The sequence below is a fragment of the Motacilla alba genome, chromosome 17, assembly GCF_015832195.1.
Source record: "Motacilla alba alba isolate MOTALB_02 chromosome 17, Motacilla_alba_V1.0_pri, whole genome shotgun sequence".
Classification (NCBI taxonomy): Eukaryota; Metazoa; Chordata; class Aves; order Passeriformes; family Motacillidae; genus Motacilla; species Motacilla alba.
In genome coordinates this window covers 5829107-5935164 of record NC_052032.1, presented here as the reverse complement: position 1 = coordinate 5935164, position 106058 = coordinate 5829107, and the positions used below count along the sequence as shown (strand labels likewise).

General features: G+C 50.5%; 5 protein-coding genes across 17 annotated transcripts; 2 read left to right on the top strand and 3 right to left on the bottom strand.

The window, feature by feature from the left end:
* Positions 1-3761: 3761 nt before the first annotated feature.
* On the bottom strand, positions 3762-29573 carry PTPA (protein phosphatase 2 phosphatase activator). The gene is made up of 10 exons (XM_038156030.1): positions 29429-29573; positions 27304-27404; positions 26078-26164; positions 21061-21186; positions 20200-20317; positions 18644-18743; positions 17665-17789; positions 17090-17190; positions 12476-12583; positions 3762-7488 (listed from the first exon to the last, which is right to left on the bottom strand). Exons 1-10 carry the CDS (start codon positions 29451-29453, stop codon positions 7414-7416), a joined length of 966 nt encoding a protein of 321 aa, XP_038011958.1. The 5' UTR covers positions 29454-29573; the 3' UTR covers positions 3762-7413.
* A 26-nt stretch (positions 29574-29599) lies between these two features.
* CRAT (carnitine O-acetyltransferase) lies at positions 29600-45837 on the top strand. The gene is given in 16 exon segments (XM_038156029.1): positions 29600-29906; positions 29909-29954; positions 32089-32191; positions 33300-33563; positions 34032-34150; positions 36235-36288; positions 37165-37330; positions 37890-38064; positions 38507-38685; positions 39691-39791; positions 39980-40099; positions 40585-40707; positions 40839-40974; positions 41376-41438; positions 41950-42087; positions 42638-45837. Coding segments are annotated over 16 exon segments (2295 nt in total). The 5' UTR covers positions 29600-29614; the 3' UTR covers positions 42854-45837.
* Positions 44636-62569, bottom strand: DOLPP1 (dolichyldiphosphatase 1). Its single transcript, XM_038156031.1, has 8 exons — positions 62448-62569; positions 54221-54321; positions 52544-52628; positions 52185-52284; positions 51269-51367; positions 49875-50003; positions 49266-49355; positions 44636-48783 (listed from the first exon to the last, which is right to left on the bottom strand). The coding sequence occupies exons 1-8, from the start codon at positions 62521-62523 to the stop codon at positions 48747-48749; spliced, it is 717 nt and encodes a 238-aa protein (XP_038011959.1). The 5' UTR covers positions 62524-62569; the 3' UTR covers positions 44636-48746.
* Positions 62570-65323: 2754 nt separating this feature from the next.
* Positions 65324-81590, bottom strand: MIGA2 (mitoguardin 2). Of its 2 annotated transcripts, none has more exons than XM_038155951.1 (16): positions 81443-81590; positions 80041-80283; positions 79212-79422; positions 78276-78388; positions 76174-76285; positions 75555-75694; positions 73974-74091; positions 73707-73807; positions 73103-73218; positions 72607-72679; positions 72321-72407; positions 72033-72131; positions 71526-71660; positions 70757-70810; positions 69679-69795; positions 65324-69548 (listed from the first exon to the last, which is right to left on the bottom strand). In XM_038155951.1, the coding sequence occupies exons 2-16, from the start codon at positions 80134-80136 to the stop codon at positions 69345-69347; spliced, it is 1776 nt and encodes a 591-aa protein (XP_038011879.1). In that variant the 5' UTR covers positions 80137-80283; positions 81443-81590; the 3' UTR covers positions 65324-69344. The 2 variants fall into 2 exon arrangements, with proteins under 2 accessions (XP_038011879.1, XP_038011880.1); XM_038155952.1 differs by having other exon boundaries at positions 69345-69548; positions 79212-79407.
* Positions 81591-81778: 188 nt separating this feature from the next.
* SH3GLB2 (SH3 domain containing GRB2 like, endophilin B2) lies at positions 81779-105832 on the top strand. Of its 12 annotated transcripts, none has more exons than XR_005259245.1 (13): positions 81779-82007; positions 89836-89977; positions 90285-90413; positions 91095-91228; positions 91704-91796; positions 93651-93662; positions 95525-95587; positions 99499-99586; positions 102074-102163; positions 102356-102456; positions 102946-102960; positions 103538-103796; positions 104434-105832. XR_005259245.1 is itself a non-coding variant. In XM_038155954.1 (13 exons), the coding sequence occupies exons 1-13, from the start codon at positions 81945-81947 to the stop codon at positions 104539-104541; spliced, it is 1233 nt and encodes a 410-aa protein (XP_038011882.1). In that variant the 5' UTR covers positions 81782-81944; the 3' UTR covers positions 104542-105832. The 12 variants fall into 12 exon arrangements, 9 of the variants coding, with proteins under 9 accessions (XP_038011882.1, XP_038011886.1, XP_038011884.1 ...); XM_038155954.1 differs by having other exon boundaries at positions 81782-82007; positions 99563-99586; XR_005259246.1 differs by lacking the exon at positions 93651-93662 and having other exon boundaries at positions 81780-82007.
* The last annotated feature ends 226 nt before the right edge of the window (positions 105833-106058 follow it).

The window sequence follows — 106058 nt, the reverse complement described above, 5'->3', positions numbered from 1 at the left end:
TTTTGCATTGAAATGTGTGAAGCTGCATTTTTTTTTCCCTCCCTTTTTCCCCAGGTTTTGCAACATGAAAGTGGATGTTGATGTGAATGGAATTTTGAAATTGGAGACTGGGAAGTTCTGTGCTGGGAGGTGACTGTTTGCTCACAAAATCTCCCTTTTTCAAGCTCCCCGATGAAATTCTGCACGATTATTTTTGTCTCCTCCTCACCCAGCCAGCCCGGTGCCCCGCGCTGCTCCTGCTTTTGTTTCTCTTCTCCCTGGTGAGGATGAACAAAACACCAACCATTGCCCATGCCCACTCCTCCTCCTCCTCCTCCTCCTTCTCCTCCTCTCACGGCTGCCAGCGCAGCCCGGTGCTGCCCGCCTGGCAGGGAGTGCTCAGGATTGGGAGATATTCCCCTGAACTCCCCCCAGCAGAGAGCTCAGGGAAGGGCATGCCAGCAGCTCTCCCTTCTCTTTGCTTTGGTGCTGGAGAGCAAACACCAGCCCAAAATGGGTGTGAAGGGACAGGCTTCGCCCTCACCAGCCCCATGCAAGGGAGAGCTCTGCAGACAGCTCCAGCAGGACTGGGTTGGGATGGGGGATGAGCCTGCACAGGGGTAGAGCAGCACCCAGGGTGTCTGGGGAACGCTCGGGAGCAGGGGAGAACCCCCGTATCCAGGCTCTGTGGCTGCTCTCTTCCATCACCCATCTCCCCGCAGCACCGTGAGCATCCTGGCTGTTCCAAATGCACCAGCAGGCAAGGACACGGCTGAAGAGCCCAGGAGCCAGGACATGGAAACGCCAGGCTCTGTGGTGCTGTGCCCTCAGCTCGGTCACACAACAGATGAGAGGGAGGACTGAGCCTCCAGTTTCTTCCCCTGGAGTTACCACTGGATTAACTCAGCCTCAGGTTGTTTCAGGAGCACTCACATCCAGAGCGCCTTCAACTCAGCCCACCGGTGCCTGCGGGGTCAGGCAGTGCCTCTGGCTTATTCCTGGGCTCGGGAGCTGTTGACTCGGGAAAATCCTCAGGTTTTGGAGCACATCTATTAAAACAAGCAGCGCTGTGGCCATCCAGGCTCTTCCCCTTGTGCCCACGGACCATGGAGACCTCGTGCTTCAACCCAGCAGGAGGAGAAGGGGAGCCAAGTGCCAGCCAGGGCAGATCAGCAATTCCCACACGGAGCTCAGGACAGGGTGGGATCTCCTTTTCTCTGTCCCATGCTCCTCACCACAACAGGCAGCAACCAGAGCACCCAGACACGTGTCTGGAATAGGCAGGACAAGGGGTGCAACCAAAGACTGACTGATGGAAGCCCTGCAAGAGGGAGGAAATCTGGTCCCACTGACCCCAGTTTCGGATTTTCCTTGGTTTTGGTACCTCAGGTTGCAGTAAATAGGACAGCACCACCAGGCTGGGGGGAGAGGACACACAACGAGCTGCTGGAAGCCAAGTCACGGTCAGCTCCCTGGATTTCATCTTACTGATGTATTTATGTCACCCCAAGCCCAGATTCACTGGGTTTGTACAGCAGGATGGTGTTTTATCCTTGGTCTCCAGGTGGGAAAGGGAGGCAGTGTCCTCAGGTAAGGGTGCAACGGGCTCAAGGCAGAGCAGGCAACTGAACACAGACCCTGAATCCATCCCAACCAGTGACAGCTCTCTCACGTATATGAAATTTATGTTTGACTCTCTCCCCAGGGATTCATCTCCCATCTTTCCCCTTTAATTATAAAAATTAGTAGGTTTGAGGTGTATTTTGAGGGGTTTTCTTTTCCTGTGTTGACAAAGTGTAATACTTGATGACTCTAACCCCAAATTCTCTGTGACACAGATACCCTACCAATTATAAAATACTTCCAAGCTCGCTCCATAAACCCCTTTGCTGTTGCTATTAGTATGCATTAACATTTTATTGGTGTTACAGGATGAAACATCCAGTCTTGCAGCTCCAGTGGGCTTGGGGATTTCCAGCATCCTGCAATATGTATCCGTGCAGAGGAAATTAAAATGTGGATGGATCAGCAAGATACAGTCAAATCCTCTACAGTAATTTGGAGAAGACTAAACTCTGGTGCTAGTGGAGCATATTCCAAGCTATCTAATAGAGAGTTGATGATCTCTGTAACAGCCTTTTTGTAAGTTTTATTCTTGCCTACAAGGGAATTTTTTCAAAGGGAGTATGTAATACCTAAACTAATATTTTTAAAGGTACATGCTCTAAACATGGAAAAGTAAGGCCCTTTGCAGAGCAGTCACTTCCAGCGATCAGCAAGTACTTGATAAAAGAATCTACTTTCATATCTTACAATCTAGCTGGAATTTCTACCCACACCAGTCATTCCTCTATATTTTGTATCATCATAGGACACATAAACCTTTAGGAATATTGTCATGCTTTGCTCTTTTAGCCACAGTACAACACAGATATCCTTTAGCAGAATCAGCACTTGAAGCCTGAAGTGCTGTGTCCACCCAACAGCTGTTGGAGCGTGGTGCTGGTGTCCAGCATCACATACTTCACCATCTCAAAGAAAAGCCCAATTTTCATACATAAAACTGGGAGGAATTCACATCCAAATGGAAAATCTGGGTACTTGACTTGTGCAGTGCAGTCCCCTTCAGTTTATCTCTCCCAGGTGCTTTAAAACACAGGAGATGCAATAAAGAACTGATCCTCTGCCTTCTCTCCTTCCTCCATTTATAGGGTCAGAAAAACCTTAATCTGCTTTCTAAAAGGAAGGAAAATGTACCAGGAGGACTCAACCCCACACCTCGGTGCCCGTTGGGTCAGGGCCCTGCAGTGCCACTCCTACAGGACCCCCCTGCTGGGGATGTTTTGTTTCCATGGGTGTGACTGTACCAGCATTAAGGAGCCCAAATTCTAATGAGGGATTTTGATGTTATTTATTATCCGTGTTACAGTTGCAACTGGGAACATGGGGAGGGACTCGTTCCAATTTTAGCGACAACTGCATTAATGCCCTGCACAGAGCCGGCCCATACAGACATTCCCAAGCCCAGGCTTTTTATAGCAAGCAGAAGCAACCACTCCACCCTCTGAAAGGCCTTTTCTAACCTCCAAAACCTGCTTACAGCCTTGTGCTCCTCAGAACAAGCCTATCTCCAAGCTGATGATGCCCGTCACAGTTCAGCCCTCGCTGAATCTGATCAGCCCTTTTTCAATTTGGCTCGTCCTAGTTTGAAGTTTGGCACGATTTTACAAGACCCTGTATGTCCCCAGGATGTTCAAGGAGTTTTCTCCAATGTCAATGGCAAGAGTGCTCATTCACCGAAGGGGAAGCAAAGTTAAACGATGAAGAGATCTCCTCTTGGATATTAGAGCATGAAATGACCTCCAAAAGCCCTGTTAAATTCTGCCTCTGAGCCAGGGGAGTCCTTGTTGAAGCAGCAAGAAGATTCTTGTGAGCTTCTCAACTGCACAAGGTTTCCACCAGCACGCTGGCAGTGGGAGAGTTCAGGTAACTTTAGCAGTTATCATTAACAACCAGTTTCACCTCCTCCAACCCATTTCTGCCTCCTTCCCTCTCTTAGGAAGCCAGTGCAGTTGCAGGGACACTGTGCAGAGTCCAGGGCTCTTGTGTGATTCAGTACCAGGTCCTTGGGGTACAAAGTGCATCTTCATCTTGGCAAGTGCCTGCTCAGATTTTGCAGGTCCTGCTGTGGGGGCTGCTTTGTTTATCCACTCCAGGATCCCAGCACTGCACAGTGGAACTGAGCCACGCACCAGGGACAAGTTAATACAGCAACAATGACATCAAGTACTTCTACTTTTTATTCTGTTACTTCTATCTCCACATGAGGCTGCTTCTCTCAACTCCTACTTCATCACTGGCTGCCATAAGCAATCACTTATAAAGGAGGGCTGTGAAGGAACAGACAGGGCAAGGCTGGCGGCGATTCACGAAACGCAACCCGTGCAGAGGCAGCAGCTGTTAAACAGCAGCACGGACTGGCCTACGTATGGCAACCCCAAAGATCCACCTCTGAAAACTGAATTTTAAAAAAAATGGCTTGGTCACTGGGCTGAGGGGGAAGATGGCCAGAAACCCACGCTACGTCTGCTTCCCCTTCGCTGCGTGTCATGTTCACCGAGGGACGCGCTCAAGACGAATTCAAGCGCCTTCAAAGACAACATTTGTGATCCAAGATGACATTTCTGCTCACCATCCACCCCTCCACGCTGCTGCTGCTTTTAGCAACACGCGCTCACACAGTTGGTCTGTGTTGATGGAGAAGATGTAACTCAGAGACAAGAAAAGGAGCATTTGCTAAGCACAGCCAGGCTACCTTCCACCGCTTGTGAGAAGGTCTAGGTTTAATTTAATCCAGGTCTATTATAAGTCCAACAAAGCTGCTGAACTACACTGATGCTGGAAGTCCTGAGTCAGCTCCTACCGCAGGACAGGAAAAACATCTGAAGGAAAAGGTTCCAGTTCTCACCCTGCCTTAGAAACAAGGCTCAAACATCCTTTGGTTATAAGAGTCTCTGATCTTCAAGAGATTTGCTGGCCTAGGATCAGGCTTTGCACATCACCTACCTGCCAAATGCCAGATGGGATAGGGGGTGGACACAGAAAAAAGTTAATAAATAAACCACACAATACAACAGAAAGATACCTTGGAAGGACACAAAGACAGACCAGGCGTACTTGATCATGCAGTTAAATAAAGAATCAATTTTAGTGCAAGCACGAGGGTCAACCACCGACATGGCAAGTGCATCCACAGGGCCTCTTCCCTGCGCTGAAAGCTCCGGCTGCTGGCTTTGCTGGCTCTGCTCCCAAAGCAGGAGCAAATCCAGTCTGAGAGAGACCAACACAGTCACCAGTGCAAAACACAGAAACTTTAATTAAACCTACAACACGGGGGGAGGTGGGAAGCGCAGCTTTGGACACGGAGCAGCCCTGGGCGCTGCCACGTGCGTGGGCAGAGGAGCTGAGCCCGTGGGGGATGTCACTGGGAGCAGGAGGGAGGCAAAGCAAGTGGCAGCCACGTGACAGGGGCACATCCCAAGCGGGCTGAGAAGACTCAAACGAGAATTAGCTGCTTGACATCCCAAAATCCCCAGCAGGACAGATGTGCAGACTCGGGCAAACAACAAACACAAAGCTGTGCGTGAGCCTCCTCCCACCGCCTCCGCAGGTCCCAAGCCCAGGGACACTGTCCCAGGGAGCAGTGCTGCAGCTGCAGGGGAAGGAAGCACCCCCCCCCCCACCCTTTTTGGTGCTGTATTCCACATTCCTGGAGTCCCTCCCATGTATCCGTGTCGAAATTTCCACCCATCCTTTTGCACGGAAGCCTCATTTCCACAAGACAACCTGGAGAGATGTTTTCCTCAGGCAGATAAAGAAAACCAGGGGCTTTTGCTCAGCCATTGCTGGCCAGATGCTGCACAGTTATTTAAAGTATGGGGACACCTGCCAAAAGACACAGCAACATGAGGGGACACAGGTGGAGACACCATGAGTCTCTGCTCCAGGCACAGGCTGCTCCACTGAAGATGGACTCATCAAGTCCCAGCAAGCACACAGATCTCCAGCAACATTCCAGGAGTGGATCCATTTCAAAGGCAAAGACAAAACACATCCCATTTAGGAGTAAAACAAGACTTAACCCCAGTCTTCCATTTTCATTTAAAATAGAAGTTTATAGTTGTTTCAGGCAGGTCAAAAGTTCCTTGTCCCCCACCCCCTGCCCAGGGCCAAGCCAGGAGCAGACAGGACAGCAACAGTGCCAGAAAGCTCTGTTTCAGCCCTGTCTACATTTCACCACCTCTTAACTTAGACTCTTTTCTTACTCTCCTTCCCCTGAGTGCCTGCAAGAACCCTTACAAGAGGGAGTGAGTAGGTCTGTTAAAAATAATGAAAAAATAATAATAAAAAAGAAAAAATCACAACCATGTTTCCTCCTCCCACCCCAGCAGTAAAGCAGTGCAGCAGCAAAAGCTGAGCAGCCTGGCTGGGGGCAGCCCCTTCATGGTCTGCAGGAATGCCAGAGGAAGGATTCCTGCTGCTCCTGATCCCCAGCAAACACCAGTCCAGACCTCTGTCCCTGCCACACCCAGCCTGGGAACCCCAAGAAGAAACACCCCTACTGCAGCTGCAAAGCTGGGCACCAGCTTGGTCATGACCTGTGGACAGACAGCTCATCTCAAAAACAGCACCAGCCCTTCCTGCCCTCCAGTGATGCTGCTGGTGTGATCCAGACCAGCAGTCTTCAACACACTGCTGCTGGTGGCACTGCAAGTGTGCTTCCCCTGCCTGAGGTCCAGCACAGCAACACCAGCAGGGAAGGACAAAGGGAAAGAGCTTTCTCCAGGAATAACTTACTGTCCTGGCTACTTCTGCTTTTCGTTTCCAGCACGAGTATATGACTGCATGAGAAGCTGCATGCTGCCCCCTCATGCTGCCTGTGCTCCAGGGATGTCCCCCTCAAAGAGCTGGGAATCCTGCTGCTTCGTGGGGAAATCCCTTTGCTATGGGAGTGTTGCTACAATTTATGACCAAGCAGGAGCAACCACAGCCACCTTGTGCCACTGAGGCCAGCCCAGCCCCAGAGCAGCAAAGCACGGGGATTGCAGAGGGCAGGCTGGACGCAGCTATGGATGTGTGTGAATGTGTCAGGGTTTGTGCCAGTTAAGAGGGGGCCTGAGCAGAGTCTTTGCATAGCTGTTCCCACAGAGCTGGGTCCCTCCAAGGACCTTGTCTCCAGCTCCAGAGCCAGCTCAGACGCCTGCAGCCCACAAGGTTCCCAGCTTCACCCAAGAGAAGAGGTGCTAGTGAGAAACGAAGACCCAGGAAACCTTGCAGAAGAGGGGCAGGGAGGGTGCTCTCCTTACCCAGAAAAAGGGAGAGATGGTACCCTGGGCTTCCACAACCCACAGACACTCCCTACAACTCCCTTTTCCCAGTGCAGACCTCCAGTGCAGGCAGAGCTGGCTGACAGAGACACGCACAGGCTCACACCTCACCCCGCGCACTGGTTTCCCAAAGCAAACAGCAACAGGAAACTCCAATGAAATTCAAAAGGGAAATTGCAGTTACCGCTGCCCAACACACACACACACACACGTGCCTTCCTCCCCTCCACACCCCCTTCTCTTGGGAAGCGAAGCAGAGGCCTTTTCTGCAGGGCCCTGCTCAAACCCATCCCCGTTCCCAGCAGGGATGCGGCACAGCGGAGCAGTGTGGCCCCAGCTCGGCCAATGGTGAGATGTCCCCAGGGTGAGGACGTGCAGGAGGAGCTGCTCCAGGTCCCATCTCCCTGCCAGGCCGGCGAGCGCTTCGGATCTGTGGTTGCCGATGAGGATGTGCAGGAATGGATGGGCTGGGTGGTGAGGAGGGGTGAGGGGAGGAGGAAGAGCGCCGTGCTGTGCCTCCGCTGCCTCGGCTCCTCCTGCGGTCTCCTTAAGATGTCACAGGCTGGATGGGGAGCAGGCTGCCGAACTTAAAGTGCTGGATCACAGGGAACTTCTCCAGGCACTGCAGGAGGAGAGATAAAGAGAGGTGAATTCAGGAGACATTTCCACCTTACACACGCGGCCTGAGCCACATCCTGCCCGCAGGGTCAGGGTTCGGGGCCACTCAGCTCAGACAAGGGCAGAAGATCAGACCCATGTTTTTCCCCACACATTCCAGTCAGGCTTCTCAGGCCAGTAGCACTTCATAATCCCATCCCCTTCCCTTCAGCCAGAGTCTTTTTCTTACTGAAATTCAGTATGGGGAGGCCTGAAGCATGAGCAGCAGCAGCATGTCTATGTCAGCAGCTTTCTCCCTCACCACTCTCCTTGCTGAGCTGATGTCTTTGAAGAGTTTCACCCTACAAACACTGAGAACTGCAGAATCCCCTGGGGCGGAGAGACTCTCCCCTCCAGGCCAGTGCCAACACTCTGGGTTTGAGGCACCATTCTGCAGCTGCAAGGCACTGCCCAAACTGCATTCCAGACTCTCAGGTCTTTGATGGACAAGCACCAGTGATTTTGCAGCCATAGTTTAGGATACGATCCTATTTCTAACAACCCCTCACCCCTGAAATTCCCACCTCCCATTGAAGAGTAATGGATCACAGGCCAGTCACACAGATCCACTACAAAGCACATTAGCTCAGAGCTGCTTCCTGCAGCTACACCAGAGCCCTGAGTAGGGTGAGCGGGGCTGCAAGGGCACAGCCCCTTCCACTCACCAGCCGACGGCAGGAAGGTCATGGACTGTGGTCAATAACGTCAGAGTTTGCCAGCACTTGCCTGGCAGAGCCACTCAGAGCTCTTGTTTTTGAGTCACTGCAGACTCAGACTGCCCAAACCTCATGGAGGGCACAGAGCAGGCTCCACTCCATCACGCAGAGCTCAGCAGTGTGCTCACCAGCCATGATGTGCTCACCAGCCATGATGTGGTTACAACTCTCCATAGGAAGGAGTCTTGTGCTCTCCATGGGGTCAAACTGGACTTGCTGCAGCAGGGGAGACTCTGGGGCTGGAGAGGAAGCTGTGTGCTGCAGACAGCTCTCACCCCAAGGCAGGACTCGGGCACAGGCACTCTGCCCTCGTGCTGTCATCATGGGCAAGCAGGAAGATTAGTGCCCAGAAGCCAGGCCTACAGTAATCCCTTTAGAGCCAGAGGTCAGGCAACTGGTTCCAAGCACCAGCACACTGGGGCCAAACAAGTTTGGAGGTGGTGAAAGTACAGCATGGCTGCGTCCCCTCCTGGGGAACAAGAGCCAGGCAGAAAACCACAAATCTCCATGGCAGGCACCTAGGAGAAGTAAGTCCTGCGAGCATCAGGGCATGTCACCCTCAAGGCTTCCTAATGCTCAGAGCTGCTGCTGTCTCTCCACACAACCACTTAGACAAATTCTCAGAGGAAGCAGGGCTGGGTAACACGGGCATGAGGGGAGAGCAGAGAGAAATGAACATTGGAGATGCTGACAGCTCGAAATGTCAGCCCAATTAGCTCTAAGGAGTCCCGTGGAAGACTTTGGGCTCCAGATGAAGAGACTTTACCACCAGTGGGAAGAAGGGGTATCCATTCCAAGTAACACATCACCAGCTCAAGAGGAGACAAGCAGAGAAATTTCTCCTCCTCTATTCAGAAGGACTATCACAAGTTTAGTGAATTATCAGCTGTACTGAGCAACAGGGCCTTCCTTGCATCAGCTGTGGATGAAGCTGTACCCAACTCAACTGTACCCTGCTCAGTTTCAGGCTTATTTCTTCTCGCCACCATCTTGATCCCACTGAAGGTCTGCTTGGGACTCAATTGGGGAGTAGATTCATGCACCAAGTCCAACCTTTAAAGATGGAACTGGGACTAGATTAGTTACAATGGAAAGTATTTCCTGACTGACTGCAGAGAAGGAAAGGTCAGGAAACTCAAAAGCAGGCTCAGGGGAAAAACATCAAGGCTGCTGCTTTAACCACACTCTATTCTGTCGACTTCTTCACTTGCCTTTGATGGAGAGAATAAGAAAAGCCCATGGACTTTCAAGCAAACAGATCTTCACCCATTATATTATAAATAGACACATTTGGGATTTCATAAACACACAAAGTTGAAGACACGTTGTCTTCAGTCTACTGCTCATCTGCCCCAGAGTGCTTGGATCCAGACCACAGCTCCTGGATACACAGACACACCTGAGCTTTCTGTCGGCTGTTTAAAGCCATCCCATCGAGGAGACAGAGAAGAGACAAAGCCTTTAGAGTGCTTTTTAGATGAACTAGGTCTGGGGGCTGCCCCACTCCCACCAAGTGGGATTTTTCCTGGTCTGTTTCCAGCAAGTGACCCCCTCCTCTGCTGCTGCCCCCACTCAGTCCCAGTCCTGGTCAGCGCCGTCCAACACCCAGCGCTTCTCAGCCACCCCAGGCGTGTTACAGAGCTGGAGCCTCCAGCTGAGTGTCTGATTTCACCTGATCTTATTGCAATGGGTGACCAGAGGGGCAGGGAGAAGGGAGGGGAAAACAAATAAAACCTGAAATCTTGCTCTCACTTTGCCAGTTAGACAAAGCAACACCACAACCCCAAACCTTCCCTCTCTGCGCCATCACACACCCCAGGCTCTGCCACATGAGCTGCCTGCCTTAAGCTGGACAAAAACCCATGTCATACTTGAGGGGTGTTGCTGCCGTCTCTTCTGCTAATGCTGGCAGTGGCTAATTGCAGAGAGACTGCACTGGTGAAGGCTCCAGAGAGAGCAGAAATACACTGGAGCCAGCAGAGAAGAGACAAGGTCTCCAGCAGTGACTTTGTGCCTGGCCTGAGACACCCAGACGGATTCAGCTTGCAAAGCATGAAGGTTAAGTGACTCCTAACCTTGTGTCATACCCAGAAAGTCAAAGAGATCCTCCAGTTGCAAATGTTGGTGTAACCTGCAGGGCCAGGCACACCATAACTGAAAGCTCTGTCCAGCCGTGCTGCCATGTCCACATCCACACCCTTGTCATCTCCCAGGCCAGGCAGGAACTGGCTGAGCCAGCATCAGGGCAGATAACTCCCCAGAACAGATTATATCTAAATATATTATATACCTATTGTAAAGAACCCCTGAGCAGGAGTGCCCCCTCTCCTCTGCCTATCCAGGTGAGCACAATTTCCATGCCATGACAAGAGAGGACAACATTGCCCAAGGATCATTAGGATTAGTTGTTTAAGACCTACAAACATTATCTGAGGAAAAAAAACTAAATTTAAAGCTCTTTGGTTGACTCAATGTTTTTTATACTTTAGCCTAAATTAGTACCATTATCCTTCCTAGCAGTTTTTGCATTCTCCCCTTGACACAGCTACATCTCAGACATTTCTAGAAACCTACCAGTACTGGATCCAGCATTTTCACACAGAAAGTCACCTGCTACTCAACACAGACTAAGGCCTTCAGAAAAGACCATGTCTTGGGTGCACACAGAAGAGCCAAAGAATCTCCCAGTCTCTAGAGAATCCCAGTGCTCTCTCCAGCCAGGGGACAGGCAGATCTGCCAGCACATGCTGGCCCCCAGACATCAGTGAATGTGTGCACTGCACTGTGGGCTCACCACTGCCAAGCTCCTCCAGCCACGTGCAGGTGGGAGCAACCATGGCACAGGGCATGTGGGGTACCAGGCAGGAGCACGTGAACATCCCAGGGAATGTGGGATGCCAGGGGAGTGCCCAGCTTGTGAAGGAACTGATCCAAAGGAAAGGAAGGACCACGGCAAGGCTGTTGAGGCAGCAGCAGACCACACTGAAGCTGTAAGGTCTTAGGACACTCATGTTTCACTTTTAAGGCACTCACAGTACTGTGGTCTCGCCTTCAGCTCTCACAGCTTAGCCTCCAGCTCAGGGTTTTCCAGCAGGCAGTGTCTCCAGCCCCTGTGACGGAGCTGCAGCCCAGGGACAGCCCCCTCTCCAAGGAGCAGCCCGGGGCACCCCTCCCAGGAGCAGCCAGGCGAGGGGGTCGGCCCCCAGCCCCACTTCTCCTCTTTGGAGGCTGGGAGGAAAACTGAGCTGGGGGCGGAAGGAGCCAGCGGGCCTGGGAGTGACACCTCACAGATTAGAGAGGTATGTGGCCTGGAACCTAAACACAGGATGTGCAGTGCAGAGGAAGGGCTGGGGGAGGGAGCGGCCGTTCGGCACAGTTAACCCCTTTGTGCGCTGGGCCTGAGCAGAGCTCTGTGTCCCAGCAACGGGAGCTTGTCCCAGCTCCCAACAGAAGCATGGCTGACACCAGCAGCACTGCGGAGTGCGTGATTAATTCTTTCAGGAACCACCAGTCCCCACCCCCCACCCGGTGCCAGCAGGGAGCTGCACCATCCCTGCTCCTCCAGCGCTTTAGTGCAGCCAGTGAGTCCTGCAGAGCCAACACCATTCCCTCCGGAGGTTCCTGTCCTGCTTCCTCAAGCCCAGGGTTAGCTCGAGCAGGAAGGAAGATAAGGGAGAGCCAAAACTGCCCAGTTCTCCAGGTCAGGGTTCACCAGGAAAGCCTGGGGCGATGCCAGCAGAGCTGGTGGGTGGAAGGTGGCCAAACCAGAGAGGTGGCTGTGGTCTCACCAGGCTGGCACATGGCGTGGATGGGGCTTGTAGAAAGTGTAAATCAGCAGGAAGCATTCAGCCTGCTCTGGGGCTCTTGAAACATGGGATGGTAATTTAAAATAAGTCTCATCTTGGTGGTAAAATGGTGGACCAGAAGAACAAGCAGGTCAAGACATTGGCCCTAATTTGGAGATCTGCACTTGCACTATGGTAAGACAAGACATGGCAAAAGTCATGTTTGCAAGGAATGGCCCCTTTAGGATTGGTTTTGGGGCAAACACGAGGCAGGAGCTTCCTTCAAGCCAGCAGCACCTGAATGGCCAAGGGCTCCCAAGCCACAGTCAGCAAGGAGTAACAAATGGCTGTGATGGGGTCCCCACACCTGGAGCAGCACAACAGCTGACCCAGGGTGCTGTGGGAGAGCAGGCGAGTGGCCGAGCAGCCTCCCCCTGCCCACAGCACTCACCTCTGCCTTGTACATGCGGATGAGGCCCTGGTTGACCTTGGACCAGGAGGGCACGGCGCTGATGTTCCAGAGCTGGTTGGAGTGCTCGGCAAAGGGGCCTGTCTTCATCTGAAAGAGACCCAAGCACAGGGCTGAGGGAGCTGGGCCAGCCAGGAAGCTCGTGCACCAGCAGTGACTCATGCTCACACTCTCTCCAAGCAAACATTCCCACCAAGCCCAGTGACCCACGCACCAGCCACCTCACTGCGTCTTCCCTCCCTCCCTCCGTGCTCCCTCCCGCTGTGGCCACATCACATGAAGCCGTGGCAATCCAGCTCCCCTCCTTCCCTGATAAAATTAAGCCTTTTCCTGCCACGCTTTCCTAATCAGACCTCCTTCTGCACACCTCCCTTTTAATGACTGTATTAAAAAAGCCCCACATAAGTCCCGCTCTTCCCCCCAGTAGAGCTTGGCTCAACGCTGTTCCTATTCTACCCAGAAACCTCCCAGTGCAGCACTGCTGGGCTTTCCAAGAAAATGACTCATTCCCCATTCAGATCAACAACAAGCAGCAGCGACAGCCATCGCTGCCTTCCCTGAATACAGAGGGCAGTGCAGGTTGGCAGCAGCTCCGTGTCCACAGCCCACTCCACACCTGCCTCTAGCTGAGGACGGCTCTAGGGGAAGCAGGAGCAGAGGGGACATGCTCTCCAAACTGGCTCCAGAGCTGTGAGCTGCTGGCTTGCAGCAAATGCTTTACATTTTTTTTCTTTTTTTTTTTTATGCTCCACTGTTTCTCCTCCCAGGGCGAGGGGTTTGGAGGAGGGAGGGCAGGAGGGAAGCTGCAATCAGGGGCAGTTGCGTGTAGATTCCCTGGGTGGTTGTCTCTCCTTCTCCTCCATGAACAAAAACAGACCCTCAGGGAGAAAAAGAAATACAACACAGCCACTCTGACTGAGCGAAGTTCCCATGACATCAGAAACCACAAGGCCGAAGCTCACACTAAAGAGGAGCGTGGGGAGAGAGGAATCTCTTGGACTCTCATTCCCGACCTGGGGCTCGAACAACTAACCCCTTCCCTCCGTGCACGCACAGGCCTGGAGAGAGGGTGGGAAAAGCGCCTCCAAAACAACCTCTCTGCTCACTAAAAAAGCAAGCAGGGCCAATCAATGTGCTTTGGGAAAACGCTGCCGCCTTTCTGCAATGCCTGTGTGACACCAGCCTGCAGCAGAGAAAGAACGAAAGAGAGGGAGAGGGTGGGAGGACCCAAAAGCCTCACTGTTTGGAGGGTGATGTGCTCGAAACCCGCCGGCCTTGGGGCTGGGGCAGCAGGAGAAGCGGGTCTGCAGCTCTGCCTGGTGCCGGGAGAGCGCGGGTGCGCCTCCGCTTCCCCTCGGAGGTTCCTGTGAGCTGGGGGATGACAGCTGAGCCGCTCCCTGTCCCTCTGCCACACGCTTCCCTCGCGGGCATGAGATGAAACGTGCAAGCACACAAAGCACGGCGCTCCCCGGCAGCGCCGGCGCGTTACCCAGCGCCAGGATTGGCACCGCTGGGCACCCAAAGCAGCGGCTGCCAGGGAGCTCTGCGCCAGGCGGCTCCAGCAGAGCCTCCCCTCCCCACACGGGAGGTTTGGCTGCCTGAGTTTTGACGCCAAACCTGCCTTCCCCCGGCGTCACCGCCCTTCACAGGGGCACAGCTGGCATCAGCCACCGCCGCCGCGCTCTGCTCCCCTTCCCAAGCCAGAGAGCGCGAAGGAGCTGGGCACAGCCGGCCAGTCCCAGGCTCGTGCCTGCCATGGCCACCACTGTGGCCTTCCTCACCCAGCGAGGGATGGCTTGGCTATGGTTTCAAGCTGGGGCGGGAAAAATAAGAGGGATGAGAAGGGGAACAAAAAAAAAATCATCTCCTTCCAGCCACAAAGGGCGAAGAGGGAGAGCTGGGGGGAGAGCGAGAGGCGGCGAGCGCGCTGCAGTCCCGCAGTGACCCCAGGGGAACGGAGTGAGTCAGAGCAGCCATATTGAGCAGGAAATTACTCACAGACGTGGCGTTCCTGCCTCTCGGTTCCCAAGAGAATCGGCCTTTTGTAAATGGTTCCTCTGTCAGTGCAGGGGGGAGGGGGACGGCTGAGGCCGTGCTTTCCTGTCAGCTCCTTCCCTTCCAGCAGAAACCCGAGCCCTCCCTTCCCAAATTTAGAAGCCAGATTGAAGCTGAAATTCCTGCTGCCTGCCCTGAGCTCTCAGAGGAGCATCTGGGCAAGTGCACTGATCCCCCACAACAGCTGGGGTGTACCCAGCTCCCCTCCTCTGCACACCCACAGGCAGCCCTACATCCCTGTCCTCTACAGCCCCTGTGTGGCGGGCACCACAGGAATGCTCCCAAACCCTCCTCATCCTCACACTTTCAGGTACCACACACACCCCTTTGGCAGACAAAGGCAGCAGCAGGGGAACAACTCGAGTCCCAGCCAGCTCTGCAAACCTCACCCTGTTCCAGAACCATGTGTTCAGGTCCAAACCCACCCTGCAGATTTCCCAGCATCAGGTCAGCTCATGCAAAATTCAGTGCTGTGCCTGGGTGCTCCTTTAAGGAGGATGCCGTGGTGGGTTCAGCCTGGACATCATCTTGCTGCTGCTTTAAAAGCCTGAGGTTTAAATACACACCTGGCAAACACCACAACAGCATATATTCATATTCCTGAAACATCACCTGGGGACTGAGAACAGTATCTGCTCAAGAGAATATTCTCTCAGTTGACAGAAAACAACCTTCCTCAGTTGTAGTCTGAAACAAAACCTGCTCTCATGTTGGCAAGACCCACTATGGGAACTGCTGTGGTGTTTGTTACATGTTTAACACCTTTAAAGGAGAGCTGTTTCCTGATGACAAGCTCAGAAGAAAATAATATCGTTCATTTATTAAAGTCTTTAATCCCTTCTATCTTTTTTCCCTGCTATTTTGTTTTGTTGTTGATTTTGGAGAGAAAGCATTTGGAGGGCACTGAGGCTGCCTCGCCCCCCCTAGTGAGGCTGCCTCGCCTCCCCCCTAGGCATTCACGGCCTTCCCGGGCGCTTGGGAGGGAAAAAACCCCAAGATTTAAAAGGAAAACCTTCATTAAAATGAAGCAGTAACCCGCACGGAGATGCAGTGAATATTCCATGGATTTGGTAATGCAGGTTGCTGCCGTCCCTTTCAGCTCGCGGCAGGAGGGCAAAGAGGGCTCCTTGCCACCAGGTGGCACTGGGGACCTCGGAAGAAACACTGAATTCCATGATTCACAACAAATGTGCGGAAAAGGAGCTCAAATCTCTTCTTTGAAAAGCCTACTAAAAAGCTGACTTTCTGCAGGCAGAAGCAGAGTGACCTGAAGCAGCAGGATTGTGCTGGCCATCTTAAACTTCACCTGTCAACTGGGCGCTGCAGAATCTTCTACACACGTTTCAAGAGATGTAGGTTTTTTAACAGGTCAGTGCACTGCCTGGATATCACAGAGGCCTAAACTAAAATAAATCTTTGACCATCTTGGCTCCTGATTTCCTGTCCTCATCTTGATCTCTTCCACCAGCACCTCTTTATTACCCATGGTATGATTTATCTTGGCATTAAGGGTTAAACCCTGTGAGGTGCTGAGTACCAACACACCCTACCAGATTTAGCAGGACTTGACACAGCATCTCCTGGGGTTTGGGCCAAAGGCTCCTATAAAGATTTCCTACATGAAAGGCTAAGTTCATACTCTGTAACCTCCCTTCCCATCTAATCACTAAATTAGAGAGGCGAGGAAGGGGAAAGTGAACAGAACAAAGGGGAAGAACTGCACTCTGTCCTTCAAAATTAATCCCATCAACTTCCTCCTGCCAGAGGCAAGAAATCCCTCACCACAACAGAGCGGGTAGCTCTTGCTCTCCCTGTCCAGACTGTGCAGTGAGGGAACTGGGAGAAACACGGCCAAATCCTCCACTGATGCTGCAGGCAGCAAGCCATGAGCTCCCTCACTGAGAAACAGCCCAGGGCTGCCAACGAGTGAGGATCACCCACCCCTGTCCAAAGGGCCCTGCAGTGCCTGAGCAGAAACAGTCCTGAGAGCGCTGCCAGCTGGGGGAATCTCAGCACCACCTCTGCTCTAGGTCAGCTGCAAATCAGGTGCATTTAATGGGCAACTCTTCTGGTAGAATCTGGAGGAGACAGAGCAGCACAGAGGTTTGGGAGCCTGCCCTAAGCAAGAAGAGGCCCAGGGCTGCCAGGCAGCACCCAAGGGCTGCAGGGAAGGGAGGGTGTCTTGGCAAGCCCAGTCATTTTGCAGCTCCCCCTTCATCTTCCTAGTGTATCTACAGGAACCAGTCTTTTCCATGTAAGCTCCCACTGACTGATCCAAGTGATGATCCAAAGTTATTTGTTTGCACTTGTTACAGCTCCCTTCAACTACAATCCACAGCCCATCCAGCTTAATTACACTTTCTTCTCAACATCCCTGTCTCAGCTCATTCAAGGAGAACACCTCTGCCATGCAACAATGGTTCATCTGCACAGCTGCACGAGAGCAAACAAACAGGCAAAGGAGGAAGAAAAAAACACTGCCAGAGCCAAGTATCTAATGTCAAGAGAACGTCCCTGTGGGACAAACCTTCCATTCCTCACCTCTGTAATGAAGAGGATGCACTCCAGGAACATGAAATCCTTATGGTTTTCATTTACCACCTTCTCATCAACAAAGTGCCGAGGCTCCAGACTTGGATGGTCTAAAAAGAGTAAGAGACAACAAGAACTAACCTGTATGGTAATCCCCCTGAGACCACGTTCAACCAGGTGGCGTGCTGCCCCTCACCAGAAGCACAACCCTCCCACCAGAGCTCTTTAAAAGGCAGTACAGAGTTGCTCCCTTCTATCTCATCTCCCACTCCAGTGCCTCTGCAGGGACTAAACTCCACAGAGCAGAAACTGCATTTTTTAGCACCAAAACCAAGATTCTCCTTTTAAAAAGCTTCATTGCAATAAAGAGAGAAGTACTGCACAAGGAAGCTTTCCATCTTCCAACCGGCTTTACTTGAAAAGCTGAGGTAAAAAAAAAATCCAAGTCTCAAACTCTCCTGCTGTACTATACACAAATCTGACATATTTGAATTTAAAAGTCAGCCCCAAGTCCCACCATCTTTACAACCCAGATAAATGGGGCAGAGGGTAACCCGGGACACAAGAAGATTTTTTATTAGTACCTATCAGCTGGGAACTGCCCCATATGAAAGGCAGGAATTGGAAGTCATCCAAGCCCCACACGCCCTGGCTGCCAGCAGGTTCCATCCTGTAGGTTTTCTGCAGTTTTCGCATCACTTCCAGGTACCTGAGACCAAAGAGAACAGGAAGGGTTAAGGCAAGGCCTTCTCCTGTCTTTGACTTTTTTGAGGACAAGAAAAACCAGTTGGGGAAAGGACACAATTTATCACTTGTAAGCAGCACACAGCAGAGTTCATAGAGTATATATTCAGCTCTTTTGCCATAGAAAGCAGCCTGATGGTACCTAACACCAAATGCACAGAGAAATCCAGTGGAAGGGGTTTGTTTTATCTGCAAAGTCTTATGATCGTGCAGATTCTTCCTCATCCCCACTGTTATATGAAAACATTGACATTTTGCATTTCTTCAGCAACTTCCAAAAGAGCACAGAGTTTTCTACCTTACAGCAATCACTACTTCCACTTTTCAGGTGGAAAATTAAAGCTGGAAGTACTATAGAAGGAAATTGTTTCCATGCCACCAAACAGTGATACAGCTGGGATTAGATCTCTGGACTCCAAACACCCATTCCACCAGTTTCATCACTATCAACTCTACCTCCTGGGCTGGAAACACATCTAGAGGAGCAGTGGAGGCCTGCCAGTTGCACAGATTTTTTATTTTTGATGCCTGAAGTGATGTTAGATTCTCTGATCAGATATTCCTGTCTATCACAAAGCCTGGCCTCACCCACACAGTTCAGCAACTTGTGCTCCACTAAAGTAACTTTCCAGAAGGACACTCTGCCTCTGAAGACAAGGGGCCATCACCTCTTTTTCAGATAGTTATAATGGGTCAGTGTACAGTCCATTAAAATGTACATCTGCTCCTAATTTTGTCTAAAATTGTCTTCAGCTTTCCCATTCTACCCTTCCCCCCAAGCAGCCCAATACCTCAGCCCTTCTCCTCCCATTACCTCACCTGTTAAACACTTTGAAGACAATGGCCATCTGGTCATCCACTCTGAGCACACCGATTTTGCAGAGGCAGCAGAGAAAGGCTGCAAATGCAGCTTCGTGCCCTGGAGTTAAAAGACATGAAGAGACATGACACAGGTGCCTCTGGCCCCCAGGACAATCTTTCTGTGGGCACCACAACAGCCCTTCAGCAATCACAGCAGCCACAGTCCCCTCTCAACCCTGTTGTCACTGCTAATGCCACAAACTGACAGTATTTCATCCCCCTGCAGCACCCACCCAAATTATACCTTCTAGACATTCATAACGTGATCATTAGCTTAGAGAAAAGAAGCTCTTAAGGGAAAACAGCTCCAACTGGGCATGCTGGGAGCAAGGCAGGGACTTTCCCAGGAGCTTGGCACAGCAAGAGAAGTGGAGCACTGCAGAGTCATCTGCTTGGGGGATGCAAGAAACCTCACATCTGCAAGCAAACAGATTTCCTCCTGCTATAAAAACATCTCCATGTTGGAAGGATGCAGATCCCACAACACTGCCAGGAACAGTCTGTCCCAGAAGGTACTGGGATCTCAGGCTAAGCCTCTGCAGCTTGGCCCTCCAGCTAACAGCAAGGAAAAGAAACAACCAGCAAACCCAGAAATGTATTTTAGTGGGAAGGACCCCATAAAAAGGAAGAGTACAAGATCAGCAGTTCCACACTATGGACAGGTGCAGCTCCCAGTGTAGGAACAAAATGCACCCATGGTCTGGACACTGTGAGCTGGGACAAGGGCCCCTGGCTTGGGACACAGGGGATGGGAGGAGAGGTTGAATTTCCTTCTCTGAGCTGACAAAATCCCATCCAGCCTTTCCAAGGACAACATCTCCCCCTGGTGCCAGTGAGCCGCAGCCAGCACTGCACAGCCTCCAATCCTTCAGCCTTTACCCATCGCCTCCTCTTCCTCTCCCTGCCCAAGTCTAAAGCCATGTTTCCTTGCACTCATCCTGCTCTCCTGCCTTTTGGTGAGGACACAGCTACCCTCCAGAGAGAAGCAGAGCATGCAGACAATTCTGTATTTAGTTCTCACTGAAGCCTGTGTGGTTACTTCACCTGCAATTCACTATCTCCTCAGGTGCTTCTAACTTCAGATTTCAAAGTCCCTCCGTAAGCAGTGATTCCCTTCTAGGGTCCACCATTACGATGTCCCTCTAGGGACACCTCCTACTGAACATGATTCTTACTCTAGTTCCAATTCAAGCCAGTATATTTTATCCCTTTAAACTGTCTGCTGCAGGACTGCTGCATGCAGTGAAGCACACCCTACAGCTCATCCCAGAACAGCTTGGTTCTCATTTCCTTGGATGAGATGTGAAAGGCTGTCAGAGCTCTAGCACAGCTCCCAGCCCCAGCCCTCAGTCACAGCCCCCCCAGGGCAGAGGGGTGAGGGGGCCCTAAAAAGGTGTTCATCTCAAGCTGGCCATAAAAATAGTGGTAATGATATATTTAAATAAATACAGCACCCAGCTCTAAAGGTCCCTTCCTAACAAACCCAGCCTTGGCCAGTGTGCAAGCCCAGGTACCTGTGCCATAGTCAATGCGGGTAGAGTTCCCCACGGATTCCTTCAGGTACACAGCCACTTCTGGGGCAGCATCAGCCAAGTGCTTGGGAATCACTGCTGACACCAACTTTTCTGCCTCCTGAAAGACACAAAAGACTCCCCTGGGTGAGCACAGATCTGTCACAGTCCCCAGGGACACGGCACCCTGTGCTCAGATGCTGTCACAGTGTGAGGGCTGCAATGGTGCCCTGCAATGCCTGGAGGCAGCATGAGACAGGAGCAAATTCTCCTGTTGGAGAAGTCATGTCCAGAGATGGAACAAGTCAGGGAGAGCTTGTCCTGAGACCTATTTAGGCCACACACATCCTGTAGGACAGAAAAGCCTCATCACCCAAGTACACTGAACCAGTTACCCAACTGAGCCATCCAGGACAAAAGCATCACTAGAGCAGCAGAGCAGCTGCAAGGCCACTGCTGCTGGGACTGGGGCTGTGCCACCTCCAGAGCTTGGTGCAGGGCAAGTGCTCTGAGCTGAAGGAATTCAAGCAGTTTTCCCTGATCTTTCTCTCATTTTGTGGCACAGTGGGCAGCTACAAAGCAAAGGAATTCCTTGGGCTTGGACAGCCCTTGTGACTCACCCAGAACTTGGAGACCCAGCCAAGAGCATTTACATGGCCCATATGCTCTCCAAGAGGAAAAGATAGCACCGAGTCTATGGTAAGTGATGTGTATCAAGGGGTGGATCCTTCAAGGCTTTATCTGAGCAATTCCTCTGTGAGCTGCTTGGCTGCCACACAGTGACAGAGCCATTCTCCCACCCCTGCTGGGCACTGCCCTTCTGTGGGAGCTGCAGGTAACACCACACAGCACAGACACGCTCACCTGGTCCAGTTTGGCGTACCAGGTCCTGAAGGCTTTGTTCCCAAAGCGAGAAGGTTGATCCACTGGCGGGGTTTCATCGATCCATCTGTCGAGGGTGTTCAGCAGAGCCACCAGCTTTTCAATGGGCTACAGAGAGCAAGAGGGTGAGGGGTCACAGGGACATAGAGCAGTCCCTCAGCCTCTGACATCTCTCCCCTTGATGGGAGTCATTAAAGCCCACACCGAGCTTCCCAAGAGAGGCAAGTGGAAACGGGCTGTGCCAATCCTCCTCAAAATGCAGAGGGGACAGAAAAACCATTCTTCCCTGCAGGAGAGCAGTCCAGCACAAAGCCCAGCCTGAGGCTGACGCCTCAGTCACCCACACAGTCTTCCATGAGCTGTAACAGCACTGTGCTCCAAAATCTCTTGGAGAAGAGCTGCAGAACAGTCTTCACAGGCCTGAGAGGCAGGGAAGGGACCTTCAACACAATAACTCAGGCTCAACATGTTAAGGGTCCTGCATTCCCCACAGGATAAAGAATAGCACACATATACAGTGCTATGCATCCTCACCACTGGCTGATGGTGTGATTTAAAGGCCCTTCTCAAGGCTCTAATAATTGTCCTGAAGTGTCTCTTAGGAGCCAGGATTAGCAGTTGATGCTGTTAAACCACGACACATTTGTACAGCAAGTCAACCTTCTCAGCACGATTCCTGTTGCCTCAAACTCCTACCAGGCAGATCACCAGGCAGCTCCAGCCCAGGGACACCCACTGCAAGTGGCAAAATACAACCAACCCAGGGGAAGAGGCAGCCTGGTTAGCCCACCAGAGCTCCCATCAGAACAGGAATGAGAAGCTCTCCGAGAAATGTCTCAATTCAAACACAAAGCTGATGGGAAGACAGCAACAACAGCAAGACCACAGCCATGTTTCTCACACCCAGTGCTGGAAGTGAGGGATCCATGTGGAAGGAAAAGAGGTGCAGCAGATGGCAGAGCACAATGTCTCCAGCTGTGCTGTCAGACCAGAGCTGGCCAATGCACACCATCTCCCTGCCTGGCCCAAAAGGCTTGAGAACAGCTACACCCCCCCATACCAAGAGGCAACACCACAGGCAGCACTTTTAGCAGCTCCAGACAGTTTCAGGAGGCTCTGCTGACAACTGGTCAAGCCTGCGAGAAGCTCTGGGATTCTCCCTGCCTGACTCCAAGCAGCTGGAGAGCCATCAGCCACCACAGCAGCTGGCCAGGCCCTGGGCAATGTAGGCTCCTCTGTCTCAAGAGGGGATTCCTCCTTCAAGGGGACAAAGAGGACAGCAGAAGCGGCGGCTGGTTTGACTTTGCTGGAGGCATCGACCGTGTGAAGCTGGCTGGTCTCCTGGGTTGTGGTTCAATTCTTCACGCTGCTGTCGGGAGGACAAGGAAACAGCAGAGCCCAGCAAGTTTCCAGCCCTTGAAGTGCCACTCGGAGGGGGTAGGCAGAGCCAAGCATGGCAGAGCTGTGCTGCCGCTGAACCAGCTGCAGGTCACTCTTGGGGGGAAGGGTCTCATGGCAGACACAGCCTTCCACAGACAGGGACTCCTGAGGTGCCACCCCAAGGACATGATGGGATCCTCCCACCCCAGGACCTCGACATTTGGCCACTGAGCCAGACCAGAGACTGGGACAAGACCTGAGCACACTGAGAACACAAAAAAAGGGACAAAACAGCCTAAAGCCCTGGGTGACCCTGGAGGCACTAACAGACCAGTGCCCCACATACATGAGGACCAAAGCCCCCTCTGCTTCAGCTCCCTGCCCCCGAAACACTGTAGGAATCAAACACACTCCCACTGCACTGGGCCACTTTGGACTCAGCCCTACTCCTTCCTGGCTATTGCATTCCCCTCCAATTAAGCAACAGCATCCCCAGCACTGGGTTGCATTAAATAATTAAATCGTGCTGGTGATTTATCCGCCGGCACCAGCAGCTCATTATGAGCAGCCACCGTATTTCAAACCCTCTCCACGAGCACTTGGTGCTGCCTGGATAAATGGCTGGCATGGACCAGCTCCTTCCCTGGGGAGCAGAGAGCCCAACCTCCCCTTCCCCACTCGCTGGCTTTAAAGGGATTAAAAGCCCAGCCCCACTGAACACGGGAGAGCAGGACCCAGCTGCTGGCTCAGCCACATCAATAAATAATTAAAGAGCTGTGGCTCATTTTGGGCTCAAGGCCCTTTGAAAAGGGGGTAACTAAAAGAAGCAGCTTCCCATTGTCCAGCAGAGGAAGCATGTACATCCAGGGCTGACCCCTGTGGGGGAGAAAGGAGCTTATGGGAACACAGCCATCAGCACCACTGCAGCCTGTTTTGCCTGGCTGGGTTTTTAAGCTCTATTTTTGCTTTACCTTTTCAGTGATCAAAGCAAGGGCAGCCTCCCCCCTGCTCTCCCCCCTGCTCTCCTTGCTCTTCTCGTTGTGCTGATTTTGCATCTCCTTGACCCTGAGTCTGCCACCGGTCCCAAAGGCAAACCACAGGGCTTCCTACGGAGCACAGACCTGTCAGCAGCTCTCAAGAGCAGGAGCCAGGCAGACAGAGGTGCTGAGGAGGCATCACAGCAGCCAAAGCTGCCCACGGCAACCAACTCTCCCCCTCTGGCCTCCTCAGGCCGTGTCAGAATGGGGAGCTGCTAAAATCAGAGCATTTGCTGCTTCCCCCACTTCCTTCCTGGAAGCAGAGCAAGCCACAAGACCGACCAGTTTCCCCCAGTGCACTGGGCTGTTTGACAGGAAGGTCTGCTCCTTGCGTGGCAAAAATTAACCTCGTCCTCCTCACTGCACTGCACCTCTGATCCAAGTCACTGCTCCAGGCTGCAGCCCCAGCAAGCTGCTGATGGATCCCCACGTGGAAAGCACTCCCTCCAGGAGGGGAAGGCAGGTCACAGCCTATCACTCACACAACCTTGTGCCAGACACAGTGTCTGTGCCAGAGCCTGCTATCAGTGCCTGTCAGATGCCTGCAGCAAACCCTGGACAGCTCCACACAATGTGTCAGTAGGAGCAGAGCAAGCTCAGCAAGTCTCCAAGGGGGCTCAGCCCCCACAAGATCCAGCAGAAAGGTTGGTATTGACACACACTCCTTGGAAACCACTAAGCTGCCTCTTTCAAAGCAGAGCAGACCATACTTCCATTTTTTATTCCGTGGCAAAGCAATACCGGTAAGTCACAGAGTGGATATGCATTCAGCAGAAAGGATTTCAGGAGGTCATTTGCCAAAGGAAGGTGTCCCTGGCATTTGATCAGGGAGGAAGATGGGATGGCACAAAAGCACATCGGTAGCAGGTACAGCAAAAGAGAAGAAAGCTGAGCAGAGATGCAAGAAGAGGCCACGAGGGGCTGAGCCTTTAAAAGCACAGATAAGCAGTTTGATCTACAAAGGAGCCTATGTGAACAAGCAACCTCATCAACAAGACAACCCTGGGGATGCTCCACCTGTGCCTCAAGTCACAGGCTTCTGCTCTCCTCAGTGTGCCGGGAATGAGATTTGTTCCCTGCTACTTCCCAAGCAGCTGGGATTGTGTCTCTTGTTTGTTACTTGGACTGGGACTGTGGATGGAAAACATTCACTCCAAGAGGGCTCTTCTGCAGACACAGCCCTGGTACAGCTTTTCCTGACAGCTCAAAGGGCTTGCGAAGAGGGTTGGGTTTCCCCCCCCCTCTTTGTTTTGTTCATTTTTAATGCTTTGTTTCCCTAGAAGTGCTCTGTGAATGGTTGGGAACAAGCTAGATCATGACAAAGACAAAACTCTAAGGTGAAATGCAAACAGCAGAAAGCAAGAGCAGCATTTGACAGCAGTTTCTACTTAATTGAAGGAACAAAAGAGAGGCACAAAGCCTGTTAGGGAGAGACTCATTATCCCTGATCCCTCCATGAACTACAGGGGAGTTTCTCATTCACACTGGCTCCTAGAAGGGAAGGCTGGACTCAACACAGTACTTCAAACATGAAGACTGGATTAAACACCATCATCAGCTGCCTTCTCACACCAGAATGAAGCTATAAACACAGGGCTCAGCCTGCTGCCCATTTTGCCTAGATCGTCATACATCACTCTCAGCTTGCTCGCACAGCCACGATCAGTAAAAATGTACCCAAGAATCCCCTCACTGCAGCACAGAGCAAGGGAGGGGCATTCAGTGTGCAACAAGGAAGCAAAGCTGGTGGCCAGTGTGTGCTCTGTGGACTGGCAGCACCCAGAGAGCCCTCAGGGCAGCAGTGACACCACTGAGGGTGCCTGCCTTTTATCTCTGGCTCCACTATGCCCTGAGAAGGTGAACAGCCGTTAAAATTGGCTATGGCAGCAGGCAGGGACAAGTGACAGCCACTTTCATGCAAAGGGAAAACCAGGTGCTTTCTGCTTAACACCTTGGAAGGGGAGATCCTGCCCCACAGGTTAAACTTCCTACCCCAGCTGAAATCTCCCAGCCCAACCCAGCATCCCTGCGAGCTCTGCAGGCCCCGGGACTTTTAGCAGGACCCTGGGCAAGGCAGGTGCAGCTGGTGACACACCTTGAGGTCACAACTGTCCAACCAGAGCTTGCACAACTTAGCTACAGCCTGGGCTGAGGAGATTGGTGCAATTAACAACTTAACACAGTCTGAGCAACGAGAAGGGACAGGGAGAGAAGTGGTTTGCCCACGGATTTTCCTACAGAAAAACCAGTTGGGGGACAGGAATGGCACAGACATCCCAGCCTTCTGCCTGCACCCAGGAGGGAATATCACATCTTCAAAGCATCACCTCTGCTTCTGCCCTCTTGCTCAATTTCCCACCCACTAAGCACATCCAGCGTCTCTGCATCCTGAGGGGAGGATGGCACCCTGATATTTGCATCCCCAACCAAAGCCCAACCACATTCCATCTCCCTTGGCTCCCAGATCAGCTACTTATTCATTCTTCACCCAGGAAATACTCGCTGTAGAGCCAAAAAAAAAAAAAAAAAAGATGAAAAAAGGCAGGAAAGAAGTAACAAGGGGATCCAAACTCTTCTCCTACCTCTGAAACTTTGTATTCACAGGTCAGCTTCTTGCCCCTGACACCTTCGTTCAGAGTGAGAATGAAGCCCATGTAGTCTGCATATGCCTGTGAAAACACCAAGAGGGCAGAGCTTTAGGGAGAGCCCAAAACATAGCACAGGAGCATCCTGCACCCCAAGGGAACCTCTCCCAACACACAACACTGCTTCCTTGGAGGCACCAGGGGGTGCAGGGCTTGCTGTGAAATTACTGCTCTTTTGGCAGCCCCAGAAGCTGAAGGCAGGTGGCGATTGCATCGCTGCGAAAAGTACAGAAAGGAGAATCCTAAAAATGCTCACACTGACCCCAAAATCATTCCCTCAGCTCCCATCAGGTCAAATTCAAACTCCTCAGTTCTGCAGAGTCTCAGCTGTGCCCAGGCATCGTGCTCTGCACTGCTCCTCCCAGACCTGTGCTGTTAGCTTCCCTTTCTCCCTTGGACTCTGCCCCTGTGCTCACAAAAGGGAAGTGGGAGACAGCCCAGGCTCCTCACTCCTCTCTAGATTTGCTGCTTTGGAAGCATCATCTCTAGTGCAGCTCCACAGCAGCACACTGCCACTTCTCCCTCCCTGCCTCAAAATCCTGACCAGGAGCAAGTCCTTAAAGCCAGGAGATTGAAATTGGAAACTGCACCCAGAGGTTTGCTTGACACCTGGCTATAACCTCAGTTTCTCTCAAGACATCTCTCATCAGTCATCGAGCAAGAATTTGCCCCTAAGAGGTGGGACAAGTCTGGGCCAACACCCCAATCCCTCAAAGGCAGGAGAACCTGCTTGTTCCACCAGCTCCACACAGGCTGTAAACAAAAATTATCCAGGAAATTGAAGGGCTCAGCTCTAGAGTCCTTTCCAGAACAGCACAGTGGGAAGGAACCAACCAGGCTGGTGCTACCAGGGCCAGGTAGCAGAACCATGTTTAAGGTGAGCTCAAACAGGGCTGGGTAAATCCAGTTTGGTTATAAAGCACAGGCCAGGTAGGATCAAACAGTGACCAGCTTCTCGTCCAGCTTGTTAGGAGGGAGCAATCATTACTGCCAAGTAATTTTCCTACAAACAAGCACCAACTCTTCTTCTTTAAAACACAAATTCAATTATTTCCCATTCTCTGCCCAAGCCTCCTCTACTTCCTGGCTGCTCCCAGATCAGACCTGGCTGCCACCAAAAGATCAGCAGCATTTCCCAGTATTCCCTGTCCCCAGAGCCATACCTGAGATCGCTTCCACTTGGCCATGTCAGAAACCACATTTATCTCCTTTTTGGGGACCATGAAGCATTGCTGGACAGGAGGAGCCACCTCCTCAGAGGTGCCTGGGAGATGCAAAAAAAAGAGATAAAACAGAGGCACTGGGGAAGGAGAAATCCTCTATTTTCCTTACTTAGAAATGAGCTTTATTTCTCAGGAGATACAAAGCACACAAATCCATCCAGCTGGGCTGTAATCTCACCAAGTCCTCCTCACCAACACCCTCCTAAGCACACTGCAAGCCTTCAGACAGAAGCATTATGTCTGTTTTCATTGCTAAAGATGCATTTTCCATTCAGAGAGAGAGAGACTAGTGCAGGAGATAAAAGCAACATCCAGGCAGTTTAATTATTTCTGTCTAGTGCAGCCAAGCCTCAGGTCATGGTGAAGCACTGAGCTCTCCTACACACTAACTCTGCCTTGTTTTTAAGTGTTAAGCCTGACCTTCATTCCTCTAGAAGGGATAATTCCTGCAAGGACAAGCTGGAGCAGTGCAATAAATGCAGCCCAGAGGCACAGCTCTGGTCCAGGCAGCACCAGGACTGGGGGGATGATGGGACACAGCTTCTTCCAGGTGGAAGCTGTGAAGATCATTTCATTTCAAAGCCCTCTGAGAGTCTAGGATGCAATATTTAATGCAAATGTGAGTTGCTAATGAATTAGATCTTCTCCTCAGCATCTGAACCCAGGGCCCAACCTGCAGAACCAGAAAAGTTTCAAGAGATTTAAAGTAATTTGTATTATGCTCCTGTAAGTGCAACTTTAATAGGAAGAGGCAGTGCAGAGAGCACTGTCCAAGAGCCTGGATACTAATATCAATTTATGAATTCTGTCAGAGTCACTCAGTTCACCTTTTTAAACCCAGACAATCTGCAGGCACTTATGCAGCACCAGCTGCCCTGACATATTCCAGCAACTGCTGTCCTCAACCCAGCCAGTTCAGGCACTGTCTCCCTAACAAACACCACCAAACTCCAACTCCTTAAAATATCATCAGCTGCATTTACATAGAAACCCCATCCAGAAGCATCTGCAGCCTTTTCCACAATTCTCCCTAGCAGGCAGATCAGATTAAAAGGGATCCAAAGTCCCAGGAACCACACAGAGTCCGCTGTAGATTTGTCATACAACCTTTGACAGTCATTGGACTTCTCTGCCTTTCACATTCCCCATGCACAGAACAAATTCAGCCTCATCTCCTGCCCTGAATGCTGCAATGTTGGGTTCATCCCTGCAGGAGTTACAGCAAAACTTCCAGGTGGAGGATGAGAGGAACAACATGTGATGAATTTAAATTAAAGACACGTGCGTCTCTCTTCTGAAAATTCAGCACACAACTCACAGCGACTGGCACCACAGCAATGGAGTTCTGCTTTTAAGAGTTTATAACATGAAAACAATGAAAGCTGCCCAAGCAGTGAAGTGAAAAGGCAAATACTGATGTGTCCATCAGTACAGGTGACACATAAATCCCAGGCCAGTGTCCTGATCTGGGTGTTTGCCATTAACAGAACTCCCTTCCTCTCTTCGGGTTTGTTTCTCAGCCATCACTGCTTCTGACCCACACTTTGTGCAATTCCTCTTGGTGAGGAGACCAGGAATACTCAAGGAGGGAAACAGCGAGGGCTGCAGGGGTTACAGTATTCTGGGATGAGTACACAGGAGTCCAAGCCTCCTGGTACGATGGAGCGCGGCGGGTCAGCTTTATGACGAGAAGCAACTCGGACAGAGGAGGCACTTTCAGGCTTGTGTCAGAGCGTGAGGAGCGGAGCCAAAGAGAACCAGTCACAAAACCGGGCTGGGGGGCACAGGGATCCCCGATCCAGAGCCTCAGCCCTGATCACCAACCTCGCCCTGGGGTGGTGCCAAGACTCGAGGGCCCAGGTCCTTCACACCCTCAGCAAATCGCCCCTTTCCTCCCCCTCCCTGGGCCGGGCGCTGCCGCCACCGCCCCCCGCAACCCGGGCCCGGCACCCTCGGCCCAGCACGCCCGGAGCGTGGGGCCCTGTACCGGCGCTCCCCGGCCCCGAGCGCAGCCCACAGCCCGGTGGTTCCCGGTGGTTCCCGGAGCCCCCCGGCCGCCGCTCACCTGTCCGCCCCTCGCTCTCTGCCATCTTCCCGCAGCCCGGCCCGGCCGCCCCTCACCTCCCACCTCCGCGCACGCCGAAGCCGCCGGCGGCCATCTTTGAGCAGGGCACGCCGCCCGGCCCTGTCGTTCCCGGGGCTGTCACACGGCGGAGCGGCCCCTGCCGGCCACCGTCGTGCTCGGGCCGCCATGTTTGAGCAGGGCGCGGCCCTCCCTGCACACATCGGGGAGGGACGGGTGCGCGCGGACGGCAGCGGAGGGACAAGAGACAGGACCCTCCTCACCATCTCCCAGACAAAGCAGCGGAGAGAGGGGCCGCGGCACGGCTCCGCCACCGGCCGCGGCGCTCCTTCCGCTCAGAGCATCGCTCTGCCTTTCCCAAAGATGGCGACGCGGGATTCGCCCCACTCCAAGATGGCAGCGGGGCGGCCCCGCCCCGGGGCGGCGGAGCGGCGGCGGCCGGGGTGTCCTTGCGGCGGGCCGCGGCCCGGGGTGCGGGGCCATGCTCGCCTTGGCGGCCAGGGCTGCGGTAAGAGCGACACCGGGAGGGGCGGCTCCGCCAGGACCGGCCGGAGACGGGGCGCGAGGTGGCGGTCGAGGGTCGCTACATCGGGCAGGGGACAGAGTGGGCGGGCGGCGAGCCCGGCTCCGTGCGGGGCCTTTAGCCCGGGCAGCGCGGGCGGTGGCTGCCGGCGGTGCCGCTGTCGGGTCCGGCCCCGCGCCCCAGCCCGGGTCCCCTGTCAGGGCCGTGCGCTCGGATGGGCTCGGTGTCACCTCCCCGGGAGCGGGCAGGGACCCTGCCGCAGTCAGCCCCCCAGGCCCGCTGGTTTCTTCCCGTGCCTGGCGGCAGCGTGCACGGTGAAGCTGTCCCGGACGGAGATGACAGTCCCAGAATTGTCAGGGATCTCTGGAGATCACCCTGTCCAACCCTTCTGCTAACGCAGGGTGACCTGGGGCAGGTGACACAGGAACGTGTCCAGGTGGATTTGGAACGTCTCCAGAGAGGGACACTCTACACCATCCCAGGGCAGGCACTGGGGCACAGTGCTCTGCCATCCTCAATGTAAAAAAGTTATTCCTCGTGTTGAGGGCAGACTTCTTGTGTTTTAGTTTATGGCCATGCGCTTCCTCTCCTGTCACTGTGCACCACTGAAGAGAGTCTGGCACCACCCTCTTGACGCCCACCTTGGTGATATTTATATGGATTGTTGAGATTCCCTGTCAGCCTCCTCTTCTTCAGATTAAACAGGATGAACTCACACAGTCTCTCACTTTCCTCATATGAGAGATTCTCAAGTCCCTTAATTATCTTTATGTCCTCCTCTGGAGCCTCACCACCAATGCCTTGTCTTGAACTGAGATGTCCAGTTGGGGCTGACAGGGACAGTGGCTGCTGGACAGGGAGGGGCCAGGGAAGCCCAGGCAGATGGCATCGGTGGCTCCCAACGTGCCCATCCTGCTGCACACAGGGCAGAGCTGTCAGAGCCCTGCCAGGCTTGGGAGCTGCTCTTTGCAGTGCCTTTTGGGTCCTGACAGGAGGAGACAGAGCAGCAGAACAGCAGCTACAGTGCAGATCCACTCACAATTACTGAGGGACCAGGCAGGACCAGTAGTCTCTGGGGTTAAGGGGCACTCCAGATTATGATTTAAAAATAAAATACAAACCTCTGACATCCTGGTACTCCATTCTGTGGCTGTGCTAAGAATCAGCTAGGAAATTCCTTCTGCCCCCCAGCAGATGGACTTCCTTTCCCACCAACTTTGCAGGCTCTGGAAAAGGTTCTTTGCTGTGTTGGAAGGTGGCTCAGCAGCGATGCCAGCCCACAGGCTGGCCCAGTCTGCACACCCTGCTCCACTGGTGTTCATTTTCCTGCTGCTTGTGGGGAGGGTTGGGCTGTTCCCTCCTTTTGCTGCCAGCTGCCCCTCAGCTCTGGCCACTGTTCCTTCTCCTACCAGATTCTTGAGTTTAACCCCAAACCAAACAAGCAGGGGACAGAAAACAGGGATGATAACAAATGCACTCCACATTTTAGCATACAGTGGCTTCCATGGGCTTGTTTTGGGATCTTCATTGTTACCCCATGGAAAATCTGCAGCTGTTTGTTTGGGATCATCATACTCTATTCAAGCTATGCAGACTGTGCTTTCTGCCCCCAGTTCATTAGAGAGACACAAAGGAGGGGCTGATATTCCTTGTGACTGCATAGCAGTCTCCCTGCTATGGAGATACTTTTTGGTTGGTTTTGTTTTGGTTTTTTTTAAGAGTTGACAACCCAGATTTCCCCAAAGTCTCAGCTTGCAGTAATGACCACACATGCATGGGGAGTGAGTCCAGTTAAGGTACTGCCCATGGTGCCACCTCCAGGACATAAACTGGGGGCTCTCCTGCCTTATGTCCAGGTATCTCTCCCAACAGCCACAGCAGTTTCATGGTCCATGCAAAGGCTGAAGGAACAACATCCTCACTTCTGCCCAGAGCTTGGTCAGGGAGAGGCTCTAGCCAGGTGTTGATCTGCTGTCCAGAGGGGCACCTTCAGGGCAGTTGTCGCAATCGGGTGATCTGATGATTGCTGTCCCCTGCCGGGGCTGTGCCAGCCCTGGAGCCCTCTGATCGCAGCAGTCATGTGGCAGTTGGCTAATGAGGTGACGCCCTGCACGGGCAGCACATTGTCAGGTGGAAGAGGAGACCCAGACAGGCCGAGGGAGAGCTTTACGGTCTTTTCTGTCCTACCGGCCATGGATAGGAAGCAGAAGCAAGCAGAGAAGGTACAGTATGCCCAAGCTGCTGTGATCAACACCTTTCTTTTCCTCCCAGTCCCACTCTTCTTTTATGCTTCAGTAATTTCTCATCCTGTTTTTTCTCATTCTTTCTCCAAACCTCAGTCTCACAGCTCTTCTCAGGTCCCACGAAGACCCAGCTGCCCAAACCAGGGCAGTTTCTAGGGGGCTTAGTCACCTTGTAGATTAGCTCTTTCTTCTCTGTGCTTAACTGCTGGGAGGAGGTGTGGGGACAGCTGCTTTGGAAGTCAAAGGGAATGTTCTCAGTGGCTTTGCATTCTCAGTACACTGACAATGCAAAGTCCAGAGTCCTGCAGGAGTGTCTGATTCAGTAGATCCATGGGAGAGGGAGGTGCAGAGGGAACTGGAAACCTTGAGAGTGCTACTGAAACATCTTCAGGCTGAAGAATGTGCAACCCTGTTCATCCAAAAGGATGTTGTTATTCTTTTTGGGGAAAACTGGTGAGTTGATTTCCTGGTGAGCACTTGGGTTTGCTCTGTTATATTTTTCCAGCCAGGGAAGTGGTTGGTGCCTTTGCTCCCTCATGACCCAGTTGGATCGCAGGAGCCTTTTGGCATCACCCACAGTTTCCTGAATTGACAGAGAAGAGGCATTATAATCCTACCCCAATCTTAGCTAAATTCTGCCTCCTCAAAGCCAGAAGGGTAGTTTGGTTTGGCACAAGTGTTCTGCTTTTTTAGCCTTATGCTTTTGTAAGAAATAATGAAAGTTTCTGATAGTACAAAAAATGATTATTTTTTTCACAACTTTCTTCCCACTTACCATGGGATGGAAGGGTTTGACTTTGTTCATCACATGGAGACTCTCAGCTGGAAGGTGTCCACAGAGTGGGGAGATGTGTCATTATCCCAGCAGCATTTTCTCTGAGGAGCTGAGAATAGGTATCTTGGAGATGGAGTTTCTCTTTCACAGCTTTCCAGGATATCCTGCACCCTCTCCAGCGCACAGCCGTGCTCTGCTCCCAGGCTGGGACACCCATGTGCCCACAGAGAGGCTGGGATGGAGACTCCTAGATCCAGGTTCTTTGCTACCTCGGGGGAAGTTCTGTCTCGACATTTGCTCTGTGCTTTGCAGGCCAGGCCCCGTGGCCTGCTGAAGCAGACAGCTCTGAACAAGATCGTGGGCAGGTTCCAGCTCCACCAGGAAGCACTGCCCCAGCTGCCCGTGCCCCCACTGCAGCAGACTCTGGATCGGTACCTGCTGGCCCTGCAGCCCATCGTCAGCCCCGAGGAGCTGAGCCACACGCAGCAGCTGGTGGCTGAGTTCCGCAAGCCGGGAGGCGTCGGGGAGAGGCTGCAGAAAGGCCTGGAGAGAAGAGCCAGGAAAACAGAGAACTGGGTAGGTCAGGGCTCTGGGCCCAGCTCTGCTTAGGGAGGGTGGAGGGCTGATGTGCATCTCTTCCCTGTCCTGGCTGCATCCACTGGTACCTGCATTTTAATGGCATCACCTTCCTGTCCCGTGTGCTGCTGATCTCCCCGAGCTGTGCAAACTCCTCACCAGGACTTGGGTGAGCAGAGAGGTTATGGCAGAACAGGGAGTCACTGGCCCTGCCTCTGGCTGCTGAAGGCTTGAACCTGTCAGCATCACACAACTGCCTCAAGTTGAAGAAAATGCTCTGCTCAAGCCCTGCACCAAAAGCCACCCATGCCTTGCTCAAATCCTCCTTTCCCCTTCCACCCGCATAGTACAAACCCCTTTGTTTGCAAAGTGTGGGACAGAACTGGGGGCAGGATGCTGAGGCCCATCAGCCAGAATTGGGTTGGACGGCAGCAGCAGCTCCCTGCACGTTTTCTTTTTCCATTCCAGCTCTCAGACTGGTGGCTGAAGACAGCTTACCTGGAATATCGCTTGCCAGTTGTGGTCCACTCCAGCCCAGGTGTGGTTTTACCTAAGCAGGATTTTCTGGATCGACAAGGTCAGCTCAGGTAAAATCCTTTTCTACCTTCCCTTAGGTTATAGGTGGGATGAGCTTTCTGTGCTCAGCAGGGATGAGGGTATTAAGGCAGATTGGGAATGAGTAATGTGGTCCCCGGGTCTGAGCTGTCTTTGCTGTAAGGGCAAGGCTGCCAGGCTGTAAGGAAACTCCTGGTTTCACCAGACTAAAAATTTCATCAGGGGAGAAAACCAAAGAGTCTAGTGGTTCAGGTATTAAACAGGGACTAAGAAACTACATTTAGGTCTTTGCTCAAGCACAGATCTTCACTGCAAAATGGTTCCATCAGTGGCTGAAGACATTGTGAGGATGTATTGGAGGCACTGTGATTGTGTGTCCAGTTAAAGGAGGCACAAAAAGTAGCCCAGGCATGTAAAGGAGATCACCCAAAAATGCCTCTGGAGTTTGCTAGTTTATAGGGATGGGGGGAGCCTGAAAGAGACTGTCCTCTATTGTGATTCATGGTTTGGGAAACCACAGTGACCAGCCTTCCCACTCCAAGCTTTTCCTTGCACTCAGACCCTGCCATGCCCTCTCTTCCTCGTGGGCTCCCTTTAATTTTTAACCACCACTAGCAGTGTGTTGAATCCATCTGCAAAACTTCAGCACTGACCTTTACACAGGTACCTTTGCCACAGTTACCAGTCAGCAGTGCCCTGGCAGATCAAAACTACCAGCCAGGGGATCAATGAGGCTGGGAACAAATCCTCCCTCCCACCCCTCGATACACCTGAGCAGAGGATTAGCCTCACAACAGTGCAAGAGTACACAAATGTCTTGAAAGCTCCCTGTCATATTATTTACTCTGAAGTTTTCCAAATAATCTGCAAGTGCCCACGCAGTGGAATTCAGCAGCTGCATAAGAAGGTGGGCTCCTGTGTAAAATACAATTTAAATCTGTATTTGGGTAGTTTGTGGCTGCACAAAGAAGTCTCAGAGTGCAGCCTGAAACAAAAGCTTCCAAAAGCAAAAGGCAAATTTGGAAAATGGTGATTTTTTTACTCCGTAACCTGGCAAAACTGCTGGCTGAAAACAAGTCAACCAACCTCTCCCATCTCCTCGAGCCCAAACTCTGCTTCCAGGCTGTTAATTCTCTGGAAAGGAACACAGACACTCTTACTGGGGTTTCCCTCATGTTTTGCAGTAATGCTGAGGAATTTTAATTGAAAATTACTTTGCAGAATGTTCATTTCACCGAACCCCTAGGTTCTTGGAGTTGTGTCCTTTGATCTTTCCTAGGGATGGGCAGGCTGAGCCAATCTAAAGGATACTGCCTGCAAATGCCAAATGTTAGCACCATGTCACTCGGCCAACAACGCAACCTCCTGTCCCAGTGACCTCCTGCCTCCTTCCTTCAGGGACAGGTGGGAGCCCCCATGTCAGAGAAGGCCAATCTAGCTAAGAGAAGGTCACTTCTAGCTAAGCAGCTTGATGTGGCATGTCACAACCCTGCTGGGAGCTGGCATTGGCACTGCTTACATTGATCCTGGTAAACACAGCACCCCAGTGTCCACATGCAGCACATCTGCTTTGTTTCCAAGCCCTCAATGCCAGAGAAAGGTTCTCCAGAATTATGTTAGCAGCAGGATTTTCACTGGGGTAGGATCTCAGTCACCAGTGGTGTCCTAGAAGCAGGGAGAAACAGCTGCATCTTGGCTTCACACTCCAGGGTGGCCCCTAGCCAGGGAAGGGCAGAAATCCCTGGTGCTGTTTTAATGCTGAGAATCAGAACTCAAATGTGATAAAATCGTAACACATCAGTAGCAAACACTGCTGTTAGAGGGTCATTAATGCATGACTGAGTTCTTCTTTCTTGAAAGCTGTCCAGAGTTCCTTGGCTGTGTACTAATACACATAAAAAAAGAAACTGCCACACAGCAGGACTATCCAGCAATCTCAAATCACAGCCCAGAGTGGCTGTGTCAGTGAACCAGAGATGGGCACCACAGGGGCTTGGCAGAGAGGCTGAGCTTTCTGAGGAGTAGAGAACAGCTCTGCTAATCCTCCTCAGCTCGTCCCTCAGCCCCAGACACATCTGTGCTTGATCTCAGCTTGTTACATTTGGTATTTTTCCAGGTTTGCTGCCAAGCTGATCGAGGGTATCCTGGATTTCAAGGCCATGATTGACAAGTGAGTTACTGACCCTCCTGAGAGCTCACACCTTCTTTAACGTCACAGAGAGGCTGAGCCTTGTCCACAAATCTCCCACTTAGAAAGGCAAGAGATGACAGCACAGATTTGGAAAGAGATACTGTAATCCCCAATCCCCTCCAGTGGAAAAAAGCAAACTTACTCTTCGGTCTTCATGTTCTTTGTTTACCTTAATGCTTTCATTGGCATGGGAACATGCTTGGAGGGAGCAAGCACAACTAACAGTCTCACAGAGCTTTGCACTTCTGTTTGCTCACAGGGCCAGCTACAGCTCAGGCAGCAGGAATTTGAGTCTCTAACATTGGGTTCCTGGTGTTTCTCACCTCCCAGCTAGATGGGATGAGCTCTAGAGAAATTTGTTCCTCCCTTACTCTTTTTGTTTTGGTCACCAGCAATTCTCTGCTGGACACGCCTTATTTAAGGTCCAAAAATATGTTTACCAACACCAACAGTCAGACAAAGTTCAGGGTGGTTGGAATATGACTGCAGAAGTGAGTGACTGAGCCCCTGCCCAGTTCATGAATCATATCAGCACATCAGCCACTCCTCACTCAAAATTACTGCCATGGAGTAGGTCTGGAGACCTGATTCTCTGGTGTCACAGAAAGGACAGTGTTTTTTCCCTTCCCAAATGAAAGGCCAGCAGACAGATATTTTTTGTAGCCTGTACTAAGAAAGCTGCTAGGAATGGGGAAGGACAGCCCCTTTTTTATGCCACCAATACCTTTAGGTTTTGCCGGAGGGAGGGAGGGAGTGCAGCTGCAGGGCAGAGCCTGTGACCTGTGTGGGGAGCACAGGCCTGCTCACACTGATCTGTTCTCTCTCTCCTTCCTCCTTATCTTGCTGTGTCTCCAGTGAGACCCTTCCAGTGGAGTACATGGGTGGGAAGCCCCTCTGTATGAACCAGTACTACCAGATCCTCTCATCCTGCCGCATTCCCGGGCCCAAGCGGGACTCCATTGTCAACTATGCCAAAGGCAAAAAGCAGTCCAGGCACATCACAGTTGTTCACAACTTCCAGGTAAGGCAACTGCTGGGCTTTCAAGGTTTGTTGAGGTGCAGGTGTCCCTACTGCTAGCTGTTATCCAGAGGAAAGGGAGTAACCAAGTCTCTGCCCACAAGGTTTTTCTCACCAAGGATTTGTTCCTGCTCCCTTTATCCGTTTTGGCCAGCAGCAGAATTGCCACGTGTAAGCAACAGACAAAAGGCAGAAAAATCCTGTCTTCCTCTGTTTCTTGTCCCTGTAATTCCTGTCTCTCAAAGCCCAGAGACCATGTCTGCAACTGGAAACTAAAAGTGAAAATTGGATAACAAACCCTCCCACTGCAGCTTAGTCTCAGAAACAGGAATTCCTCCTTGGTCCTGGTTACCATGGCTTCATAAAACCAGGACTGTATTGATGCCCTGCAAAGGAAGCTGGACTTGGGTCTCTCAATTCTGAGCATCCTTCAAAAGTCTTGCCAGCTGAGTTCTTCAGCCAGGCCTTACCTTCTCAAAGTAGCTGTTGCTGGTTTCTGGGGCTGGACAGTTATCTTCTCTCACTGTCTGTCTCTGTCCTTGTGCACTCTTTTCACCTTCAGTTCTTTGAGCTGGATGTTTACAACAGTGATGGATCTCCCCTTACTGCTGACCAGCTCTTCATTCAGCTGGAGAAGATTTGGAATACCTCCCTCCAAACAAACAAAGAACCTATTGGAATTCTCACCACCAACCACCGAAACAGCTGGGCAAAAGCCTACAACAACCTCCTGAAAGGTCTGTAGAGCCCCTAACACACATGTGCTAACAAACTGTGCAGATCCTTGAATAACAAACCTCCTCACTGTGCTCTGCTCAGTTTTTTCTTTTGGAAGCTTGTTTTGGACAGATAACATGAGCTTTCCACCTTAAAGAAGCAATAGTTGCAATCTATTGTAATTTTTGGGTTGGGAGGTACAGATTCAAAGTATGAAGTTTAGTGAAATCCCAGAGTTTGCTGCCTTGCAAATGGGTAGGATGTAAGAAAAGGGAAAAAAGGAGGGTGAATGCAGCACGTTCACACCTGTAACAACCCAGCTGGTTGCAACTTTAATAGCTGTGTACACCCCCACTGAGGTACAGCGGGAACCCAACACTGCGTCCTTCAAACCCACTCTGTCACATTTCTCTCCTTCCAATGACACAGCTCCCTCTTACTCACAGTTCATTTCCCTCCCAGATAAGACCAACAAGGAATCGGTGCGTACGATTGAGAAGAGCATCTGCACCGTGTGCCTGGATGCCCCCATGCCCCGCGTGTCCGAGGACATCTACAAGAGCCGCGTGGCTGCGCAGATGCTGCACGGTGGCGGCAGCCGCTTGAACAGCGGCAACCGCTGGTTCGACAAAACCCTGCAGGTAAGAACTGATGCTCTAAAAGTACTACAGAGGTGGCTCTGGAGGTGTTTCCTGAGACTACAAAAGTCCAGAGAATCCCAGGAACCTTTTGCAGCAAAGTTCCTCGTGTCAAGAAAGTGGAAAAGCAAGGGAGATGAAGGAGTGGTGGCTGACGGTGTGAGATCCTGTGGTTCCCCCTGCAGTCACCAGTATTTGTTACTGCCTCAGGGATTTGTTTCTTTTCTGCCTCTGCCCACATTTATTCAGTGCAGCAGGTCTTTGTGTTCCTTATAAATCAATTTTCTGCCTGCGGTCAACAATGCCTCATCTGCTCGGAGGCAGCCCAAATGATGGGAGGTCTGTTCCTTGGATCTCCTCCAGGCTTGTCACTTTTCCTGGTTCTGCCAGAAGCTGCCCAATGGCATTTTGTTTAGTTTTTTGAAACATGCACTGCCATCCCACAGCATCCCTCTGATCTCTTCTCCATTCAGTCTTGTCAAGATCCTTCAACAGCAGCTGCTGTTGGAGCTTTTTCCTTCATTAGTTGGTATATCCTGGCTTGCGGATTGTAGCAATGGTGCTTTAGAGGACTCTTCTTATACCTGCTGAACTCTTCAGTGTTTTCAGCTGTTTTGTTCCTGTTTGGAACTGTTCAACAAGGGGATAAAGTTTAGATGTTCCAGCTGATTGAAAAGTAAGGGTAAGCCAGCATGTGGCAATGTTATTCCTGTACTGTGGGTGCATCTCAGTAAACAGAACACTGAACCTCTCTGTGCTCTGGCCAGAGCACTGAGCACACCAATATGTCAGGCACACCCTCATCCAGGGAATCTTGCAGAACTGTAACAGTGCTCTCAGATCTCCTGCCCCTGCTGAAAGGACTCCACTGCTGTGCTGCTAAAGGAGACCTCTCAGTGTGCAAGGACAGGCTCTGACACAGACAGGGAGACACTGAGGTCTCTCTGGGTATCTTCTGCCTCACACACTGCCTGTCTTCAACACTGTCCTCTCATGCTTCTCTCCCAGTTCATTGTTGCTGAAGATGGCTCCTGTGGTCTCGTATATGAGCATGCTCCCTCTGAAGGCCCACCCATCGTTGCTCTTCTGGACCACATTGTGGAGTTCACGTGAGTCCTGCCCCTGCTTTTCCTCAGCATTGGAGATCCCTTATTGGCACTGGGAGGGGTCCATGAGGCTGTGACCAGTGTCACAAGGTGTTAGGGAAGGTCTCCTGTGCATTTCTATCCAGGCTGTGGCATTTCTAGCTGAGCCTCATGCCAAAGGTCTGGTCAAACAGAACCATTTCTCTGTGCAGGAAGAAACCCGAGACGGGCAAATCGCCGACAGTTCATCTGCCAGTGCCCAAAAAGCTGCGGTTTAACATCACCCCAGAAATCAAGAATGACATAGAGAAGGCAAAGCAAAACCTCAACATGTGAGTATGGAGAAGTGGGTGGGTGACTGAGGGAGTAATTCTAGTCCCCCTTTGAAGCCTGTCAGTGGTTTAAATGAGGCTTTCCCCACTACAGCCAGGGAGTTTTCCCAGTAACTTCTGGACTCAACAGCATTGAGCTGAGGTGAAAAGCACTGCCAGGAATAAGGTCAGAGGTGGAAAAGGGTTATTACTGATTCATCCCATTTGCTAAGAAAGAGCAAGGCTTTACTGGATCCAGCCAAGAATACTGGAGTATAAACACACACATGACCATCTAACCGGGTGAAGATTTTCAGCAGTGGCCAAAAATTCTTACCTCTATGGTGCTGCCCAAAGAGACCTGTGTGTGCTGGAGCTCTCTGTCCCTGCATAGGTCAGATCCAGATCGCCTGTTCCCTCTGAGCCTTGTGAAAGCAAATCCATTCCACTGTGGTACACAAATGATCAACAAACAAAGGAACAGGTTCCTCTTTCTTTCCTTGTAGAATGGTTGAAGATCTGGATATCAAAGTCATGGTCTTTCATCAATTTGGGAAAGGTTTCCCCAAGTCAGAGAAGATAAGCCCTGATGCTTTTATCCAGCTGGCCTTGCAGCTGGCATACTACAGGTAAGACCACCCATAGGTCATTCCTCAACCTCCTCACCGACAGACTCAAACACGTGAGCTTGATAAAGCTGGCACAGACAAGGCTCTCCCAGGGCAGACTCACTGGTGTGGCTTTCTCCTCGCTGTCGCAGGATGTACGGCCGCGCCTGTGCCACGTACGAGAGCGCGTCACTGAGGATGTTCCGCCTGGGCCGCACCGACACCATCCGCTCCGCCTCGGTGGACTCCCTCAAGTTTGTGCAATCCATGGACAGCCCTGACAAATCGGTGAGGATCTCAAAGAAGTGGAGTAAGGGGAATCCAGAAAAGAGAAAAGCTGTTTATTTGGCTAACCCTGTGCCATCTGGTTACAGCTAAGAAGGGCTGCACCCCATATTGAGCTAAACCATAGCTTGCAGTATCTTTACACATCAGGGGTTTGATTTGACTTTTCTATCATATGTACTGAAAGCCTGGGAAGCATCATGTGGATGTTTCTGAGCCCACCAAAAAGTCCTTTGTAAGGCTGTTCAGCTACTCAAACTAAGTTCTGCTACTGATGGATGAACTCTATTCAGAATGAAGTAACCCTGCCAAACAAAATTATGTAAAAATAAAATCTAGTAAATGTAAATGAGTTTCATGCAGACACACAAAGCAGAAATGTTAAAACATCTGTGTGTTTTCAGGACCAGGAGAAAGCAGACCTGCTGAGGAGAGCCACGCAGGCCCACCGGGAATACACAGACATGGTGAGTGTCCTCTCCTGCAGACAGGCTTGGGGCTTTACCCAGCAAATGAGAGCTCTGGGGAAAGACAAAACCTGAACATCTTTTGCTCCTGACACAGCAGAGTGGCCATCAGTGTTGCAAAGGTCTGACTCTGATGTGACAGTGCTCTAAAGCCACAGACTTAATCCTCTCTAGCTGGTGTCTTAAGTGTCCCTTGTGACTGGCCTAAAGGAGAGAATCAAGTATTACAATAGCTTCATTTCTTACCATCATTGTTGCTGATAAACACCGAAGTTGCACAAGGAGCCCTTAAACCAGTAGGAGTCCATGGGCAGGAACTGTAAGGTTGTTTCCACTGGTGTGTTTAATTTCACAGTCCTTACAAACAAGATTCTTGGTCTTAACAGCAACATCTAGTTTCCTTGTAACTTTAGAGACTTCTTAGAAGTGTTCTCTTCTTTAACCCAAAGAAATAGTTTTGCTCTCTTGCTGCAGGCCTGGCTTTCATCTGTCCATGCTTGTTTTCCCCCAGGCCATACGGGGCAATGCAATAGACCGGCACCTCCTGGGGCTGAAGCTCCAGGCAATCGAGGACCTGGTGAGCATGCCTGAGCTCTTCATGGACACAGCCTATGCTGTTGCAATGCACTTCAATCTCTCAACCAGCCAGGTACAACTCATTTGAGCCAAAAGCACTCTCTGTTCCTTCTCATGCCTTCCTTCTCCATGTTTCTCTTCAGTTCCTTTTTGTTAGAAACTCATCTACATTGGGTCAGAAATTTCTAAGCTGGCTGTCAATCCCACAAAGCTACAGATCTGATCTTGCACCTGCCACAGCCTCTCACAGACGTGTAAAACACTAACATAACCAAAGCCAAGATCACCAAGAGTGTTTGGTGTCTGAATCCAAGTGATACCAATGAAGGCAGCAGCCATAAGAGCTTTGTGTTAAGTGCTGTGCTCTGATTCTTACTGAATGATTCTACTTGTGACTTACTACAAGCTTACCCTGGGGAGAAGCACTCCTGTGCAAATGCAGAGGAAAACACATTGCTGTTAAATGGTAGGATCCAGCACACGTGGTGGGAGGTAAGGGTGACCAAAGGCCCTTCTAGAGCAGTTTAATGAGATGAGTTTCCTCTGTTGACAGAGCTGCTTCCATTTGATGGTTTCATTTTTCTCTGACTGGTCAGAAGGTTTTAATCACATTGTCTCCACAGGTCCCAGCCAAGACAGATTGCGTGATGTGTTTTGGTCCCGTGGTTCCAGATGGCTACGGAGTGTGTTACAACCCTATGGAGGAACACATCAACTTTGCAATTTCAGCCTTCAATAGCTGTGCTGACACAAACGCAGCCCGCATGGCACATTACCTTGAGAAAGCACTGCTAGACATGAGGATCTTGCTCCAGGCTGCTCCCAAATCCAAACTGTAAGAGGGAAACCCCCCAGTTAAATGGGCTATCCCTGATGCACTGAAGCTCCCAGTTCCTCAGAAAACGATTCAGAGAACAGCTTGCCCTGGAACCTAAGGAGATATCTGCCATTTGTTTTCAGCAAGATGTTACAGAATAGTCACCCACAGCTGTCAGACTCTGTAGTGAGAGGAAACACTGCCTCAAACCAAAGTAGAACTGAGAGGGCCTCTCCCATCAATGCAAAGTGCACCTTCCTGTCCTCAAAGAGGACGCAAATATGATTTTTATGAAAACTACTGTAAGGGAAGACAGAAAGCACAGTCCTTGCCAGTATCTAAATCCATTTGGTGAGGAAGGTAGTTCTTGTCCATGAAAAGCAGGGAATATTTATTGTATGATAGAACTACTGTAAAACCAAGTCTTTTTCCTGGTTTCATCTTCTGAAGAGCATCTTCCAGTCTTGAGTGAAGATTTTTCTACTGCTCCAGCAAAGCCTCATCATTCAGCTTCAGCAAGGGGAGAAGGAAGTTAAGCCAGAGCAGATCCAGTCTCGTTAGAGTACACTGAACTACTTATCCCAGGCACTCCAACCAGTACAGGCTCTACAGGAATGTTCCCTTCCCCTTGTTCAAGACACTGGGATCGCCTTCGTCTAACACTGACCCTCTTAACAACAGGACATGATTTGATGCAAACTAAGGTGATTTTTACTGTTTCAGGTTATTTTTGTTGTTGTTCTTGCTCTGGGCTTTTTGTTAAGCTTCCTGCCATGGTCCTATCATTGATCATGCAGCTCAGCCTTAAGCTTTTTCCCCATAAAGCTTCTAGGAAACTCTCCTCATGTAAGTTTTGCCAGCTTTGGCTTTATGTACCTTCACAGCTGCAGAGATGAGAAGGAATTTCTTAGGCATTTAGCAGGACACTTGCTCCATTACACTTTTTTGGAGCTGAGGAAAAGAAAAAGATGCTGACTCTTTATTAACAAGCCACATGCCTGATGTCCTTCAGGACACACACATTAACCCAGTGTGGTTTTACACCTTGCTTTCAGAAACAGCCTTTTTGTGCACAATGTTATGCCTGAGCTGTGGACAAAGAAGGATGTTTCTGACTGGGAACTCCAGAACATACTTCCATTCCTGGCCCAAGAGCTGAAATCTGTTAAAGGGCAAAGGAAAAACAGCTGCAGAAACCCTTCTTTCACTCTGCTGTGACAAGGCAGAAAATCTTGAAAAACAGGAAGAAAGCTGTAGGTTTTTTTTCTGCACTGTGGCAGCCACTGTTCCTGCACAGCACCTTTTCTGCCACTCTGGGGAGTTATTTCTTACTGAAATACTACTCCAATTTGTGCCAGCTTTATTCTGTGAGAGAATGATCTCATCTGATCCTGTTTTTATGTTCAGTTGACAAACTTGAGACAGTAAAAGATTATATATAAACATTAACATACAATGGTAGCATAGGAACTACTTCCAACCAATCTGTCAGAACCCAGGCTCCTGACTACACTTTTATTTAGTAAAACCATATGGTAATAAAGAATTCTAGTGCTCTTTCTGCAGTAGGACTTCTGTATTTAAATTGCACACCCTTCAAGATGTGTCTGCTGGGATGTCACCATAAACAAGAAGCATTAGGAGTGCGATGGCCTGTTTTGCTAACAGGGAAATAATTGCAAGGGACATGATCAAAGTGCCTTGATGAACATATATGAACAAATTTGCACTAAAGCTTTTTAAAGTAAAAGAAGAAAAAAAATTCTGATTTGCTTCTCAAAATATACATGCCAATGCTTTGGCATTTTTTTTTTCCTGAAAGGATGTTATTTCAAAGCTTCTATCTTATGCCTAATAACATACCTTAAAAGAGGAAAATTTAATTGAAACTCACCTGCACAGCCAGTGATTGTACTGAACTTGAGTGAACTGCCACTTTCACATCATCTACATGGATTTAGTTGATCTTTTAGAAGAATCCTGAATGGAGTGAGACAGCCTAAAAACATGAATAGGAGCACTACAGACCTGCAAGCAGAAATCCCTGCTCTGGTCACTCCTCTGTATCAATCAGACTGAAAACTGCAAGAGGATACTCAGTATTATCAAACTCTAAGTGATTGTGTAAATACTACAGACAAGAACAAACCTTACTGGAATAACATCTGGATTTATGGAGCCTTTTACATGGGAAAAATATTCCTTTTGCCAAAGTAATCCTCCCCCCATACTGAATCAGCCTCTGTTACCAGGGGATGAATTATTTTTCCATGTCTGCAATGCCTTCAAGCACAAGCAGCGCCACTGAAGTATTTGAGACTGGCCCTTTTCCACTTCTGTCTCAAAGGGGAAGGCTCTCAAAGCAAAGTGCCTGGTAAAGACTGAGCATAAGCATGTGCTGCTGAAGACTGTACCTCAGAAGATTGGATTGATCTACTCTGGATCTAAATCTGGACATCCCACTAGCTTCAGCAGATTACAGCTGCAGGGAGCAGACTGAAAGAGATCCAAGATTCATAAACCACCTTATTAAAACACAGAGCTGAAATTCAGATGAATGAGGTTGATTTTTAAAGTGCTTGCAAGGACACTAAAATCATTACAAGGTTTTTCCTTTAAAAAGTCTTTTCTTACTGTACAAGTTCTAAAATGTGATGTCCTTCTGGTTTGTATCTTCAAGATTTTTTCACTGTTGACTTACTGAATAATGTTCTCCCTGTTTCTGATTGTTTTATCAAGAGATGTCACTTGTCTTAAAGGCACATTAAGTAGAAGAAACTAAAACTCCAGAAAAATGACCAGTTCGGAACAAATTATTTCAGAAATTCATAGACTGAAAATATTCAGATAACTCTTGGGGTGAGTGCAATTTTTGACACAGCCTGATAGTGTTGCATGTTTTGTTGGTTAGCTGTGTTAAATACTGTTGGGTAGTGGGATCCATGTCATGCAAAGTTTGGAAACATTTGTTGAATAAACTGGGACACAATAAACAGATAAATGCTACAAAAAGGCTTAAAACTCCTTAAACAGTGCAGAAGTTACATAACTGCACTTAATGGGACAATGTTTGTGTGGGGATAGCAAGAACAGTGAACCACAGCATTCTGTCACCTTCCTTTTATTGTCATCTCTCCATCCACCCCCTTTGAATACAGGGGAGGAAGAGAAAGCATCTGCTTGCAAAGCCATATATTCCAAAGAAAACATTCAATTTCAGAAAACTAGTGGCAGGAGACTTCATACAAGTGTATGATAATAAGGCAGAGCTCAAATCTTTGTCCTGCACAGCACCATTTAGTTAGGAAAATCCATGGAATCACTAAGGAGTTTCTACTGTGTATCAAGTATTGCAAAGATTTCTGAAAAGGTACAGCAAAAGTAGGCAGAAGATGCAGATTACAAACAACTCAGAGAGAACAGAGGAGAGTTTATTACAGTGTCTTACAAGAGCTCTTCCTCTCCCTCACTCCTAAGAATTACTGTAGGAAGCTTGGGTTTGAAGGCAACATGAAGTGGAACAGCTTTTTACACTGCACTGCTCTCCATGAGGAGGTGAACCCTCTTCCCTATGCTCAACAGGTGTTCCCATATATTTATTTTTTCCAGCAGTCTGTTGTAACAGCTCGAGAGGCTGGGGAAGTGCTAAGCCACTCCTGAAACAATCCACTCCTTCAGCAACCTTGGAAGAGATCTCTGTTCTGGCTTCGTCAGTGCACTTACGAGAGATATAAAGAGAAAATGAATGGTTTTGCAAGACATAAGTACCAATTTTCAAACTGAAACATATGGTTCCACCGTGTCATGGGACCTATGTGATGTCCTGTCTCATCCCAACAGAGCTGGTCTAAGGCAGATCACATGTCCTTGTGAAAGCTGCAAGATGCCTCTTGCTTATGATGCACCTTCAAAGCAGATCCAGTGCTCGGGTCCTTCAGATGTTACAGGATTGCTTCTGTTATGCAAGTGCTAAACAGTTCTTACAAAATGTATATATATATACTTGCTGTACCAACTGAAAACAGTTAATTTACTACCCGTAGCTAGTTAAACACAGAAATTTAAACAGCCTTCATTCCTGATCTCCTGAATCAGGATCACTTTCTACAGGTTTACCCTCTGGGCAGCTCCCACTCCACACAAACACACAAACTCCTATAGCAACAGGCACAGATGAAAACTTAAAAAAAATATATAACCAGGATGAACATAAAAAAAAAAAATCTCACTTCAAGCAGCTTTATAATGCAGGAGTCTGATTAAAGTGGAGATAGTAAAACAAGCAGCAAGACTAAGATGTGACAGTCATTTTACCTCTGCTCATGACTGCATCGAAGGCACACCGATGACCTTTGAGCCAGTTCAGAAGCTGTCCTTTATCTGTGAAAGTTCAAGTCAATTGTGCTTTGAATAAATACTTCTCTGTAGTTACACTTGAACTGCTGCATTATATACTAGAAATACAGAAAGTGTCCATGCACAGCCCTGAAGCACTTTGAGTATAGCCCTTGCCAGGTCACTCATGGGTCACAGAGGTCGTAGGCATCACCAGCACACAGAGATGGCAGGCACACTCCCACAGAGACACAGCACCCAGAGCGCCACCGGCCACGGAGAATCGCAATGGAAGAAGGATGGAAAGCAAAACTTGCTTGTAGGAGTTCAGCATTCAAGGTTACAGCTGCAGAACCCCAACCAAGCTACTGTGCTGGAGCCTCTGCTAGGACAAGTTCCCTACTTGGAGTTCATGGATGGAGTCTAACAGGTCTCTTCAAGGAATAATTCAGAGAGCAGCTGAGCTAGTTATTAGTCATTTGCCTTGATCACTTGTGGTTGTCACTATGTTCATTCTTAAAAATCCCTCCCTTAAGCTTTAACAGAAAAAAAAAAATCCAGTGCTTAAGACAGAGACCAGCAACTGAATTTTGTAAGGCTTTGGGCTGGCTATCACTGGAGCACAGCACTGCTTAGAACCAATGGGCTTCCCAGTGCCCTCGGCACACTCAGTACAACAAAAGCTGTACAGATCACAGCAACCCTGAGATAATAAAAGTATAAAGGAAGAGATGGAATAAATGTGAGATACGTATGATAATCTTGCCACCTAGAAGAGATTCTGAAAAGGACACTCTTGCTAATTACACAACAGGAGCAGCAGTGGAAAAAAAAATAAGAGTCAGTATATTTGTGTTTTTCTTTTGTTTTACACACACACTCCCTTTAACTGGCATCTGTGCAGGATTCCCTGCAGAACTGTCACTAGTGTTAAAAATCAGATCTTTATAGTCTGTCTTTTTTGTCTGTACAAAGTACAGTTGGAATCGATTTTGATCCCCCACTGACTGCAGAAAGGAAAGTCTTCCTCTCCGTTCTGTCTTGGTCACCCCTCCTAGATCCCCTCCCTCCTAAGAACCATGTAAGAATTAGAAGCCCTAATTAAACATGACCAACTTGAGATTATAGTTTTGTCATCTTCTTCCAAAAAAAATTAAAAAAGAAAAAAGCAAAACACACAATCAACGCCTCACCCACCCCATAAACAATAGTTCCATTTAAAAAAATAAATAAATAGTGTGTATATTTCATGCTGAAAAAAAAAGTCACAGAAAGGATTCATTTTTGGTTTTCCCTCCCCCGAACACGACACCAGGCATTTTCTCCCCCCTCCCCTGACGTAGACACGATGGTACATCCAACCATGTGCATCTGTGTTCAAAATGAGTTTCTACTCCTGCACGGTCCCACATGCATCAGGGAGCATCCAGCTTAGCTGCTAAAGCAGAGCAAAGGCTTTCAGGTTTTGGGTATGGTCCCTGCCTGTTCCTTTGGTCCGTCTGTTAAAAGGCTCCTTGCTGCTCCCAGGTCTCTGCTCTCGTGTGTCTCCGTTGAACGCGCCCTGGTCCCCACGGTCCCGCTCACTGCAGCTTCGTACCCAGCTTGCGCTGTCTGTTCCTGCAAGGCAGCACAGGCACGGGTGACACAGGGCCCCAGCCCCATCCCAGGGGGCTGCAGCAAGCCAGAGGGAAAGACAAGGGGATTAAAGTATGCCTCTGCTTAGCTCCACACAAAACCAAAGTGCCCTTGCCATCCCCACAAGCTGATTGTTCCTTCCCACTCTCCACACTCCCAGAACACCCACCCCAGCTTCAGCATACACAAGCTCACGTGTGCATGCAAGATTATAAACAACTGCCTGCAAAAACCCTAAGCCAGGGAGCTCAAATGCTACTTAAATGAGATTAAATTCCTGAATCACACCCTCTCCACACTCACCTTTCAGATGCAGTCGTTAACCCACAACTTGGTATTTCCTTACTTCGAGCTATTCTACCCACAGCAGCTGAAAATTATCAGCTACATATCAGAAAATTAATTGATAACTGCATCTGAAAGGTCAGAGCAGCAACAGCTCCTCCACTCCCAACAGAACTTACCTTGCTTCTGCCCTTGTGACTGTGTATTCAAACCACAGGATGTTAGGAATGAGGCTGGTATCTCGGATTAAAAAGAACTCTGAAATTGGCCTGAAGAAGGACAATGGGGTGGAAAAGGGGAAATAATTAGACTTTCTTCACTGGAATTTTGATTTAAAGAAAAAAACAAAACAAAAACAAAACCTGCTCTATTTAACAGTACTATTCTATCACTTCAGGCTGTCAAAAGGATTCTTTGTTACATTTAAAAAAAACATTTTTCTTTCCTTATGCAATATTTCCAGACTATATTACACATAAATAGCTCTGCAATTTGACTGGGTCATTAGACATTCATTAAGAAAGGTCTGCTGTTCAGCTTGCAGAGCTCCTCCAGCAGGCTGCCACACCTCACAGCTTTAGCAGGGCTTTACAAAAGGTAGCAATTGATTGAATTCCCTCTTCCCCACCCTTACCAAGGACATACGATCCTTTGTATATATGCATGCACAAGAAAACACGGAGGAACAAAGCAGGTTACACAACAGCCAGTATGCAAAACTGGGACAGAGCCCAGGAATTCTCCTTTCTAACATCCATAACAAACCTCCACAGAATAAAGAGACTTACCACGCAGCTATCCTCGGGAAGAGGGGAGTTAGGATCTCCTGTGTGAAGGCAAACCAGGCTATGGCCATGATGCTTCCTGCCACACCTCCATATAGGACTTGGCTCCAGGTGTGGTAAAGCAAATAAACCCTGCAGTGGAAGAGGAGAGTCACCAGACAGGCTTTAAAACAAAAGGAGCCGAGACTCAGGAGCTGAGGTGTCACTGGACCCACAGACATGGGTGCAAGTTATCATCCAGATGTTAAAAGTGGGTGTCTTTTTTCAGTAAAAAGCTGGCAAAAATAGTGGGGGGAAAAAAAATGGGGAAAATTCTTCCCTGCTACAGCAGTTTCAGCTTGGAGCACTTCTAGTCTGAGCTTAACTCAATAACCCTCCACATTCTTCCTCATCCATCTTGGATCAGCTGAAGAACTAATACTGTTAGTTCCCACAAGAGACTTTTCCAAAGGCACTAACAGGACAAGTCTCCTCCAGGCCACCAAAGCTGGGGGTTAAAAGCTTTTAAGAACATGGACAGCAATTTTTTTGTGATTTTGGTGCTCTCCAACGTGACAGGCACAGAGGCTGCATGACCAATGTGCTCACCCTGACTGCAGCCACTCAGAGCTGCACTGTTGGCCTGTTACATGTGTGCACAAGCTACATTAAAAATTCTTTCCGCCCACATATTATGATCATCTTATCTGACCTTCTGTCTAACATAGGTCACTTGATTTCCTCTAATTTTCTTTTAATTAGACCATATACCTCTGACAAATTCGTCCTGTCAGGCTTTTATAATAATTAGTAATAAGTAATCAGCTGTAGCATACAGTCACCCGTGCCAACAGGTAATTACTTTCCTGTGGAAAATGTGACCCTATTTCTAGCTTGAATTTGTCTGTTTTTCCAATCACTGGAGCTCGCTTTACATTTAATCTACTAAAGAGAGAAAAAAAAAATCACGATCACAGTTCCATTTTCTTTATCCATCTTAACTAAATCTTGCAAGCCAACAGCTAGAAAGGTTTTGATTAACTAATGCTCAAGCAAAACAGTGGGAGACTGATCAGCTGCAGCCATCCACACGCTGCAGATGCTGGTGTGCCCAGGCATGGGACAATGCCTCCACACCTAGTGCTGGAAAGAGAGCGAGGCAGTGAGGCTGGATGGGGCATGGCACTAGAGCCTGTGGGGAATTGGCACAAGCTCAGCTGATTTGGGGTTTTGTAAATGCTTCTGTGAAGCACCACACACGTAGCTAGCACCTTTGTTTATTGGGTCTCATGGCAACACTTCTACAAAGCTCTGACTCGTATTTGGTGTGGGAAAGGCAGGATAAGGAATGCCAGGGCTGCTGGCTGGGACAGGCCACGGGGCTGTATGAGAGCAGAGGAAAAACAGTTGCTCCATACCTACTATATGAGACTAGCAAAGCCACTGTGACGAGGCAGATGGACAGCACATGTCGCCATAGTAAATCCAGAAACCTCGCATTGTTTGTTTGGTGCATTCTGGAAGAGATGGAGAGCCATTAGCACAGGGCAGGGACTTGAGCACTCCTGACCTCCCTGCCTCTGAAAGCCTAGGAAAGCTTTACTCCACTGGGGCCACGGGCAGCTCGATCCCATCCCAGCAGCAATCTGTCCCACTGGCAGCAGGTAAAGAGCAGCCAAGAAGCCACAGGTGTTTCTCTCCAACTGTGAACAGGGATTGCTGTGATGGAAGGCAGGATGCTCACACTGCTGTGAGAGGCACGTGCTGAGCACATGCAACAGGGATCCAAGACAGAGTCCCTCCATCACCCACAGAGCCAGGAGGAACTGTGAGTTTTGTCTCCCTCCACCCAGAGCCACGAGACAGAGCCATGCCCCAGCAAGAATTTCATTAAAGAAAATTTAATTTCATTAAATTCATGAAATTTCATTTCATTACAGGTAAACTTCATTTACCTGTACCAAGTACAGGTAGACCCAGCACTTTGTAAGGGAAGTCAACTAAAAGGTCATGCAAGTGGACAGCTGGTATTATCCAAAAGATTGTAGATAACCCCACTGAAATTGAGACAAAATGAGAAAGCAGCTCTTCACTTCTCCTCCCTTTCCCCCACCTCCTCCCTCACACTGGGGCACCATCATAGCTTAGAAAAAGAAACTCCAGCCCTACATTCAGATTGAGACAGATGTGCTCCAATCCCACCCAAGCCACAATAAATTGTGCAGGTCCTCAGATTTAATTCCATTTTCCCACTCAAGTGGCACCCAGCAAGGGAGCCACCTATTTCAGATGTTTCAACATATTAACAGCCAAAACCTGACCTGGAATTTTTACCTTAAATAAAGGAACAGAAAAGAATAGACAGAGAAAAACCACATGAATTGGGAGTGGCTGGACGGCATCCCATATTTTGTGGTCACTGTTGAATGGGCTTCTGGGAAGAGAAGAAAAAAAGAATATGGTCAAGGTATGGTCAGCAGCTGGAACACTCCAGATGTGAGGCCAGCCCATGCTGCTGGAGCATGCACAAAGTTCACAGGACATGTCCCTGCTCGGGAGGCCCTGTCAGCCTTTTTACACCCAAACATCCACAGCCAACGAGAGGCAAAGGGGGAAAACCCTTCTAACTCCCCCCAGTCAGCATTCCACCCAGAAGTCCCCTGACAGCACCACACTCATGGTCCTTACCCTACCTTCGCACGGCCGAGGCTCCCGGATTACATTTTTTATTAACCAGTTCACTGCCTCGTTGAACACCAGCCCTCCCAAGAAAGAGATCTGTGAAGGCAAGACAGCTGTGTCATCCCCTCTACCAGATCCTTCTACTTACCAGGCTCACTCTGTTGACAAAAACCCAAACATTATGCTTCTAGTTTTCTTTTTTGACTACTAGAGTTAAAGCCAATGGCTTCCAAATTCTATACCTGAGAAGAAAAGCATTTATTTTCATCTCACTTTCTATTTGGCAGCACATTGTGTACATGCAGCTTTTCAGCAGCTGACACACAGAAAGACAAAAATGGCACAGTAGGGCACTTTTGCCAGCACCTTGCACCAGTGAGTGCAGAAATGACCCTTTTAATAGGGTAGGTTTTAGGAACTGGCTTTTCCCGATGACCAACAGGGGGAGTGCAGACACTGTTATTTGGGTACATAGTTTAAAACAAAGTTGACTTTTTAGGCTTTCTGGCTTTTCCCTCTATGAATATTTTCATCTTGAAGCTGCTGTCTTCAGTCTAAGATGAACTCACATTCTGAGCTAAGCCAGACCTGGTAGCATTTATTTTTGCTCTTCAACATCACAGTTCCTACACCTCCCCTAAATTAGTCCTGCTGCTGTGATCAAATTCCCAGCTGGTGATGACACTGCCTCCTTAGCACTCAGTCCCATTCCACATGATGAAGCAGTTTTTCACTCCACATCCTGAGTCACAGATCGGCTGCTGCAAGTCAGCCAGTGTCTCTCTCCAGCCCAGGGGTGACCTCCCACATGAAGAACTGAGAATCAACCTTAACACTTGTCTTGTTACCAACACTGAGCAAATCCCTGCATTGAGAAGCCTATAAATCTGTGCAATAGTCACTCTGGCTTCTTTTCTCTTTTGGGCCAACACAAAACCTTTGAGTTGTCCAAACTGTACAGCTGCCTTCCCGAGTTAAAAGTTCCCTATTCCCAGGTCCCTTGGGCCACTGGTTCCCATGACACTGTGATCCTACATTCAAAATGTGCGGTCAAATCCTTTCAGTGGCCCCTGTTTTATCTGTTTACTGAGGACAAATGCTACAAGAGGTTTATATGTCCTAGAGGGAGTTTATCCATGACACTGATTCCCAACTACCTGGCAGAGCAGATAAAAAGCATTTTAAGAATTTGGATTTAAACAAGTCTCTTCTGCCCCTGGTATTGAACTCACATTTGAAAAACAGCCTTTAAAGACAGATCCACTCCCTTGGAAAGCTTTAGGTTTTATTTTTATCCCCATTTCTGCCTCAGTAGTTCAAAGAAAGTGGATCCCCCTGAGTTACACACACCATTTCCTGCATATGCTGCCCAGTGCTATGATCCTACTGGATCTTGGGAGTGTTCCCACTATGCAACAGCATTCTGTGCTTCCTCAGACATCTCCCTCGATGGTTCTGGACAGCTAATGTCCAAAACACACCGGAGTAACAGACAAGGCAGAAAAGGCTGAGCAGCCTTTTAACCTGGTACGGGTGCTAAGTGTCTCCTGCTGCTCCCTGACAGGAAGATGGCTTTCCTCAGCTTGCTCCTTTTAGAGAGAAAAAGAAGTGTGAATACAGGAGCCCCAGGTGACAAAGGAAAATATTTTTGTCATAAAGAGAGGCTGGGAAGGGAGAGAAGGACTCACCGTGTGAAGCTCTCTCTTGAATATGATGAGTGTTACAAAGCCAACAATAATGAATATTGGACCAAGACTCAAATAAGCTAAAAGCTGGCCAGAGAAATCACCTGGGGAAACAAAGAGAAATGAATCAGTGTGAACTTCACAGGTACTTGCCTGCCACCACAACATGGGTCAGTCAGAGCCCTGCATCACAGAGCAGAGGGGCAAACTCAGCAGTGCAGCAAGTCGCTGTGTTTCAGAATGTCAGAGGAGCTGAGGCAGGGAGCTGCAGTGCTTCCATGCAGGTTCAAAATCAAGGGTGAAAGGAGCCTGGAATCATTCAGCAGAGATTTCCACCCAGTTTACAACAATAACCATGGGTGTGGGCCCAGAGCCACTTTAATCCAACATGAGCACAAGCTGCTGCAAAAGAGGCAGCATCTTTCCCTTCTCCTCATTCCTATTTCTTCTCTGAGCCAGCAAACAGTCCCCAAACAAATCCTTCCCCACTCCCTCACGAAAATGGGTTCGTTTTCAGCTGGATCAGTTTCCTAATCTGTCTCACCATGTGTCTGCACATCAGCATTAGCAAAATGGGAAGGAAATAAACAGCTAAACATAGCAGGAGATGTCAGGGAAATAAAGGAGACTTTGCCTTTTTAACCAGTAGCCCACTTGTACCACACCAAGGGGGATTTGGGCCTCCAACCCAAATAATTAACAGTCTAGTTATCCCCCAGGGAGAATCAGGGACCAGTAATGGGACCTCACAGAGGTCATAAGGTCCCTCAAAACCTTTATTCTGAACTACGACAGACACAGAAGTGGGCAGCAACAGTAAGGAACAGCTGTGCATTTTGAGCCAAGGTTCTCTTGCCCCTCTTGCCCGAAAAGGGACACATACAGAAGTATTTGGAGAAAAGATGTCAACACAAATTCTGAGGACACAAATTATCAGAGCAATTTTGCTCCAAATCAGCAATTTGTATGAGAAGAGCGAGAACTGTCTGCCAGAGAATCTTTAAATACAGAAGTCACCACAACCTCACTGTATGAACCCAGCAGGCAGCAGAAGAGATGGGTACTTTGAGTATTGGTTCTCACAGACCAGATCCTCTCCACCCCATCACTGAACACAAAAGGCTCAGTCCCCACACAAATTTGTCCTTCTTCCCTCCTCTCAAAAGGAAACAGGATGCCTCTGCAAGTCTGAGCATTGGGCTCATTCCTAGATCAATTCCACTGCAAGACACCCAGGCTCCACAGCCCACACACCCACATTTCAAAGCAACACTTGGTAAAAAGGACTTTAACCTCAGCCTCGGAGTGCTGGAACTGATAAAAAAACAAGTTATTGCCCCTTCACAACGAAGTTCATGTTGCTGATGTTATTGCCACATAGTTGTGGTTACATCAGGTGTAGAGCATGGAAGCCTCTGGAATTCCAAACTCTGGGTTAAATTTGGGCACCAGCAACATCAGCAAGGACTACTAGCAGGAGTTAGGTGAAAGGAGGAAGATTTGGAGGACAAAACCCCCAGGCATGCTGGGTTTTCACTGAAGTGAGGTTCTGCTTTGGTTTTAACCTGAAAAGCATTGGAAGACGCTGCATTTGAAACTTTTCTGCCTCCATAGGGCAGGTTTGTCTTGCATCAGGTGCATTCCAAATGCTCCCAAAGCAACGGATTATGGGAACACAAAGGGGATGTAAGTGACGGCAGCAGTTACTTGGCAATAGACAATCAAGCCCCTTATGGTTTTACACAAATCACAAACTCTCAACAAAATGAGTTCTGTCATCAATGATGAGGGAATTCATGAGAGAAGCCACCTTGACAAGAGACAATTAAACTACCCTGAAAGCCTTAAGAATACTTTCCAAAAGTCTCAATTCCAGCATTGCCAAATAAAGAGAACTCATCATCAAGAGATCACCATGTTTCAGATCACTCACTCTGTTAATCCACGGTACATAAAGGCTTAGCACTTCCACATTAAAAGCCATAATTTTGTCAAGTAGAAATAAAACCAGATTATTTATCTTCTCAGAGAGCTCTATTTCTTGTGCAGATGGTGGAAAGGTACTTAAACAAGTACTCTTTTAATTTAAATAGGATCAGCAGTGGCGAACTCAAAATCCCCTGTTGTTACATGATAACACTCCCAATAAATCAAATCACCCAGACTTCTCAGGCACAAAAACCACACCTGAGAGGGGAACCAGACACCATCACTCCCAGATGTGCCTACAGGCACCAAGTCCTTCACTCAATCTTAACACAAAAGCTCCTCAAATATTTCAGCAGTCCATTTAGAGCAGATATCACTAATAGCACTTCGTGTTCCTGCGGCTAATGGCAATTAAACACAGACACATTCTGAAGCCACTTCTTCTACAGAGGAGGCAAATAAACAGCTGGGCACTGAAGGCAGCACTGGAGCTACCCCAGGAACGCACTAACGCCATCACAAACAGCCCCACTGGATCAGCAGCTCAAGGCAGAGCTTCAGTGACTAACCCAGCTCGGAAAGGACTGGAAATCCCCAGTGGAGGAGGCAAAGTGAGCTCTGAGAGAAAGGCCAGCGCTGCTCAGCGCTCCAGGGGCCTTGGAGCGTGATTACTTCTGTCACTCCTGGCTCCTCTCACGCTCCAGTGCGCTCTGAGACTTATTCCCAGGGAAAGGAGACGTGCAGGAGAGCCACAGTGTAAAGTCCAGTCAGATCTAGCAAGCAGCACCCCTGTCTTTTCATAAAAAAAATAATTTTTCTTTAATTTGCTAAACTTGGGAATTTTAAAGCAGTTCCTCCAACCAGAAGGAACAGAGACAAAATCTCCACAAAAATGCGAAAGGAGAATCTACTTAATATATTATCTTGGGTTTCATTTAGTTTTAAATTCTGCTTTTTTAAAGTCCAGCTTTCCCTGGACATTATTTGGAGCTCAAAAAGCAAAAATAAAGGATGTAACTACCCCATTTTCGGGCAGCCAAGAGATAAGTACGTGCAGCACTATACATAGCTCAGACACACGCTATTTTTTTCAGCCTTCATTCAGCATCTACTTCTGCTCCAATTCAACATTTTACCCAGCATCCTGTCGGTGGAAATAGCTGAGCTTCACCACATCTACTTAACCTGTATAGGATGTAAAAATGTGAATCGACAGCCCCCAACCACATCCTACCACAAGCCTGAGCTTTGCCACCACCACTTCCTATTGAAGGATCTATTTGTGGCACTGCCACTGGTTGGGTGTTCCTGGCTAAGTGCATATGTGCAAGTTGCACAGACAACACGCAGGGCATGTGTGCCACTAAATCACTAAATATTCATGATATGAAAGAGCCACTCCCTCTGCTTGTGCATATCCCCATAACACGAGCTGGGGGGAAGCAATAATATCTACAGGGTATTTTAAATGATGGCATACAGGCAGGAATCAGACATCACTTCTGCAGGGAGATTAAACATAAACCCTACATTAAAGCAGCCAAACAAGAGCGGGATCTGCTTCTTCCAGGAGATACTGCTTAGCTCCGGAATGAGCCCTGACTTGTGAGCTCCCAGCCCGCACAGAAGCACGGGAGGGTTATCAGAACAAACATTCCTGTAGGAGCTGCCTGTGCTGATACTGAACAGCAGCAAGAACTGCTGAGCCAAAGCACAGGCACAGCACCTCTGAACCTCTTTACCCACGACACACCAGCCTCTCCAACTCTGCCTGGCTGCAGGAAACATCCTGGAGAAACTGGGAAAATGGGAATATTCTGTCATTCTGCAGAGAAAAGGTTTGGCACACCAGGTTTCTCTCCTTAAATAATTTGTCCAGTGTGAGAAGGTCCAGAAAGTCCCAGAGCTCTAAGAATCCCAGCTGCACTGAAGAGAGGAAGTCTTCTTTCTTTTCTCCAAATAATAATAAAAAACCCAAACAAACCAGGAACTCAATGTTTCTCCAGTGAAACTCACCCTACAGGCAGGAAGTCCCTGAAGATGAGTTTTAAGTCTGCAGCACAAAGTCATCCCATGCAAAGCAATGCATACGGGAAAAAACAACCCTAATTATACCCATGACATGACAGGATTTAGTTCAGTTGTTATCAAACAAAAACCCTCAGACTCAGTGTGTGCCAATACCTTCAGAGTAGCATCCAGTGCACTGCAGCAGTCAAAAAGGCAAGAAGAACATTTTTAAGAGCACAACAGGAGTCACTGTTACAGCACTACAAAAATTTATTATGCAATTGTGGTGTCACCAGCTAAAAAGGGAGAGTACACACAGAAAAGGCAAATAGAATGGGGACAAAGATAAGTATGCAACAGCAGCCATTCAGAAAACATCAAATAAATCAGATTTTCAGCTGAAAAAGGAAAACAGATGATACAACAGCTCTACAAAGTCATGAATTATATGGAGAAATTGACAGCAAACAATTGCTGCCTCTCACTGCACATGAGAGAGTGTTTGATGAAATTACTGAGCAGTGGACTTTACAGAAAAGAAACAACAACCACATTAAGCTACAAAGCTCAGTGCCAAAGATACCGTGAGATCCAAAGCCGAAATGGATTCAAAGAACAATTAGAGATACAGCTTTTATACATCCATCAAAGGACTCAACAGTCCTGATGCAATCACCAGCTCATTACTGGAAGGACATAGGGAAGAAGGATTATTCCTGCCTACCTGCCAGCAACCTGACACTATGCCAGATCATTCCTTGGCCTCACCAAAGCAGAGCTGGTAATACAAAATGCTCCAGGATCAAAAAATTCTGAAAGCAGCATCAGGATGATATTTTTACAGGCTGTCCTCTGCAGCAGCGTGCTTTAGCACACGCAGGCAGCACTGCCATGCCTGATTTTTTTCTCCCTATGTTTAATCCTAACATTCCCTATGGGTAGTATTTCAGTCAGGTCTCCAAGACTGCATTCCTCAGACCAGTCTGCAGTTGATTACCACAGCATTCATTTGCTGTTTCTCATTTGTTTTCCTCAAAGTGGACATCACAGAAAGCCCTGGAGAGCTGGGCAGCCTCACAAGCAACTAAGGATGGGTTTGATGTATCACTATTGATAAGGAAACATTAGATCAGAACAGGGAGCACCTTTCTGGAGACACCTCTCCCCTTCACAATTAGAAGCAGAAGCCCAAACCCAGGCTTCGCCTGCCAGGCAGAAATCAGCAGTGACAGCTTTTTACCAGGTCCCAGAGAGCAGGACCATCATCCATAGCAGGTGAAAGCTGGGGTTCTGCACTGGAAATCTTTAAAGATGTGAGATTTTCAGAGGCAGTTGCCACAGCAGCTCAGCAGCCTCTGGGATCAGCCAAAAGCCGAAGCTGTTTGCCACAGAGCAGCGCATGACATGCCAAGACAGCTTAATAATTGATGTTGGTAAAAGCAGGATCTATTTCTCGTTCCGACCCTCTCAGCAGCACAAGGCTACATTAACTCCACTGTGCTGAGCAGGCTGCCAACATCACTCCTTTAGAAATATACATTATCTAGGCACTTTATGGACCTGGAGCTCAGATGTGCCCAGGCTGAACGTAAACAGCTTTCTAAATAAAGTTAAGAGCACTTTCCCCAAATCCAGGTAAAAGCATCAGACCTATGGTTTACTGCAAGTCATTGCTTTAGACCAAAATGTTGCCTGTCTTGCCTTAGTAAAGCCTTTGACACTGCTTTTTACAGCATTCTCCTGGAGAACATCCCCAGCTAGGATAGGTGCTCTGTTTTCCAGGTAAAAAACCTGTCCAGGGCCAGACTGGTGGGGAATGGAGCTAAATCCAGCTGGGGCTGGGCTCAGCTCTGAGGCAGGTTCTGTTTCATGTGTTTATTAATGAACTGGCCAAGGGGATCGAGGGCACTCTCAGGTCACTGATGACACCAAGTCTCCCTGTGCTGGACACTGCTGAGGCCCCAGCTCACATCCTGGGGGCAGCTTTGTGCTCCTCACAACAAGAAAGACACTGAGGGGCTGAAGCACATCCAGAGGAGGGAACGGAGCTGGGAAAGGATCTGGAGCACCAGGAGCAGCTGAGGGAGATGGGGAGGCTCAGCCTGGGGGGACCTTCGGGCTCTGCACAACTCCTTGACAGCAGGGGGGCAGGCATCAGGCTCTGCTCCCAGGGAACAGGGACAGGAGAAGAGGAAACAGCCACAAGTTGCACCAGGGAAGGTCTAACTCGGACATCAGGAAAAGCTTCTTCACAGAAAGTGCTGTCCAGCCCTGGCAGAGCTGCCCAGGGCAGTGGTGGACTCCCCGTGCCTGGAGGGATTTAAGAGCTGTGTAAATGTGGCACTTGAGGATGGGGTTTAGTGGTGGCCTTGGCACTGCTGGAGGAACAGCTGGACTCTGTGATCTCAGGGGCTTCTCCAACTTAAATGATTCTATGAAAATAAATTAACAAACTTTTATACCACCAGCTGCTTTATTGTTTTAGTCCTTTGTCTCCACTTTATAGGCTTTCATGAACATGTTTTATCTAAGATACACACAGTGCCTGTCCACTCCAAACACAACCCTAAGCTGGGTGGTGATCTACCCCTCCACACAATCATCTCCTTCCTTTGCCTGTCAAAGAGCTCTCAACGCAGAGACAAAATATTCAGGTTATGTCACATTGTTCAAGATCTGACAGATAACCCTCGTGCAGCGATTTCCAGCACCTTCATTTCCCAAACCAATCCAACAAATGGAGCACAGGAGGCTCTGTGTATGCTGCCAGGTTCAGATAAGGAGATAAGATACAAAGATGAATATATCAGTACTACTGGCAAGATTATTTCCCATCTCTCCCAAACTGACACATTAATATATTTGAGAAGGGGGATGGCAGAGGAGCTGACAGTGTGGAGGAAAATGCAAGACAGAAAAGGAAATGCCAGTATTTCACATAAAGCATCACAGAAAACTATGAAGCAGCCATAAGGGGGAGGGCCAAGAAATAATGTATCTCCAGTGCCAGATATTTTTTCAGTGTTGTCACATTTCAAGTCTGCTAGCTAAATGGGCACTTTCAACCCAGAAGATCCCTAAGCACTTTAAAAGCTTTAGGAATTGCACTGCTGAGAAGAGCTTTCATCAGGAACTAAAATCCATCTACTGAAACAGGACATAGAGCAACACTCCATGGCAAGCTGGGGGCTCACTAGAACTGGAAATACTGAGAACAGTGTTTAGACAAGATCTGGATTTTGAGCAAACGGTTCATGCTATAACTCTGACACTTCATTTTTCTATTATCTCTGATTATAACAAGCACCCAAACCCAGCACAGGGCAAAGCACCCACAGAAGCTCCAAAGCACCACAGGTACTGATGGGACACAGTTTAGGCATATGCCAGCTAAACACAGACCCATCTGCTCTGGCACGTCAGGAATTCATTCCAGCTGGTGTGCAGGACCTTTGCGGATCATACCTGCCCCAGCCCATCCTGCACTCAGGCACCTATTGCTCCTCAACGCTGCCAGGACACAAACCCACCTTGCCAAGAGCTGAGCCACAAAACATCCTGCGCCTGGAGTCCTCAGGGCATTTCCCTCAGCGCTCACTGTGACCAAGGTGCTCCCAGGAAATCCACCAGATCCAGCTGGGACAGGGACATCCTGCCACCCCCACTCCCAGCACAGCCCCCAAACTCCCCCGGCAGCCGGGCCCACCCAGGGGACACGGCCACCCTGGCACATCCCCGCTCCCTGGGGGGGCACGAGGGCCCCCAGAGTCCGCCGGCACGGTGACACAGCGAGCCAGACGCCCAGCCACCCCCAGGGAGGTGACACCGACACCAGCACGCTGCTGGGGCGGCAGCGGGAGCTGCAGACCGTGGGTGGGACCCTCGCCTCGAAGCCGGGGGTACTACACATGGCCAGAGGGCGGCAGGGGTGGCGAGGCGGCGGTGTGGAGCGGGCAGGGCAGGGCCGGGCGGCTCCGGGATCCCCGGCACGGAGCCGCCCCCCGAGCCCATTCCCGGTCCCCTTCCCCGCGCCCCCCCCCCCGCAGCCCCTCAGCCCGTAGCCCCCACCGCGCATGCGCAACGCCGCTCCCGCCGTGGCTCCCAATCTGGCAGAGCGCCTCGCCGCCCCCAACGCGCACGCGCGCCCTGCCGCCTCAACGCTGCTGCTCAATGGCTCACTATTTGGCAGCCGCCAGCGCGGCCCTCGGCGGCGCCGCGGGGCGGCGGAAAGGGGCCCGCCACGCCCGGAGGTGCAGTGGGGAGGCCCGGCGGCGGCGAAACGGAGCGTTACCTGCGGGATACTCGACGTGAGTGAGGGAGACCGGCCGCCACGGCGCGGGCAGCGAGCACTCCCCGACTGCGGCCATCTTACCCGGATACCGGGCCGGGCCGCTACGGCCAATCGGGACGCTCTTGAGGGGCGGTGCGGCCAATGGGCGGGGGCGCGGGGAGCGGCGGACCAATGGCGGCGCGCGGCAGGTGAGGCGCCGGGCAGCCCAGCACCGCCCAATTAAACATCCAGCCCGTGGAGCGCCTCAGCCAATCGGCTAGCGGCACCGCGGCCAGGCAGTGGGCGGGCACAGGGAGCGGCACAGCCAGTCAGAGGAAAGGCGGGCTGCACGGCGCTTCGTCATTGGCCAGAGGTGCCGTGCGGATGGGCCAATCAGCAGCTCGGCCTGGCTCCAGTTCTCAGCCAATCAGCGGCGGCGCTGGCGCGGCGGGCGCGGGGCGCTGAGGCGGGGGCTCGGCGGGAAAATGGCCGGGCCGGGCTCCCCTCAGACCCCGGCGAGAACGGCCCGGGCTCCGCTCACATCCCTGCAGCCGGCCCGACCCGCCCCAGGTTCCCCTAACACCTCAGCGGGAACCGCCCGGGATTCCCTCACATCCCTCACACCCCGCGGGTTCCTGCTCTGGTGCTTCCCGGGCTGCCCTCACACACCGCTGCAGCCGCCCAGTTGCTGTTAAAAAAAAAAAAAAAAACAACCAAACAAAAAACAATCAAACAAAAAAATCCTCTGGGAAAAAAAAAAAAAAAAAAGAAGTAGGATTTAAATGAGACTCTTTGAGACTCTTTCATTTCAGAAGGGTATTACTAATTCAGCTCTATATCACTGCCTTATCCCGGGCACATTCCTCTTTGCCCCACACAGAAGTGATTCACTGGTAACGTCCAAGCGCCGTTGAAAGTGAATATTTGGATTTTTTTATATAACACCTAGGAACCACAGGTGTAAAGAATGATCAGCTCCCGTGTGGGTGTGCACACGTGAAAGTAAAATCCTGAGGTAAAGTAATCGAATCTCAGAATGGTTTGTTTGAGGAGGCACCTTAAGGCCTGTCTCATTTCACCCCTGCCATGGCAGGGACACCTTCCACTAGCCCAGGTGGCTCCAAGCCCTGTCCAGCCTGGCTTTAGACGCTTCCAGGAATGTGGCAGCCACAGCTTCTCTGAGCAACCTGTGCCAGGGCCTCACCACCCTCATAGGGAACAATTTCTTCCTAAGTCCTGGCAGAAAATCCTTTAAAGATTCTGCAAAGGCCAGGCAAACACCTGGTCCAGGTGATACTTCCCCCCCCCCCCACCCCAAAACCTTTAACTACTGAAATAATTTTGAAGACCAAGCCAAAAGGAATGTTCCCGTATGTGACCCCAGAAATAAGACTTACCTGAGGAGCCTCAGGAAAAGCAGAACATGGAGCAGCATTGGACAGAAAAGCTTTCAGAAGGCAAATCCACCTTCAGACCAAACAACCAGTTAATTCAACATTAAAAAAAATGTATAGAAACATAAATATGCAAGAGGCCCACAAGAAGTGATCAACAAAGGCATGGGGCTGCCTTTAATTTACATCAGGGAAGACCACGGACCAGGATTTCTGGCCCGTTAATTAAGATTTCAAAAAGGGTAGAAAACTCCTTTTCCTGCAGTTGTAATATACCCTCTTCATTATGATTATGTCCCATTAATTTCAACAAGCTCTTCATAGCTGACATTCTCCCTGGCACTTCAAGAAGTAAAATAGCATTAAAGTCTTATTATTTGGAAAGAAAGAGAAAATATTTACTGCAGGAGCTCAGTTCGTCGCAGAAGACTGCTATGAGGGAGCATGAGTGATTTACTCCTTTCATTATTCAAGTTAAATAAATCTCCTCCTTTCCAAGCTATTGAATGTAGAGTTATGCTGGCAGAGTGGATTACATTTGATCTATGTACCATGACAAGTACTGAAAATTGTGGGCTTCATTGCTGTATTCACCCACTCCTTCCTGAACAGGAGAAAAAAGTGTCAATACACGGAGCAGCCTTTGCTCTGTGCCTCAGCACAAGAAAGCACAAAGCTGCTCTGGAGCTGGAATGAGTGTGGAGTCTGACTCCATGGAAACTGAGATAAACTCCTTTTAACTCTCTCTACTAATGATCAGGGTGTGGCATGAGACAAAAATTTTCCTATCCATGAACATTTTATTTGCATATATCCGAGTTCATGACAGGCTTGCATTAATGCTAACAGAGACTCGTTTTTTTAATTTTTAAGCATAGGGATGAAATTTTAATCACTGTGGAAGAATCAGCCAATCTGATTCAGTCTGGTTTCTCTGTCGTTTGAAAATGAAAGTATTTAAATCCATTGTAGTCATTTCAGGAGAGCAAGAAGATGATTTTCTTGCCTTGCTCAGCAGATAAGCAGCTCTGATAGCAACCCACAGGCTTTAGTCTGGGTTTCACAGAGTTTGGGAAGCTGGTAAATGCTGCAGGAACTTGGACAATGTTTAGGAGGTTCTGCTCCTCACTGGGATTTCTGTTATCTCTTCATCACAGCCTACTCACACCACACCCCAACACAGCCAAACCACCACAGAAAAATCTGAAAAATGAAACCCCACAGTTTCCAACCACAGCTCAAAGTACAAGGAGTTGTTTTGTTTATTTTATAGCCCACTTCATCTGTGGACTTTTCAGCAGACCCAGGAAGACTCCCCATGCAATCAAACCCTTTAACTTTACATTTAAACCTTTCAAGTTCCTCATTTTAGCCCTAGAAGCAGCAAGATGTTCGAGACCATCAATAGCAGCAGAGGTACCACCACAACTGTCACCTAAATAAGAAACCAAAGACTGAGTTTCTAGCATGTTTCTCCAGGAAATTTAAGAACGAAAACCGTAATCATGAAGGAAAGTTTTATTTTACTTGTAATGCCCACATCCTAAGATTAAAGATATTTTTTAAAAATTAGCTGCAAAGAAAAAGATAAAAGCAAAACAAGAACAGATTTTTACACCTTTAGGAAACCAAGAAAAAAATAGGCACAAGTTTACATTCATTAGTTTCAGATATGGCAAAGGAATGTTCTACTAAAGAGGGATAAATAAAATCCTGCTTTCCCACTTCCCTGTATGAGACAACACAAGTCATGCTCTTCAAAGCCACACTGATCTTGTAGATACAAGGCAGATTTTTCCTCATAATTTTTTTATTAATGTGCTTTAAAGACCGTAAAGACCCTCCTAGAGCCATTTGGCATAGTCTCTACATACATACTAAAGTACTGAGGATGTACTTTAACCTCTGGTGAAGCTTGTTAAAACCCCCACATAAAAAATGAAAGTCATGCATATTTTAAATTCTGTTTAAGCATCAGACACTATTGAGGGATTTTATTTCATTGCTGCTAAGCCACTTTAAATCCCCATCAGTGTTAAAATCTTGCAAGTGTCAGCCCAGGATGATTTAACCCCTTGAGAATAAGGGTCCATCATAAAAGAAGGTGAACATCTTATCTCAAGGGGTTCTACCCCAATACACAGCTGCTACTAATACTGAAGAATTTCTGTTGCTAAACACAATATGCTGGGGAAGGGGTTTTCTAGGGATCTCAGGAAGCCAGAGGGCAGGCAGGTGTTCCATCACACCCTTTAACTCTACCTGCAATACAGGTGAGTAAGAGTCACCTTTTGGGCTGGGCACTGCTCTGGGTGGGATCAGTGGAAGCAGCCTGAGGGCTGCATCCAAAGGACTTGAACACAGCAGCTGCCTGACACCACTGCTCAGGCCAGGGAAAGCTCCTTCCACAGGAACAGCTCCTGTCAAATCCCGGATCCTTGAAGTTCTTTTCAGACGCTTTTCTGCCTTTCCTCTTGAGCTACACAGGGACTAGAGATGGACAAAAAGCAGCGATGAAGTGAGGGGGAGGTGTAGAGAATTTTAACATCCATCCCAGTAAAGATAAAACCAGTTTGTCTCGGCAAACATCCTTGGCTGGTGCAGGACCAAGTCACTGCTGGTGGGAAAAGGCGGAGAACTCGACCTTCAAGAAGCTGCCGATGTTCCCGAGGCAGATTCCTCTTTACCTTCACTGGGAGGGCTGTGTAACCTACTTGCAATAAGGGCTAAGGAAAAGCATCAAGCTGTAATAAAACAGTCTTTCTTCATTTGATTGATAAGGAATTTACAATTTCTCAGCTTAAAAAGCCACAGTGCAAGTTAGTGTTTGCTTCAGGGGGACCCTGTTTCAGTATCCTCTCCCGCAAGGATGCAAAAGCCCAAAGTCAGCAGCCAGTGGTTTTGTCTGTACACAAAACAGGCAGGCTGCCCAAGAACTCAGGACAAAGACACTCAAAATAGTAAATAAATACACATAAACAACACTAAAAACGAAAAAAAAAAATTAACAGCACTGATTGTTTAGAATTACAGTCCATCTCATTATATTAATCTTCACATTTTAGCATATTTTTAACCACTATACAAAAGCTGCTGAAGTGACTTTCTTTTAAACCAGCCATACAGGAGCACAAAGCACTATCAACATTATTTTTTTTGGCAAAGTAACTTGCTTTCAGAATATACTATACTTTTGAATCACAGTTTACATGTAGCAGGTGTGTCATGCTAATACAACAGTCTCCATTTCTTTTCTTCCTGCACACTACCAGGAGCAAAACACCTAAGAGACCCTTCCTAGTTTCAACTGCTGTCTCTTAAAGCCTTCTCATAACAGTTGATTCCACGCAGCCTCACTTGGGGCAGCTGCTCCTAATTTTTGCCTCAGCATTGTCCTGTTTATTGCATTAATCTGGTTTCCAGGATAAGCCACATCAGTCTGATGTGCTTAGAGAGCACCAGATGTTACTGTGCTCTACACGCACCCCCCTGCAAACAACTCAGGAGCATTTCAAGGAATCACAGAACCACAGAAGGGTCAGGTTGGAAGGAACCACAGTGGGTCATCTGGTCCCACCTCCCTGCTCAAGGAGGGTGTCCCTAAAACACATGGCACAGCACATTTATCAGCTCTTTTTGCATCCTCCTGTTTACTTTTTTTCTCTGTTTATTTCCTTCCTGCTTTTACCAGCAGAATCCACATTAGATATCTGAAGAGGAAGAAAGCATTTGTATTCTCCAAGCCCACACACTGACTTTCCACTCATATGGAAACTCCAAATTCTTACATATTTTTTTTCACTTGCAAAAATACGTCCGGGTAAGCCTCGTGTCTTTCACCCAGAACAGGCACAAGGGGTAACTATATCATCTGGAACAAGAACAGTGAGGCTCATGTTTCTGTGGAAGTCCTGTCATTCTGAGAGCTGAACTTGGACCTGTATGTGGACTGAAACAGAAGAAGGCACAGGCTGGATCTCTACTTTTATCTATGGCATTGTACTCACAGAGAACTCAACAAATCATTGCAAACCTCAGTCCTGCAAGCCAGGACTGCCTCAAGTCAACAGCATGAAGCTGAGTCAGGAGAGGTTTAGGTTGGATATCAGGAAAAGGTTTTCTACCCAGAGGGTGGACGGGCACCGAACAAGGCTCCCCAGGGAAGCGGTCACAGCACCAAGCCTGACAGAGTTCAAGGAGTTTGGGCAACTCCCTCAGCCCAGGGTGGGAATGTTGGGGTGTCCTGTACAGAGACAGAAGTTGGGCTCAATCCTGATGTGTCCCTTTCAACTCAGCATATTCTGCTATTCTGTGATTTTTATGATCCACTAAGTCCAGCACGCTCCACTGCTGCTGTCCTACACGAGCATCCAGCTCAGCTCACATCCCAAAGCAGCCAGATTCCAGGTGCTGGCTGGGCAGTCAGGATCACAGCACTTGAGAAGCACTACCATACACACACACATCTGATCATTACCCAAAATTATGCTGTATTTCTTAGAACTGACAGACTGTAAAGAGTCATTTCCTCTCCAGAAGCTTGATCCCAGCTCTCCAACTATCCACATACATAACCTCACATCCAACATCTACACCTCTCACTACCCTGTGCACAACAGCAATAGGCACCACGTTATTACCCCTTCCCCCTGCTTGTACACACCCCACACCTCCTACCCAGCAAAAGCTGCTGCTGGCTCATTCTGAAATCCAGCAAGGCACTTTGATGGGTGTCAAAGACTTTGTGCAAGCACAGGCAAGATGCAAATCCCCCCGCTCCTCACACTAACCTGCCTTAGGGGCAAACATAAACCTCAGCAACCTCCTAAGCAAGGGTGACCAGGACACAGAGCTCGTCATCTGGTCTCCAAAGAGCAGCAATACCAAGGGAACAGACCAATTTCCCCAGAGCTTCAGACTCCTTACAAAAGTCTGCATTTTACTTCAGTGCTTTACAGAACTATTTCTTCCTCCCCAGGAAAGAAATCTTTGCTAGTCACATTGCATACGTTATCACACTTAAGGTACAAATCAGCAGTCATTAGTGTCTGTAGGAACACAGCAGAGAAGAACAGCAATAAAAATCCCAAAGCAAGCCAAGCCTCCTTGAGAAGCTAATGGTCAAGTGGAGAATTTACCAACAATTTTCCTGTTCCCACACACAATCGTAAACGTCAGGGATTCACCTCCGAGAAAACACAAAGGCAAAACAGGTACATACACTGATCTATTCAAGAGAATTGGCAAAAATCTGGGCCCGGGCAGTTCAGGACACAATCTGTATATGAAACATTGAAAGTAATAATAATGACAGGAAGGTGGAACAAAGAAGAAATTCAAACCATAACTTGGCAAGTGGTCCTGGATCCATCCCAGCAAACACTACTGGCTACAAAAAGCAGAAGGTCCCACCAGATTGCTGTGTTTTCACATAGTCTTGCTGCCACCGCTGCACTTTGCAGGTAGTTTTATCCATCTCTGGGAGGAAAAGGTCCTTGTACAAAAGTGTTTTCCTCCACTGCCATCAGATGAGCTCCTCCTTCAGCGGCTCGGTTTCCCCAGGAAGCACGCCGTTCATCTCGGGGGAAGTCTCGGTGCCCAGATATCCTAAGAGGATCTCGCTGCGCCGCCGCGACAGCTGCAGAATGTCCTCTGCCAGCAACTGCACGGTCGTGTACCTCACGTTGTCGAAGTCAAACATGTCCTTCAGATACTGCACGATCTGGTGCTGCAAGAAAAGGAAGGTTACGGTCAGACCTCCATCACCCACCGGTACCAGCCACCAAGAGCACACATCAGCAGCTTTAAGCCAGCAGACAGGAGTCCCACACAGATGAGGCACACAAAAACCACCTTACCTTGAAGAAACTGCAGACTTCAGAAAGCTGCTGCTTGGGCCCCAGAAAACCAAAGGCTAGAACAGGACTGACATGCTCCGATACGGAGTAGAAATGAGAGATAAAGCCATCTGGTACCTGTCACAGGGAAGGACAGAATTAGTTGGTCTTCATTCTCAGACAGAATTAGCAGCTTATTCTGTATCAGCCACCAACTTCCCTGCCAGAAAGCTTCAGTAACTGAAGTTAAGAGCTATTTGGAACATCTCTTCCTGCAAAACTACGTTTATCTTTCAGATCCCTTGAAGGATGACTAGAGCTTTTTATCTTCATGTTTCTAAACTGCTCTTTCAAGAGGAAAATGAACAGAAGAAAATGAAAAGCAATCACCAGCCAGCCTTTATAGCCTCTATTTATAATTTGCTGACCAAGCCAGGAAAGGACATGCAAATATCCAAGGCAGTGTTACTGCATGACAGCACCAGTAGAGCTTCCAATTCTCTCATTTCTTTCTGTGCCATCTCAGGAGCCAAACCCTGTGGTACCAGCTGGCTGTGGGATTGAGCTGAAAAATTGCCAGAAGCCACAGACCTTGTGGCAGAACCAGGGTTGTGAAGTTGTGGCTTCCTGTTTCCCTGCTCCATAAACTCGTCTGCTGTGATACTTTAGGAAGTCACAGATGTAAGTGAAACTCATCAAGTAATGGCTAATTAGCATCAGCACTGGGGAGTGGAGCAGTGCCTGAACCTTCCTTTTGCTGCCAGCAAGGAAAGCACAATTCAGGAGCAGTCTCTTGTTGCTTGGGGTCTGTGGCCATTCCTACAGTACTGTGAGCAGGGAGAGGGAATTCCAGAAGGCAGCACTGTCATTTGAATCCTCACATTAAGAAAAAGGGAGAATAAACTCAGACTGATTCAATCAAATACTGGCATAGCACTGGAGCAGTGACTGCAGGACCCCAGAGCTCTAAAGCATCACAAAGAACGTGACTCTGTTCAGTCTTCTACCACTTAAGATTTCGCACTTTGTCAAGATCTATGTGTTCTCTTTTCAGCCTCAAATACATTCAATTCTTTCCCTTTTGATTGATTTTGCTTACCATCAGAAGCCTCCTTTTTGCTTTCAGAACTGACCAGCATGCAGTTGCTAGAGCCTACAATTAACAGAGAGAGCCCATTACTTGGATTATTTTAAAAAACCCAAAGTTTACCAGCACATTGTCATCAAAACATCAAAGCAGTCACCCTTTTGTGCCAAAGCCTCTTTAAAATGACAAAATTAAAGCAAACTGGAAGCAGATTTAGCCACTTCAGATCCATTCCAGAGAAGCCGAAGGGTTTTTGAAGATTGTTAATATGATCTGACATAGTTGCCCAACAGCCCATGATCCCCTGTAAGCAGACAGCTGTTACAAAGTGCCATTTTACTCTCAATCTATCAAACTAATCAGTCTTAAAAATACAGCTGGGGGGCAGAACTAAAGGAAAGCTTTGCAATTTGAGCTTCAGTGTCTGCGGAGGTACTGCCAGAATGAATGGCCACATGCTAAAACCCACGTATTTTCCCCTATATTTTGGCCCTTTTATTCTCATTCATAAAAATAGGTGCTGTCATCTTTCAACATCTCCATGGCTTCACTGATAAAAGCCCCTAGAGCCACAAGTCTGGTTGCCAGCCAGATGCTTTCAAAATAAGGAGAGCTTTCCTGTAAACAATTTCCATGCACAAGAAGGCTGTTGTTTGGAACTTCAGGAAAGCGTGGCATTTATAAAGAGAGAATTCAGCTCAGCTGGGAAAGATGAGGTTATGCTCTTTCCTGGCCTTGGCACTGGTCTCACACTCACAGCAGCCCTCCCTGTCTCACGCACCGTCTCCTTGAAGCTGTCGGACAGCCAGCGGTTGCGCAGCACAGCCAGCACCGAGGAGGGAGGGTTCTCCAGATCCTCAAAGGCATCCATGAGGATGAAGTCCAGCACAATATCAAAGAAGCTCATGCACACCACCTGTCAGGGAGCAGAACAGTCTGTAAGGGGAACAGGTTTTAAAAAGAGAGACAGGCTCTTTTGGTTTGAAGCAAGGAGATGTAACAAGCTGAAGTCAATGTAATCGTATTTCCAGGGCAGGTCTTTCCCACCTGGGCCATTCCTGCATGTGCATTGTAATACAGTCACAGTGGTTTGGCTTGTAAGGGACTTAAAAACCATCCAGTTCCATCCCCTGCCACGGGCAGAGACACCTTCCACCAAACCAAGTTGCTTCAAGCCCCATCCAGCCTGCCCTTGAGCACTTTCAGGGATGGAAATTCCACCACCTGTCTGGGCAAGGATTATCTTCTATCTCCTCTGCAGCTCTGTAAAGACAATGTCTTTACCAACCCCTCTTCCCTCGAGCTCCTGCTGAGTGGTCGGCCAGGTCTCCTGCTTCAAGGCATAACGCAGCATCTCCTCGTAGCTTTCCAGGAAAGCTTTGGGATTCTGGAAGAGCAAAAAAAACAAACCAGAAGTTTTAACTACTTGGGTCTGAGCTGACATCAACATCACAGTAATCACCAGCATGCAAATGAAGTTTTCTTCTTCCAACACACTGGAAAAACTCTGAATTGGGATGGAGAACAAGTATCCCTGTGCTCAAGACACAGTTTAGTTGTTACACAAACTTCCTACCTTTTCAGCTTTTGTCATCAGTCCTATCATCATCTGCTTCCCAACCTCCCCAAAAAACAGCTGATTGCTTTCATCCTCCAGCAGCTCCTGCAAAGGGAACACAGATGTCTCCTGTGAGCACCTACACACCCTCAAATTCCAAGCTGGGGAAAAAAAAAAGGGCAGGACATGAAGCAGTGCAATGCTGCACACACCAGTGTTGTTAACCTTTAATAAGCTGGAACCTAGGAAACAAAACTGCACAGCCATGTGCCATGGAAACCTGGGAGCCTGGAGCCATTCTCACCTGGAATGCCTGCCTGACACAATGCAGCTTCGCCAGGAAATCCTGGTCACTGTAGCAGCCAAGGAGCTCTGTCCTGGAGGGAAAGGGGAAGAATTGTTTAAATTCCAGTTCTGATGTTGATTTTCCTACAACTATGGTCCCCTACAAACAAAAAACAAAATTCCCAGTCTGTGTATAGGAGAAAGGAACAGTCACATTCCCTTTACCCAGCTCCCTGGAGGAACATAGCACTTCTGCCAGGCTGGTACAAGACTATGCCAGCCTCCCAGAACAGTCACACTTCCTATCACTAATTTCCTGGGACAATTACTCTTTCTTAACATGCAAGTCCCTAAAATCTGGGGTTAATTCCCTGGGAAGGCTGAGCCAGCAGGAAGGATGCTGTGATTTTATGATCCCAATGAGTTATTCTGGTTATGGGGCTGCTCGAAGGCAGATGATGTGTTCACAGAGCCCCAGGGGACACCAGGTCCCACAGCTCCGGCTGGCTCTTCACCTCAGCGTCCGGCACGCGACCTTCCCTTCCTTCACCAACTGCAGAGCTTCTTCATATGCTGCCACTGGCTTGGAGAGGTGGAATGGGATTTGCTCAAAGGGGAGAGAGTCAAAGAGCTGCAGAGGTAACAAGAGACATGGGAAGAACAAAATGAGCTCATTAAATATTTGCAAACACACAAGCGAGTGCACACAAGCAAGGTGGGCCTTCTTCAGAGAATCTTCAGCTGGCAGAGTTTGTCAGTGACAATTGTTTCACGCAAAGATATTTCTTTTTTCACCAAAAGCTGTCTCAGCTCTGACAACACTCAATATTCCGTAAAATTTACACCACCAAGCCATCTTACATAGATAACAGCACTTTCCTAGCTGTTATGGCATGCCTTCTATAGTAGATAAGAAGACAACATGGAAGTGCTGGTTGGAAAAGCCTGCACCATCCCCTTCATTAAAACCTTTTCCTAACATCCATCATGAACCTCCCAGCCTGGGGTTGTTGCTCTGTGTTTGATCATCTTCCTCTCCCAAGATATGTTTGGCTGTGCTGCCTTTGTGCCTTCCCTCCAAGCCATTGGGCTGTGACACACAGGTGACACTTCAGTCACCTCTGCAGCAGAGAAGAAGGAATCCTCTGAAGCGGAGCTGTCCTCGTCATCCGTCCGCAGCCGCAACGATCCGTCTGCCAATGGAAGCATCAAAGTCTTCTCTGGAGGAGAGAAAGAAGCCACACATGTGTTGGAGTTCATGGACCAACATTCCTCTTAGCTCCTGTGCTCTCTTCCACTCCCACTTTGTCACTCCTTCACCTGGCTTATAGAAAGGACATAAACCCAGGCAGGAAATTGGCATTTCACTGCAGCCAGGTGCCCTACCCAGATCCAGCAGCACGCTGTCCGACGGGAGCGAGGAGCCAAACTCTTCCTGGAGGTGGTAGGCTCGGTGCAAGAGGGACTCCAGCTTCTCAGCAAACTCCCTTTTCTGGGACTCCTCCTGGAACACACAGAAATGTCACCCTTAGTTAGCCAGCTGGGCACAGACAGATTGGACTGCACAAATGCGGGAGGAAATTTTCAGTAGAAATGGGATTTGCAGTCTGCAGATTAAATGATTAAAAATAAAAAGAGAGAGGAGTCATTAATCCTACAATGCAGCTAATAATGCATGGGGAGGGAAGCTTCCACACAGCCTACTCAAACCCTCTGGCTTTTGAGCTTCACAATTTTGTTTTCCTGTTAAAAAGGGAAGAAAGAACTAAAGAACTTTAACCTGCCACCCCAAAAAACAGGTATTTTATTAAGTTATACACTATTTAAATCTCCTGCCTTTTGACTTTAGCCTAACTTCCAGGAGAAACTGCATCAGAAAACCTGTGTTGAATACAACAGGATATCCAGAACAGGATAACAGAATATTTAGATTAAGGTGCTGGCCATAAGCAAAGTTTGCTGTAAACAATAGGGGGATGGAAAAAAAAAGGTGTGGGGAAAATAAGACTTAAACAGCGTCTTGCCTTCATGCCCCTATGTCTGCATGAGTATCTCACCCAGAAGACAGAAGCATTAACAAGAAGCACAGAATCTATTTTCATAATGAATCAACTGGTTTTAAGGCAGTTTTAGAAACACTACAGGGCCCTTTAAAGAGAGCCAACAACAACAGAATCCAGATTTGCCTTGGATAAATATGATCCAGCACAAAAGACAAACGTCCCCACATACTTACTACACCAGACTCTGTTTACAAAAGGCTGGGAACACTTTTTTTTTTTCCAGTGAGAACTCCTGGAGAGTTCGGAGTTCAGCTCCTTTCACAGTCCTGAGTAACAGCAGGTTTTTTTAGCTTTCTGCCTGTCACTGAGCCATTCTAGTTTAAATCTCCTTTAACCAAGTCTTCCATGTGGAGTCCACAAGTCCCAGACAGCAAGGGGTGTCCTAAAATCCTGGTTTCTGTAGCTGCAGAGGCTGAGTGAGGTACACATCTCCCTGCAGGGACCAGGACCAGCTCCTACCCAGCTCCAAATTCCCACTGCTTTCCTCTTCCACACACACAGAGCTGGGCTCTGCTCTCCACCCAGCTCCCACAAGTGGCAGTGACCATCAAGATCTCCGTTTGAAATGCATTAAAAAGTTACAGAGACAACACTGCCAGCCAAAGCAGCGCTGCATTCATCACAGCCTTTTCTCACCACAGGCTGTGCCACGGGAGGACACGTGTGACAGTGAGTGACACAAGGCTGGAAGGTGGATGGAAACGCTGGGGAATGAGGGGGCGAGACGTATTAAAAAGAGAAAGAAATTAAAAACACCCACTCCCATTGCATAAGGAAACTGCAGATACAGACAGCTCTTAAACAGAGTCTGGCCTGACTCTGCCCTTAATTTGCTCTCCTTTTAACCTCCCACTGTTTACTGCTTCCAGCACCCAGGCTGGCCTTTCAGCATGGGGGGACCTACCTCTGAAATGTTCTCAGACATGCTCTCTTGCTGTTTGCTGCTGTCCCAGGGCACAGGGGTGCTGGTACAAGCACTGTCCCTCTGCCTGATGCTCAGGGCCTGTTCCCATTTCTGCAGGGCCTCCTCAAACAGCTCCATGCCTGGAAACCCAACCAAACACTGCTGTGAGAGTCCCGTGGTGCTCGGGAACAAAGAGATACAGGATGAGTCTTTGCTCACTCAGACAATCCAGCAAAGAGGGAAATCCCAAAATAAAGAATAAAAATATTCTGTTTCTTTCCTGTTTAAATATGGTTTACTTTGGATTAGAAGGAGAACATCCCCAAACTGGTTAAAGCATCATCCATGTTACTGCCAAAATACTGTTCTCTCCACAAGATGAGCCTGTTGCTCAAGAACAATATTCTGGAAGTAAATTATTCACTGACAAAAAAGGTTTGGGGTTTTTTTTGTAAGAGAAGATGGGATTTTTATTTGAGCTTAAGCTGAGAATGGAAGGGATCTTTCTGTTAGAGCTCTGCATTGAGCTGCTGATGCTCTGTGTCAATTCTCACCCTCTTCTTGCTCTCACAGTGATTAACAATCCCCCCAGAGCAATGTTACCCTTGTGCCTGCTCACCTTGAACATAGAGGCTTTCTGCACTGGAATCACCAATGGCTCCAGCATCTCCCATTGCCTGGGCCTCCCACATCCCTGGGGGCACTGGACTTGAGGAGTTGACTGCTACCATCTGCAGGAAGGGAACAGAGAGCAGCAAATGCCTTTTGAATTCTCTAAAGGTTAGAGATGCTGAGATCAAACCAATACCACCAGGCTTCAGCAAAAAGGCATTTTCCTTCCCCACGTTTGCCCTTGTGCTCCCCTGTATCAATGAGCACTGAAAGGAGAGCCCTGATGGAGGAAACAGCCCAGGAAATCTCCAAAGCAATCGCTACAAAGGCATCAGGATTTTGATGGAATGCTAACGTCAGCCCCAGCTGCCTGTACAAAAAACACTGGAGGTGGCAAGGAAGCAAGCACAGTCCAAACCAAAGAAACAGTTTCCCAGAAAAAATACAGCTGACGATGCCCCAGAGGGCAAAGGGAATCCTCACTCTCCTCCTTGTAACCAGACCCTCTCCTGGGAGGGCTGAGCTTACAATCCCCACAGCAGTGTCAGTTTGGCTTTGTCCAATTTCCCACCAGGGCATCAATGTCTTCTAAAGTCTGACCCAATAAAGTGCTGGATTCAACACTACCAGTGGCCAGCCTTTTTCTGTGGCTTACAGAAGGCTGTCCAAACATGGTACTAAAAAAAAGCTACAATAATCAGCTGACAGATGAATTCTTGTCCTGTCTCCATTGATCAATCCCTGTAGAGTGTTAATAAATCACCTTGAGATCCTGAACTGCAAATCATCAGTTCACTGCTGCCAATTCATTTACTGGATGGCAAAGAGGAGCCAGGCAGCAAATGAGAGCACAGGCAAAACAAGCAGCTGTGCAAAGGGTGAGCTGCTTTTTCCACCAAGTAATATAAAAACTGTGAGTACAGGGTCAGCTCATCTGCACAGAAACAGATGCCTCTCCGTGGGGATATCCCCACCCAGGCACCAGCAATGAGAAAAGGCATTTATTTATGGATTGCTTTTTATTAAAGAGAAACAGAACTTCAGTGATACAAAACCTGGACGGCATGTGTGTGAACTGAGAAGCCATGGGGGAATTACATGGATGTGAGTCCCTGTGGAGGGGAAAGAGCTGCACAGAGCTCGGTGCTCAGGGACACATCCCATCCCACCGCAGCTCCCCAGGGAACGCTGTGCCTGCCCGGCGCCGTGCCGGCACTGCCGCCTGCTGGAGACACGCTTCGGCCAGCAGGGATCCCAGCCGCTCCTGGTGCTTCAGCTGTACTAAAAACAGCAACGCCAGCATGTGCTGAGGCGTGCCGGCACCCAATAGCTCCTTTCAAAGGGGTGGTTTTTCCCCTCTCCTTGCCCCGGCATTGCCAAGCAGCCTCTGAGCCTGGGTGATGACGAGGGAAGGCTTTGCAGCAGCTCCCAGAAATTCATCTGTGTCCCCCCTGCTCCAACAGAACATTAGCTCTGAGCAATGGGGATGTGAAACAGGTCTTGAAGACACAAATGCTTCCAGTTTTGGTCTCACAAAAGGTGGACATAAGCACTGATGGCTTCTCCTGCCTGGTTAAGCCTGAATTACCTGTACTCATAGGCTGCTCCTTTGGCTTTGGAGGAGGTACAATGACTGGGCTGTGTTCTCACCCTGTGCTGTTTCCTGAACAGAGCTATCAGATTTTGGTAGCTAATTTGGTTTTAAGAAGCAAGCAAGCTGTGAGCAGCACCAGCACAGGAGGGAGGGGCTGCTGGGCCACCCAAACCCCCAGCACACAAACTCCTCATTGCTGTGAGACCCAGAAACAACCCAGCCTAACTCCTTGAGGGGGTCACAGAGAGCTCCAAGGAATCATGGCCATGTTCCACAGGGAATTCCTTCCTGAGACTCCTCCAGTTCTTTGGCCAAGGAACCCTGGAGCTCTTGGCCACAAAAGTTGCTGCTCACAGGGAACTCCAGACACTCAGTGCAGGGCTAACATCAGAACCTGCCCTACAATTATCCTGCAATCTGTTCTGCTCCATGGGCCAGCACAAGCCCAGGCACTCGGTGACCTTGTGACAGGTGTGTGCACTGACATCTCCCAGCCCTGCTAACCAGGTCCTTACCGAGGCCAGGCTGTGGGAGGAGCTGGAATGTTTGCTGGGCTCAATGGAGGAAATCCCGCTGAGCGTGTCATTGCTCTTGCTGCCAGGGCTCTGGACTCTCCTGCTGGAGTATCCTGCAGTTGGGAAGGTCACACAAAAACAGGATTTTAGGCCCAGGTGGCTGCAGAAGGGAAGAGGGAGGGGAACATCACCTTGTCCAGTGTAACTGTGAATGGGCAAGGCAGTATCCAATACCTAGAAATAAGGCACAGATCTCCTGTGTGCTCTGCTTTGCTCTGGTGTCAGTGGGGATCTGAGGCTGAGGAATGTATTCACTGCTTATGGACAGCAAGAGGCAAGTGGAAACAATCAAACAAAAACTCCTCTACCTTCCCTCGGGACAGGGAGAACATGGACACTGCTCCTTTGATTTTCATGTTTCACCAAACAAATGCTTAATCCCTAAAGTGCTTTGCTGAGGGCCTGGGTCAGTCTTACCCCTAAAATCAGTACAAGTGGTGAGGAAGCTGCCCAAGGTCTGGGAGTCACCACAGAGCTGGATGACACTCCCAGCTGCCCAGCCTGGCCCAGGCCACCCTCCCCTCCCCTCAGCTGAGCACTGACATCACGAGATCAATGCAGAACCAGGTCACTGCATGCCCGGGTCGTTATTGGGGCAGCCTGGTAAGGGTCCATAGGCTGCCCACAGGAAAGGGGATGGGAACTACAAACCTCAGGGAAAACATCAGGACACCTTTTGCTCCCAAGACAGTGAGCTCACAGTCTCTCCCTCTGCTCCCCAAACCCCAAACTCATGGCACTGCTCTTCAGAATTCCCACTTCATTCATTCCACACCACAGCCCTACACAAATGGCTTTGCTCTCCCCTCCCCACACCTCCCCATCGCTCCCCCTGTACCACCTCCTTGGGGATTTTCCCCTTTTTGTGAGGCCAACCTTTCTTCACGGAGGAGACCCTCCTGGTTGGCAGGATGGGCACTGTGATCCCTCCCAGTTTAAAGCCACACTTGTCCGGAGCAATCTGCTTCTTCCGGCGGCGCCGCCGCTTCAGCTGGTGAGCTGCGAGAGCCAAGGCCACCGTCCCCAGGGCTGTGGCAAAGAGCACCTTGCGCAGGCCTGGAGAGAGCCGCAGCTGAGAGAAGACAGACTTTAAACACAAAAGAAATGGAAGAGCAACAATGAAAAACCAATTCCACGGCCCTTTTAAAAACAAAATATTTAAAACAGTGTTAAACATGAAACCCCTTGGCTTTACCCTCCCACCCATGAAACACCCTCTGCTACACAACTAAGACATAGCAGCAGGGAGACTGTGGAGCATCATTTTGACAGGACCTGGAGAACCTGGTCTCAATCCTCACTGCCCAAACACGCTGCAAAATCTGCACACAGCCTGGCACGGATGCAATCCAGGCTACCCAAATTCAGCTCTGAAACCCTGGTGTGAAGCTGAGCTTCACCGCTCCAAGTGCTGCATCACTACAAGTGGGGAACACATTACTCTTCTTTAAAAGACAAGGCTTTTTTTAGAGCCTTTGATGAAGAGAAAGATTGAACCTGGGTGTTCTCTTAGGGAGGGATGTGGGAAGTGCTTTTCTCTCCTCTCCAAGCCCACTCAGAACTCTCTTCCAACACCCCAAACTCCCCCGGCAGTTCCTCCAATCCCCCAAACTGCCCGGGTCCCCCAGCACCACCCCACTGTGCCTCCATCTCACACAGACAACCCCAAGGAATGTGAGAGGAAAACCCTTCCTGCTCCTCATACCTGCCCAAAGGTCGTGTAAACGAACACGGGGATCTCAGCCACGGTCATCGCCAAGGCCTGCATGATGGACATTCCCTCTGTCCTTCTGAATGCCATGTCTGCACCAGGATCTGGGCACCTTCAGGAGCCACAACGGGGAAGGGCACTTGTGGATGCTGTGTGAGCTGCTCACAAAAGAATGCAACTTTTCTCTGACCTCTGGCTCAGAGTCCTGGAGTTGGCCTTCATCCAACAATTCTCCTCCTGTGGGAAGAGGGGGAAAATCAGGTGAGTGAGAGGAGCACCCGCCCTGTTCCTTCCTGCACTTCACAAAACACACACCGGGTCACTCGGAGCAGCGAATCTGAAATATCTTCTCAGCAGCAGCAGCAGCAATTCCTTTGTTTGTCCTACCAACCACGGGGACAGATTCCCAAACTGCTCTACAGCAGCAGCACCCTGGGATTTAACAGCTCCCAGAGATTTCTACATGCACCAGACCTGGCTGCACGTGGTTGGAGGGATTTTGTTTGCAGACCCCATAAGAAAAAAACTCCAAATTATCCCAAATAACCATACACACATTTTCGTTGCCAAAACTCTGCTTTCACACAGTTTTCTGTGCATCACAGCCCTGCTCAGGAGCCACCAGCCAAAGGGGGTTGGCCCAGGAGGTTTCAATGCTGCCAGCGGGGCTGGGCAGGAGGATGTGCTCAGGTCAAGGACAGAGCGGCAGAAGGCACTGATGCGTGACCCCAGAAGGCGGTGACAAAGCCCTGGCCCCGCCGGGCACCCTCCCCGCGCCCAGTGCCCCGAGCAGCTTAGGGAATGTTCTCCGGGCAGTGGGAGCCCGCAGGGAGCAGACACCGGCCACGGGCTCTCCCCACAAGGTTAAACACCGCGTCCTGCCCACAGCAGGGAGGAGAAGAGCAAAGTGCGAGGAATTTTGGGCACAGAAAGCAGCCTGGGGTTACCATGCCGGCAGAGCGAGCGCAGGCACCGAGGTACCAAGGCAGCCCCTCTGTCCGGCCATCTCCCCCTAGCCCTGCCCGCCGTGGGCACCCCGCGCTGGGAGTTCAACCCTCCGGCCCGGCGGGGAGCGTCCCACGGGAGCCCCGCACCTGCACTGCAGCACGCTGGGCCCTGCAGAAAGGGCTCCCGCACCCCCCGCAGCATCCCCGACATCCCCCGCATCCCCCCTGCGCCCTCGGGTGCCTCGCACCCCTTCTACATCCCCGGCCCCCCGCATTCATTCACCCCGGGGGCCTTCCCGTCTCCCCCGCACCCGGAGATCCCGCACCCTCCGCGCCTCCCGCCCCCATGACCGGCTTCAGCCGGGGGTCCCCTCTGCTTCCCCCCCACTAACGATGGTGTGGCCCGGCGGGCCCGGCTCCCGCGAGCGGGCGCGGGCGACACCACTCACCGCGGCGGGGGGGGCGCGCGGCCCCGCTCGGCGCCCTCTCCCCGCGCCGCGCGCCATGGCCGCGGAAGGGCAGCGTCTCCTTCCCCCGCGCCGCAGCCCACCCCGCCGAGGGCGGGGCCAAGCGGAGGTACCGCCCCCGCTCCCTTTCTAGCCAATCACAGCGGAGAGCCGCCCGCCGCCGCGCCAATCGGAACGCGCCCGGCTCGGGGATGCGGCGGCGATCGCGGCGGAGCGGGAAGGGAAGGGGCGGGGAGCGCGGCGCGAGTTCCTATTGGCGGGCGCTGACAGCTCCCTCCGCCGCCGCCGCCGCCTTTAAAGGGGCCGCGCCAGACGCCCGCGCCCCCGCCCGCCGAGGCGCTGCCGGGGCTCACGCACTCTGTCTGAAGCCGTAGCCCTTTTAAGCGGCGCGGAGCGGGCGTCACCCGGCGCTATAAAAGGCGGCGGCGCGGCGGGCGCGGTGACAGCGGGGGCGCGGCACGGCCGGGGCCGCTTCGGGGCCGCCATGGAGTTCAACGTGAAGAAGCTGGCGTCGGACGCGGGGGTCTTCTTCTCCCGCGCCATGCAGGTGAGGCGGGGCGCCACGGCAGCGGCCCCGCCCGGAGGCTGCGGGGCGGGGGATCCGCGGGTCTAGGCCCTGGCGGAGCCGGGGGGGTTCGCTCGGGCCCGGCGGGGTGGAGAGGGAGCTCGGGGCTGGGCGGGTCCGTCTGCGTGAGCCGCAGCCCCCGGAGCACCACCCGCAGGTGCAACCCCTCGGGAGCATCGCCCCCGGCCGTGGCTCGGGGGTGCCGGGGAAGGTCCAGGGAGAGCCCCGGGGTGGCCCTCGGGAGGGGGACGGGAGTGCGGGGACAGCCGTGCCTGGCGCTTGTTGACCTTAAACAAAGCTGCGCGGTCTGGCCTGCGGCTGCTTTGTCCGTGCCCAGACCCGCCGGGAAGGGGAGCAGAGATCTGGAAGAGCTGCCCAGGGAGGACGTGGAGTCTCCCGCTCTGGAGACGTTCCAAACCCGCCTGGACGCGCTCCTGTGTCACCTGCTCCTGGTGACCCTGCTCTGGCACGGGGCTGGGATGGGATGTTCTCAAAGGTCCCTTCCTACCCCAGTCATTGTGGGCTCCTGTGGGATGATCCCTGTCACTGTGGAGGTGCCCGCACCTGGTATGTGCTTCAGGAAAACCCTGGGACGTTCAGGGATGGGAAGGAGCTGCTGGGAGCCGCAGGTCGGGTCTCCCGGGGCTGCTGGGGCATCGCTCGGAAATGGCAGGAGCTGAGTCGGGGGGTTAGGCTGGAATTAGGAAAAAGCTCTTCCCCCAGAAGGTGGTGGAGCACTGAACAGGCTCCCTGGGGAATGGTCACAGTCCCAGGGCTGTAGAGCTCCAGGAGGTTTTGGACAATGCTTTCAAGCACAGCGGGGGATTCTTGGGGCTGTTTCTGTGCAGGGCCAGGAGTTGTACATTGATGATCCCTGTGGGTCCTTCCAACGCAAAACATTGTGATATTCACTAACCTGAGATCAGGAGCTTCTGGGGATGAAGTAACCCCCCTCTGGAGCTGTGAAGAAATTTGGGTACACATGAGCGGCAGACATGCAGCAGGTGGTGAGATGGAGCTGCTGAATGTATTCATTTCTTGGGCATAACGAGTGAAAAACTGCTCTTGTTTGGCCAGGAGAGGAGAGAGGCAGGTCAGAACTGGTTGGGATCCTGCCTGGAAGGGGAGGTCCAGCTGGTGGCTCTGGGACTGGGCTTCTTGCTCTGCCTATTGTGTGGGGGCTGGTAAACAAAGAGAGCAGAGCTGCCTCGTTCCAGACCTTCTGTGCAGTGGAGTAATTCTGGCTCTGTTGAGGACCGGTCTCCTGTGAGCAGATATCACCTCCTGCAACCGTGCCAGTGAGTCATACGTTATGAAAAGGGGAGATATTAACTACAGGTGCAAAATAGGGAGCAGATGGAAAACCTAAAGATGCTGTTCTCATGCAAATGACCTTGGATGCAGAAGAAATGCTGGAAAGAAATCTTATGTTTAGAAGCCCTATTGTAAGTCTCTGATAAGTGTTTTTTAGCTGCAAGGCGTAGGAAGAAGACAGGCCTGGGAACAGTGTCTGCACACAGTGATTCCAGAGCAAGGAGGCGTTCATAAATCGTGGCTGCTGCCTGCTACACCTACTCCACTGTCTCGTACATGAATATTCATATGCCTAATTACAGTAGTAATTTCTTGAAACCAAATGAGCGCTGGCACTTGTGGACAGCGAGCAGGTGTGTAAGGAGGGGGAACTGGAAAGAAGATCTCTGAGGCTGAAAACCACCTCATGAGGGGTCACTGCTGGGGGAATTCAGCCTTTTTGGGTGCCCACGGAGCCCTGGTGTGGGTGAGCCCTGCCCCATCTCCCCCAGAGCCACCGCTGCCAGCCGAGCTCTGCTGTGGGCAGTAAGGGCTGGGTTTGTAGCCCTCTTTAGCACTGCAGATCTTCTAGGATGGGAATAAGCTGTCCAGAAAAAGCTGTTTTCTGTAGTGTTTGGAGATGCTTTCTCCAGCTCCAGGCATTTAACAAAGTGATGTTTTACTGGAACTGCAGTGACTGGGAGATAAATGGGCTGGCCATTATGTGCTGCTCCACTCAGACAGCATTTGCTCCTGCTGTCTGGCAGAGCTGTCTGACCAACACAGGAGCTTCACTTCAACTGGAGTTAGGGCTCAGCCAGGGGGAAAGAAGACAGGGTATGGTCAGCACAACACCTCTGGGCTGGCTCAGGGCAGGAGCTGGTTTTGATTCTGTCAAATACAATCCAATGTAGGTGCTGGAAGAATGATTTTGGACTAGGCTCCTCGTGACAAACCCAATCAAAACAGCTCAAACCCACTGCTTCCTTTACCTGGCTCTTCCTTGCTCAGGCTTCAGTCACAGGACTCCTCCAGAAGAGCAGAGCAGACAGGAAAGTTGGGGTAGGAAAGCAGGGGACAGCTCTGCTACCCTGGGAGCTTCTAGGCTGGGGCACTGCAGGGGTATAGAGCTTGTGTAGGATTCAGCATTCACCTGAGGATGGCCTCTGCTGACACTTGCACCATCAGATCTGTTCTCTCTGAGGGGACACAGCACCTGCAGACAGACTCCAACAGGTCACTCTTCATCTTCACTTGAAGAAGGGCCTTTGATCAGATGCACCTTCAGTTATCAGGAGTGGGTCTGATCCCACACCTTGGCCAGTGGGAGCTGTGTGGTCACACATTGGGTTTCTCTGCTCTAGAGAGGCTGCAAGCCAGGCTCTTTCAGGGAGGTCTGCAAATGACTGTAGGTGTCTGTCTTTTGTCAGTTCTGATGTAAACAGGCTCTGGGTGAAGATGCCCAAGGGTGAATGCAGCTTTTGGGTGCTTATCCTCCCCTAATGTCATTACTAAAACAGCTAGAGGCTGACTTACTCATCTTGAAGCCCCTGCAGACAGACAGACTCCCCCAGCTCCCTGAACTCTGGTGATAAAATAGACTTTTATCATTTGCAGTTAAAATAAACCCTCTGCTTGCCAGCCTTATTAGTGCTCACACTTTAAAAGTTGAGAGAGCAGAAGGTGACCCAAGGGAAGGACGAGGTCTTGGTGGGGACACAGCCAGGACAGCTGACCCAAGCTGCCCAAAGGGATATTCCATACCACAGGACATTGCTCAGCAATAAAACCTGAGAGAGAGGAGGAGGTGGGACATTATTATAGAGCACATTTGTCTTTTGGGATAACCTGGACATGGGCTGGGGCCCAGCTTCCCAGGAAGTGATCACACATCACCTCAGATGGGAAGAAGACAAGAAAATCTTTTGGTTTCTTTTGCTTCCACACACAACTTTTTCTTCATTAAACTGCCTTTATCTTGAACTATGAGGTTTTTTCATCTTACTTTGAACTCCCCTGTTCTGCTGAGGAGGGAGATGATAGAGAGGCTTGGTGGCACCTCACGTCCAGCCAAGGTCACCCACCACCGCAGTGTTTTTCCTCTCCTGAATGCCTGCTCATGAGTTAACCAAGCTGTGCCTGTTAATGGCTTCCTCCTGTCCTCTAGCACAGTTTCACTTGGCTCCCAGCCTGGCTTTCCTGCCTCCTGGTGACCAAATACTTGGAGCAGACTCTCTATCTGGTCCAGAGTTGCTGAAAATCAGATAGTTTTCAGATGCTGTGGCTTCTTTCCTACTGCAAACTTGTGCAAAGAGGGAGCTAGACTTGCTGAACTGACTGTGTTGTGCTTTTGATCACCAAAATAGCAAATGCTACTGTGTTTTGGGCACTTTGAGTTATTTGGAGTCTTTGAAAAACCCAGCAGTCTGAATCTACTGGCAGCTACAGGAGCCTATGCCTGGTTTAAGTCTCCCGGCCCCAGTTTGGTCTTTGTAATTTAAAGTGGAAAGTCATAAGTAATATCCAGCTGGACAAAATGGGGACCCTGCAAGTGGTACCAGGGCCTGAGCTCTGCCCCCAGATCCTCTGCAAGGGGGCTGCAGCTGTCCTGTCAGAGATACAGCATACAGGCCTGGGCTTTTAGTATACTGGGATTTTATTCCCCTTTTAAGGGAATGAAGGTGCTGGTGCTTTCAGCATGGGCTGTTCTAAAGCCTAATTCTGTCCTTCAGTCACAGGCCCTGATCTGTGATCTGTACCTGTAGTGCAGAGGGGCCCCTCCAGCTCAGCACTGCTTGCTAACCCTCCTGACACCCCAGACTTGTGTCTGCCAACTCTTTTGGGGAAGGGGCTTTTCCCCAAGCTGTGAATGCTCAGGGCAGCTGCTCTGCCTGCAGTCCAGCCCATCCATGCTCCTGTTGGGCCTGTGGCCCAAGTGCTGCTTTCCTGCTGGGTCACCCTGTTTGTCCATCTGGGCCCTGATAAAGCATCTCTTGTTCCTGCTGGCCAGCCAAGCCTCCCAGAGGAAACCCAACCTTTGGCTGAATTATTGATGTCCTGGAATGCAGCACAGCTCTGCTCTTCCTGGAGAGTGAGAGTGGCACTGACAAAAGGCTGCCCTGCATTATTAAGCACCTGCTCTGGGTCAGCTGCAAGGATGTTTCCTGCAGGGGAGCAGCCTCAGCACTGCCACCTGGCTCAGGATCCCAGGATGCAGATCTGGGAATTGGTTCAGAGCTGTTGACCCACTCCTCAGGCTCTAGAAAACAAATGGGAGTAGTTCTGCCACAGCAGGATGGAGGAGCTGGGGGTTCTTCTCAGCACTGCAATTGCCTGTGCTCTGCCAGGCCTGCCTCTCTCCCCAGGGATCTGCACCAAGCCTGTAAATCACCTTGACAAAACCCAGCATCACTCCCATTTTTGGCAATCTCTTGTAAAAGACAGCAGTGCTTCTAGTCTGGGAGCAGCAAGATATAAAATACTCCAAATCTGTCTTTTTACAGTCAAGAGGCTTGAGAGTATGATTGGTTCATTTCTCCTGCCTCTCTTGGTGTCACAATGAAATATTTTTAATCAAATTTCTGTGTTGCGAAAACAGATTCTCAAGAATAGAAATTCTTTACGGGAGAGCTCTGCCTGAAGTGCTTGAGTAGCCAAATTTCATAAACTGCTGTTCTTCTACCCTTCTTTTCTCTGGGCTGCCAGGTAAGAAGGGACCAGCAGCTGAGATCTGTTGCCACCCAAAATCTCAGATTTCCACTTGCAGCAGACAAAAACACAAGCCAGCTCACAGGTCAGGGTAACTTACCTGCAATCTCCTGTGCTGGCTGTGCTTCCAGGAGAAGCTTCCTCTGATCCCGTGGCAGGCTGCTCCTGCAGCAGGTGGTCCTGCTCTCCTTGCACTTCATGGCACATCCCCACGACTGCTGTGAAGTCAGGTGGGTTCTCTGAGAGGTCCAAGAAGTCACATTAGAGATCAAATTGAGCTGGATCAGGGACTCTGTGCACAGGGAGGAGGAGGAGGAAGCACTAGGCAGGGACAGCACCCAGGGCAGCCCCTGCAGTGAGGCACCAAGCACCCAAGGCTGTGCCTGGGCTGGGTTCAGCACATCCAGCTCCTGGCCAGGGGTCAGGGGCACACTCAGGGAGTTCAGTGTCAGTGGAGTCACAGCCATTCCTAACCTTCCTGCCCCCCTTTCTAACCCTGAAAGAAAGCCTGAATAAGAGCTTGTTTTCTGGCCTGACCCTTTGCAACCAGGGGCTGTGACTGAGATTCCTGCCCACCCTCCCCTTCTGGCATTGCCAGGCATCCCCAGGCTTGCTGTGACCCTGGTGCTGCCCTCAGCCTTGTTGCAAGACAAACAGCTTCAGTGCCTGACTCGAGATAAGAATTGGGTTTCTGAGTTGTGGCAAATGCTGAGCTGTGACCCCTGCACTGGGTTACACAAAACAGCCACGGAGGACAGTGATGCCAAAGATGTCCCTTGCTAATAGAGCAAAGGACCCCAGAGCTGGAGTGGTCAGGACAGTGGCAGTAGCCCTGTGGAGATGCTGGAGGGCTTCAGCAGTGATCTGGCACTGCAGCAATGCTGTAAGAAGCTGACTCAATTCAGCTGAAAAGAAATTAGGTTTAGGTTTGACAGCTCCAGGGCAGATGCTGGTGCAGGATAAGCCTAAACTGCAGGAAAAGGAGCTGGACTTGAAAGTGAGATGAGGGCTCAAAATGCTGTCTGGGAAAGGGGGGTGAGAGAGACCTACCTGTGCATCAAAGAGTCTTGTTTAGGAAAGATCTTTAACAGATGACTCAAGAATTGATGCCAGATACCTGTGAAGCCCCAGTTTGCTGCATGGCAGTGACTCAGCCCAGCCTGGCAGAGTCTGAAAACAGCCCTGGGCTCCCAGACAGAGGAGAGCAGCCTCAGCCACTGAGAGCCATGTGTGACCCCCAGAGAAATCACAGACCAAACAATGCAAGCACCCTGTCACCTCGAATCTGCTCTTACCCCTGTCCAGCAGTGGCCAGGGGACAATGGCACGACCTAGGTAAAATTACATGGCAGTAACCAGGGGCTGCTGGTGCAGAGAGCAGGCCAGGATCCCTGTCCCTGCAGCTGAGGACCTGTCACCACCCATGTCTGACAAAGCCCTCCAGTGCCTGGAGCTGAATGGTGCCTAACAGGTCGCTGTGTAAACATACCTGGAGGCCCTGTATATCTCTGCCATCTGGTAACAGGACTCCAAGGGCTGTTTGCCCCTGCTCTGGGCTCTCCTTATCTCGCTGGGTTCCCAGCACTGGGCTGGGTGGGGAAGGAAGGAGCTGGCCAGGAAGCCTTCCAGAAGGGCAGCAGACCCCAGATCCAGACCCATGGGAGGGACATCGGCCCAGCTAGAGCTGAGCTCTGGTGAGGGAAGCAGAGAGGAGAGGGTAGCAGTGGTACATGAGACAGGAGCTGCATTTCATCTCAGGGCTTTAGCCAGGCTGTAATCTTTGGCATCTGCCTGTGCCAGTGTTGCACAGCACCATGCCCTGGTGACTCAGCAATGGCATCAGAGACCAGTAACAAGGGTTAAGGGACAGCTGGAGCCTCTGTTGGACCCCAAGAGGCACAGCTGTCCAAAGGGTCTGTTAGCATGATCCAGCAAGATGCTGATTCTGTCAAGAGCAGGGAATAGTGCTGAAAAATACACTGAAATTGGCCAACTTCACTGAAAGGAGCAAGAGGGAAAAGGGATGGGACGATAGGGAATGGGCTCTTCTCTCAGAAATCCCTCAAGGAAGCAATGCAGGGGGTCCAGGCCATCTGAGGCTGCATCTGACAAACCTGGTCAGATGCCACTGCCCAGTATGAAAACACTGGAGACTTTTACCACCTAATTCTCCCTACTGCTAATTTTAGACTTAAAAGGCATTGCAGAGTGAGGGATTGTCCATTGCCAGTATCAATCTGAGTGCTGAGAAGAGTTGGACAGTGCTGTATTTCAATTCCCTGTTTCAGCGTGTGTCCCAGAAGGAGAGTCACTTGCTGAAAGTGGTTTTATCTAAATGCTAAGTTTGAGTCTCCTGATTTCACGTGGTAGTGGCATTCCTGACCCCTTGAGTTTGCAGGACACAGAGTTGGTCGGTAGGAGATGAAGGGATTTAGCACCTTCTCTCATGTGAAGGATGTCTGTTGCTCTCCTGCATGAAGCAGTGGAAGCCATGTGCATATTTAAATAGATCCCTCACAACTGGAGTATTTCTGTACTAGACCTTATTAAAAATTACTTATTCTGGATCACCTCTCACACCTGGAGTCTATTTATAACCCAATGCTTGTTCTACTCTTGGGCAAAAAATTTGCCCTCTTCCCCTGAAAGATGCCTGGGAAAAAAAAATAATGATACCTTGAAGGGTTTTTAACTCTATTCTAAGGTAAATACACAAGACAAAAGCAGCTTCACTTTCCCTCATTAGCTCTCCAACACACTGTAAATCTGCTTTGGAAGAACAGACCTAATGACTGCCTTCTTCCTGCAGTTCACTGAAGAAAAGCTGGGCCAGGCTGAGAAGACTGAACTTGATGCCCACTTTGAAAACCTCCTGGCCAGGGCAGACTGCACGAAGAACTGGACAGAGAAGATCCTGCGTCAGACTGAAGTTCTGCTACAGCCAAACCCCAGTAAGTGCAGCTTCTCCTAAGGCTTGAAGGACAAATGTCACTTGCAGCTCAGTGCTGAAAGACGTGGCCTCTGGCAGGGAGCCCTGTGGAGTTTGTGGGGTTTGGGAGAAACGAGTTCTTGCAGGGCCTGTCCTTCTTCCCTGAGCAGCTGAGAGCACCTCACAGCCTGGCAGTGCCCCGGGGCAGGGACACCTGCTCCTGGCACTGCTGCCTGCTGTCCAGTGCATCACTGAGCACTGCTTGGGCTGGGCTATCATCAATCCCAGTTCAGGGACCCTCTTTCACCTCCCTGGTGTCCCCACTCCAGGTGCCAGAGTAGAAGAATTCCTGTATGAGAAGCTCGACCGGAAGGTGCCTTCCCGGGTCACCAACGGGGAGCTGCTGGCACAGTACATGACAGAGGCAGCCAGTGACTTTGGGCCAGGGACACCTTATGGTAAGTCAGCCTGGCTAATGAAGAAGTCTTGGGAATCCATCCCTTCCCAAAAGAATATCCCTAACACTGTTTTGCATTGAGATGTCTGCAGCAGGCTCCTTCCTGACCACACAGAGCATCTTCCTGCTCCTAAGTGCTCCAGTTGTCCCTTCCTGGGGGAGGTTTGGGCTTCCTTAGCACACAGACACAGCCTTCACTTCCAGCTGTCCTTGCCCCTGCCGTGAGCTTTGTTCCTGCTCTCCAAATCAATAGTTGTTCAATAGTGAGTCCTGTTACAGCCAGAGCAGCCGTAGCTGCATCTATAGCCAGCACTGCCTAATCAACTCATGTTTTCTGCTCTGGTGCTTTTTAATTTGCTGCTCTGTTCCTGTGCCTCTGTTTTACGAGGCAAAGAAGGATCAGTCTGCGCAAGCAGGTAGAGCAGTAAAATACATCAGTGGCATGAGTGCCTCAGCAGGTAGATAAGATCAGAGCTGCCCTGGGAGCAGTGAAAAGCTGCCTCAGGCCAACAGCAGAGTGGGCAGGGCTGGAGCTGGGGTGGGACAGGCACTCAGCTTGCCCAGGCCAGGCACAGCTGTGCCTGTGTCCCCCAGCACGGCAGTGTGGAAGCTGTGGCTGAGCTGGCTGAAGCCAGCACATGGCAATTGGTTTCTCTGGAGCTGAAGGTTCCTGTTGTTGCAGGAAAGACTTTGATAAAAGTTGGAGAGACTCAGAGGCGCTTGGGCGCAGCAGAACGGGAATTCATCCGCTCTGCCTCCATCAGCTTCCTGACCCCGCTGCGCAACTTCCTGGAGGGGGACTGGAGAACCATCTCTGTGAGTGTGGCACCAGGGCAGGGCAAGCTTGCCACATCCCTGGAGACAAGGAGGGCAGGGGGAGAGGGAAGCAGTGCTAGGAGAACCCCTTTTCTTTCCTTATGGTAAAGGATGACTCCATACCTCTCCCCTTAAAGAATGCAAGGATGAGGGAAGTACCAACCCGAGATCTGCTCAGGTTTCCCCTCTGATAGGGAAGGGTTGCCTTCTGATGTGCATGAGGAAAGTAACTCATTTCCCCACTCCTGCAGCTTGTGGGCACCACCCATCACAGGCTGCCCTGTTTCCAGGAGGTTATCCTGTATCCCTGGCAACCAGCCCCAAAACTCTTGCTGAGGAGATGAGCATAGCAACTGGTTCTTTCTCCTTGGCATGTTTTAATAAAGAAATAGATTTGATTCCTAGGTGATACCACACCCCCTCCTCAACCCTGCCTCTAAGCAGTGTGCTCTGAGCCATCTCCTGTCCCTTCCAGAAAGAGAGGAGGATCCTGCAGAACCGACGCCTGGATCTGGATGCCTGCAAAGCCAGGCTGAAGAAGGCCAAAGCTGCCGAGGCAAAAGCAGCGGTAACTCCTCCCCTCATTTCCCTCCCCATCCTCCTGGCCCCAGGGCTTGGCTCACATGGTCAAAAATTAAGTTACCCTGCTGTGTCCTGTCTCTGGCAGGCATGGGTGGGGGAATTCCTCATCTGGGGTGGAAGGGAGCTGGGAGCAGGAGCCATGTGCCTGTTTCTGAGATGTCCTCCCTTGGGGGGATTGTTGAAGCAAACAGTTCTGAGCTTCTGGAGTCTGGAAACTTGCACTTGGCCCAGGCTCCTGCCTCCTGACTGATCAGGGTTGCTGGATGAGTTGTGCTGGTAACTAAAAGGCTGCATCTTCTGAGGACTTGCTAATTTTCACGGGGGATCTTAAACCAAGCCAAGAGAGAACTGAGCTGGGAGGTGCACAAGGGAAAGGCTGCTGGAGCTCTGCAGCAGTCCCAGCCCGTCAGACTGGTTAGGATTCTGCCAGCTCCCAGGCAGGAGTGCTGTGGGAGCCTGTAAGGGGTGGCCAGGGTCACACTGGCTACAAGGTCTGTCCCTGAGCCTCTCTGCTCACTCAGTTCATGGTGCTCTAGTTACAGGCTGCTCTTGCCCTCTGGCTTTGGGGAATCCATCACACTGGGCACTGATGGGTTCCCTGGAGGGCCTGGTTGGAGCTGATTGTCATCCTGTAGAGCTCTGGCTGCTGGCACAAGGACCTGCCAAGTTCTGCTCTTGCCTTGGGGCCAGGAGCTCAACTGGCAAATGTGTGCAAGTCAGAATCAGACTGTCCTTGTCACTGGGTCTCTGGGATGCCCTGGGATACCAGCCCAGCAGCCCTGCTATGAGCCTGTTTCTCGCCATCTGCCAGCTGGGCCTCTGGCCTTGTCTCACCCTGGGTAGCCAGTTCCCAGGTGTTTCCCTTTCCTCCAGCTCTACTTACATCCATGGCAGATGGGGAAGCTGTGCTAAGCTCAGCAGCCCTGACAGAGTGCTCAGACCTATGCAGGACAGCTGTGAACAGAAGTAGTAGCTGCCCTTTTAGAAAAGCCTCCTCCAATCAGCCAGGTCCCCAGATCCTCTGAAAGTAACTTCAGGAATCCCCCATTCCCCTTCTGGAGGGGACAGTGCCCCCAGTCTCAGGGGAAACTGGTGGCCATTGCTTTATCTTTAAAGTCAGATCAGAGCAGGAATTCAGATACCTCCTGTGCTTCCTCCCTTTCCACCCTCTTTATCTTGCTTCCTACAGGAGGTGATCCCAAGGCCTCTCACCTGTGCACACACCCCTGGTTTAGGGACTCCCCTGTAGCTAGAAAAGAAAAACTTGATTTCCCACTGGAACTTTTGGGGTGCCCCAGGCAGGTGCAGAGCCAATCCAGGCTTTCCAGGGTGTCCTCCCCAAGCCAAGCTTCAAAGTAGCAGAGTGGCTGAAACCCTGACCACGGCAGCAGAGCACATTCAGCTGCTGCTGTGGGGACCCATCTCTCACCCAGCTCAGCCTAAAGGTGGAGTCCCTGGGCTCTGGGTGCCTCCCTGACTGCTGGATGACAAGGTGGAAGCTGCCAGCAGGGGAGAGCTGCTTCCTCTGCTCTAAACACCTCATCTAGATCACAGCATTCCCTGTAACATGCCTGGAGTCCTGTGTCACACCTCCCCATCCAAGCTGAAGTATCCCAGCTCTCCCAGCTCACCTCTCTCTTGCTGCTCTTTCCCCTCTGTAGTGCAAATTCGTGTTCCCACAGCTTCTGTCTCCTGATGCCCCTGGAGCTGCTGCCCAGACCCGTGAGCTGCTGTGGAGCACCTGGGCTTGTGCATTTCCCACGGACTCTGTGCTTTGTCCTCCTGTTGATGCTGTTTTGTTTACTAACCTTTTTGTTTTGTTTCTTTGTGATTTGCTCAGTGTGAGGGAGATGTGAGTATTGACTGTGCTAACAGTGCTGTGATTTTTTTTTTTTTCCTTTAACACCTCTCATTGTCTCTTTCCCATTTTTAAAAAGAAAATTCATATCTCCTCTGTCCTGTTGGGACTGGCCCTGGAGCATGTTCTGAGTGTGATCAGGGCTGTGGCTGCCTGGGGAAGGTGCTCCAGAAGGGTGGCAGTGTCAGAGATGTGCCTGCAGCCCCTCTGGAGCATCCCTTGGGTCCATCCACGTTGCCTGCAAGCAGTGCTCAAGAGAGGCAGGGGCTCCCCTGAAGACCCCCTCGGGCTCCTCCAGCTGCAGGCAGGAGGAGCTGGGGTTTGGGTGGCCAGTCCCTCTCTGGAAGGGCAGCCCAGAGACAATGACAGGCAGGATGATCTGGTTGTGCTGCTGTTCTGCCCCTTTTCCCCATTAGCAGAGTGGAAGGGGGAGGGAGGTGGGTCCCTTTTGATCACTGCTTGCAAATACAACTTCTCCATGCACAGAAGTACAAGAGAAGCTTGCCTCCTTCATCCCATGTGCTGTGACTGGTTTTGGGACTCCCTGGAGACCAGGGAATGGGAGGAGAGGTTTCTTCACTTGCTCTTGATCTTCAAAAACCAAAAAGCATCAGCAGCTATTTCTCTGAAACATCCTTTCTCCCCACAGGGAGGAGTCCAGCCTACTTACTGTGCTGGCCTCAAACCTCACTGGTGCATTTTTCTCCCTATATTCAGGTTTAACTTGCAATAGGAATTGCTCCTCCTTATTCCTTCCTCCAGCCATCCCTAAAACTCCTAAATGGTATGGAAAAAAATAATGGTTGGGGCTGCCTGACTGCTGTTCCACACACTGGTCACTCATTGCAGCTGGCTGCTTGGGGCCCAGCAAAGTGGGTCAGTGTGTATGAGTGGATCTGGGTGACTGCAGAGAGATTAACCTGGGAGAGGGAATGAGGGCCTGAGGGGATTAACAGCAGAGCTGGGATCCAGCAGGACCGTGCCAGCCCTGCACAGCAGCCTCTGCGCAGTAAGGGCTGGCCAGGAGGATTCCTGGTGCCAGGCAGCTCCTTGGTTGTCCCTGTAGGTAGTGCTGCAGCCAGAGGCCATCCCAGGAGGAGGCCTGGTCTCACCTGAAGAAAAGCAGCACAAAAACCACAGTGGTGGTTAGTGAGCCCATAACTGGGGGGTGGACGGGAGCCATTGCACTTCCAGGGAGGAAATCTCCCGAGTGCTCAAGGCTTGGTGCCCCAGGGCAGAAGTTTAGCTATGGAGAAGGAGGTTTGGAGGTTTCCTGACCTCTGGGATGAAAACTGCTACACTGCCTTTGGCTAGACCTGGCTTGGCTAAGCCATGTGCCTTCCTGGAAACAGCAGATCTGGCTCTGTTAGGAGGAAACGTGGCTTGGAGAGAGTGAGAGCAGGAGCAGGCACTGTGGGAGGGATGCTCCAGTGCTGGTGAGCGCTCCTGCTTTAAGGGCAAGGCCCTGTACAGTGGCTGTAGGCAGGAGACAAGGGAAAGGGAGGTCCTGCCCACAGGACTGAGCTAATGCAACACGAGCAACCTGCTGCCTGCAAGGGAGTGGGAATGCCCTTGGGATGGTGCTGTATGAGCTGACAGCTGTAAGTACAGGCAGAGTTCCTAACAGCAGGAGTGTCTGCTGTCCGAGCCCCAGGCGTGGCTGCACGAGCCAGTCCAGCTCCCGCTGCCCAAGCCCCTGGGCTGTCAGGAGACCTCCCTGCTGCCGCTCAGCAGAGCCTGAGCAAAGCTCCCAGCACAGGCAGCAAAGAAGCCTCTGGTCTCTTGTTGCACCCATCACCCAGTGCCTCCTGTTGGCTCCTCTGGTGCCGTGTACATGACACTCTATTCCCCCCCAGGCTGTGCCTGACTTTCAGGAAACCAGACCTCGTAATTACGTGCTCTCGGCCAGCGCCTCAGCGGTAAGATCACCTCCCCCTGGATACTGCCTCTCCAGCCTCTTCCTGCCCTCTCTCTACCTGACTTAGGCCTAGTGCTCTGCTGTTTTCAACATTTTAATGTGACATGGGCTGCCCAGGCTCTGACTCAGCCTCGAGGATTCGCATCACCCCTGTGGGGGTTCCTGCTCAGGGTCTGGCCCTTTGCAGCTGGGTTTGCTTTCCAAACCAGCTTCCCTGCCAGCCCTCCTCCACGTTTCTAGTGGGGATCTTGTGATGGTTTTTTATTGCTAGGGGAGCAATTGAGAGGAACAGCCCCCAACAGTGGCCTTTCTGGATGCTTCCAGCCGTACACTAGCAGTGTCACACATGTGACTGCCTGACCTGAGCTGTGGTGTCAGTCAAGAGAAACAAAGGTGGAGAATCTCTCTGCCACCAGTGTGAATAACAGTGCAGGTTTGTCTGTTCTGCAAACAGAGGTCATTTTATATAGTTTCATTGTGTTGGCAGCTGTTCCACAGCCAGATGTGCCCGGGGTGGGTGAGAGCCCCCTGTGCCTCCACTCTGTTGCACTGGGTGGATGTGGCCAAGCAATCGACTTCCCATGCTGTGTTCATGGCTCCCCATTGCACAATGTCACATTTCTCGTTAAAATGTTGAAAACTGATCATCTTGCTTCCTAACTAGCATTCAGAACAACACTGATGCCTGCTAATAGAATAATCTGGGAGTGGAAGTGCTGGGGAGTGGGATCTGCTGATATGGAAAAGGACAGCCCAGCCTTCTCAGAAACAAAAACCACAGTGGAAACAAGCTGGATTTGGTTAATGGAAACCCATCCCATTTGGAGACAGAGGTGTGTCTGAGCTGAGAGCATCAGTGTTAGTTCCTAGGGGGATCTGTCCTGACCTTCTTGGAGAGCAATGCTGGGATCAGAAACAGCTTTGCACAGCACTAGAAAATGATTGCCATCAGTCCCAGGCTCAGTGATGAGAGTCCTGCAGAAGAAGCTGACACTGGTGATGCTGCAGCAGCTGCTCAGTTCTCCTGTCTGCTCATGCAGCTCGGAGCCAGCCTGTGCCTCTGGCGTTTCCCTTGGGAAGGTCTGTTCCAAGGGACTGCAGTTAAGCTCCAGGAGACCCAGAGGAGAGAGACTGGGCTTTCCCTGCCTCTGAGCAGAGCAGGGCTAAAGCACAGCTGGAGACAGGCATTTGTACAGTGTGCATTGGCATCTCTTGGCGTGCCCAGACAGTTGGACACGTCCAGCCCTCACCAAAAAGTACCTTGATCTGCTCCTGTTCCATTGCAGAGCTGCTCTGGGGAGCAGGTGCCACACACAGCAACATAACAGGAGAACAGATTCTGTGAGGTTTTTTAGGCAACAAGTGTCTACCCTGGGACATCTGTGCCCAGTTCAGTGCTCCCTCGTCACGCTCTGCTAGTGCTGGTGGCACTGGGCAGTGAGAGCAGGGCTCTGGGAGCACTCCTGCTCTGAGAGTGCAGCCAGCACTGACCCAGTGCCTGTGATGATGGCACGGCAGGGCCTCCTGGCAGGAGTGCCTGTGGGAAACGTGCTGGCCTGACCAGTGTTGGGCCTTGTGCCTTCCAAAACTCTTTCAGAGGCTGCAGTTGGTGGGTGAAGGGCCACCTGAAGTCCAGCTGCACTGGCAGGGGTGACATGAATTACACTTTGCATCTCTAATTAGCGAAACACAGGCTGAGCCCGGCTGCTCCCTGGCTCTGTAGGGGCAGGGCTGCTTTGCTGCAAGCTCAAATCCCAGCATTCATCCCAAAGGGTCAGGCACTGCAGCAGGGTAGGAGCTCTTCATCCTGTTGCTCTGCTTTTCTTCCAGGCCAGAGTCCTTGTGCTACTTCTTAGTGTGCACTGACAGTGCAGAGCAGTGCTGCTGCTCACCTGGCTCTTGAGCTCGGCTCCTTTCTGGAGGGAGGGGTTGGTTATGCCCAAGGTAACAGCTTTGTCTTACAGGTGAGCAAACAGGTCAGCTCTCTCCTGGACCACCCGCCCTCAGCTGGGCTCTGATTTGGATTCTAAATGTACTTTGTTGGTTTTTGGAGAGGTGGATAACACGGTGCTTTTATTTTTTTCCCCTTCCACGACAGGAGGGCTCAGATGGAATTAAATCCAAGAAAAAAAGCACCTCCCTTGTTTTGTATAAGCTGGAGGCTGAGGAGCCATTTCTCCTCTCTCCCACACTGACCTTTTGTTTTTGTGTAAGAAGGTGTACCTGAGCTGTGCAAGCCTGAATGTCCCTTTCTGTCAGACCCTGCCGCGTGCTGTACTCCCAGGAATGACTCCAAGAAAAACATATTGAGTGCCTTAAAGAGGATTCCTCTGGCTTGAGCTGGGGTGTAGGAAGACTGTAGCAGATCATGGCCTTTTCTGCTCTCTGAGCTGTCCAAAAAGGAGCCACAGAGAGTCTGAGCCCAGGGATAGATCTGGGCAAAGCTGGGCTGTCCCAGAACACCACGGGGTCAGAGCTGGAGGTGGCACAGCAAAGGCAACAGAAGAGAAACAAATCTGGCTACAAATTCAGTGGGTGCTGCCCTGATTAAATGGGGCTGCTTGGCTTAGGTAGTGTCCACAGTGTCTGAGTAGGAAGGCCTGGGATCAGAGGGGAGCTTCCCCTTGCTCCAAAACCCTGGGGCTGTGCTGGCAGAGGCCTTGTGCCAGAGAAGCAGTTCAGGATCTGTTTCTCAGCTTCCTACAGGATGCTGCCACCACCTCCTACCACAGTAAGAGCTCTTAGAAGTGGGACTGCTGTCCCCACACGTGGCTGAAATTGGCCAGGCCTTACTCAAACCAATTTGCAATAACAAAACACCCTCATAAAAATCAAAGAAAACACTCACCTCAGCACCCAGACCAGTGCAATAATTCCAATCAAGTAAGAGGGGCTTCACCCCTCCCCAGTGCAGGCAGGTCCTGTGGGTGCTCCTTAAATTGGCTGCTGAAGTCTCTCTGCACCTGGGGCTCCCACAGCCCACCTGAGGACAGCTGGTGAGCAAAGCTCAGCTGGGAGAGCCTGCTCCAAGCATGGCCTGCTCTCCCTCTGATACCCATGGCCAGCACAGGTGCCCCCAGTGCAAATTCAGCTGTGTCTGGTGCCCTTCCCAGGCCTGCAGAGGTGACGCTGGGTGGTGGAGCTGAGCTCCACAGGGGTCACTGCCCTGGCCCCCCTGGTGTGGGTGTTGCAGGCTGCTGTGCTCCTGGACCCAGGGGATTTCACAGTGCCAGGACTGAGGCAGTAGTTGGCTGCTGAGGAAAGGCCAAGCCAAGGACCTCTGGGAAGGATCAATGTGTTCTTCTGGCTCCTCTCTCCCTTTGCCATTGCTGTGTGTGACTTCTGTTCATTGTTTCGTGTCCTGGAGCCAGATCCCACAAGCAGCTGGAGGTGTCCAGTGTTCTGCTGCCTCGAGTGTGCCCCTGTGGGTGAGGAGAGTAGGAAGGATTTGTGTGATGTTTTGCCTGGCTCAGAGGCAGCATCCAGCCCCTGCTTCCTCCTTGCTGTGCCTCACAGGCCTGTTGGCAGTGCAGGCTGGGTGCATTATCCCATTTCTCTGGACCGTGGCTGAGGAACATTTGCCTCTGTGTGGCCTGAGCTCAAAAAAGCTCACTTGCCTCTCCACAATCCTAAAAAAGGGCTGTCCTCCACCAGCAGCCTCTGCAGCTGCAGCAGAGTGAGGCTGGCTGTGCAGAGGACTCTGCTGTTAATCCTTTTTTTCCTGGAGCCCATGGAATGCAGTGGCTGCAGCAGCCCTGGCAGGGACTCGCTCTCCCGTTGTGAAACTGAGCTCAAGGGTGCAGGAATGAGGGGAAGGGGCATGGATCTGGCAGCTGCTGCTGGGTGAAGGGCTGGCTTGTCCCTGGAGCTGGCCTGCTGTGTCCATGGAGTGTCCCTGCCTGTTGGTGTTAGTGCCGAGTGCTCCACAACGTCTCCAACACTGATCTCCTTTCCTGTTGCTCTGTGGCCCCCACAGCTTTGGAGCGACGAGGTGGAAAAAGTAAGTACCCAGCTGGAATTGTGCTCAAACCTTCTGGGGGTGTTCAGAGGACGGGGGTGCTGTGGAACCCCTCCAGGGAGGATCAGGGGCCACTGCTGTCATTGTGTGCCCCAGCCCTGATCCCTCTGTGTGTTCAGTGCAATGACAGCAGCTTGGGATGAGCCATGGGCCCCTTGGCTGTCCCTGGTGGGAACACTTCCCTGGCATCCAGGTGTGTGTCTGTGTGTGGTGAAAGGAGCTCGGAGCCCTGCACTGTGTGACAGGGGCAGAGGTGGTGCTTGAGGTGTGACCAGCTCTGCTCCTGCGGCCAAGGCTCTGATCCTCCATGTGCCTCTGGGTAGCCCCTGGCCCAATCCATCCAGCTGGCTCCACACAGAGCTGGAGCAAGGACAGAGCACATCCCCAGCTGCTGCAGGAGCAGCTTGGTCGGGGGGGGAGGTTTGAAGCCTCACGGAGTTGATTCTCTCTGGATGAGCTGCACTTACCCTTCTGATCCGTGGAGGCTCTGGAAGGGAAGTGTGACTTCTCCATGGGGATGGATGGAGGGCTGAGACCAAGGTGAGCTCTGTGTGGAGCTCCAGCACTGCATGGAGCTTCCAGAGACACCTTCTGGGCTCCTGTTCTTTCACACCTCAAACACCCCCAGCAGGCATTGCTGTGAAGCCTGAAGTGCAGGATGGCAGAGGTTCTGTGTGCTGTGCATGACAGCAGCTTGTTGCTGTTCCTCCAAAGGCATCTGCAGAATGGACTGGCTGTTCCTGAACCAGCTCTTCCTGTTCTTTAAGTCCTTCAGTCCCTCAAACAAGCTGGCTGCAGTCAGCTATGAGCATGCAAGGATCTGTTCCTCTGTCCTCTCTTTGGGTTATTCTGCTTGGATAGACTGAAGTGTGTAAGTAAATGTTGGAGTTCTCCATGTCTTGGAGAAGCTTGGAAGGGGCCTCCCAGTGACCATCCAGCTCTGGCTTTATAGGAAACTGCATCCTGCAGCTGCTCAGAGTTGGCAGGGAGGGGCAAATCCCAGGCAGCACCAAATGGAGCTGGGTCTGCCTGGCACAAGCTTAAACAGCTCTGAATACTGGAGTCTCAGCTCACGGGAGCAAGGATCACTTGGTGTTTTGAAGGCATTGCACTGTTTTTTTCTGTTACATTCCCTCTTCTCCTTTAAATAATCCCCTTCATACAGAGGATGCAAGAAAATAGATCAGTTGAGTTGTAGCTTAAAATAGACAAATCTGATTACAAGACAGTCCCAGCATTTCTCTGTTGTAGCCTGGCTCTACACTGGTAATGCTGCTCCCAGATGAGAGCTGTGCTGGCCCCAGCAGCTCCTGCAGCTTGTCCTGCTGGGAATACTGGGTCTCCTCTGGGGTCACCAGGGATGTGGCCTCTGCTCTGAGCCTGTCAGCCTGGCTGGATCAGCCCTCTGGGCTCAACTCCAGACATGTCAGTCCTGTGCCAGAGTGGTCAGGGCATTCCCAAAGCAGCAAAAGAACCCCCTGCACTGTGGCAGCTCTCTGATGGCTGCACGCTCCTGGAGGAGGGGAAAGGCTCTTCCCAGTGAGCTGGAGCTGAGTGGCTGTCACTCTTCTGTGACCAGTCACAGCTCATCCCAAGAGGACACCAGCACAGGTGTTAAGGAATGCTGCAGAGAACAGAGAACACCCGGGGATGCTTGTCACCCCTTTCCATCAGCAGGAGGGGAGAGCCAGCCCCAGAGCACTTGGCTGCTCCAGCACTTCTGGAGATCTCCTTGCCAGGATCCACCTGGGCGTTCTGGTACTGCAAAATTGCCCCGGTGTAAATGCTCTCTTTGGTGGGGGGAGAGATGTGAGTCTGAGTCTGTCTCTGAATCCCCAAAGCCTGCTGTGCAGCTGCCTGCTATTCACCAGTGTTGAATTCCTCCTAGCTCAGAATCAGTAACCAGCCCCACAGGAGACCCTTGGGTAGAAGCTGCATCGGGATGTTCATCTCCATTGCAGATTTAATTAGCAGCAGCAGTTTGGTAAATGCTGCCTGGCCTCAGTCTTTGTTCTGTGCTGATAAAAACAAAACCACTGCACTTCCAGAGAGAAGCCTAGGGAGGCTGTCATATTCCTGTTCCTGCAGGTGCAGAACCAGGGGATTCAAGGGACCAGAGCTGGCATGGGACTGACTTCCCACATACCTCAGGATTAACAAAGCCTCCCCATCTTCATGTTCTAGTCTTGTGGGAGTAGGAGCTCCCTTGCTTGAGGCAGCAGTTTTGAGCTGCCATTCCATCACCTGCAGTGGTCCAATGCAGGATTAAGAAGGAATCAGGCTGGAATGCAGCCAGAGGCCTCTGGGATCCCAACCGGGGTCTCTTGTGCCTGCTGCTCAGTGTCACAGCTGCACGGGGATCCTGCAGCCCCCGTGTCTCTCTGCCTAAGGGGGGTGTGGAGGTGGGGGGCTGCAGAGGCAGCACAGGGCTCCTGCCTCGTGCTGCCTGAGCCCCCGTCCTGTTTGCAGGCGGAGCACGAGCTGAGGCTCACCCAGAGCGAGTTCGACCGGCAGGCAGAGGTGACCCGGCTGCTGCTGGAGGGCATCAGCAGCACACACGTGAGTCCTCCTGGGCACCAGGGGCTGCAGAGACTCTTGGCTCCTGCCCAGAGCATCGTGGAGTCCTGCATGTGGAATAGAGGTAGAAGAGGTGGTAAACTGGGGGTACCTCAGGGGAGCAGTAGCTGCAGCAGGAGAGTTTCTGTGCCTGGCAACCAAACGCAGCCCAGCTGAAGATCCTTTTCCCTCCAGGTGAATCATCTGCGCTGTCTCCACGAGTTTGTGGAGTCTCAGACCAACTACTATGCTCAGTGCTACCAGTTCATGCTGGATCTACAGAAGCAACTGGGCAGGTAAGACAAGAGATTGCTTTTACTTCTCTGAGGATTGTTGATCTCCTTAGCCCCAGCTCAGGGCTCTTTCCTGCTCCCATACATAATGTTGGGCAGAAGTTATGAAGTGCCCTCACAGCTCTGACAGAGTTTCTGAGTTTACAGTGGTGGCCAGTCCTGCTGGTGGTGGTGCATTTGGAGCAGGCTTTGCCACTGGATTTTTACATTCCTCTCGAAGCATGATGGCCATGGGAGTTTGAACATTCTCCTCTAAATTAGTCAAATCACACAGGACTCAAATTCCTGTTGCCAAGCAATGAGCCTGAGCATGCTCTGCTGCAGCAGTAACAAATCCCAGATTCCATATTCAGTGCTGCTGGCTCCTCATCCCGTGGGGTGGGCTGGGATGTTGTCTGGGACTGTCACAGCAGCACAGGCCTGACCCAGGAGGGGCTGTTGCCTCTACGTGCTCACTCACACTCCTGTTCCATTCTTTTTCCATGCCTGCAGCTCCAAAGGAGAAATGTAAGTATGATATTGGCCAGGGTGAGCTCTGAGGCTCTCCTTCCTTCAGTGACTCTGGGACCTCTGTGTGATCTCTGCCAGGGCCAGAGCTGTACGCCCTTAGATAACCGAGCCTGAGCTCCATCACTGCCTCTCTCTAGAGAGCCTGCAAAGCCTGGGCGCCTCCAGTTCACCAGCAGCAATGCCCACCCCTTTCCAGAAGAATTAGCGGGCAGAACAGGTAACACAGACTGTGTGAGAGCAGGGCAAGGACACAGCACAAGGGACCCAGGCAAACAGAGGCCAGAGCAGCACCTGCCCAGCCCCCTCTGCAGTGCCACACGTCAGTCTGGTACTCTGCAAGGGGAGAAACAGAGCACTGGAGTCAGAGTGGGCAGTGTCACCTGCTGCACAGCCTCAGCACCTGAGAACTGAGGCTGTTTCCCCACATGCAGGGCAGTGTGGGGATGTTACAGCTGGCTCTGTAGGCTGCAGCTCTCTGAGCATCATCTCTGCAGAGCAGCTGCTGAAAGGAAGAGCTGATAGTGGTTCCTCAGGCTGGAGCCTCACTGAGCTGTGCTCTTTTTTCCCCTGTAAGATTTTCAGGTACGTTCGTAGGCAACGCGGAATCCGCGTCTCCCGCAGGCGTTACCTCTCCTCCAGCTGCTGCTGCCACGCTCCCTGCTGTGCCTACAATCCCAGTGGTGCCCACAATTGTTGGGGTGCCCAACACCGTGGCAGAGGCTGTGCTGAACCCCAATGAAGTCAAGCCTCCTGCCAGCGGGACGCGCAGGGCCAGAGTCCTCTACGACTACGAAGCAGCTGACAGCACTGAGCTGGCACTTCTTGCAGATGAGGTTGGTGGCTTGCCTGCGTGTTGGGTTTGGCTGAAGCTGCCCAGCAGCCCATGGGGTGCCCAACAGGGACTTTGGCTCTTTTTCCTGCCCCTAAGACCTGCTTTATTAATAGTCTTTTCCTGGCTCCCAGTATGTGCTGAGTTGGAGTGAGCTTGTGCTCACAGCCATTTACTAGTTAATATCACCCAAATAACTCCTTCTGTTGAAGCCCAGCTGTACCCAAAATAAAATACTCCAATACTTAATATCTTCACTGCGACCCTCAAAGACAGCTGCCTTATCCACAGCCATGGGATAAGCTGCTGGCTGGAGGCCTGCTCTAACCATGCTGAGAAAAAAAGAAAAATCAGCAAGTTGGAAACTCTTCTGTAGACTGAACTTCCATATTCAGAAGGGATGACATAGCAACATGTAAAAGTACCTTGAGTCACTTTGGAGAATGAAAAAGCAGCAGGGACATCACTGGGCAGTTTTCCATAGATGTTGTGTTAAAGCTGCAGATAGCTCCAGAGAAAGGGCACAGATGCCTGCTAAATGAACTTCAGGAATTACTGTTCTTTCAGTCCTCATCTGACTGAACTTGTTGGCTCTGTGTGCAGAGTGAGGTCCTGTCTGATGTGCTGTCTTCTCTCCCCAGATGATCACTGTGTACAGCCTGCCAGGCATGGATCCAGACTGGCTCATAGGGGAAAGAGGGAACCAGAAAGGGAAAGTTCCTGTCACTTACTTGGAACTGTTAAGTTAAACGTTAAGGAAGAAGAATGTAAAAGCAGAATGCACCCCTCATCTGGCACTTCTAATGCGGATTTCCTCATCCGAGACCATTGCTCTCTTCAGGGTCGACACTCCATTGCTAATATGGGAACTGGGGGAAAGAAGTGGGAATACTTAGGTTATGGTGAGGTTTTGGGAAAGGGCTGATGGCACCCAAGACTCAATTCGTTACCTACCAGTGCAGCCTGCTTTGAGGTTAGTCCTGATGGCACAAGATTCCTTGATTACATTTTCCCTTCCCTGCCCCAGTCTTGTTCCTCCCTGTGGCTTTCCCGGGGTGAGCTCTGTCCCTCAGCAGCTGCTCACCAGTTCCACTCCCCGTGTCAGGTGTGGGTCAGTGCCTGTCTGCCCCTCTCCTCCAGCAGTAGAATTGCCCAAGTCCACCCATGGAGCATTCCAGCGGGGAAGTGTCCCACGCACCCCCTCTGCCCTGTTCCAGCACGCAAGGCAAGGCGGCTGCAGTTAAAATTTAGGAGCCTGTTAAGCCCACCCACCCTGCTGTCCCCTGGGAGACCAGCAATGCACAGCTGGCCAGGAGCCACAGTCACTGTCCTGGGGTGGACACTCCCACCTGCCCCTGTCCCCTGAAGCTGGAAGATTTCTTTGTGAAGACCAACCCGCTACCGTAGGGCCTAACCCCAAACCTCTGTGAAAGGGACCATGCGTCTTGCTTGCATTTCCTCTGGGAAATTGCTCTTGGACTGCAAAGTTTACAAGCCTTTTTACAAGCTTTGCTCCCTGTGTTATTGTCCGGGCTTTTCTTTCAGTGTGTCTGTCCAGGCATGTTTTAGCCTGACTTTATTTCCACCCTGAATCACTGGTTTAATGAATGTTTCCCCTCCCATGTCAGCAGTGAACAGACTTGGTGCATCCTAGTGCAGAAAGGGACAGTCCCCCTGCTGTGACCCCCAACAAGGAGCTGTTCTTGGCCACACACACCCCACAACCCAGGCTCAGCTCAGGTGTGTGTGTGCCTGCTCACTCTGGAATGAACTCTTAGCTAGAGCTCACCTAAAGGACTTCCACTTGATGTGTCACAAGTTTTCCACTCAAGCTGGATGGAAGAGAAACTCACCTGCACCAAACTCTGTTCACACCCTTCCCCAGGTATGTCAGAACTAACTTTGCTTGTTTATTGATCTTTTGCACTTTCCCAAAGGTTTCGTGACCATTCTAATGTAACAGGGCACTGAGCACCTGTGTTTGTGGGGCTCATGGGTTTCAGCACTTATTTGCCAATAAACAAACTGCCTGACCTCCTGCCTCAGCATCTTCTGTGGCCTCAGGGCCGTCCTTGCTCCCCAGCCACGGGAGACAAAGGGAGCAGCGCGGGTGAAAGCAGTGCCCTCCCGCTGCCCCAGGCTTGGAAGCTGGGGTTAAAAGCAAAACAAGGCTGCTCATCCTTCCTGTCCCACCTGACACTCCCAACACACTGTCAGAGCCCTGTGGTTCCTTTCCCAGCTGGCACAGCTCAGTTGTACTACAGCT

Bases quoted from the DNA above. Each gene is read 5' to 3' on its own strand.
- MIGA2 (XM_038155951.1), bottom strand. From the start codon at position 80,136: ATGGCATTCAGAAGGACAGAGGGAATGTCCATCATGCAGGCCTTGGCG. The intron at 76,286-78,275 runs GTAAGGACCTGG...CCCTTCCTGCAG, and splicing joins CCTCCCACAGCCTGGCCTCG to ATGGTAGCAGTCAACTCCTC. The intron at 71,661-72,032 runs GTTGGTAAAGAC...GCTCCCTGACAG, and splicing joins AGGAGCTCGAGGGAAGAGGG to GTGGTGTGCATGAGCTTCTT.
- DOLPP1 (XM_038156031.1), bottom strand. From the start codon at position 62,523: ATGGCCGCAGTCGGGGAGTGCTCGCTGCCCGCGCCGTGGCGGCCGGTC. The intron at 54,322-62,447 runs GTAACGCTCCGT...TTGTTTCCCCAG, and splicing joins TCACGTCGAGTATCCCGCAG to GTGATTTCTCTGGCCAGCTT. The intron at 49,356-49,874 runs GTAAGTCTCTTT...GTCCTTCTTCAG, and splicing joins TTCCCGAGGATAGCTGCGTG to GCCAATTTCAGAGTTCTTTT.
- PTPA (XM_038156030.1), bottom strand. From the start codon at position 29,453: ATGGCAGAGAGCGAGGGGCGGACAG. The intron at 27,405-29,428 runs GTGAGCGGCGGC...TGCATCTCCCAG, and splicing joins AGAGAGCGAGGGGCGGACAG to GCACCTCTGAGGAGGTGGCT. The intron at 7,489-12,475 runs GTGAGTGCTGTG...CTCCTCCTGCAG, and splicing joins TCCGCATGTACAAGGCAGAG to TGCCTGGAGAAGTTCCCTGT.
- SH3GLB2 (XM_038155954.1), top strand. From the start codon at position 81,945: ATGGAGTTCAACGTGAAGAAGCTGGCGTCGGACGCGGGGGTCTTCTTC. The intron at 82,008-89,835 runs GTGAGGCGGGGC...TTCTTCCTGCAG, and splicing joins TCTTCTCCCGCGCCATGCAG to TTCACTGAAGAAAAGCTGGG. The intron at 99,587-102,073 runs GTAAGTACCCAG...TCCTGTTTGCAG, and splicing joins GGAGCGACGAGGTGGAAAAA to GCGGAGCACGAGCTGAGGCT.